The 144,179-nt window shown below is 43.3% G+C and overlaps 1 protein-coding gene and 1 pseudogene across 3 annotated transcripts; both read left to right on the top strand.

Annotated features, from left to right (window-relative positions):
- Positions 1-22,521: 22,521 nt before the first annotated feature.
- Sema6a (semaphorin 6A) lies at positions 22,522-143,880 on the top strand. Of its 3 annotated transcripts, XM_087593097.1 has the most exons (20): positions 22,789-23,452; positions 84,781-84,918; positions 86,993-87,110; positions 90,971-91,031; positions 91,935-91,997; positions 92,707-92,808; positions 97,029-97,119; positions 99,061-99,180; positions 99,866-99,954; positions 100,819-101,036; positions 103,255-103,386; positions 105,994-106,149; positions 107,621-107,797; positions 108,148-108,288; positions 108,380-108,460; positions 110,660-110,718; positions 113,229-113,249; positions 113,368-113,418; positions 118,849-119,013; positions 139,641-143,880. In XM_087593097.1, the coding sequence occupies exons 2-20, from the start codon at positions 84,819-84,821 to the stop codon at positions 140,840-140,842; spliced, it is 3,147 nt and encodes a 1,048-aa protein (XP_087449223.1). In that variant the 5' UTR covers positions 22,789-23,452; positions 84,781-84,818; the 3' UTR covers positions 140,843-143,880.
- On the top strand, positions 39,889-40,240 carry LOC120098258 (cytochrome c oxidase subunit 6C-2-like; annotated as a pseudogene).
- Positions 143,881-144,179: the final 299 nt, after the last annotated feature.

Raw genomic sequence — 144,179 nt, 5'->3', positions numbered from 1 at the left:
CAGTCTCTACCTCTGAACTCAGAAATTCCATAATTGGAGAACTGGAATTGTTGTTGTTGTTGTTGTTGTTGTTGTTGTTGTTGTTTTGTGTGCTTGTTTGTTTGTTTGTTTCTAACTTGGTCTGTCAAGTGGCTCTGATGTAAACTCAAGTTTGAGAGCCAGTGGTCTAGACCCTCCTGACTAACCACATGAGTTCCATAATGAAGGCTCAAAAATGATAGTTCTTATTATTTGGTCAAGCCACCTGTGACAGAGTAGTTATTGCAACTGAGTAAACAGACTCCTGGTGATAATCCTTGTGATAAAATGTGTTGGGCATATTTTATGAATGGAGCCTGATCCCCAGGTAATACCATTGCTATTGGGAAATGGAGATGCTGGCCCTGTTAACATGATCAAGAAACTCAGGCTGCAGCAATCCAGGTGCTAAAGTCAAGTTTATGATTGTAATGAAATTGATATGTGAGCTTCATTGCTGAGGTTTGGAAATCATGTCACCAAAGTTTACAAATATTTCATGATCAGTTGTGTAACGCAGCTGCAGGTTCCAAACTGTAGAGCTCAGAAAGTTGAAGTCCTTTGTTTTTAAAACTCTGTGTGCCTGACTGAACTTATGTTGTGTGTATGTGCTTGTAATCAGAAGAGTGAGCATGGCCTTCTTTGATGCATACTGAAATGTAACCCTAATTGAGTTATTTCAACATGTGTGCTTTCCTTTGTTCACTGAATTCTGTTCAGGATCTCTCTCTCTCTCTCTCTCTCTCTCTCTCTCTCTCTCTCTCTCTCTGTGTGTGTGTGTGTGTGTGTGTGTGTGTGTGTGTGTGTCCATCCATGCTCTAGGTAAATTTGTGTCAAGGTGCTCATGTGACGTTGAGACAAACTTAGCTGTCAGTCCTCTGAACCTTGATAGACTCATAGTCTCTGCTTGTTGGTGTGGTGTTCTTCGCTACCATGGACACCAAGGTAGCTGACCTGTGGTCTTCTGGAGGATTCTCCTGTCTCCACCTCCCATTTTACTGTAGGAATAGTGGAGTTGCAGACCCACACGACCTCGTCCAGCTTTATGTGGGTTCTGGAGACTAAACTCAGCTCCTCACATTTGCCTGGCAAGAATGTTACCCATTGAGTCATCTATCTAATCCCAGAATTTTTTAATGGCCTAAAAATGTTAATTGTTTTATACAGAGCAGAGTGGTGATATAATACTCCCACACTGGTCTCATTAATAAAATGTGATAATCCATTTTTTCTCTTTAAAGTGCTGCGTGACATATATTTACTTGTCCTAATTAAAGTGAGCTAAAAATAAGCTTTGTTTTAAGGATTTTGGGGTATGCTTGGAGCTTTCTTAGAGATCAGCAAAACTGGATCTAGAAAGCATTTTTCTAAGAATATTACAATGTAAGACAACTTTGAACTCTTATTTGGAAATTTCGGTGAGAGAGAGAATCAAGAGTTCAAGATTTATTTTTTCTGGTCTCTACTATTAGGTTTTTGTCTTTTACATTACAACCCAGCTTCGACCCATATTTCTTCTCAAAAACCTTGGAGGGAATCCCCAGGTGACCTATTTTGCTTCCCATTGCTGTGATAAAACATGAGAGCAACTTAGAGGAGGGAAGAGTTTGTCTGGCCTATGAGTTATAGTTGATTAACAAGGGAAGCAAGGCAGGAACTAAAGGCAGGAACTGCAGCAGAGACTATGGAGGAATTCTGTTTACTGGAGTGGCTTGAAGTAGGCTAGGCTCTCCTCCATCAATCAACAACAACAATAACAACAACAAAACACTGGTGTACAGACATACCTATAGGACATTTAATGAAGACAACTCTTCAGCTGAGGGTATCTCTACCCAGGTGTGTCTGGTTGACAACAAAACCAACCAGGACACATACTAATGAATGAGTATTTATAAAGTCACTTTGTTTTTTATATTGCCATTCCTTAAATTTTTATGCTCATGCACTGTAGAGTTTCATTACATTTGCAAAATCCATTCATCATTCCACAACCATTTCCCCCCTGGTTTTAACTATTTTTCTACTTTATTTCCTGTGTCTACTCACTAATTGCTAAAGCAGCCTTCCCAATACATTTAATATGCTTGCTTTTTTTATGCTTTTACAAAATGCATGTTGCTGTTCTCATTGCATATTATTTTTATGTTTGTGATATTAGGCTACATACCTAATTTTACATTTGCAATAGTAGGCTACATACCTAATTTTCTTTCATGTATTTTATACTTAGCACTATATCTTTTGATACAGACTTATTATGTACACTATCAATCTGCTTTTGATAACCCTTCTGTTTTCTGATAACCTTTGGCTTTGTTTTTTTGAGGCAAGGATCTCATTAGATTGCCCTCCCTATCCTGGAACTTGATGTGTACACCAGAATAGCTTTGAACTCAAAGAAATCCTCTTGCCTCTGCCTCCCCAGTGCTGGATAAAGGAATGTGCCACCACACCTGATACTTTTTGTTAACTCTTATCTAATTCCTCATGACCCTCTTTCTATTAAGAATAAAAAGATTAGGGGCTATAACCAAGTACCTCTAGCTTGGTTGTATAGCACTTGCCTAGCACATACCTGGCCAAGGGTTTGATCGCCAACATTACAAATAAGCAAATAACAACAACCCCCTTCCATTATAATGACAAAACAGAATAAGGAATCAGACATTCAGACAAAAAAAATTAGGAATTTTTGTTTGTTTGTTTGGTTGGTTGGTTGATTGGTTTGGTTTGATTTTGGTTTTGGTTTTGGTTTTGGATAAGATTTCTCTTCACAGCCCTGGCTGTCCTGAAACTTGCTCTGTAGACTACCTCTGCCTTTCTTTTTTTTTTTTTTTCTTTTTTTTTTCGGAGCTGGGGGCTGAACCCAGGGCATTGCGCTTGTTAAGCAAGCCTCTACCACTGAGCTAAACCCCCAACCCCTACCTCTGCCTTTCAAGTGCTGGGATTAAAGCATGTACCACTGTGACCCAGCAGTCTACAGAGCTTTATTTTAATTGAAGGATAGGTATTTAACAAGTAAATACCTATAGCACACTAAATGCCTGTTGCTCTTTTTTTTTTCCTTTTTCTTTTTTGGGGGAGTGGTAGGGACAGAGGGCAGTGGTCATTTCTTGAGTGGTTTTTGCTATTTGCCTTCTGCACTGAAAAGAAAATAGGGATGATGATATATGAGGGAAGCCTTCATTGATTATCTAAGTCTTGTAGATCATGGCACAGATTTAAGGTCAGTGGCACTTTCCTGAACAGTTTAATGCAGCGGGGTGATGTGCTGCAACCTGTGTCTTTATTCTGGACACATAATGAACAGTGAGTTAGAAGGAAGCAAAGGCATACTCCAAGAATTGCAGTAGGACAATGAAAAAGAGGGGTGGTGGCAGTCAAACAGAGAAAGAGACAGACCAAAAAGGCTCTTCTAGTAGCTGTGGTGGGGTGGAGACGAGGAATCAAAGGACCCTGGAGTCTCTAAGCCAGAAACAGAGAAGGATGAATGTGAGTTGTGTTTGGGTCAGGTTGTGTAGGCAGGGAGAGTCAGGTAAGACACGAGCCTCAGGCTCTGATTTTGAGAGATGTGCTGAGGAGTGAAGGTGCATCCAGGAATTACCAATTTGTTCAGAAGGCTTCTGCAAGGTCAGAGGGAAAGGGACCTAAGCCCTCAAAAAGCAATTTGTCTGAAAGACAGTGCTAAAGTAACAAGGCCTCAAAACAAGACCTCTATATAATTTAGAAGAGAATCAGTTTCTGTACTGTCACAGGGCAAATTTGGGTGGAGAGAAGGCTGCCTGGTGGATAGAGATGTTCATTTTTGTCTGGAGTAAAACCATGGCAGTCTGGCAGTCTGGCAGAAAGTCAGCAAAGAGCCTTGTTTTTCATCACTGTTAATGAAAAGCTGTGCATCCCCTCTTTGTTAAAGATAAGAAGGCAGAAACCAAATTCTTCATGATAAATACAATTCAGAAATACCATAAGAGAGAGGAAACACAATGAATGAAATAAAGCCAGTTAGTATCCAGGGATCACTGGAGACCTCCCTCCAAATTCAAGTCCTCTGTTGAAGTTTCTGCATAGGGTTGGGGGGGAAGCACATGCAAAAGGAGCAATAATATGTCTTAATAGGCCGAGGGTAGATGGAAATACATTTAAATATACTGTATCCATTCTCAAAATCTTGGCTAAAGTGTGCAAGTGTTTAATGTACTTGTTAGAGTGTTGACATGGTAATATTAATGCCTTGGCACTTTTCTGAGATGATATCCTATATATGGTAAGTTTACTGATTACATCCTGTTTTAATTTTCTGTATACCTTGAAGGTGGTGGCTCAGAATGCCAACACTCAGTTGGGACAACAACACTGTAGGCAGAGTAGCTCAAGAGAGATACTTCGGCCGAACAGTGTTAGACTTTCAAACCCAAGCTTATGCAATGATGTACTGAGGCTGGAGAAAGAGCTCAGTGGCTAAGAGCCACCGATTGCTCATGGGAAGACCTGAATTCAATTTCCAGCACCCACATGGCACTTCACAAATAGCTGTGACTTCAGATGTAGGGGATCCAACATCATCTTCTGCACTCCTCAGGCCCATGGGTACATACATGCAGGCAAAACACCCATGCACATGAAATAATAAAATAAAATAAAACAAAACAAATAATGTTTTTAACCTGTATGTAGGGGGTGGTACTTGTAGTAAACAATGCTGACTTGGGAACTGTGAGGCTTAATATTGATTGTCAAAGTCTTACTTGGGGTTTTATTGCTGTGAAGAGACACCATGACTAAGGCAACTCTTATAAACGCAAATATTTAATTGGGACTGGCTTACAGTTTTACAGGTTTAGTTGTCATCATGGTGGGAAGCAGGGCAGCATCCAGGCAGACATGGTGCTGGAGAAGGAGCTGAGAGCTCTACATCTTGGTCTGAAGGCAGTCAGGAGGAGACTGGATGTGTTTCACACAGAGTATCGCTTGAGCGTTGAAGACCTCAAAGCCCTGCCTCCCCATTGATACACTTTCTCTAGCAAGGCCACACCTTCCACAGTAATGCCACACCTCATCATAGTGCCACTTCCTAGAGCCAAGCATTCCAATGACCATAATCAACTTGACAGGATCTAAAATCACTCAGCAGAAGTGCCTCTGGGCAGGTCTGTGAGGGATTACAGAAACTAGATTCATCGAGGTAGGGAAGATCCACCTGGACTGTGCTCAGCCTCTTTTCATGGCTCGGGGTTGTGGATAAGTACAAAGGAAAATGTGAGCCGAGTACTGACATTCATTTCTCTGCTTCCCAATTGTAGAAACACCGTGACTGCCTCAAGATTTTGCTACTGTGAGGTTCCCTCCATGAAGGATGGCACCTCTGAACTATATAAACCTAAATAAACTTTGTTCCTTAAGTTGCAGCAAAAGTATTTTGTTGCAGCAAAAGGAAAAGTAAGTAATATGGAGAGTCCACATTACGTGCTGGCCCACTGTTAACATGGAAATGGGGCTTGGGAAAAGTTATTAAACTTGTCTCCCCATCTGCATAGTTCTACCAGTTATTCAAGAATCTGGCCTGATTTTACAACCCCTTACTGTGATTAATTGGGTAGTAGGTAATATCAGCATATCTTCAATGGATTTATTGGTAGATTTATTGGTTTAATAACTGAAAATACTTGGCAGCCTACTTGACGGTATCTTCTAAGAAATAGAAAAAAAAAGAGAGAAAGAGAGACTTCCAAGTGAGTGTACACTTTGGTTAACCTTTACTTTGTTGGGGTGGAGGGGGATCAAAACCAAAGATCAAACCTTCTGGATTGATAGAGTCTGACTCTCAAATTGGAACTTGGCTTCAGCTGAGCTCTTTGACTGGCAGCCCTTGATTATGAATCGCAAATTATCCAACTCTACATCGTGAGAATCCGAGGTGGTGGAGAATCAGATCCACCTGAGTCCACAGCCTCTGGCACTGTCGTAGGACTTATTATTTCGGCCAGCTTTGCTTCTGTTGTTATATCCATTTTGCCCAGTGTGAAAAACATCTGTATGTATGTGGATGGGAGAGAAAACAGAAATGTGTGTGAGAGCGAAGGGGGAGGGGTGATAGAGAGGTAGAGAGAATGAGATATGTAGAGAGGCACAGGTGCAGAGATAGAGTCACCAGTGACCATGTGACCACTGCCAGTTTGCGTGTTAAAGCGTAGGAATCCAAGTACTGTTGGTTTTCTTACCAGGAAGTCTTAGTTCTGAGGCACAGTCTTCGGAAGTCTTTACATCGACGAAAGTCTTGGGCTGATGCTAGCCAAAGCTGACAGTGCAGTGATGGAGCTGGGACATTTATGCATGACTGGTGGCATCACTATTGGGCCCAAGGCTTTGGAAAGTTATTGATCAATTTTGATCAATAGTCATAAAATGTGCTTCTATTTGATGACTCAGGTATTCCCCCTAAGGAGTTACTGCAGGAGAATAACTCAAATTTAAAAATTCATGCATGTAAAAAATGTTTATTCAACAGTATCTATGCTAACAAGTCAGAAATGGTCTAGATGCCAACCACCAGGGAATAAATAAGTAAATTATAGCATAACAATTGAATGAAATATTGAATGCTCATTAAAGGGCAATTATGAAGAGTATATAACAAGCATGCTAAGTGGAAATAGCTATCTACAAAAGTATGGACACCCTTTGATAACACAGAATGTGGAAGTGCCAAATCCAACAGGCTCCAGGGATAGACCGAGTGGGAGTGCCAAAACCAAGGAGAAATGATGGATGGATGCACAGAAAGACTGGAATCCAGTAGACTGATATCTCCAATGGAGAAACCATAGCACTATAGAAGCTCACCATGGCTATTATATAGAACTGATTATATATGGGGTTATTTTATACAGCTGAACAAGCAGGTGGGCTTATTACAACCAATAAACCCACAGATGGGGTTTATGATATGTAGTCAGATCAAGGAGACAGGCTCAGCTAATCTAGGTAGGAACAGACTGGTGGGGGAAGTGGGCTTCAGGCTATAAGTATCTCAGAGGGAGAAATCTATGGTGAACATTTTCTGTGCACACCGTTAAAATCCACAGATAGAAGGGAAAGGTTTGCCATTTTTCTCTGGGTCCGAGGCTACAATCTTTGATGTGGCTATGTCTTTGTCAACAGCATACATCCTCTCAGGATTTGAGTCACCCAGGGCTTCCTCTGAGCCCTACATATAAGAGTATAGCTGAACCTCTGAAAGGGATATCTAAGAAAAACATCCATGTGGCTGGAACATGGCTATGATGGGGAAGTTGTTTCTCTTTCAATTTCTTCCAATATTTGTATAATGGTAAATTATAACAAATATTTTTAACAAGAAATTTCTCTGACTAAAGAAGGGTTATCTCAACTTTTTCCTAGGGAGTGTTTTAAGAATTAATGAGGCATGTCTAAAATGTTTAGGAAATGCCAGCCACATACTGCAGAAGCAGTAAATACTGGCCATCAATATTGAGATAACACACAGAAGATCCATAGTATCCAATGGTAGGGAGTGACTGTTTTACTGGAGCCTTTTCTAGTGATAAGAGAGAGTGAGTTTTCCTTACCTATCTATACACACCCTTATTCTACTGCTGTGATCTCTAGGGAACTGCTGGATACATGGTATTTCCAGGGAGTCTTTGGCAAGAAGATTTATTGCCCTTAGACATGAAGGGCAGTCTTCTTGGAAAGTACTGCTGGAAGGATCAGAAAGCATTGTAGATGTCTGTCAGTGCCTTGATTAATATTGATTAATATCCTAGGTGGGGCACGGAAAAGAGTGATTGAAGAAAGAAAAGAGAGGAAGAGAGAAGAGAAAGTTGACTTTTTATAGTTAACCACATAAGTAATGCATGAATACATCCCCTTTCTTCAATCTGAGAACATGATAGCTATCATTTCAGCTTAGCCCCAAATCTTCTGGGATGCCTATCTTAGCCTGTTCGAGCCATCATAACAAAATCCCACAGACCAGGGGCCTAAAACAACAGAAATATATTTCCCCACATGTCTGTAGGTTGGAAAGTCTAAGATCGGGGTTCCCATAGGATTTGGTGTCTACTAAAGGCCCCTGTTTTGGTTCACAGCCAGCTGTCTTCTCCACCTGCCCTGTGAGTTCCTTCTTTGGTACACACTGTGGGAAGAGGAATCAATCAAAAGACAGAGATCTGTAAAGGCAATGACCCCATCAAATCTGGCTCCACCTCTATCCCTTCTGGCCTCACGAAACTGAATTACTTTCATACTCCAAATGCAGCCAATTCGGGGTTAAGCTTTGTGAAGTGACCTTATTTTGGAAAGATGAGAACAAGTATCTACTCACTTCAAATAGGGGACCAAAAGCAGACCACTCTAAAGATTCCACTGAAGACCAATTTGGTGAGCCAATGAGTTTTATCATGGTTACTTGCAGAAACATGGGTGAGGGGCTACTTACAGGACTGGAAATGACTAAAGCAAACAAATAAATTGTATCCCCAAAAGCTTACCCCAGAACAAATGACAGCTCATGAAAGCTGGAAACCTGAAGCACACCGAACAGCCTGGGGCCACTCAACAGCTTGGAGCATGTCTTGGCATGCAGCTCAGTTGCTCAAAGGCTCTTGTAGCCAACTTGAATTGTGTGGGAGTATCTGTCATCAGTCCTTACAGCTTATCTGGGCTCATGGAGGGAAGGCCTAGTGTATCTGGTCAGTTTTGTGGCCATGAGAAACTCTTGAGTTGTTTCCTTCCTGAGCCCTCAGAAGCCTGCTGTTAGAACATTCTAGACTATAACACATTTCCTGTAAGTAGAACATGCTACCTAGGAGGAAAATTCTGTACAAGTCTATACACAGATGTATTTGGAAGGATCCAAATATTTAATTTATAACAACACCCTCTCCAGTTATGACCTCTGTTACCATTCTTGTTTTGGGATTGTTGTTTTCCTTTTGGTTTTTGAGATAAGGTTTCTCTGTGTAGCTCCAACTGTCATGGATTTAGTTCTGTAGACCAGGCTGGCTTTGAACTCTCAGAGATCTACCTGCTTTTGCCTCTGAAGTCCTGGGATCAAAGTCATGAGCCATTATTACCTGGCTTCTATTACATTCTTAGGTATAGATTTTTCTTAAAAATGTATATATACATACATATACACACACACACACACACACATATATATATCCATTTATTTTTAAGGAGTTATTTTTGTACTGGGAAGTTTTAAAAATCTTCCTGTGAATAAACTTTTTAAAAAAATATATAATATTTTGATGAGTAGTACATAGTGTACAGCAGTACATAAATATTGATTTTTTTTTTTTGCAAAAGCAAGAGGAGTTTTATTGTTCCAGCGCAATGAGCCACCCCACTTCGAGAGGGAGACAATCCTGAGCAGACTCTAATAGGGAGTTATATACCTTTGATAAGGGCCGATTTCAAACAATAAGGGAAGAATTCAAACAATAGTAACCAGGCAGGATACTATTGATGGCGCGAAGTGATTTCAAACTGACTCGTGGTCAGTGAACCATTTGGGACTTTCCAAGGGGGACAGTTGGGAGTCACAAGTGGCTTTGTTTGACAGTTTGGCTTGTAGTTGTTCCAGGAACTAAACTAGCTCTACCCTGAAAGGGAGGGGTCTTTGTGCTCAGAGGTTTGTGGTGGAATTTTCCCACTGGCCTTAGATTGACCCCAGCTCTGGCTTTTTCACCCCATTTATACCAGACCTGCTGCATGACATAACTACTCAGGTGCATACCTCGGCATGGGCCCACCTGATGCCTACCTGATTAAGGCCTTCTTTAAGTGCACAATCTGGTTTCAGTTCATCCCCAGTGCCTGTTGAGACCTAAGACCTTTCCCAACTTCTCAGTGGGCCTTAGGCTTTTCCAGGTCTCTACTGGTGTCTTAGGACTTCTGGGAGTTCTTACTGGGACCTTGCTTTAAAAATTTTAAGATTATGTTTTTATTCATTGAGATGACTTTAAAATTTAAATGTTGTATAATATTTTAAAATATGATTGTCTCACTGAGTTAACTCCTTTAAATAGTCCACACCATATTAGTAAATATTTATGTGTAAACTTTTTTCTACAGTTGAAAATAATTAGGCAATGAGAGACTTCATTTATGCCTCTTGGTGTAAAATTTGATTGCTTCTCAAAGTGAGAGGATAGATAGATGATAGGTAAGTACATTATCAATCTTAATAGACTGCTCTAATGTTGTCCAAAATGGTGGTACTGGACTGAGAGCCTTGTAAGGAGGCTTCTTATTTACCCTTGCCAACATTGATATTATCAAACATCAGCACTCCTTTACTATCTGATGAGTACAAAAAGAAAGTTACCTTTCTGCTTAAACCTGTATTTTTCGAAGTAGTGTTGCAATCGAGTGTGTTCTGGGCTATGTTGGCCAACCAAATTCCCAAGTACTAACTTTTTATGTCATTTTCTCATTGTATTCCTAGCATTAAAACAAACCATGTTCTTACCCAGTCTCTACAACTTCTTACATGTTAAGCCTTTGTTAATTGGGTCCTAAATACATCCTCCCAATCTGCCACCAACCTTCTTATAACAATTATGGTGCAGACTTAGAAAGTATGAATTTTAGAAACAGCCAAATTTTCTGATATTTTTACTTTTATGGCTTTTATTTTCCATGTCTTAAAAAGGTCTCTTTTGTTCCAAGGTCAAAACTGTGTTCTTCCCAAGTGGTGGTGGCTCAGGCCTTTAATCCTGGAACTAGGGAGGAAGAGGCAGGCACAGCTGTAAGTTCGAGGCCAGCCTTGTCTACAAAGTGACAGCCAAAGCTACACCAAGAAACTTTGTTTTAAAAACAATAGCAAAAAGCAAAATAAACCAAAACAAACCTCCTTCAAAAAATCAATCAAACAAAAAACTGTATTCTCTAACATACATGAGAACAAACATGATTACATGTTCAGAACTACATAACATATATGAGAACAGTCTCATATTCCATTTCCGTTTTAGATATATGACCAACCTGGAATTTAGTTTTGGAAGTGCTAAGAGCCAAGAGCTTACATTATTTTTTTCTTAATTGACTGCTAGTTGTTGGGTGTGGAAAACCAACATGTTGGAACCTCAATCTGAAAATGGAGAGTCCTCTTCATAACTCACTGCCTTTTGACCACTGCTATATCCTTTCTCTCTCTGAATCAACGCAAACAACACAGACATGAGTGGTTCTCAACCTTCCTAATGCTGTGACCCTTTAGTGCTTCCTGTTGTGACGACCCCCAACCACAGAATCATTTTCATTCCTACTTCATAACTATAATTTTGCTACTGTTACAAATTGTAATGTAGATATCTGATGGGCATGATGGTTGACATGTGACAAGTTGTGAAACACTGGCCTAGGGTATTCTCATTCTCCATACAACAAATATAGGTTGTCAGTGTCATGTTAGTATAATCAAACACTAACTTGAATCAAAGCTTACTTTAACACTGATCCCTCTTTAAAGGCAATTATAATTAAATTTTTCCTATAATTTGGTTTTTGGTTGAATGAGTCCATATTCAAATGTAGACAATTTGCTGACATTGTGCTAAGGAAAGATATTCCACAGTATTAGATGCCTCCAGATCCACCTTCTATTCTGTTAAATTACAAGCAACATTAAACACCACGTACCACCAAGATATTTTGGACTTCAGTGTAATTTTCAAAAGAAAGAGATAAGGGGTGCTTCTGCCCTAACATACTTCAGTAGGGGTTGGTGGTCATCAATGGCCTGACTCACTTCAGACATTAAATTTTAGCCAAACTGCTTTATTACCCAGTTGCCTCATTTGCTTTGTCTGTTGAAGAGGGGTAATGAAAATACTTACATTTTAGAGCTATTTTAATATCTAAGTGGCCCAGCGCCTCCCAAAGATTCTAGAAAAGCATCCACAGGACCGTTTCCAGTGCTGGGGAGAATGTTAAAAGCACTCCGTGGAGTGCTGCTTCAATGTCTTACTTTTGTCTGTTAAAATCTTTGTACATTTTAAAATTATCTTTCTATTATCAGTGTGTGAGTGTGTGTGGTTTTGTCCCAAAGTTATTATTAAAGAAAGTTGAGAGAGGTCTTTCTGAAGAGTACTCTTATTTCAATACCCAGAATAATTCCAAAGAAAAGTGAACCCCTCATACACAGGCCAGGCTGGTTCATGCCTGAGTTAGGAAAGGAATCTAGGAGGAGATCTGGTACACCTAATGGAGATACTGTATATGTCCCAGTGAAGCTTCTAGAACATGTCTCCTGGGTTTAGAGACTGGAGTAGTTTTGGTGGGCAGCACTCTGGTTATTTCCAGTGTATTAATTCAAGAAAAATTAGGCCTCAGGGTTGTCTAGATCAGCTGCATTTTTTTCTAGGTCTTACGCCTGAGCCCTTTGCCACACATGCTATCTTTCCTACCAATCAAGACTACATTCCTCCCGTCAGCTCTCTTTCTTCCCCTTCCTTCTTCCCTTCCTCATCCTTCCTTTTATTTTCTTCCTTCCTTCCTTTTCCCCCCACCACCCCAGAGCATGGGAAAGACACTTGAGGTTCTGGAGGAAGATAATGATCTGCAACCGGAGGGAGAGTCCTCAACTGAATCATTATTGTTAGCATTCTGTCTAAGCTCCACCCCCAGTTACCTGGCAACAGCCAGGTATGCTCCACCCTACAGTTACCTGGCAACAGCTGGGTATGCCTGACACTGTAAAAGGGGCTATTTGCTCCTCCCTCCTCACTCTCTTGCTCTCTTGCCCCTTTGTTCCTTCTCTCCACGTGCTCATGGTTGGCCTCTACTCCTCTCCTATTCGACTCTTCTTCTTCTTCTTCTTCTTCTTCTTCTTCTTCTTCTTCTTCTTCTTCTTCTTCTTCTTCTTCTTCTTCTTCTTCTTCTTCTTCTCTCCTCCTCCTCCTCCTCCTCCTCCTCCTCCTTCTTCTTCTTCTTCTCTCTCTCTGTCGTCCCTCTCCCTTGTCTCTCCCTTTTATTAAACTTCTCCATGTGTGGTGTGGTTTGTCCAGACACGAGCCAAGATTTCTACCCCAACTATTATCATTGGCAATTATCTTGACTTTCTACCTCTAGAACTCTGAAAAAATACATTTCTGTTCCTTTGCCAATGTAGTCTGTGGCATTTTGCCTTGGTAGACCTAACTGACTAACAAAGATGTCTGGATGGAGGTTTCAAAGTAACACTAAAATCCTACTCTGGTCTGTGGACATGAAGGGCTGAAGCAGACATTAGCTAGAGAGATTAAGACCTACGTGCTAATCTAGAGCAAGCCTTCTCCTTCCTAACCTCCTCTCTTAGGTAGCTACAGGGCCAGAAGGCTGCGGACTTTGGAGGTTTAATTTTTCCTTACCTCTCAAACCGATAACAAAGACAGGTAAGCAAAAGAAAGACATTAACCAAAGCTGTACGTGGCAGGGCAGCCTTCTGATCTGAAGACCCAGGGACCCAGCAAAAGCTCTATTTTTATGTTAGGTCCTGAGAAATGTATAGGATGGAGAATGAAATTGCATAAAACCAAAGGATAATGGACCAAGGGAAAACCCAGTTGGGCCTGCTTCAGATTTGTCTTGGGATCTGTGTGTGACATTCCTTTTTCCTGAGCTAATGAGGGTCTTACATCATCTACTGACTATCAGGCAAGGTAGGTTGGAGAATTACTTTATGGCCAGTTCACACACAAAGAGGAGGAAGTCAGAGTACTTTTTCTAGGTTTTATGGCAGGCTTTGGGAAGGAGGGATTCTGGTTTTCATGGATAGCCTTAGGGAAGAGGAATTTCCAGGGCTTGACCTGACCTGGAAGGAAGCCAGGAAGAAGTTGCTTCTGACAAAGCTCCTACATCTTGTAATCCTAAGTACTCACAATGCTAGGGTACTAGACTTTGATTTCCTGACTTCTGAGTCCTAACAACCTCCATTCTTTTTCTCACGAATGAACGGTAGCCACCTTGCCAAAGCAAATTGTAGTGTTTTGAAAATAGACTGACATTGTCTTCTCGAACATTAGACCAAGCCATTTCATTCGAGGAAACTATACTTAAAGGCATTTCTTGACTTGAAGCTCTGCCCTTTCTTGAAACATTACCTAGTATGTAGTATGAGCACTTATCAGCCTTACTAGGACTAGCACCAAATGTGACAAATATGTTTATACACTTCAGTTGCTCAACAAAAGTTTAACACAAATACTGTTGTGTCAGGCACTGTCCTTGTTGCCAGGGACCTGACAGCAAGTAAAGGGCCAGTTTTTTGCTTTGTTTATTTGTTTGTTCTTTTGCTTGTTTGTTTGGTTTGTTTTTTTTTGGGGGGGGGTAACAACGTATGTAGCCCTGGCTAGCCTGAAACTCCATATGTAGACCAGGCTGTCTCAAACTCCAGTACCATTTTTTTTTCATGCTAGATTAGCAGGGAACAGATAGTAAACAAATAAACAAACACATGTATATAAAGTCAGATGTCAAGGGAAGCCACAAGAGGGTGAATGGTGGAGGGAGTACAGGAGATTGTGGAGTTGTTATTTTGTATCAAGTTATGAGTACTTGCTGACCAAGCCTTGAGGGAGGATCTGCTGAAGATGATGAGGCCTCTTAAGAACATAAAAATTTGAGGAAGAGGGTGGAGAAACCTAAGGTGCATAGGTGCAGAAGGCAGGAAGACAAAAGTGGAGTGGGAAGTAGGGAGAGAAGGAGAAATGAGGGTAGACAAGGCCAGGTAGTATGGACTGTGGATTTTACCCTGAAGGAAACAGGAAAAATATCTGGGTGGTTTTCAGCAGCCAGGGAACATGATTTTAATGAATGAATTGAAGAGTCATGCTGATGCTATTGGGAATTAGCTGTAGGCAAGTGAGGTTAGCAATGGGACATAGGTTAGCATGCTGCTGGGTGCTCCAATGAAGATGAAGGTGGTAGCTTGGACCCATGTTGTAATGATGGAAAGGAGGCATGCCAAAATTCTGTATCAAGTTTAAAGGTAGGCTATAAAGTTTGCTGGAGAATACTATGTAACAAATGGGAATGGGAGCTGGGGGTGGTGCTAGACTGGGTAGCCAAAGGACAGTATCACTCGGTGATAGGGTGTGGACTCTATATACAGAGGGTGATTCATGGCCCACAGAACTAAGTACAATGTCCTTATACCTTGAGTTTACAAAAAAGATAGCAGTTAAGAGAAAACAAAACAAACACAACAATAACAATGAACCCTAAACTAAGGTCTGTATTGACTAGGAAATTAAGAAACAAAGAGGGAAACTCCCTAAAGCAAGAGAATACAGGAAATAAAAAAGAAAGAGCCAAGCCCTGGGGTATCATGACGCAAACATTTGAACCGAGGGAGCACAGCTAAGGAAGAAACATGGGATGGGGACTTCTCATAAGTGGCTTCACCAGGATAAATGCCTTTAAGGGTTGTGTGTAAAAGGAAATGACTAAATTGCTTTGAGGCAGGCAAAGAAAGGGTGAGAGTGAGGTGTACACCGCATTTTAATTCGTCACCAATACAGCTCACACCACCATAACCTTTACAAAAGCAGGTATGTAGACTTTCAGATCAGACATTAAGCTACAGTATTCTTACTTCATCTGGTGACTAAGGGGAGTAGGAATCAGAGAGGGGGTCCTAGTGGCTGGATCATTTTAATCTCTGGGGGTACACTGAGTTACATAGTCCTAGTTACATTCAACTTCAACCTCCAGGTTATATCTGGAAATGCTCATACTCAGCTAGTTGAATGTTAGTAGTGCTTTATAGAACAATTAACTAGAGACTAATCTTGAGTACAAAAATCTCAAGTAAACCTAATGAAAATATACTTATATTTAGTAGTTGTGCATATACAGGGTTAATTTTTCTAATTATATGGTAAGTAGAATTATTTTTATATAGTTAAAATTATAACATATAATTTAAAAATTCCATTTATATATATGTTTATGTATTTATTCATTTATTTATATGTGTGTATAAGGGTTTTTGGGCATATGTATGGATATCAAAAGACAACTTTTGGGGTCAGTTCTCTCTTTCCACTTCTGTGGGTTCAGGATCATTTGGCTGCCTTCAGGTGCCGTTACCTGCTGAGCCATCCTACCAGCCCCAAGCATATAATTTTTAAAGTATACTCGTTGTTATCCACAGTTACCCACCATAAATTTAGATATTCGATACAGCTAATCTCCTGTTATACAGTTTTCACGTTAAGTCAAGGATGATACCAGGTTGCTGCCATGTTTCTGGTTATGAAATGATTCCTAAACATACACTAAACATATATTCATCAAAAAGGATCCTGAAATGTCTCTCAGTTGATAGCAATACAGTTTTTCCATGTAATCTAAAAATTAAAATTGCAGCAACCTGAAATGTAAATTCTGCTGTGCACATGTATGGGCCAGAATATTCCCCCTCTTGTAGCTGGGCCTTCTGTGAATCGAAGACCTTGTGGAGTCTCATAAACAAGTGTATTTTAGTTTTCATTATTCCTCTGGCCAAATGGCAAATTACAAAGTGGTATTTAATCAGTCGATTTATCTAATTTTGAGTAGGATAGGTTACATTTAGGTAATTACATTTTAATGCAAACTCATATCCAAGTAGATACCCTTAAGTCTAAATATTAGAAAGAAGGGTGATTACAAGGGTAGGCTGGGAAAAAAAAAACCAATCTTTGCTTTATATCATGTAACAAATGAATTCAACTGCATCTAAAGGCCCTTTGTGAGGGAAAAAATATAAGAGTTGTACGTTCTGGTTTGCTTAACGTCATTGTTCATTCATTATCTTATTTCGAATCTACCATTCTCTTAATCTTGCAAACAATAATTTGATATGCGGAGTGAACGAGGAAGGCTTTGCTGTGGTACAGTGGAGAGATTGTTATGCTCTGGAGCAGGCAGCAGGGTGCAACTATTCACAGAGGGGCAGACAGTAAATCACTGTTAGCAAAACCCCCTTGCATCACACCCAGTGGACTCAAATCGCAACTTTACCTCCTGCCGTGGGTCTCTTAGAGTTATGTTTCTCATTGCTTCCTAGTTCCAAGCATCTTTTCATATTTACTCACCACATATGTCTCTAAAGCCTTTTCTGCTCCTTCAGTCAAAAATGCCAGATACTGTAAAGTGGCAGTTACATGTCTGGGGTGGCCTTCATTCATCTTTAGATCCAGAATCACAAAATAAGAAGGGTGTAATTGCTTTCTGGTGTCTCTTTTTCTTTATCATTTTAAAATGATGCTCTTTTACACATTGAACCAGTCTTTATATTACTGAATCCTTGAAGAGGAACTCAACTGCTTTTTATTAGGTTAACCTTTCCTTTATGAATAGAGTTCTTGCTGTCTGCTAGGTGCTGGAGATAACATCGAAAAAATCAGAGACTGTGCTAGGGCTAAAGGTTTCTAGACAAACAGGAAAGAAAAGCATTGAACACACCATTGCATAGAATCTCAACTCTAGCTATGATGTAGCCAGATATGGCTGGGTTTGGCTATGAAGTAAACTTACAGTCCTTTGAGAATGAATAAATAATGAGACGTGTGTGTGTGTGTGTGTGTGTGTGTGTGTGTGAGAGAGAGAGAGAGAGAGAGAGAGAGAGAGAGAGAGAGAGAGAGAACGAGAGAACCTTCTTGAAGTAGGATATTTGATGCTGATACGTGAAGGATGAGTAGGGATTTTTGCCAGGAAGAAGGGGAAGGGAAGTAGCAAGCAGAAGTATGTAGACAGGTCTTACATAGAAATGGGGAGTCCAGCTTTTTAGGAACACACACACACGGATCCAGGAAGAGTAGTAAGTGTGGGTAAACACTGAGCCGTCTCTCCAGCCAGAAAATTAAAATATGTAACCATGTCTTATTTCTTAAAAGTGTGTGGGGGGTAAGTGGGGGGAAGAGAAAAAGAAAACGATTGGAAACAAATACGACAATTTTTAAAACAATTGTTAATTTTGAGTGGTAAAAGATGTTAACAATAACTCTGTAACTTTTGGTCCCCCCCCCATCCCCCTCTGGAAGGAGAAGTAGGAAGAGAAGCAGGCAACTGGGGGAACCAACCCGCGGTGTGTCACAGAAGGCAAGAACAGAAAGTGCTTCCATTTCACAAGGAAAAATAACTATCTCCACTCTGCTGAGAATTCAAGTTAAATGAAAACCTTAAAATACACACTGCATTGGATGCAACTGATGAATTCAGGGAAAGTCTTATTGAGGGATTGCCAAAAATAGTGGGTAACTTTAGTGCCACACTCTCATCAATAGATAGGTCATCTCAGCAGAATTAGTCAGAGAAACACTTGAACTAAAATACTTCATAGAGCCCAACAGAAATCGACAGAACATTATACCTAAGCACTGCACGATACACGTTCTACTCAGAAGCCCATGAGCTTTCTCTAAACTGTACTATATAATAGGAGACAGACACTGAAGGAACAAACAAGCAAATGGGTAAGGTGATCTTTGACTATCTTTGATGACACTTGCTTTTGGAAGAGAGGAAAGAGTGGCCTAAAGGAATGGAGGGCCCATGGATGGCTTGTTTGTAAGTTGACAGACAATGTTTACATATTGATGGGGAGATCCAAAAAAAGGGACTAAAGTAGATCGGGCTGAATTTTGGAAAATGGGTCAACAATGCAGAACATGGGAAGAGACTGGCTTCCTGTTGTGAGAAATGCTTCCACCATGTGAGAGAACAGGCACAAAACATATCCCAATGTTCCAAGCACAGTATCCCAAGCACAGTAGGGCCTGCATAGTCCAACCATGGCCAGCCTCAGGCAGCTGAATGTTTCAGTAGTCCCAATATGACTACTGATGGCCTGGAAGATTCCCGAAGAGTTACTGATTGTCAATCCATGTTGGAAGACTGAAGATTCTGAGCCTAGTGTTACCAAGGGATGGCAGCAGCAGCGACAACAACAGATGCATTCACCATCAAAAATCGAAGGCACTGCTTTCTCCTCAGAGCTGTTCATATCTGGGTCAAAGGTAGAAGCAACAGACCTGTATAAAGGTTTGTCTCTTCGGTAATTCTAGATCCCACCAAACTGACAGTCAAGATTAACCATTATAATTGTCATACAGCTGTTCAATGCAAGAGCAGGGAAGGTTGAGCTTAACATAATTCAGGGCTGACTAATGAGTTAGGTGTTGACAGAGCAGCCAAGAAACTGGAGAGAGGAAGGGGAATGGGGAAGGGGGAAGAGGAAGGGGGAAGGGAGAGGGGAAGGGGAGGGGGAGGGGAAGGGGAGGGAGAGGGGAAGGGGGAGGGGGAGGAGGAGGAGCAGAGACTGGGTCCTGGAGAAAACAAGGTTTCAGAACACACCCAGGCTGCAGTGTCACAATGGTTCTGTGAGACTGCACACTAGAATTGTCTCGGGGGTGTGGGTGTGCAGTGTGTGTGTGGGTTCAACAAACACCCAGGCCCAGGTCCCATCCCCCCTCCCCCTGAAAAACTTAAAACTTAAATCTTTGACACCTGAGCATTTGCATCCTTTAAGACACTGGGGTGGGGGTGGGGGAGCGGTTTAATAGCAAGTGGATTTTGAAAGCACAGATTTAAACAGAAAAGAAGTTTGGATAAGATGGGTGGGATCCGGACAGGTTTCTCATCCCCAAACTAGGCTCTCCTGACTCCCCCAGGATTTCATACCAACAGGGTCAGAAGAGCCAGCCCTTTCTCCCAGGCGTTTTATTTTAAAGCACCAGAGCTTCTCATCAAATGTCTAGATATGTTCTTTAAAGGTAAGCGGGGTGAGTTTACCTTTTTTAGTCTTATTTCACACACACACACACACACACACACACACACACACACACACACACCACACACATGCACACACAAACCTTTTTAAGTAATACGAGGGAAGTGGATGTGGTCACGTAAGCATCTCTTGAAGAAAGTCACTCCAGGTAGCTTCTAGCCCTGACCTCATTCTTGACAGGAAGTCACCTCTTTCCTCTGGGCCTCCATCTGACCCCTATAAAATGTGACCTAAGGACTCATGTGGACGATGACAGATATGCTTGTTAATGCTTACTAGGCAGTGAGTGTCCTAGATTCTCTGTTCATACTGGCTAGTCCACAACATTCCTGAGAGGGGAGTAAATTAGGAACCCCTGGGACAGGTAAGTCAACTGTGGCTCCAGAAAGATGTGATTTGCCCGGGATAACCAGCTAATATGTTATCTAACCCCTGGTGGCCTCCTGAAACTTTCCACCGTGCTACTAAACTATAAAATGAGCTGTTTTCTGCTTTTTGTTTTTTTAATTCTAACGTTCTGTGTGGGTTTTGTTTTGTTTTGTTTTGTTTTTTACTTTCATTGGCTCTTTCTCTTGACTATCAGGGTAAATTGCAGACTCTAAGAGCTTTGGAGGGGCAGAGCTGTTGTTGAAAAGTTAAATCTGGCTTTTGGTAGAGTCTGAGACAGTGAAGGGGAACCGGCATCATGAAGTTTCTATGGTTGGCTTTTCCTGGTTCCTAGAGCATCTTTTCTCTGGCAGGTGTAAAGTAGCATCACGTGGTAAGAACATCGGGCGAGTAATTGGATAGTGAGCCCTTAGGATCTAATAATTGCCAGGAAGATTCTGGGTGGTATTTCTTTATGGTCAAAAGCACGTTCAAATTCTTTCCCTCTTGTATCCCACGATTTTTAAATTAGGTAAATTTAATCTCTCTCCTCATGGCTCGGTGTTACTACAAGTTAAACATGCGAGTATTAATATTGAAAATAATTACCCTTTAAACAATATCTTGAAACACGATGTGGGGCACTTCCAATATATCCATAAAGCAAACAAGACAGCTTAATTGTTTGTTTCTCCAAGGGAAGGAGCTAAACCGGAATTAATTTGGTTCTGTCTGTGAAACAATTCGTTTGCTCTGCCTAATTCTGCCAATTAAAGAACTTTTCCCAGACATAATTAGCATGTAAATCAGGCGTGGGTAGCGAAGAGGGAGCGTTGGCCACCAGCACGGGGTGGAGATGCGGGACGAAGAACCGATTGCCCCTGAGTCTGTCCATCTTTAGCCTAAATCTGGGTGTTAGAGAAGTCTCCGCCAAGAGAGCTTTTCCCACAAAGCCCCAGAGTTAGGAGGACGACACTTGGAGACAGCCCTCACCCAAGCCTCCAAAGCCTGAACAAGACAGTCACCTCCCATCCTCAATATTCCAGAGTCGCGCCCAGAGCCTCAGGCGCTGCGCGCGCACCTAGGGCCGCGCCCCCAACCACGGCGGATCTGTATCAGCTTTTGCTGGTCTGGGAAGGGTGGGGATAGCAGCCCCTGCTGGTAGTTTAGGAGAACAGCAGAATTGATTTTCCCATTTAATCATTCGGCCCACCCTTTCCCCAGGTGGTTTTGTTAGAGGAAAAAAGCCCAAGGGCGGGGGAGATGTTGAGGACGTTGTCACGTAGTCGTTTTTCTTTCCTGAGCACTCATGAGCAGATTTTTGCACACACAAGAACGCAAAGCAGGGAACGCGGACTTAGTGGCATCAAGCCCCAAATTGGGGAATAGGTACAATTTCTAATATGAAGCTTCTCAGCCAACCTGGGTCTGAGACTCCGATCCTCCTCCCCTCTGGCTTTTCTCCGCTGACCTAACGTGCAGTACAGATTGCTCCGGGAAATGCTCGGCCACCCGGCGTTACTTTCTTTGAAAGCTGTGGCCTCGGTGGGCACCATCTGCGAGACCTACTCTGGTAGCAGCAGCCCTGGCGCGCAGTTGTTTGCGGGGCGCAGCCGGCGCGGCCGCGAGAGCGCCGCGGCTGGGGGAGGGGACTGTGGTGCGGCCTGACTAGTTGGCACAAGCCCGTAACTGCAAGACTTCTTGCCTATTGTAAGTCCAAGCAGCGGAGAGAGGCCGTGCCTGCCATTCTTCATGCTTCATAACAATAGAACCTTGGAAATGGTTGCGATTTCCCTTTTCCAAGAAGCTGTTGGACTCCCTTTGGTATTGTTTGAGTCTTATTTCTAAAGTTTACTCATTTCTAAGAACAATCCTCACTGCGGACTTTGAAACTAAGATAGTTTAAAACAGATCGCTGTCTTTAACCACGTTCTCAGCACAGTAGTTTATGTGCTTATTTAGCGAATGTTATGACCGAGTGTGTGTAGGAACTATTTTTAACCACATCGTCTTGTATCTAATTCATCTGGGTAGGAAGAGGGTCCATCACTTCCAGAACCAACCTCCTCATACAGTAATCAGAAATAGAAAGATTCGCCGACTCTTTTTAAAACTTTTCCATTTAAGAAAATCGATGGAGAAACTCTTGTAACTCGCTCCTCACCAAGTCTATTTTTATTTATTTTTCTGATTTGGCAGGGCTCAGCAATGCTGTCTGGGATATCTTTTCTTTTTCTTCTCCCCCCCCCACTCCCCCGCTAGAGCAGCTGTGGGGGTGGGGAGACAGGGGCTGGGCTTCTCCTAGAGTCGCCCCGCTGGGACCTCCCGGGTGAGCGCCCCGGGGGAGGGAAGTTGAAGTGATAGGAAGCCCGGCTGTCGACTCGGCCCAAAGCTCCACCTGCAGCCGCACCGCAGCAGGTCTCCTCTTCCTTTGGCTTGCGCTCGCGCTCTCTGCCTCCCTCTCCCTCTCCCTCCCTCGCACACACATCACAGCTCTCCTTAGGGTCGGAGGAGACGCCAGCCCAGGGAGGCGGGGTTGCTGGAGGAGAGTCCGCTCTGCGCAATCCAGTCCGGGACTTGGCTCCGCCCGGAGCGTCGGCCTCTCCAGTGACACAGGAGTAGTGAGCCGCGCGGGGTGAGGCTGCAGCCAACTCCGCTCCCCACGCACTCGGCTGCCTAGGCGCTCGGGACGCGGCAGAGGCGCTTTTCCGCGGTGCCGACTGCCCGAGATGCCCGCCTAGGAGCGTGCGGCCGCGGCCAGCGTCGCCACACCCGGGACACTGCACTCGGGGTTGCAGAGCCGCCCAGAGCCCTGCACCTCTGCCTCAACCCCTACCCCGCCCCCCGCCCTGAAATGACTAGTTAATGGGCGCTGGCACAGCTGAGGGGACTCAGAAGTGAATCCAAGTGGAATTTGGATTTGGAAAAAGAGTTTCTTGAGCATTTACCCTGGTCCTCGCTGGTTTTCTTCCTTTTCTGTTTTCCCCCCTTTTCTTTTCAGTTTTTTTATTTTTAAAATTCTTTTTGGCCTTCCTCTCACCTCCTCTTCTGTCATTGGAGATGAACACAGCTCGCTTGCATCCCAGAAAGTAATCGCCGTGACTGTTGCCCCCAAAGAGACAAGCACACATGTAGGAATGACAAAGGCTTGCGAAGGAAAGAGCGCAGCTCAAGGCCCAGAGAGATCTTCTCGATAATGGATTACTAAATGGGATACACGCCGTGCCAGTCCGCTCCGAGCCGCGGCCGCCTGCCCGTCGATGCACCGAAAAGGTATGGCTATGGCATCCCTGGCGCCCCATCTCCTGGATCCAGGCTGGGGTGAGGGTCCCGGGGTTACCCCGGGTGCGCTTTGTAGTGCTTGTGTTTGATTCGGTCTCACGGCTCTGCCTCCTGAGCGTTGTCCCTTTCTTGGGGGAGTAGCCCCGAGTCTTGCCTTCAGCTCTTTTCAGTCCTGAACCCCAGAGACCCCGGGCTCCATGTCAGGAGCTTCCTCACCCGCGTCGCGCACACCACCGGCGCCGCCCCGGACCGAGACCGAGCGGGTGGCTGTCCTACCCAGTGGGGTGTGTGTGTGTGTGTGTGTGTGTGTGTGTGTGTGTGTGTGTATTACCCGAGTCTACGAGCTCACTCTTGGGCCAGTAAGGAGGAGAGCGGCCCTGGAGGGTGGGATTCTCTAAAGCGCCTGGTCCTGGTGGCGATTGCTGGGGAAGGGGAAAGGGTTCTGCCTTCGAGGGATAAAAAGGGTTGGGGAGTACTCGGCTTTTTGTGTCCAGCCACAGGTTTAGGCTCTGATGTGGGAGAAATGGTTGTGCGGACACGGTGGAGAGGAGATGAGGATCTTTTGTTATCAGTGCGGGGTCTGGGCTGGGCTTGGTTGAGTGCGTGAAACTTGTAATGGCCCTGAGCATCTGCGCGCCCTGTCTCTTGGTGGGATCCACTCTCCAGTCGCTGCTGGCACCAGAGGTTCCGGGCTTTGTTTGCAGGAGAAAGTGCCTAGGAGCAGTGTCTTCCTACCGCGCGGCGCCCCCGCCCTATGTCCTGTCCCCTGCCTCAGCTCCCACTCGAGCAGGGCACCATTTGTCGCAGCTGCGTCTCTCTCTCTCTCTCTCTCTCTCTCTCTCTCTATCTCTATCTCTATCTCTATCTCTATCTCTATCTCTATCTCTCTCGCACTAGCTCTCCAAGCTAGGGCTGGCCCCTGCTGCGCCCTCCTCCAAGACCTGTGCGGTCCCTCTGGAGAAAAGATGAACCCCGGGAGAGGGAAGGGTGGGGAGACCTGGTAAGAGATAGATAGCTCTGGGCTTGCCACTCTGATGTAGGCTCGGCTGGGCTGCAGATTGTGGGTGTCCTGCTTGCTGTGTCCTGGAGCTCTGCCTCTGGGGCTGTGGGGAGCCTGAAGCAAGCTGGGCAGTTCCTTCTTAGCGACCCTCGGTGGATAGTGTCACTTCCCCCCGTTTGCCGCGTTTTACTTAGCTCCCCACGGAGGGAGACAGTGTTTGAAGCAGGATCTGAGGTCTCCCGCGGGCTGTACAGAACCAGGCTACTGTCCTGGTACTGCGTGTGTCAGGGAGAGAAACCGGACCCCGACATTTTTTTCCCGCTCGCTCGCCGCTCCTTTCCCAGCGCCTCCTCCCTTTTACAGTGCAGAGCCCCTGTACCAGGCGCTTCTGGAAAGTTTCTGTGATAGCTTAAGACTCCTGGAAACAACCAGACGAGGGCTCAGCGTGTTCATTCTGACCCCGAACGACTGAGCGGACAGCTGGGATGTGAGCAGGAGCTAGACGCCTGCCCACTGGAGGGAGGATGGTACCTCCTGGCCCGCCGCACTTGCTGGACCAGGTTCTCCAGCAACTGGAGAAGGGCCGTGGCGGGGGTGGGGGGTGGGGGAGCGGTGTTGGGACGTATTAAATTCACGATGTTAGTGTGACCACAAGTGGCGGACAGAAGCTACTGTGAGGGCGCGTGTGGACACTGGCTCTAGCTCGCTGGCTCACGAGTTTCTGGCTCCAAGCGCAGCATCCCGAACCCCCTGCGCCAGGCGCAAAGCATTGCCGCTCGCACAGGGCCAGGTGTTTGTGAAGTGGAAGAAAGAGGAACGATTGGAGGCGCTGTCCTCCTAGCCTGGGCAAGCGTTTCCAGGGCAAGCGTTTCCAGGGCTGGCCTCCAGCCTGTGGAGAAGTGGGCAGTCCTGCCGGCCATTCCGCCACAGTCGGTGCAGAGCAATTGTGGCTGCCTTGAGTGTGGTGACCAAGCAAAGCCACAGAGGGATCTGTCCCTGTTTACTCTGGATGAAAATCGAGTTACTACTGAATGGAATCCTTGAAAGGCTTAAAATAGGTTGAAACCTGGACACACACACACACACACACACACACACACACACACACCACAGAGTATTCATAACTTTTCTTGCAATTTAATTCCGTTGTAGTCTCAGAAAAGGCTATCGTTTAAGGACTCCTCACCTCTGGTTTTCATGCTTTTTTTTGAGTAAGGAGGTTTTTGCCATGTTTATTCTTAATCCTGGTGATTTGGGCCTTCCTTCCCCTGGCGGACTTATATTTTGGCGTCAAATCCACCATCTGCTACTGTGATGGCAGGAGTTAGTGGTTTCAGATACATTAATTCTTTATTTAGCTCCATCCCCACCCCACCCCCTGTAGAGACTCCTGTACTGGATTTTTTTTTTTTTTGAATGAAATACCAGACTTTTTTTTGCTCCTTACCCGAACAGCTACCAGAAGTCAAGATAGCAAGCGTTTTGTATGGTTTATAAACTCCACGTTTAGTCTTCCACAATAAACTTTTATTAAACTACTCCAGGCACCAAAGGTAATTATTAACCTAACCTTAAATACAGTGGCAGATCTGTGTCTCCCTCTCTCAACCTAAACTGTCTGTTAAAACTTAATTGCCTTAGCTGTTTGTATTAGGGTTACCCATTTCTGTTTACATAGTAACTCTTGGAATCTTCAGTAACCCAGACTTTGGCTTCATTCTTGAATGAAGGCTAATCTAAGCAAGGGGAAGAGGTGCAACAGATTTGAGACCTTGGTTTTTGTTAGGATTCTTTAGATTCATCTTGATGCAAAGAAGTATTCTATTTATAGTTCTCGTTTACTGCCTGTTGGGAGTGATAGTCTCCCTCATGCGTTACCTTTTACAGCTGTGACCACTTAGCAATTGCCACATCCCCAAGAATACATGCAGTCTGCATAATGTTTCACAGTCGTCCTAAGTCATTACCTTTGGAATCACCTGAAGAGTATGTGTTAGATACAATGCCTACATTTAAATAGGGGGAAAATACATATGACCTTGTGTGGAACACTCAGGAAAATGATGAATGAACAAACGGATGAATGAGTTGTCAGGCATGGCTCACTATGTTCTTGTAGAGCAGGCAGGTTTTTATGTTTCCTGTCACGAAAACAGCCAGTGCTTTCAAGTGAGTGGTTATTCCACAGTGATAATAAGGGATACTCTTTGTCCACAGATACACAACTCTCAGGGTTCTTTCCACATCTACTAGTGCTTTTTGCTCTCCTTTTAAAAGGGAGAACGTTCGCATTTCAAGGAGGCGTGTGACACTGCACCAGTGAAGCTGTGTTAAGGATGGATGGCAAGAGTTACCCAGGCTGTTGCCACTGAATAAAAATAAAGCAGCCCGGTTTTAAGAATTTGTACTAAATTTACAGTAAGCACCTATGCTTCGAATGGGCGATTGCACTTACATACAAAATGGGGAGGGTGTACTTTTTTGCATAAGGAAGTTTGTATTCGACCCATACAAACTTAGGCTAGTTCTTTACAGACTAGTGTAAGGGGCATGGATGGGTTGAAAGAACATTTTAGAACTAGCTTTGAGAGCTGGTATGCAATTCCATATGATTTGTTTACACAAAGGGAATCAGAGAACAAGCCAAACTAATTAAAATGCTGTAATTAGGCACCTGCCATTTCCCTCCACATCAAGTCTATGTCTACACTGCCCCTCCTCACCACACCCTCCCTCCGGTTAAGACAGTTTCTTGTCCTCCGCCCAGCCTGGATGTTCTTTGCTCTAGTTATTAAGAACCTTGTGTTATAGCACCTAGGTTTGTGCCAGGGGAAGGTGGAGCCTTGGAGCATCCCGCTGGGCCCTCCCCTAGCCATGCCTCTTCTCCTAGGGTATTCTGGAGCCAAAGAGCTCTGAGATATTTTTATTTCAGAGTGAAGGCTTTTCTCGTTTGCCTTAAAATGTACTGCAAGAGCAACCAAGCTATTCTCTCTGGCAACCACATGGCTGCCTCTTGGGGATATGGTAAGGTAGGGAAGGGAGGGAGGCATTTAATCCCTTTGAAATGGGCAAATAAGATGTCAGACCCACAAACCTCAAGGGAGAAGCGAGTTCAGGGCTACTTAGCATGGGACTATTACAGAGTGGTATACACTCAAGGGCATCTCGCTTGGTGAAACAGGCAAGCTCTTGCAAAACATTTTTATTAGAGTAATTGTAATTGCAGTCATGGAGAATCGTAGTACACTGCCAGCACACCAATACCTATGTAACATGACATCTTCTCCCAGACTTCTCCCTGACAGGAGAGTAACTAGCCGGGCACACTGAGTAGGTAGCTCTTCTTGGACCTTATACATACCTCAAATCTAACATGTTCAGAAAGCATTATTCTAGCTCATTCTACCCAAATTAGCTTTTTCCATCACCTCCACGGTGGTAATTCCGAGAACTGCTCATGTCCCAGAGCCTACGCTCAACCCCTGCTTCTTTTATCCCACAGGCTAGTTGCAGTGGTATACTCCACCCTCAGGACACAAACGCACTGTCCCTGTCTACAACTCCCTGGCCTCACATAGTCCTCCTCTGCTGGGCTACCCAGCATCCCAGTTAGTTGTCCAGCTTCTGCTTTTGGCTCCTACCAACTTCTCAACACAGCAGCTAAAACACAGCAATAATTAAAAGTAAAGAAATTCCTAGGCCAGCTCAGCCAGCCTGTCTTTCCCTACTAAAAGCTTAAGTTCTTCCTCTGGCACAGGATCTGCGCTCTGCCCTCTCCCTGGTTTTCACTGCTCTTTGAGTTTACCTGCACCTGCAGGCATGCAGCCCTAGAAGTCTTTTATGGGGATCTTTTTTTTTTTTTTTTAAGATTTATTTATTTTATGTATGATACACAGTAGCTGTCATCGGACACCAGAAGAGGGCACCAGATCCCATTACAGATGGTTGTGAGCCACCACGTGGTTGCTGGGAATTGAACTCAGGACCTCTGGAAGAGCAGTCGGTGTTCTTAACCGCTGAGCCATCAGCTCAGATACCACTTTCTTAGCAAAGCCTTTCCGTGCATCTGATTTATTTGACTTCTGACTTCCTACCCTCATCTTCCAGAATACAATACCAAGAGGGTGAGTGGTATCTTTACAGTTTATTATCCCCATCCCCTGAACAAAGAAAATCCTGCCTGCTCCACCACAGGCCTTCCATGCTGTGTTTGTTGCATGAATAAAGAAGGCATCTTTTTCTTTTTAAAGATGTATTTAGTTTTATATGTATGAGTCTTCACACACACCAGAAGAGGGCATCAGATCCCATTACAGGTGGTTGTGAGCCACCATGTGGTTGCTGGGAATTGAACTCTGGACCCCTGGAAGAGCAATCAGTGGTCTTTACCAATGAGCCATTTCTCCAGCCCAAGAGGCCATCTTTTTGTAGATAAGGAGCCTAGTATTACCTCTTTTTCAGCCTTGTTTTTCTTCTGTCTCAAATGAGATGCTTCCTTCCTGCAGGCATGAGTGTTCATCTGCTGGCTTCCTTGTACACAGACACGGTTTCTCATCTCCTGTTAGTGGACTATTCACAGTGTGTTGTTTTTCCAGTCTTGATAATGGATTGGAGTCTTTTCATTCCCACAGGCTCACCCAGCCCCCTTTTAGGGCCAAGAGTACACATCTGTTAGACACCTGGTTGTAGCTGGAGAAGGTCTGAACTAGGGAAAAATCAGCTTGCCAAGAAATGGAGCTAAGAAGTAGCCAGCCAGCACTTGGGGACTGAGCTTTTGACTCTCGTCTCATTTGCTCGGCATTCCAATCACTGACTACTGAACTGTTTTCTTCCCCCCAATAATTTTTTCTGGTTCGGGGGAAAATGTAATATGCCTGTTAACCTTCGTCTTTGCCCTGTGCCAGAACAGCTGTTAGAGAACACAGACCTGGAAGACTGGCTCTCCAGGCTCTTACTTTCTTGGATGAGATATGCTACTTCCCTGAAGCTGCATTATGTTAACTGAGTTCTAGGAATTGTAAGCCCATTCTTCACCTTGAAGGGCCACAGATAGGATGATATGAAATAATATGAAACGTGACTATATCTCATAAAATAACTGGCAGTTTGAAAAGTTTGATGTCTAGTCTTTTTGTCTCAGACCCTGGTATAAGGCAGGCTATACATTGTCTTTTGGATCATCAGATGAGTATTGTGTACTGTTGGCTTGGCCTGAATATAAACCACATTATGAAAATTAACAATTGCCTGAGACCCATAGAAAACACACAGCCCATTTCTAGCATGCTACTGCAGTATGGATGGTAGCTGTATCAATCAGAATGTCAGCTGCATCAAGTAAGGATTGCTTTCAATATGACCATTACTGGGAGCAAGGTCATGAGAGTGGCAGTCTGCCAGACGTTATAGAAGAAAAAAAAATAGGGACAGAATTCTTCTGCAATCAATGTCAATGCAGCCATTAATGTAGAACAGATATGTCAGGGTGAACTAAGAGTTCTGAAGGAAGTTTCCATATTTGCAGTAACAAGGGCAAATTCATTGCAGTTGGGGAAGTTCAGTCCACTGCAGTGGACAGGTCCAGAAGGTCAAAATTAACACGCGCGCGCATGCGCGCGCGCGCGCGCGCACACACACACACACACACACACACACACACACACACATGCACACATGTGCGTATCTGTGTTTGGTAATTACAAATCGGCTGACATTATTCCTTCTGTCTCGGTTTCCGTTTGTAAACCCTGAGAGTGTAAGAGTTTGTAGAGGCTAAGGACTAGGCAGGCTAACACCTGCAAATAGCACAATGCCTGGCACACGAAAGCGCTCATTCAACACAAAGGCTTACTTTTATGTGGGTAACTATAGTCATGGAAAATGGCCTGGGAATTGGTTTCAGAAACACTGATTCTGCTCTGTGGGGGCAGAGAACAGAAGGAAGTGGTGGCGGATCTGCAATACAGAGAGAGGATACAAAGGAAACAACCCTTGGACCCCAAAGGAACAATCACCCATGAGCCAGCCACAGTGTTATGAGCTTCGAAGCGTGTGAACAGTTTTTCTCAGAGGAGGAGGGGCTATGATCCTTTTCTAGGGATATCACACCCAAAACATGAGAAGGGAAGCACAAGCGAAACATCACAGCACTGTACAGCTAAAACAATAGCAACGTTGGGGACCGGGTGGATCTTCCCTGACCACACTTGGAATGAGTTTGGGAAGAGGAGGGTCTCCAAGCTTCCTCCAGTACAAGTAGGAAGTGGTGGGCCACCTGGAGCAGAGCCCAGAACTTACTGGACTGATTGATTCCCTCCCACCAAATCTGAGAGTCAAGGGACAAGACTTATCAGTGAGGAAAAAAGAAAATCTAATTTCTAAGACACAACAGAAGGATAAATAAACTGATACTATCACCACAGTTCCCTGAGGATGCTACCTGTCTGTGTCATCCAGGACCCCCTCCATCCCTGAGAATTACAATTATTTTCAGCTCTGGGGATAAGGAGGCTTCTCAAGTGGTGTAAGTGGAGAGGGTGTGGGAAGAGTGAAACAAGACAATAATTAACATGCCCCAAAGAGGGATGGGCTAGCTCTTTCCAGGCAGCAGACGAGATAGCTACTACTTTGGAAGGGTGATTAGCAATAGATATTTCCACATAGGTACCACCTTTAGACTTGGAACTTCCTTTAACATGGCAAGGTGTGCTTCTCGGTGGTTTCCAATTCCTCCTTGGCCAACCTTCTGCCATGACTTGATTTGATGCCTAGATAGACTAGGACAGGAACTGGCATTTTATACAATAAAAGCATCGCTCTACAAGAAAAATCATTGTATGGACCAGAGAAGAGGCAAAAGATCTCTTAATTACTGTGTGATGCTGTGTGGTAGTTCTACAGATGAGGAGTCTGTGATGGGTCCTCCTTTCCTTCTCCCTTTGGGTACTTTTCCCATATGGAAAGTAGTCATCTTCTCATTGGCATTATGGTATCGGCAGTACTGCCTTCCCCTTTCCCAGACTTTTAATGCCCTAGAGTCAGATAGCCAAGTGAACACCAACAGACCCAGTATGGGGGCATACTCCTGTCCCCAGAATGGAATACTTCATGACAGTCACATTCTGCAAACACCCTCAGGTGACCCAGTCCCTGCCCTTCCCCTGCCTCACTCTGAGAAGCATGTGACTTCATTCACATATTTGGGGGTTTGAATGCATTTATTCTAGGGCCCCAGGTACCCAGGTGGGAAACTCTTCTCTCCTGCATTCACCTCACTATTGTAAAAACAAGTGAGTATCTGAGTCACTAGGCAGAGTCTCATCCCTGCATAGTGCATGAGCAATAGAAAGGAAATCACCCAGAGCCTTTGAAACTCGCGCTTGTAGTGGAATGGCTGCGTTTTTTTTTTGAAAGAATTCTTGTTAATGGCTTTCGAGATGGAATCTGTGCTAATTCTGTTCATACGATGAATGATGGTCCCAGCTAGACACCATCGCGGGGATCTTCATCTATTAATCATGGAGGCTGCTTTCTTATTCGGTTGCCATAGTTTCAGCGCCTCAGCTAGTATTGGGGTGTCTTGGGAAAGATTTGAGGCACCAGGGCTTGCAAGCCTTGCAGTTATTTTGGCAGCGGGTGCTCTGGAAGAGCTGCAAGCTGCTTCTGCTGTAATTCAGCGCTAGATTAAAAGCGGCAACTCCTGAGAGTCTCTCCCTGGACCTTGTTATGTGTACGTCCAGCTGGTATTTACTCCAGGATTTGCCTCTTCCTCAGTCTTGAAAGAATTCCTCAGTGAAAAAGATTACAGTCCAAAGGCTGATGTCACCTTCATCCTCCCGAAAGGAGGCAAAGGGGACCTCCTCATCAAGGGCTATTCCTAAGTGTGGAGGTAAACAAAGGTATCCCTGACTTTGCTGACAATGTCACCTTCTTCTAGCTTGGTTTGGGCACTGCCGGTTGCTAAGTAAGTGCAATGACATCATTAGGGCCACGCCTTGTGTTTAGCTTTGCAATATAAAGGTTTGACCCTTACTTCAAGTTTAATCCTCACCATTTTTAAGTCTAACATTTGCTGAGGCGTTTGAGGCCATTTTGTTGTCTTTTACAACAAAGGGATAACCTTGGACCAGCGGGCCTCCTGACCACATCAGCTCTCCAGCAGATTAACATTTTCATGTGTTTGTTATTTTAATATTTTGCCTCCGGGCTGCTGATTAGGGAAAGTTCTCTAGTTGAGTGTGGCTACCTCAAGAAGACATTTGGAGGGAGGCAATGCTGTGGAAGGGAGACAGGCTGTGGTGCTGTGCCTCCTGTGTGAGGTAGGCCACAACTGGCGGTCCTTGCCCAGTTTGGCCCTGTGTCACACATGTTTATATGCTTTTCAAAGTCTTAGTTCCTGTTTCTCAAGTGGACTTTCTGGAACTCCTATGTGTCCAACCCAAGCAGTTTGATTCCTTTGTAGATTAAAACATAGAAAATGAAATCTTACACTGAAAGAAACAAATTGGGCTGAATTCTGGGCATGCAAAGCAGCAAGTGAAAATCCAGGAGACACAGAAGAAGCAAGCTTTGAAATCATTACAAATGGGGACTAATCTAGAAAATTAGTCATTTAAGAAAAAAAAACCTAGAAAATGACTAGTTTTTATTTCAAAGTGAGCTTCAAAGCAGCCATTCTAAATTTCCCCAGACCTCACTTGCCAAAATGCCTGCGCAAGATCAACAAGCATTTTGAATGCACACGCCTATTCTAAAGACACTTCCCTTACCCAACCACACTGAATGATTGATTTTAGAGACCAATAATGTGAAGTAAATGGAAAGGTTGACATGGCCGTAATTGCTACTGGCTTCACCAGGCTTCTGGGCACCCAGATTCCTTGTGGAGAAACACTTTTAAGTGTCACATCAGTTTTTGATCATGTGGTCTGCCTCTTTTCCACATAGGTTGCAATTACTGAGTGGCCATGTTTCACCACCCCCTCATGTATCTCTCAGAAGCAAAGAAAGCATGCTTTTGTAAATTCAGAACTCTAGACCCTTGATTTGGGGGAGGAGTGAAGCAGGGTAAGAAAGTGTTCGTGCTCATTTTGCAGTACTCTGCACGTGTTCGTTTGCATATGTGGACATATACACACAAGCATAGGTTCACATGCACACACACATGCAATGTGCACACACATGCACACATCCATGTTCAGATGCATGCACATGTACATGCATATATATGCATTTATATAGAGATGGAGGGGGAGAGTAATGGGGAAAAAGATCAAAGCTTTTTTCTGTTTCTAAAAGGATTTCAGTAAATTTAGTTCATTGCCCTCTTGATGGTAAAAAGATCGTGGCTACCACTTGGTCCAATTAAACAAAATATTGCAATGCAATTTTTAGAAAAAAAAAACAAAACAACTATTTGGTGCCTTCTGTGTGGGTGTCAATCAAACAGCAAGTGGATTGGGAGCAAGTTTGATGATCACCAGTGTTGCGGGATGGGGTGGTAACTGTATTTAGGTGGAACATTTTGCACAATAGGGTTGCACGCATGTGCTTCATAAATTACTAGGCAAGGAAAACCACACTGGGTTCTCAGTGTGATAGAATGATCCTGCCTCCTCACCGGAATGGCCATGTAAAGAGAGTAACAACCAGAATGCTATAAACCATGCACGGAACCTTTGAGTCTGAAGAACAACTACCTTTTCAAGATTTTATCTGTTCTATCTTCTGATATTTACTAGCTCTATGCTGGATTCCTATTTCTTCCAAAGAATAAAATAGGACTTTGGGTAATGTCCCAATTCTTTCAAACAAAAGCATGCTATATACAGGAGGCTGTGGACCAAGCAGCCTTTCCTGTGCCTAAAAGCACTTTTAGTGAGTGCTAAGCATAATGCTTGGGGAACTTTGAAAACTCTGGAGGAAACAGGGTCTAACTCTTGGTTAGAAGACTTTTTCTGTGTCATGAGTTTTACATGATCAAATTTTACAGAGATGAAGAAATTGAATTATAAATGTTAATGTGCTATTTACATTCAACTTTTAACTGGAGCGCCTAATAAAAGTTAGATATAATATATAAATGCCAACTTAAGAATTAAATTTCAGTCTGAACAATCATTCTGTAGCTTATATGAAACCTTAATGACATATAGCCCCATCTAGTTTAGCATAATTTGTGCTTATGAATTATAAATGCTTGGGTTTTATAATTAGACCTACCCATCTGTAGGCATCTTAATGAGAAATCACCAAAATTGAATTGATTTGTAATATCCACTCTACTGTGCTTGAGCATCGTGATTACCCAAGGTAGTTTCCAGAGCCATCTCCCGCAGCATGCAGCAGCAATGTTCTGTGGTGGGATCCATGTTTGACCAGTGGAGAGATGTCGGAAGTGAAAGGAGGCAGTTCATAGGGAGCCAAGAGTATGTGCATGTGTATGCACTCAGTTCTTCACATGTGTGCTGTGTAGGTACATTGAGGTCAGAAGACCTCCGTTTTAAGGATGTGGTTCCCTCTTTCCCCTTTGTTTTGAGCCAGAGTCTCTCCTGCTTCTGCTACTCTGTACTCCAAGCTAGCTGGCCCAGGAGCCTCCAGTCAATGATTGCCACCACATCTGGCTGCTTACATAGACTCAGGATTAAACACAGCTACTCAGGCTTGTACAGTAAGAGCTTTCTATTGGCCAAGCCATCTCCCTGGCCCTAGATACCTTTTTAAGAGATGCACATAACCCAGGGACATTTCTATTAAAAAAAAAAATCAACATTTATATACAAGGTGTTTCCTCTCATTTGTGATGAGGGGAAGTTGAACATCTTGAATATGCTGATTAATTAATTCTCCAGGGATATCTCAGAGGGTGGAGCTTTTTTGTGTCACATTTTACTGGGCCTAGAACACAAGCCCTGTTACTATTGCCCAAGAATAAAGAGGACAACATTTGCTGTGAGAAAACAGCCACATCCAGGCCTTCAGCAGATCTCACCAGCACACCAGCTGTGGAAGAGAAGCCTTCGAAATGTTGTGAATAGCTTGGCATTATCACATTATTATTGAAATGCAAATTCTTCGCAGCAGAAATGAAAGGGCCACGACCCTTGTGTATTATCAATCCTACCTAGCCTTATAACCTTACCTGGAGGGCTTGTTCTATGAAAAGTATTCATGATGTGCACACCCCAGTGCATCGCCCATGTTTACTGTGCACAGCACCCGCTCCCAAGTATTGCTACAACTTGTCCCTATCCTCAAAGGAAAAGATGGGCTGCCAGCCGTGAGCTGCACCTATGGGGCCCTTCTGTAAAGGAAGGCCTTCCTTTCAAGCATTCTTGCCATGTCCTTCATCAGAACTAGTTGGCCGCATTGATCACAGTCAAGAGTGTTAGTAATAAGGACTCATTTATACACTGCCTATACTGTGTATTTTTTCCAAAGCGTGTCAACAAATGTTGCCTCATTTCAGCTCATTACAACTTCGGGTTGTAGGGCAGGTATGATAATGGGTTAGGCAGGGCAGGTGTCATTATGCTCAATTTAAAGATGAGATAACTGAAGGTTAGAGAGGTCAAATAATTTGCCCGAGAGAGCGCATCTCTGATAAGAGAAAGGCCTGGGACAAGGTCTTTAACCTATAGAGCCTCTCCTCCCCGCAATCTACACGGTCATGGTGTTGATTACTCAGAACTTTTCATAATTTGTAAAAGAAGGACAGTTTCTCGCCACAGACATTCTCACCTCTGCCTGACTGCACTTTGAACCCTGATATGGAACACATTTAGAACCTGTCTGAGAATGCCCTTAGAGGCCGCAGAGCAATTAGGTCCTGGATTTCTTTCTTGTTGGAGAGCATTGTTGAAGGGGGTGTTGTCCCTGGAGACTCCTGAAGTATTATTAAGACAAAAGTCTCCCAAGGAAGACCAATTGACAATGGAGGGCATTTTTATTCGGGCTTCAGATTTATAAGGCTGGAGTGAAAACAGTATGAGGTGTCAACTTTGTGACTTTGGGTGGGACAGGAGGGACAAAAAGTTGAACTGGATGGGAATAACTTCCTAGGATATTGTGAAATGCACCTATGGGACAGAAATGCATTTTTTTTTAAAGCAGGAATAAATAGACCCCTAACACAGCCGAAATGGCTCTTCCCTCTGGCAGCCATCTTACTGTGACTTAGCTTAACTACTGGGCTAACTCAGAGAGCAGCTGCCCTTAATTCAGCGCTTAGACATTTAGTGCTTTCTCTGGGCAAGGAAACATCCTCCCTGATGCACAGGCAATGGTGAATGGGTTTAGAATGGTCTGATTAACTGTGAATCTGCAGAGGGCAGGGCCACAGGCCTGTGTTCCATGTCTTCAGCAAGAAGATGGTATCATCAAATATTTCTTTCTGAAGTACATATACACTTGAGGACTATGAGAGGAGAGAACAGGAGAGCTCTGACTGTATGGGCATAGTTCAGCCACCAGGACACGGGAACTCATTGTCTGTGTGACATTATTTGTCTGTATGACATTATTAGATGTATGGCGTACAGAACTGAATGAGTTTCAAAGAGCTCTAAGATGTCCCACCTGGGTAACTGAATGGGAGCAGTGACACTGGTCAAGACAGGAGGCCAGGTTAATAAAGTCTTTAGCTAGCAGCCACTGTATCTGGTGTTTAAGTCATATCCAGTGGACTGAATACCAAAGGGTGTCCTGCTCTCCCCCCACCTCTGTGCTGTGTTAAAGGCCTTCCCATGAACTGTCTCGTGTTTTACCCCACAGCTCTGACGCTTTGCCTCATCTTGAGAGGGTTCTCAGGACGTTGAAAGGTAGACGCCACGAGGAAGACTGAGCACCACCGTGTGTGCGGACATTGCTCATATAAAAACCAGGCGTGTGTGAATGAGTGCTTTTCCGTGGGCTGCATTGTACTAAAACTGAACACTGCTCACATAGTGGAAGGCAGAATGTGCTGTTTAATGTTTTATTAAAAACATCTTCACGGTATAGGCGATTGAGGTTGCTCATATTTCATTTTGTGGCTCTAATCTTTAGATAAATATTGACTTTGTATGGTTGCCCAGATGAGTCTTCCAATGTAGTATAAATATTAAGAAATATTTATCTTTTTGTAGAGTCTCCAGAAGGGCGAGTTTTCTCTGTTTACTTTCATGTAGCATTTTTTTCTTAGGGGGTTTTATAACCAAAACTTGTAGCATGAAAGTCTTATTTCTACCTAAGAGTTCCAAAACAAGGCTGAATGTTATGAGGAAGTAACAGAACATTAAAAGTGGGCAGTAAGAAGATGAGAGATGAGAAACTTAAGTGTTTTCCAGGATTGGGGACGGTTTAACAGACTTAGTTTCTAGATGGGGAAAACCTGTATTTTAAGAGCACATTCAAATTGAAAGTTAATACTTGGGTTCTTTGAAAAAAAAAAAACTGGCACTACCTTTTAGTCGACATCCTAATGCTGAGAGCTGAATTTACATCACTTATCGATTCGCTTGTCAAATTATTGCACAGATGTGGGGCAGCTTGTCTCTAACTTCACTGGTAGGCTGCCCTCTAGTGGCACTTGGCCTCAGCGCACCCACTTTTGTTCAGATTCCTGAGTGTTACCATGTAATCAGCAGCCACCTTAGCTACATGGGGCCCCTAAAGTTAAAAAACTTACAATAAAGGGTTCAAATGGTATTTATTTATTTATTTACTTATTTACTTATTTACTTATTTACTTATTTATTTGCTTTGTGTTCCAAAAGATCCATAAGTGCTAAAAATAAGCTCTGTAAATCACTTTAGGAGGAATTTTAAATAAGATGAAGTAAAAGCAGCAAGTATCGAGAGAATTTCGGTCATCCTTGAGTTCTCAGTCTAGTGCATTTCCTCCCTGCTGTAAACCGTCTAAAAGTAAGTTTAGCACTTTGCTCTCTGATGATATGAAAACCCCTAGTTGCGGTCACACTGGGTGTCAGTCCTGTGCCGACAAGTGGGTGCCAACTCTGTTTTCCCTTTGCTGGGGAATGAGCCCACTCCAGAGTCTCCAATAAGTGCAGAGAAAATGTTAGACTCAGCAGCTACTTCTGCACCCTCCCATGATGCTAGCATTCTGCCTGAGTTTCAGAGGCGGCATGTCAATGATCCAAGTACATTCAGTGCACAGCAGCAGAACGGCTGTCATATTTCATAGCAATGGCAGTGTACTGCTGCGGCTGTTGCAGCTGCTGGTGCTTGTCTGGCATTTTAAGACCAAGACCAGAAGGAACAAGGAAGAGCCCGCTGATGCCCGCCACGCAGGCACAGCATAGACAGTCCACTTTATACTTGGGACTTACCCTAGTACATAATGTCCTGATGGAGTTCAAAGCATGGGTTCTGGAGTTTGCTACTTGGTTGACAGTGGCTTCTTTGGGAAGTTACTTTATGTCTGTCTCTGTGCCTTGTTTTCTTCATCTGTAAAATGGGACTTAATTATGCCTGCCTTATAGGGTAATTGAGATAACGTATACCTGAATGCTGTCAGGTACACGCAGACACTCAAGAAGAGTCTGTCATTGTTAATTGCTGTCAAACCGTCCTAATAGAATTAACCAATCTCTGTGTTTTTCTGTCACTACCTCCGTGTGGGTTACTGGAAGGGAAGTTAAAATGGAAAAGGCAAAAATTCTGAGAGCTCTATAGTTCCTAGTGAGGCATTTGCTTGCCCTCCTTACGATCCTGTGCTCCTTTGTGTGTTAGGGTATGATTTAAAATAACTGACTTAGGAAGCATGAGTTCTAACTTAGGAAGCATGTTAGACCATACACTCACAAACATTTATGTTCTGAGACAGGTCTCACTCGCTAAGCCTGGCTGTTTCAGCCACAGAAGTGCTAGGATGTTCGCCCAGTTCCAAAATGTGGAGAAAGGCTTCAAGGGTAAGGAAACTGAATTCCTTGGGTCCAGTGCTCAGTAAGGAGCAAGTTTGTAAGGCTCTTGATGCCTGGCTCTTGTGGTAGGGTCCAGGCACACGAAGCTCTGTGCTTGCTTGAGACTCGTGTTAATAAAGGGATCCCTCACTGGATGAACTTTTGGAATGCAAGGTTTTGATTGCAAGTGATGTTGTGTTGGAAATCTTAATGCCTCAAGTATTGTCACTCAAAAAGTCTCTTCTAACTTACTATTAGACTCAAAACCAACATATAAATGCAAACAACTTTATTTTCTGCAAAACACTGCAACACATTGTTTATTAGCCACATCTACTGGTGCGCTGGTCTGTCAAATTGAGGCACCAGCTTTTTACACCCCTGGTTTCCAAAAACACCTAATTTCTGGACAGTGGCCAGTAGGAAAACAACTCCCTACTCTGACCAGGACTTTACTCCTTAGCTTTAGAAAGTTTCCACGAGGATATGGAAAAGCTGGAGATTAAAAAACAATCTAGAGAGAAGGCTCTCCGTTTCTCTGAGAACCAGGAAAGATGTTGGTGTAGAGGACATTGGCTACCATGAGTTCTGGTGTGCTGTTGCCAAAACCACAAATGCGTGGTCTTCTGGCCAAGCATCTATGGGTTCATATTGTTGGTGTATTCATTGTGGCCCTAGGAGTTGCTGCTGCCTACAAGTTTGGCGTGGTTGAACCAAGAAAGAAGGCTTATGCAGATTTCTACAGGAATTATGACTCCATGAAAGATTTTGAAGAGATGAGGAAGGCCGGTGTCTTTCAGAGTGCGAAGTGATTTCAGAATGCGAAGAATTCTTTGGATTGTGCTCCATAGAAGTTCACTGCTGACCTGTGTTCCTGAACTGTGAAACTTAAATATGTGAGCTAAGGAGTAGTTTCTCTCAATAAACATTAATTATATGGACAGTAAAAAAAAACCAATCTAAAGGGATGGCTCAGGTGTTAGGGACATGCATGCCTTCCAACGGCCTTGAACTCAGCTGCCAGGTCCAACTGCCTACAACTCCATCTCTAGGCAACCCTTCATCCTCTTCTGCTCCCCGCCAGCACACACTCCAATACACAAATGCATATACATATCATGGAAAGTAAAGTCAACATTGTATACAGTGTAGTCAAAAGTAAAATACACATTTTAAGAAAAAATAGGTAATGAAAGTAAGTGGACTAGGGGTGTGGCTCAGTTGGCGTGGTGCTTGCCTAATGAGCTCAAAGCTCTGGTTCCTACATTCAGCATAAACACAAGCTTGGGCCACACGCCTGCTATCTCAGCACATGGGAGACAGAAGAATCAGAAATTCAAGACCCTCTTCATCTCCAGAGCAAGTCTGAAGGCAAGCCCAGTCTCAGAAACAAAACAGAAGAGAATGATGAGGCAAGGTCCAGGTCAAACTGACAGAAACCCTCAAGTAAGCAAGAATCAATCCTGGCATTATCTACTCCAATTGTTTGCTCAAATGGGCATCGCAGCCTAGTTTACAAAAAAGTAAGGAAGTTGTTGATCAGGTTGTGGGGAATGTGCTAACAAGCAGGAGCTTGGAGATGGGCTGTCTCTGGAGACATGATGGGAACCGTGGTCCTCCCCAGTGGTAGCAAGCTTGTGTTCATTTGGTCTTCATCCAAAGTTGGGAACATCTGACAGCTGTTTGGTGTTTCTTATGAAATGGATTTGGACCGTGACCAGATGTTAGTGGACAGCTGTTCACAACACAAAATGCTTCATCCAAAGAGGCACTAATGGGCAGGGTCCTGACATCTTCACAAGTAAGGCAGGAATAGGCAGGGCCACCAATGACCATCCCCACCCAAGCCTGGCTGTCCGCTGAGGGTGGAGGCCCTACTGGACTCGGAGCCTTCTCCAGAGCTAGAATCTTTGGATCACAGGGCTTCTTGCAAACAGCCTCCAGAAGACTGTACAATGCTTGCTTTATGTATACCTATGCCTGTGTGTGTACAGGGCAAACCTTTGCAAAGTGGCCAGCCAATCAGAGGCAACCTAGTTGCCACCACCCCCTACTTACTAAGCCAAATTCAGTGCAGAATTTTCTCCACAACTTTGCTTTCTGTGCAGTATTTGTGAACAATTTTTATAAAAGTTATTTATAAAAGTTTTATGAAAATTTTTATGTACTGCTTTCACGTGAGCATCTCTAACTGAACCAGTATAGCTCATATCCTCCCACCCCCCACCCCCCGCTAATTACTGACTAGAGGCCATTGCAATGGAGTTTTGAACATACACTTTGGTTAAAATGGACTTTAAAAAACACTGACGTTAAAGCAAGCACTTTAGGGGCAAACTGGTTTGATGACGGCTCATGAATAATTACACGGGCTTGCGTCCACCCTGTGCACCTGCATGTGCGGCCTTCAAGGGCTAGTTTTTGAATTCAGCAGTCACTGAAGTATCTGAGGCACTTTTTGAGTTAGAGTTTGCTCATCTTTTCCTTTCAATTTTGCAAGTTAGGAAGAAACTCTAAGTCACTCTTGGCGTGTACTGATGGAATCTCTGAGCCTTCCATGGAGTGGCGGATGACTCTACATCAGAGTGCAGTATTACAAATGTGATGTAAAACATTTTGATCCCCACTGCCATTCATTGCTTCTCTTTACAGAATCATGCCATGGATAGATATAGACAAGGACTCTCCCTAACTAGAGGGCTCTCCGTGCTCTTCTCCCGTATCCCATTCACTCCCTCTTTCCAGAGATAAAGATCTGTCCTATACTCTACTTCCTTCTAAAATATGTTCTGTGTAATTCAGCCAGGATGCTGGGTACATTTTCCTAATCACAGCTGCTTATTTAAAAGAGAATATAGTCTTTGTTGAAGCTGCATCCAGCTGGGTGGGAAAAAGCGAGATGTCCTGACCCTAGTACTCTTCCTGTTTGCAAGTATACTGGGGTTTTCCTGATATGCTACGCTGAGGCTTTCTACAACAGTACGACACCCCCCTCCCCTCCATTTTCTAGCATGGTTTCTGCTCCCATGAATGAAAGGCAGCTCTGACTAAAGGAGCTAGAATATGCCCAGCAACCAGTGCCGGGTACTATTGAGCCCATTGTTTTCCCCCAGCACTGTGGAGCCAAATCTCATTTTATAGCACACTGTATTCTAGGAATTCCACTCTACTACAACAGTCTTTCTCTAAGGCCTTCCTATTTTCCCCATTTGCTGCTGTCACAGGCAGCGCCACATAGTCCTGTAGCAGGCAATTAGAATTCACTCCTCCCCAAGGCTCTTCTCTGCCCCATTTGCAAAGGGACCACAAAAGCATCAGCTGCCATATTAAATAGACACTAATGACAGCAAGCTGTGATCAGCCAAAGCCGTGCCGGAGATGAGGTGTTTAAGATTGAATTCCTGTGAGGGACGAAACCTGGAGTTCAGACATGCTCCCACTCCTGAGCTAACACTGAGGTTTAGGAGAAATTGAGCTAAGATTATGACTGATGGATTTTTTTCATATACTTAAGGGTAAATGAGGTGAATGTGTTTAAAGTAAATACATTAGTGAAAGTTTCCCAATAGGGTCGCACAGTTACCTAGTGGACTAATCAAGGTGCTGTATGTATTTGAGGTGTTTTTTTCCTTTATAGTTTTCAAAAAATGATTGTAAACTAGTAATACTGTCCTTCGGAAGTATCATTTGAAGACTTCCAAGGTGTCTTGAAGCCTGTCCTCTTCCTGTGGGGCCCCTGATGTTTGAATCTGGGATGTGGAGTCTATATCATTACTAACTGGCCTCTGAACACAATCCAGACACTTTTCAAAGACTCTCTGGTGTAATTTGACAATGGCTGAATGGCACGTTATTCATTTTCGTCACATCTGGCAACTTGGGACCACTCATGGAATAATTTCTTATTGGATTTGTGAAGCTGCCCCATTGGTAATATTCTCTGGGAGATCGATCAAGTGTGAGGAATTATGGTGTGAACAGACCTTCCCAAACTAGTTGAGACCTTCCCCCCCAGTAGTGATGACACAGCCCAGTGCATTTAGAATGGGCCGTCTCACCTTTCCTACTCTCCGGGCCTTTTTGACTAGATTCTCCTGTGGCCTGTGTACTGGGCTGTGAATGGAGCCTCGCCATCCTCTACTGAAGCAGAGCCTAGAGGAATGTCATTGAGTCCCAAATCATTAATTGACCCAGACGGCGGCCAAGTAATCAGTGAAGGTTTTCTCTGTTTCTGTTTACCATCCCATTTCGTTTTAACAGAACCGTACGCACCCGTCTTTGCCTCGTTTGGAGAAATAGAAGGAACATTCTCCTCACAACACAAAGAGTCTGTATAAAGTTATGAGTCTTTTTAAAAAATATTTCCCTCCACATATTACCCCAGGTACTGTCCAGCATGGTTAGTGGACAGCTGCCTACAAGATAACTTCTTTTCCAAGGTGTGTGAACATTGGAGGCCATCCTAGGCCACAGACGTGTCTTTTTACATGTTAAAGACCGAGACCTAGCCAGTGGCTCTTACAGTGCTCGTGGTTCTTCGATGGGTGTCAGTGACATTCTGGGGTAGAGTGACCGGCAGGTTGTTTTCTTGCTGTTTCCTCGGGTTAGTCTAGATAACTACATGGATGCTCTATCTGCACTGGGCACCATGTCTTAGAAGAGAATGCTTGTGGTTGTTCCAAAGCCCAGCCTTAGATGTCAGAGAGTTGATGGCTCCTGATGCTTAAAGTTGTCCCCAGACACTCACACATCCTGAGGTTATTGACGTTGTCCTTGCACGTCTGCATTTAATTGTAAACACAAAGCTGATAGTGGAAGTTTGGATTACAGCCTATGTAATACCTAGTGTGTTCAAGTCCACTAATTAGAACAAGACTTAAAGGTGGCTGGAGGGAAGTGACTCCAGCAAACAGAAGTGCGTGTGTGTAGAGCAGACAGTACAGCCAGGGCCTACAGTCAGATCCATGTGGCATCACTCTGACTGTGTGACCTCCGGCAAACAGTAACCTCATTATGTCTTTATTTGCTGTCTTGTACAGTGGAGTAGTAGTTGGGGCTGCCTCATAAGTAGCCATAAGGATTAAATGAGTCAGTATGTGTGGATTGCTTTAAATACTTGTTACACTGTTAATACTGGGTAAGAACTCATCACCCCCACCCTCTGTGGGTTTATGTAAGCATGCTGGAGAGAGATGAGCCTAGAGAATTTGCACGTGTGTCTGTGTGTGTGTGTGTGTATGTGTATGTGCATTGGTATATATGCTAGAAATTAGCACATAGCAAGGATTGAACACTTGGATCTGGCTTTTGTAGCCCTACACCCATTTTGATACCTTCACTGTTATCCAAGCTACTATGTCCCACCCTCTTCCTTCACACTCCTTCTTCCACTCTGCCACCCATGTTTCCTCTAGTAATGTCAAGCATCTAAGCCAGGTGACAGTCCGTGAAGGCCATAAAGCCATTCATCTTTGAAGTCACCAGTCATTTATGTGCAGTGTTACTTGTTGAATGTGCCCATGGGTGACACAAGGCTGAAAGTGGAGCTAATTTCTTCTGTCAGTGTTGAAATCCTGTTTCGTTGTTTAGTTTTGTTGTTGAGACAGGGTCTCAGAAATCTCAAATTGGCCATATACTCTCAGCATATGTGGGTAGTTTAGGATGGCCTTGAATTTCTAGTCCTCCTGCCTCTACCTCCCTTGTGATAAGATTACAGGTGTGTGCCACCACACCTGATTTTATGTCATGCTGAAGTGATCAAACCCAGAGGTTTATGTATGCTAGGCAAGCACTCTATAAACAGAACTACACCCCCCAGCTCAGTAACCTGCTAGATCAAATCCTCACGTTTGAGATCCAGGAAGTCCATGGGAGTAAATACCCTTCTTTTGCTGGCAGTGATGTTTCTTTCTAGAGGCTTCTGACTAGGGAACCATTCTGAGGACAGCATTCCTTGTTCTGTGAGATGATTTTGGTGCTGACCACATTATGCCCTATCAGTTTAAACGCAGCACAAAGCTCCAGTCAAACCTAAAGTGTCTCTATCATTATTAGCTGCAGGACACCAGGGTGCTTGTTCAAGGCCCTCAGACTACAGAGCACAGAGATGTCCACTGGGCACATGCTGACAAGTTCTTCCAGAGCTGGGGAAGATTACGTCAACCTGTCTGGGAAAAACATCTCCCTGTTTTCACCGAGATTCAGGAAGGCCAGTCAGAGACAAAGTTTCAAGTTCAGGAGACTCATGGGGTTCTTCATATCACACGATTCTGTTGGCATTGCCACTTTAGCAGTATTATTTCACAGACCTTACTTCAAGTTCAAGCCTAAATGTCAGAATAATGGTGTCAGATAACCCCACTCTTGATAATCTCCCTCTCTTACAATAATCCAGATATTGCTGACACTGTGAAATTTGTGCTGATCCTTCAGTAGTTTGCTCTTAAAATAAAGACTTAGTAGGCTTGGAAGGAAATGTTAGGGAAAATAACTACTGAAAATAATTAGCAGGACCATGTCAAATTTATGTTTTGAAATAACAGTGATCACTTTAAGTTTGGTTAGCACCAAAATAAATGAATGAGTAGATAAAAACAAACAAACAACTCTTTAAACCATCAGCCCCTTTCCAACTGTAAGGGGAGACTTGTGGCTTCTTTATTTTCTAGGTCACACTCCATCAGCAACTTAGGTGTGATGTTCAGGTAGCCCTTCAGCAGGAACTTGACGGGTGTAGCTGATATTTTGGGGACACGGCTAGTTGAATTTGATGTGTCTCATGATGGGCTATATAATAGGTAGTAAATGCCATTGTCAAATAGATGGCTCTGATGTTCTAAAAATATTGATCATTCTAATTATTGTCTATATGCTAATAGATGTTCTGAAAAAGTATTGCAATTTGCATGTGGGATAAAGGATAGGGGAAAACTCATGAACTCTGGGTAAATGGTATGTTTTCACTTCTGTGGTTGCCAGGAAGGCACTCACGTGGTACATTCTGGTAACAGTAATTGGATATGTGTGCCTCATTAGAAGAGTGTAATTTCCTAGTTATTATATGTAAGCTCAATTTTGTTTTGTGTCTGCAGTTTCAACCTCTGCTTCTATGTCTAGTCATTGTTGACAAAGCTAAGATGAGACGTGTCCCACATGGCCCCTATCAGAGGAGAGGCAGCTAGGGAGCCACTGGGTCTTCCCACTGGAGCTGTCTCCATTGTAGTCCCATTCCTTCCTCTTCCTGACACCATTTCTATTTCTTCTGTCAGACAATGACATAACCAAGAATCTGTTTCTAGTCTCTCCAAGCCATGATGTTTCCTTCTTACTGTCTGAGCTTTCCCTATACCACAGGGGACAGATGCAGTTTTTAAAGAGACCTCCCAAAGAGAAAGTTTTATCTCTTGACTCAGTTCTCATATACTAGAAATGTATGAAGCTTGTCAAAAATCTCTTAGCAGATCCTTGATGCTCAAGGACTCAATATGTGATTTTTCTCCCCAGTTGTTGGGTATCAAAGAGAAAATCAAAGCATCAGGCTTTCTTTATTGTGTATTATTGTATGTGTATTTATTTGACCTTTCCATCAGCTAAAAACCAAAGATCCCTTTAATGCTCGTTTACAGTACTGCAAAGACCATGTTTTGCTTCTCGTGTGGTTCTTTCTAGAAGTAGGAAGTGCCAGAAGAAACGGCCACACATTCCATTAGGCTTTTAGTTTCTAGGGTAGCATTCTTTAAGGCATAGAGTTTAAAGTGCTTTGGTGCCCACGGTGGTTTACACAAAGGAGACTGTGCAGCTGTTTGGAGATGAATTGAAGACAGTTAGACAGTGAGGATAAACCGTCTCCTTATCTCTTTTACTGGCTCCATATAATCTGCAGGTGACTCTTCCCTGGCCTCAGTGATCATCCCACTGACAAGCACATGTTTGGAGGTTGGGGGGGGTATATCTCAAACTCCTCAGCTGAAGATGCTGTATCAGTGAAGATCGGACGAGCTTCCCCATGGTATGCAGCGTTATCTTTATATACCACACGACACAAAGAGCTTTGCCCAAGTAGTAGTTTCAAACTTGGCCTCCATTCGCCATCCCAAAGCCCATTCTTTGCTCCATTATCACAAGGAATGTGATATTCACCAGGATACAACATGAGCTCTGAGATTGCCTTGACATGAGAGTACACTGTATAGTATCGGGAATCTGTCGGGTCTTCTCTGGAAGCAAGGATTAAGGTTCATAAATCAAGTACCGTATTCAGAAGAGAAAACTGTCAGGAAGAGTGCAGGCACACTAAAGTGGCCCTAGCTATTCCACAGAGTGCAACTACTTCCTGGAACTTTGGAGTCAGTTTAAGATCGATCAGTCCAAACATCCCTATTGGCAGGTGTGAATGAAGAGATAGGGTAGGTGGTCTTACACAGAAACCAGAACGACCATGAGTCTAGAAGCCCAAGCATCAGAGACACATCTAGGGAAGGATACTTTGCTCCACGGTTGGAAATGGTCTCAGTTTGTATCACATAAGGACATCATAGCTCTTAGAAAGAGAAGTTTATATACTGCAAGATTCTAAGTATTCTAATTAATCATGTGGGTCGTGTCCCTCCGTATTTGCAGACTGCTTTCCATTTCTGGTCATGTGGTATCTTAATAAAAGCATCAGATGTGCAGCCATTTACATCGTTGTGTTCTCTCCTCTGATTTAAATCCAGAGATACCCTTTGCCAGTCTTAACACTTGCTTGTTAATAACACTGGTAAGAAATAAAGCCTCTGTTGTAGGGGCTTCCTTAAGAGATAAAACAAAAGCCTTTTCTTAATCAGTGTTTGATTGAGGAGAATCTAATAGTGAAGTAATGAAGGAAAATGCTAAAAGGCTTTTTAAAATAGCCTCTTAAAGAATGCCGAGAACTGACTCACTTTCAATAACAACCCCTTCATATGTTTGACTATTGGAACATAAATATAAGTTGCAGTGTGGATACCCTCATAGGGCTTAGTGCATGTCTTGGTGGAATCCAGTTCAGATGACCTATATGAAAAAGATCAAAACAGGTATTTTCCATAACACCAAATATGATTTTTTTTTCAGCCACGTCAGTGCCCACCTTTTCAGGACACTTAGTGCTGATGGTATTACCTCCTGTCTTTTCTTTAATGCCACAAGATAAAAAGGACAGCTTTTTTTAAAAATTCTAATAGATTTTTTAGAAATCCTTTTAAAACCTTTTTAGAACAGCAGGAAAAACTGATTCAAAGGCGGAGCACAAATAGAATGACTTAATGGACATAAGGCAACATACGCAAGGGAAAAAACTAGGCTTGGAACCTAAAATAAATCGAATATATAACACCTCTCCATTTTGTTCTTTTTGGGTGTGTGTGTGAGAGAATCTGTTATTTATGGACAAGCCAGTTGATTCCTTATCAGGCCAAAGCTTGTGTTTGCTCAGACTAGTGATAATGAGCAGTAAAGAGAGATAGGAATGGCTAAGCTGTGGGGGAATGGGACAGGGAGAATAGGTGGGTTCAGTCTAGGCTGTGAGCCCAGTACTGAAAGCCCTGGAATTCCCTGCCGTGCTCTTATGTTAATTGGAGGGGGGTTACTATAAGGAACTGTAATGAGGATGGGGGCTTCCCAGGCAATCTCCTGGCCCCAGGGAAGAGCTCTCAGTAATTACTTAGTTACAGCCCATGGTTGGGTTGAGAGGCAGCTAAAGCCTTCTTCTGAGCCAGCTGCAGCACTGTGGCCTGGGAGCTGATTAGAAATGCAGATGTTCAGGCCCACACCAGCCCACCCAGAGAGGACCCAGCGCCCTGTCACGACCTGCGGGTGATCGGCCTGCAGGTTGAATCGAGGGAGGCGCGCTGGTTGAAAGGACTCGAGGTAGAGGGTGCAGAAATGCGGGTTATCTTAGGAAAAGGAGGGGCAGGCTACTTTTTTACTAGTGAGTTCAGCACATTGTAGGTGGATGAGGGTGTTTGTAGTTTATCTCTCAAGACGGAAAGAAACCACAGTGTCTCTGGGAATGAATTACCTGGACCTTGACTTGCTTGTGCCAACACATAGTGCAGGGCACAGACTAATATTTACCTAACAGCCCTGGGCCACATGGACAAATGTGGCAGAGGTAAGAAAAAGCCCCGGGTAATGAGGAGGATTGTCATTTCAGTGGCCGCAAGATTAAAATTAGCACCAAGTTCTAGGCCTTTGCATCAGTAAAACACGACTCTGCCTGGGTCTCCAACACACACTTATTATTGAAGTGATTTCCCATTTTATTAAAGCCTTGCTTCTAAAATGGCTTATAGCAAAAAAAAAAAAAAAAAACCCAAAACTCAACCTTCCTAATGGCCTCGTGAACTGCTAACAGCTCAGAGCTGTGTTTCCTTAATTTTAAAAGCTAAGTGATTCCTGCCACTGTGGCTGCAGAGTGACAGATGACAACATATGGACACTGTGAGGATGGTGGGATGAAAGGATCCCTCCTTAGAACAGGTTTTCACCGCATCTGAATGACACTCTGAACCCTACCTCAAAGACTGCCTGTGCTCCTTTTCCTCATCCGGTGCTGCCATTTCCTGGAGCAAACAAGCCCAGTAGGTGGTACGAGAACTGGCTATTTTCCCCTTACCTGCATCAGTGGAAGGCGAGGCTGATAAATCATCTGCCAGTCCATCTTTTAAGTCAAAGTTTAAAAGCCATAAATACCGAGCTGGAGAAACATTGACCAGAAACGGTGACATCACAGGAATCACAAGTCTCTCTTTGTCCCTGGAAATTTTTTTTGTATAATGGCCTCAGTCTTTCTGACAAACAGGCTCCATTTTCAGGGTCATGGGAGAACTCTCCACAGAAGAATAAAAGGAAGCTGTAAAACTGGTAGATATCATAGACCCTATGTATGTGTTACCATATATCTACGCCCCAGGGTCACCCTTGAGAAAAATTGGGCAGGAAACTCTTCAGTGACCCTAGAAACTCACTTTGACAAGGAAGGGCCACTTAGAGTTGTGATGGTCGAAAGAGTTACCTTCAGCAAGGAAACACAACTCTAAATCTATTGCTAGGGAGAAAAAAGAGGCTAGCCCCATCCTTCCCAACACCTAAGTTACTAGTGGAAACATTGAGGGGCAAAAGAAAATCTTAGTCTCATTTTTGCCAAGGTGAAGATGATCCTCCTGAGAACCTTGTCAGAGAACACTATTTTCCCGAGCTAAAAGCCTTCTGCACCATGTTCAACTTTGGGAACACACCAACAAACTCACATAATCAAAGAACCTCTATGTGTACTTCTAAGAGCTGCCCCAAAGATCACAGACCTCGGTAGAGAAGTAATGGAAACAGATCCAAAGACAAAGTGACTAAGGCAAAAGTGATAAGAGGTGGGCAGGTCCTGAATTTAACCACACTGGGGCGTTGACCAGGAACAACACTGAGGCTGACCACAGTATTGCCCCACATCTGCCTGCTTTATCACCTTTATCCCCCTTTTCCAGCAAACACACAGGTCAGCACGGGGAGCACTCTTTCTCCCACCTAATCGGTGTTCAACAGTCCTGGAGGCTCAGGAAGCCAGTTAGATTATAAACCTTTAGAGAAGATTAAATAGTCATCATGTGTTCATCGCTCTTGATGCTCTTTGGGTTTGGAAGTAGGATTCTTGGCCTCGTTCTGAGAAGTAACACATTTAGGTGTTAAGGGTAAGCAGTGTTAGTTGAAATGAATGGGGATTTCTCTGCACCCACCCCCCCCCCCCCCCGGATGTTTCAGTTGTAACACAAAGAATCTGGGAGAGAAAACTGTGCTCTCAGCAGAACCCAGTGAAAGGGAAAAACAGAAGATTACGGAAGAAGATTCAGCTGCAATTTTGAAGAACACTTGAGGAAAGATGAGAGCAGAGGGCTTTTGAGTGAGAGAGAACCACTTCTCAACTGGGCTGTTTAGTCACATATTATATGGGACAGGGTGGAGGAGGGCACTTCACTAGACCAAAGGGGTCTGGCAAGAGTCTTCCAGAATCGTTAAGTACAGTTGAGTTAGTTATAAAGTGCAAGGTACTCATGACTTAAAAGATTCCAGTTATTGTCATAACAGTGAAACCTGTCCTCTCTCCATCGTACTTGGAAATGACTGTGACATCACCTTGAAAGAGGAAAAGCTACTACTATTTCCTGAGACTGGAGGTGGGGGTGGGGCCTTCAACTCTGGGTTTCGGTTTTTGAGTATGTTTACAGTCTGTCATACTCCACATACAACTCAATCCCTGCATGATCATCTGAAATGTCTCCAAAACAAACAAACAAAAACATGGAAGGTTCAAAGGTCCGAGAGCATGCTAAGGCAATGGTCTCTGATAGTCAAGAAAGTGGTGACAGCCTAGGGGTAAGTAGAGGCACTGTCATGGCGCCTGCACAGAAGACGGATTGATTGCCCTTACTTCCTTTCTCAACCCCTTCACCACAGACACTTCCTGCTTCTCAAGCTTGAGGGAAGGATGGCTTTATTCAGCATTTAAACTGATGACATCACCATACTCTCGGCACTGATTGAGGACTTTCCAAAAACATCACCTTCAGAGAAATCCGGACTCTTGGGATCCCAGTAGAATATAGAATTTGACTTTTCTCCTGTTAGTATTTGCTAACAACAGATGTATGTTAAATTCTGTGTAGTAGAAAGTTTTGGAGGAGGAGGGAAATGTTTTCTGGACCCTGAAAGACAAAAGGACAAAAGGGGTTGCTGGAAAGGAGGTATTAAAATTACTTGTCTATGCATATATGAAGAGAGCTCAGAGAGGTTCTCACAGGAAGAAGCACAGTAGAGGAATAAAAAGGAGAATGGTCTGGAGGCCCTGTAGAAGGCAATTTATTCCTCAAAGTGATGAGATATTTTGTCTTTAAGAACACCCCAACATGAATCTGCTTTGGTAGCAGACTTGAGCGGATGAGCTGCACGATCCAATTAGTAGATAAGCATCCGAAAATGCTCCAATAATTCTCACGGCTCTCTAGCCAAACTCTTTGGGGCTGGAGAGGCTCAGGGGTTAAAAGCACAGGCTGTTCTTCCAGTGGACCAAGGTTCCATTCCCAGCATCCATATGGTGATTCATAACCATCTGTAACTCCAGTTCCAGAGGATCCTGTGGCCACTAGGCAGACGTGTGGTTCAAAGACATACACTCAAGCAGAAAACTTCATATACGGGAAATAAAAATTAATTAAAAAAATTCTGTATTGCTTCCTGTATGTCCATCGAAGAGAGACTTCATCAATGGTTTCCAAGAAAACAGAGTGACTTACCCTAATGGTCCCCCAAGAGTCAGGTACAGAAGCCTCAGAAAACAAAGAAGAAAATGGAGTTTCCAGCTCCTTTGCCAAGACAGGATTTGTGGTTCCACTAAGATTTCCTAACTGAATGAAAAGGCGTCTTCAGGGTTTTTTGTTGCTCTTGTATCCATTGATATGTAAAGTGTTTCTAAGTTACCCCTAAACTGTTAATTAGTGTTTGAACCGATAATGATGATACCACATGCAAGCTCAGTCAGCACTGACAGAACAAACCTGTATGGGTGGCCTCAGCACTGACACATGGGCACTAACTAACCCTCTACTTTGTCCCATTTGTGTAGCATGGCTTCCTTTGAGAATATTGGTTTCTCATGTCACTAGGTACTAGCAGTCATAATAATAATAATAATAATAATAATAATAATAATAAATAATTTAATAATTCTACTCTATTCTATAGCATAAGACTTTTGAAAACTAACACATCAAGTTTGGGCAAAGACCAAAACCTTTCAATATTTTAACATTGAAGCCACCAGATTTTGGATATTTACTTCACTTGGGCACGTTGATTACCACCAACTTGTGATCTATGTAGCAAGGACAGCATGTGGTTCAGCTGGTTGCCTTTCTCCCTCCACTGCTAATCTCATGAATATTATCAAGCGTTTGCAGCCTGAGAAAAACATGATCCAGATCAGACTCCTGAATTTTGCCCCAAATAATATCCAACAAGTCAGAACAATCTGTTCTGTAAGTAGTTCATGTTGTCATCGAATTATTGTGATTGAGAATTGTATTGTCTTGGGATTGAGAGCTTTGACATGAGTTCAGTGCTGGTAATGGGAAACGTTATTTACACAAGACTTCTGACCACTTTCAACTGTGTGTAGAAATACACTATCATCTAAGTGCCCAGTGATGCTGATCTGAAGAGAAATTGTTGGCAGGTATTGGTGCCAGTCAGATGAGAATGAACTGCCAAGAAATATACAAGTGAAAATGATCACATAGGCCTTTCATTCTCATACTCTTTCCTCCGCTTCTCTTTTCCTCCCTGGTCCCCCACCTCTCTCCTACATGGCTCATATACAGTGCCAATCCATTGTAATTACAAAGATGGCTGATTTAGAGACAGACACGGAGCCTTGGTGGTAGAAAAACTCACCCCCCCTGATGTTGCCAATTTACATACAGCCTGCATCTTTCCATAGCAAGGTTTGTGTCAAGTGTCATATAGGAATGAAGAAGGACTTGATTTCTTTGAAATGTGACAAGGATATTTCTGGGCCCTCCAGGAAAAGTGGTGCAGTGAGAACCATGAACTTTTCTGTGAATAGCCAAAGCAGGAGGGCATTCACTGGGAAAACCTTACAACAAGGTGGATGGAAACGACACTCAGGCCGGGGCAGCCTCCATCTGCCTGCTTCATTCAGGGCATGTTTGAAATGATGTCAGAGTTAACTGTGACTGGAAGGCACCATAATAATTTGCTCACTTACTTTAAAGGGAGTGTTTGAAATTATTTTCAATCAAGAACATAGTGATGCAACTTTTCCAATGCAAACATGACTCTTGAAGGGTTATATTAACTACAGGCTTTAAACACAGTGAGTATTCGAATCCTGTGTCTTAGTGTAACGAAATTCGACTAACCATATACAGAATCCTTTAACTTAGCCAAGAGGTTGAAGTACAAAAAAGACATTTTACAGAAGTTATCCAGTGAATGGGACAAAATGAACTTGTAATGGGAAGAGAAACTAACATTAAGAAAACAACAGCCCTCCCCCCCCAAAATGAGGCCCATAGGTTATCACGTTTTAACCCACAAACTAAAATTGAGGCGCACAAAGTTGTATGTTGCTTTCTGTTGCTTTAAGATATATAAAGAATGACTGCAGCACCTGAAAACCTAAATGATTACAATTTTATATAAAAATCAAGAGGTTCATGTTCGGACCAGAAGTAAAATAATGGCTGAGTGTAAAGTGGATTTCAAGAATTCTGGGAAATAATTTATCTGAGCATCTACCACTGGTGTTAGTTAACCTTTCCAGGGCGTGAATATTAAGAAGGAAATCTGTTTTTTTGACACTGTGTGTGTGTGGGGGGGGTTGTGTTTGAGGGGACTTAATTGGTTACAAATAAAAAGAAAGAGTGCATATTGTCAGTGTGAGAGCAATTGTTGAAATGCATTGCAGTGAGGTCCAGGGTCACCAGGCTGGACTCCCAGGAGCCTTTCTCTGTGGAGTCGGCCTGGCACATGGGAACGGCTCTACACACCATTCCACGCAGCTGCAGCAGCACCGAGACCTCTCCCTTCATGATGCTCAGTGATTTGCTTTGTTCTCGGATTGCAAAACAGGGCAACTGCTTTCAAAGCATGTCATGTTATGGGCACACTCAACAGTCTACAGGGCTTTAATTACCTTAGATTTAGGAATATGACACCTTTTAGGAGGACCATTATGAAAACAAGACAAAAACTGCAAAAGCAGCCTACTATTGCCTCCAGCTTTGGGAGGCAGGACCACAATGCACAGCTTCACATTGAGACCTTGCTGAGACTTAGCTCCTGCCGGATGTAGTTGTACACGCCTTTGATCCCAGCACTAGGGAGGCCGAGGCAGGTGAATCTCTGTGATTTTGAGGGCATCCTGGTCTACAGAGTGAGTTCCAGGATAACCAGGGCTGCATAGTGTGACCCTGGCTCAAAATAACCAACAAAATAAGGACAAAAAGAGTCAGCTCCTTCCAAAGGAAGAAATGCTGTTTCTTGCAACGTCCAAAGATGGAGGCCTGATGCTGTTTATACATGTGGATGTGGGGGAAGAGGTCTGATTTTAAAACTGTGGCTGATCTATAATGAAGAGTTTGAGGAACACAAAATATTTTGTTAGCTGTTACTAATGACTTCCAGTACAAACTATGGCCAACAAACTCCACGTACTGACCATAAACTTTACTGTTGAACAGACATACAAAGAAAACAAAAAACCCTTCAGAGAGTGTATAAGGATTGGCATGTTTATGACTGTCACTTGTGTGGGGTAGGTAGGGTGAGGAAGTTGGAATGATGGTCATGTTGGACCTGATCTATGTTTATTTACTGGTATTATGAGAAGATCCCCGTGCACTAAGTATATCCTTTATATAAAGAATAAGTAAGCGAGTGGGGTACCAATTACTGTTAAAATAAGAACCACAGCTTGTGACTGGGAGTGTAGCACAGTTTGTAGGTTGCCTGCCTATTATTCCCAAGGCCCTGGGCTACATGACTAGCACTGGATAAGCTTCCCAGAAGGTTCTCTGTACATGTGCAGTTTTGATGCCAGGACAATTCGGGGTATCACCTCTTGGCCATCCACATTAATACTTCAGGATACCCAGAATACTGATCATCAGGGGAAAAAAATCTAAACTGTCCGGCAACAAATTATCCTGAAGAAGGCGATGCTTTTAAAGGATCAATGAACCCTATTACTAATATTGGAAAAAATGAAGACCAACCATTGAGCCTGTTTAGTTGGATAAGGGGCATGCTATTCCAGTCTGAGGGCAGCTGACACTTACTCACACTAAGCATTTGGCCCATGTTTTCAAGGGCAGATAAAGCCATTAAACCTCTGGCTTGTGTGACCTGCCTACATCTATCTACCCCTCGTATGCTGACTCTCATATAAATCGTAGTTATGCCCTATGTATTTCCCATTACCGTGTTCCTCCCTTCTTCCCTCCCTCCCTTTGTCCCTCCCTCCCTCTCTTTTCAATGCCTGAGATAAAAATAGCACTTCCCCTTTTAGTAGCAACAAGCACAATAAGCAATGCTTACATGATGCCCACAGTTTATCTTGGTAGCAATCCTAAAGGCGTATGTTACTCTTAGCCCCGTTTTTGAGTCAAATCACTCAAGATTTGAAAGAGTAAATGAATTTTCCCTGAAGTCATAGAAAATAACAACACTCAAGTCACTAGTCTGGTCCTTAAGCTGATGAGGAGGTCCGTATGGAGCCTTCCATATTGCTTCAGGTGCAAAGTGGGTAAAAGGGCCATGACTGCCCCATTAAAGGGTGGGTGGGGTGAAGATATTGTTTGTTTATGAAATATGCAGTTTCCTTTGGGTGAATCCTTTAACTCTGGAAGGCTTGTCCCAGGATTGAGGCACTTATTTCCCTTGTGTGGTTTGCCCTAGCCCTAACCTTCCTGGGATTACATTTTCTATGTCTGAGAGTCAATCGTGGGGTTTTGTTTGTTTGTTTGTCTGTTTGTTTGTTTGTGAAGACATCTTTCACGTGGATAGATGTGTGTGTGTGTGTGTGTGTGTGTGTGTGTGTGTGTGTGTGTGTGTGTTCCTGTGCTTATGTTACTGCCACCTGCAGACACTCACTTTCTAACTGCTGGCTAGATAGGTGTCCCTCACACTGGCCACTTGCTGTGGACGTCATTCTCAGGAATGTCTATTCTCTTTGTCCACACATGCTAATACACTGTCCATCTTGCCTCTCCTAATAGCTCATGAGTCTTGAACTTGGAGCCAGCAAAGTACTGCCTTTGTAAAGCACAAAAGAACACCAGTTTGGTGGCTTTTTTTTTTTTTTCTTCTTTAAATCACACAAGGTCTGAATGAAAAGCTGTTCTACTATTCAGAGGCCACTCGCATTGTGCAGCTGCCCCTGGACTGCTGAGAACATCTCAAGGCTGACAATGGAGTACCTGACTGAGCCTCTGCTCACAGGACTTATTCAGGAGCCCCAGGCCTGGGACCGGTGCCAACTTGCTCTGGGGAAGATTGAGGCCCTTTTCTTGGTCAGACCCTGATAAGCATATTGGAGTTTGTTGTAGCTGTTGTTTGTTGTTTGCCTGCCAGAGAGGATTCCATATCTTATTGCAGTGCTGTCTTCCCAGCAGGCTGGCTCTCTGGGTAGGTTTTGTTCCTGCTTTGGTCCCACCTCTGTGAAGTGTCAGTGTGACTTGGGTCATAGTCCACTCACAGTGAGCAATACATCACTCTGTGGACTAAATTCCCATGACTCTGGCTCCTCAGGACAATGTCTCTTTCTTCACCAAGCTCATGGTAAATATCTGGTCAGCCTCATCTATTTAAAACCAGCCAAGCAGGAATCCTGATTCTGGGAAGTGGATTTGTTTGTAAGTAAACAGTGGACTCAGCTCTTCCTAACTAAAACTGAATTCCAATCACTCTTAACATAATACCAAAGGACTACTTCATCTTCAGTACTAGGAGGGACCAGGCAGGGTACACCGAGGCAGGTTTACTGTTTCTGGCTGCTGTTTTGCACCTATGCCTAATACCTGTCTTCAAGACTGATGACCCCTGTGGGAAGAAAATCATGTTTCTGGCTTTCAGAATTGGGCAAATCGAAGCCAGGTGGGCATCTTTGTTTGAAATCATTCTGTTCTTAGAAAATATGGGACTGGATTAATTGAGATACTTGAGGGTTGGCATGTAAGCATTTGTTGATTTTTATCTTAGTAATAAAGGGTTGTGCAAAATGACTAACCTGTATTCTTGTTCTACAATGGCCCGGGTTTCTGAGTAGTCTCTGCAGGTGGGAAATCTGTTGCTAAAAACTTTGAGTGAGTAGGACTGATATGTTTTACAAGTTCTGCTGATCACAAACTCTGTACTGATGGTTATAAGCTGGTGTATTTAGAAGCTTGACTGGGCTGGGTAGATGCTTGCCCAGCATATCTGAAGACCCAGGTTCAATGCTCAGAAGCACAAAGATTAATTAATTAATTAACTAGTAACTGCTAGATAGATGTTGAAAAGAGCTATACATTCCCAAGAGCTGAGGTCCAGCTGGTATTATATATAGGGTGTATTCGTAAACAACAGAATGGATAGCATATAAATGCCGTTGCTTTGAGGCTCCTTGTGAATCTGAGTAGGTAGGCTGTGACCTGTTGAATTTAGCCCTCTTCCCTGCTATCTAATATTTAATCCACCAACCTTCTGCCTATATTTCTTTTTGTCCTTTTATTGGATAGGTTCTTTTCTCACATAATATATTCTGATTATGGTCTCCTCCCCACCCCTCCTTCCCTCCCCCCTATTCCTCCTGGTAAGTCCCCACCTTCCCTCCCATCTGGATCCACAGGCTCTCTGTGTCTCGTTAGAAAAGAACATTGGCTGTATTTCTTGCTGGATACAAACTGAAACTAATATTACTTTTATCATAGTATCAAAATCCAAAGATCACACACCTTCCCTAGCACAGTGTCCTCCTGTGCTAGCATGCATTTTCTATTTCTGTTCATTGTCACCCAAATGTTTTTCTGTCCTTAGCCCCTAACCAGCAGTGAAGCCGATTGGTGCTACAGCTATGTTTATGTTCTCTGCCCAACGTGCTTGTTTCCTCACTAGGGTAGTGACCTTAATACTTGGCCCATGTTTTACCACTTTCTGGTACCCCATGTCTTTTGGTGCCAGGTGCAGGTTTCTGTGCTGCTTGCTTCTCCAATCTTTACGTTCCTTCTCCCCTCTAGTGACACAAGTGCCGGCTTCTCCTGTGTTCTCCTTATGTTAATGATTTTCTTGCCTAGGGTAGAGTGGCTTGGCTTACATAGGTATGCGTGTGTGTGTGTGTGTGCGTATGTGTGTGTATTTGGGTCACTAAGTGCCCTTTTTCTAGTATTTCAATTGCCAGAAAGTTTAATATGTGAATTTCTCCCATTGCGGTTCATCAAGTGCTATTTCTGCACTTCTAGAAAAGTCTTGTATAGTAAAGGAATAAAGTCTTCACCTTTTCATTCGTAAATTGAATAACGATGTTCCTGATACAGACCTCGGCACATGGGTTCGAAGCCTCGAGGATGTCTATGATAATACAGTGAATACGTATGTAAGGACACTTATGTTTACAGCCGATCCTTACTTGTGAAGGGAGAGACTGCAGTAAGGAGAGTGCTGTGCTGAGGAAGGTGAGCTGAGATCACTTTCAGCCCAGAAGGCACTAGCTCTAGTACTAAGCTCGAAAGGCAGTTGACTGGAAGTTACACAAAGCACCAGCTCCTGGAAACCGAGCGAGCGCTGGGGCTAGGAGCTGCACCGGATATCTGCTCATTGTTCTCTGTGCTTTGGGAAGCACTGATAAGGCTGGATCAACACTGGGGACAAGTGAAGTTAAGCAAAACAAAATGGTGGTATAGATCTGAGCAGAGAGAAGGATTGCTAGTTGAATTGAGGACGAAACAACAAGTCTTGAATCTGGTGGTTAGTCTTCGATGCCGGGTGCTTGTGGCCCTGGGGAGGTTACTGCGGGAGAGAGACTCGCTTCTTCTGAGTGGATGGGAGAATGCACTGTAAATGCTGTTCATAGCCCAGGCATTTGGCCTTCTATTCAAGGAAAAGGTAGAAGATAAAGAAATAGGCATGCTTGTAGAAATGTCTGTGAACCAGAAGACAAGACCATGTGAGAAAGGGCACGGGGATGGAGAGCCCTGCTGGAGAGGATGAGGACCAGAGCAGGCTTAAGTGGGTGCGGCAGGGCAGCCTGGAAGTCAAGGGCAGCCAGCAAATAGGCTGTGGGAGAGGGAGGGCCGCCTCCTTCTGCCTATTGTTTGGTCCCAGAGTAAGCTAGGAAGTACTGCTACCAGGGGCTAGAGGCATTGAGATAAAAAACAAAAACAAAACAACTCAGAATCCTAAACTGCCCCAGGGAATGGCTTTCTAGCGCGAGGAAGGTCTGATGAGCAGTTAGCCGGTTTCTAAATTTGTTTTTCTGCCTTTCAAAACAGCTCTGTACGGTTCTCTGCTACAGCTCTACCTCACTCCAGAGGAAAGCGTTCTGATACACTTTGGAAAGATTTTCAATAACGAGGTCTTTCTAAATAACTTTCAGTTTCTCCAAGAACTCAGTCAGCCACAATGCCCTTCCCCCAAGAATTCCAGTTAGTCAAAGTTTTACTGAAACATGTCAGCACTGAAAAATGCAGAAAGCAGTTAAGTGCGTCCAATAAAAAAGGCGTAAGAAATTTCTCACATCTGCGCAAGAGCAACAGTGTCTGGCTCTTCAGCTGCCAGCTATTTCAAACATGCGATATCAGAGGCATAGAAGCCCACTGGCTCCAAAAAGAAACACAAAGGGGAACCTTGGCTCCTCACAGAAAGGCGGCCTCTTCCCAGGGGTCCAGGACACACGTGCTTGCATTCTATAGAACATTCCCAAATATTAACTAGGAAATTACCCATGAGCTTCAGCAGCGTTTGTGCATGGTGTGTGGAGAGGGGTGTGTGTGTGTGTGGAGGTCAGAGGACAACCTTCTGCAGTTGATTCCCTCCTACCTTTATGTGGGTTCCAGAGGTTGAACTCTGGTACTGTACAGCGAGAGCTTTCGCCTGCTAAACGATTTTACTAACATCTAATGGTTTAAGAGTTGCGAATGGCCGGAGCGCTACCAAATAAATGCACTCCAGGCTTTATCTAAAAACAGATCTGTAATAGTGTGTACAGTGTACACACACACAGAACGGAGATCAGGTGTATTTGTGAAGCAGTTGGCAGAGGGTGTGGAGAAACCTGATCCTGCGCGTCGTAAATTATGAAGTGTTTACACCTGTCAGCCCTGTCTGGGTCCCTGCTAATGATACCTTAACAACTAGCCAGTGTGTGACACAACACAAAGGGCCATCCTTTTCAAGCTCTGTGATGTGGGTGAGGACTTTGCCACCGGGTTCTGGTGGTTCTAGAAAGGTGACTTGGCTCCTTTCTAGATGCACAGGTCAATGGGAAGGGCCTCACCCAAGGGACTTTGAACTGGCCACAGGCTCTAAAGGATCAGAAGGGGCCAAAGGTCCATAAAGGAACAATCAGAAAAGCAGCAATGTTTACAACTTGGGTGCACAGCCATTGAATCGTGTCCCGCTGGCCCACCAAATAGTGTGAACATGGAGGGATGTATGTGCTCACTGGCGTGTGTACACACATGGAGGCTGCAGAGACATCGTGTCTTTGCAGACCGGTGTCGTCTTTGCTCTCTGTCTTTCGGGCTTTGAGACAGGGTCTCTCGATGAAACAGAAGCTCCTCTGTTCAGGAACACACTTTACAAACACAAAGCAGCCTTTACAGACACACCGTCACAGCTAGCTTTCTTATTAAATGCGGGTTCTGAGGACCCGAACTCAGGCCCCCGTGCTCGCATGGCAGGCACCTTACAGACTGAGCTGTCTTTCTCTCCAGCGCCCGATTACCTTCCCCACCTCTAGTACAATGCCCTGTGCAGACTAAGTGGCAACTGGGTGGCATGTATTAAACGTTTAGTGAATTAAAGATCAGAGAAATGGCTGTAGGTAGATGGGACAATACACATAGTAGTTAGGAATGTGTGCTTTGGAGCCAGCTTGGCCAGGTCCAAACCCCTGGTCCCCACTGACTAGTTAGTGTGTGGCCTTGGGGAGTCTCCTCACCTATAAAATGGGGTTAATAACAGCTTGCACCTGAAGGTGTCGTAAGGATGAAATAACCGACTCATTACATAGCAACAGCCTAGTCGGAATCTGACACCGGGGAAACCTACAAAACACTGTTCTGCAAGAATAAATCGCTTTGAGCAGAGAACTCACTGATGAAAACATGCTACACAAAGGCAAGCAGGTACTTTTGGTCATTGATTCAAGAAAGACAAGCAGCCTGTGCATGCCCAATAGCCTCCCTCTTCTTAAGCTATAAACGTTGTAAACGTGGGCTTTTACCATTCAAAATCCAAATGAAATTGTACATACATAATCTTCCTTTTAAAATAAAAAGAAGGCCAGTATAAATCTTTAACATCAAGGAGCTAATTTTTTCTAAAATATTTTTCCCTTTTGGAGGAAAAGAACTGCTTAGTAGAGTCTGTTTCCTTTTTGGAAATAAATTCACATCTGGGATGCCAAATTTCAATCTTAATGCAGCACTGAACAGCTGAGTTATAATTTGTTAACCTCCTGGAATGCACAGACTTCTGATGGGAATGTGGGAAAGAGCATTTATCTTTTCAGTTCAATGAAAATGGAGCCCACGATCGTTTAGAGAACTGAGAGAAAAATTCATACTTAAAAATTAAGACCATGTGTGCTAGGGTGTGTCCACATAACTATAACCCTGGACACCATGAGATTCTTCCTATGGTCAGAGTTGTCTGTTTTTTTACCAATGAGCAGACACATTAGTAATTCATATATTGGTAAGAGAGTACTGTAGACGGTGGTGATTTAAACAAGGAGCTCACAACATCTGGCTCAAATAGATGTACCTGTAGCCATGGTGAATGCCTTTGGACTCAGAATAAAACGCTGCACTTGAACAAGGGAAGAGACAGAATTCAAAGCTGTTTCCTTAATAGGCAAGTTTCACCCATATAACAACCTTCTTATAGATAACCGTAAGTCTTGATATACTAAAATAACTTATTGAAATGGAAAAAATTACCCTTATTCACACAACCGGACATTCTTCACTTACCCTGGCTAGATTGTTTGATTCTTCTTTTGGTTTTGTTAGGGGCCTAAGGTTAATGATACCCTCAGAGACTGGAAACACCCACCCCAGAGCCATCAGTGTCTTGACTTATTAAGTTATGCCAATTTCACAACCAGAATCCATTAGTTAATTTAACATAGTCAGAGAAAAACTCATTTGTCTCCTTCACTGTGTGTCTCACAGTCAAAGCGACATCTGAGCACCACTGTCTGGTGGAGGGGGACAGTAAAGTCCTCCTCCCACCCCTCCCACCCCTGGGCACAGCCATTCACAGCCCTGGAGTGGATGTGTGAGGCCGTATATAATTACTGAGCCACAGCAGCCCCCACAGCCCACTGGGGATCCATGAAATATCTATGCCGTGAAGCACAGTTTTGTAGGTCTTTGAACAGGACTTACACAACTGCTGTTTGCATTCGGAGAGCTGGAAATGCAAAGTCGGGGTTTCAGATGGGCAGAGAAGATCAAGGGCTGTTAAAATGCTGACCCTTCCGCCATGGTCCTATCTCACGCTCATTAGCTGAGTGGACACCTGAGCCTAGTCTGTTTCAATACCGATGACAACGCTCAGTTTTATCTGGATAATATGCCCGAGCTGGCTTTCCTGGAGTTCAGCTGCTTCTGCACTGTCTATCGGCTTGGTATTCAGTGTAGGCTAGAGTTGGGCTGGCAAGAGGCGGTCAGGTCTGTATGGTTGCTTCTCCTTTTAGGAGAGTTGTTTCTCAAATGCACATTCTGTTTGTAGGTGTGAGAGATAGCAGGATGTTGGCTAAAGCCTGTTAACCACTTTTGATTTCAAAGGATTATGTTGGAAGTAGGGGAGGCCTGCTCCCCATTAATCACTTAAGAATATTATGTAACCATTAAGGCGATGAGACAGGGAAGAGGCCGCAGAAGAAAGACTTCACTTTTGTTGATTGCATGACTAACTCTAGTGAGGCTGAATACTGGAAATTGCTTTACAACTAGATCCACTTAACTGATATGGCCTAAAGGAAACCTTATCTGCACTACAACTTAATCCCCCATGAGGAGAACCTGGCAATGAAAAAGGAACCAGCATTGTTCCCCTACCCATCTCTCTCTTCTTAACCTGCATGTTAGTTCTCTTTGGTTTTATTAATGTTTAAAATTAGAGACAGAAGCCAGGTTGGGGGTGGGGGTGGAGGTGCATGCCTTTAATCCCAGCACCCAGGAGGTACAGGCAGGCGGGTCTCTGTGAGTTCGAAATCAGACTGGTCTAGGGAGCCAGTTCTTAGGACAGCCAGAGAGTGACACACAAAGAAAACCTGTCTTGAAAAAGAAAAACAAAACAAAACAGCAAAAACCAAACCAAACCAAGCCAAAATGGTGATAGAATTTATTATGACATCTTTTTTTGCCAAAAAAAAAAAAAAAAAAAAAAACCTAAAACGTTTTTAAAGAATGTAAGTGTTAGGTATGGGGTCCCGCATACGTTTAATGTGTAGCGGACATATGCAGGAACCCTTAGAGAAGGCACTGGAACTGTAACAGGTTGTGAGCCACCATGTGGGTGCTGGGACCTAAGCCCAACCCCTCTGCAAATAAATGCTGTAACCGACATCGCTTCAGCCCCTCAAATGATATTTTCGTACAAATGTCCAAGGTATGCACCTCCCATAGCTTCCTTCCCTCCCCTGCTCCCTCCCTTCATTACCCTTCTTTCTCCCAAATAATCTTTTCTGTCTCCTCCCTCTCCCCACTGCCCAATACAGAGAGGGGAAATAGATTCTAAATGTGAGAGAAAATATGCTTTTGCATTCCCTCCCACTATAACCCTCTTGTTCTTCCCTCTCTTCTCTTTAGACCCCTTCCTCTCTCCACATGTTCCTCCTGCATTCATCACACACACACACACACACACACACACACACACACACACACAAACACACTGCAGTCTACATGTGAGAGAAACATGATCTTTTTTTTTTTATGAGTCTGACTTTTGCTTATCGTGATAATATCCACCTCTGTTTACTTTCCCGCAGATGGGAAAATTTCATTTTTCCTTTGTGATGGGAATGGGAACACAACATTGCATATTTAACACTCATCTCTTGGTGGACGGCTAGGCTGGTTTCATAACTTGTGTGTGGTATTTATTTATTTATTTATTTATTTATTTATTTATTTATTTTTTGCTATGATAAACATGGGTTTGCAGTCATCTCTCTCACAGGCTCACTTGGAAGACTTTGGAAATATGCCCGGAGCAATGTACCTGAATCGTATGGTGATCTATTCCCAGCCTTTTGAGAAACCTCCACATTAATTTCTACAGTGCTGCACTCGTGTGCATTCCCCAGCAGCATGGCCCCTTTTCTCTACATTAGTCCTTCTTTTAGTAAGTGCCTCGTGCCTTTTAGACTTGAAAGATACTAAATTAGTGGCACCTGACTTGGACTTTTCATTCGTCAGACAGGTTTGTATCCTCAAATCTGAGCTGCTTGTCTGCTATAATTCAATCCAATCTGTGAACTTGTGCAGCACTGGTTTTGAGTCCTAACAAGACATTCTTACTTATTTTCACATGATGCTATGGGCTCTGACCGCCTAAGACTTAGAAGTCTTTGCTAGAACTGACTTATTTGACAAGAAAAAGACATAAGACAACGGTCAAATCACTGAAAAAGAAAAAGAAAAGCGTTAGGAAAAGCATTTGGGTAAATTGAGGCTGAAAGTGTGTAGAGCGAGGGTTGGCTCACATCGGATTTCAGCTGGCAGATGGACAGACCGTCCCCCTGAGCCTCATGGCTCGCTGCGATGAGGCCACTTTCTGAGGAGCATCTTGAATCACATAAGTTAATTTATTAATTACTAGTGTGTGTTCAAGCTCGTTGCAGTGTCACGTGACAAGGGCCTGGGGCGACCTTTCAGAGGAAGGCTCCCCTCCCCTGCCATGTGGGAGCAGGGAAGGAACTCGGGTTGGTTGTTAGGCTTGGCAAGTGCCTTGGCCCACTGGACCACCTTTTCCGAAAGCAGTTGTTTGAGCAATGCTTTCCCAAGTGCAGAAAAAAAAGGCCCATGTATTTTCTTGCATTGAAGCATTAGAAATAGTTTGTTTTATCATCACCATTATTATCACCATTATCACCACCATCACCACCACCACCATCATCATCACCATCATCATCACTATCACTATTACCACCACCATCATCATCACCATCATCACCATCGCTGCCATCATCACCATTATCACCACTACCACCACCACCACCACCACCACCACCACCACCACCATTGTTAATATTTTAAAGCAAGCCAAGATCTGTTTGTTTGATTTGACAGTGCTTATCTTTTGGACATTTTCCATTCTCCTCATCCAGCACCAACATAACAAAGCCTTTGCTGGCCCGGAACTTGCTCTATAGACCAGACTGGCCTTAGCCCCCACCCCCAAAACCTTCCCGCCCCCTTATCTCTGCTCCTCCAGTGCTGGGATTCCAGGGATGTGCCATCCACCGGGCAATTGCCTTTTTTGGTGGTGTTGTTTTTTAAGTTCAGATAAACAGGTGTTTAATGTTAGGTCTGACTGACAGCAATTACCTTCTTCTTGAATTTATATTTTCCTGGTAGTAGCTTTGGTGACAGTGTTAACTCCATTGTCAGGAGTAGATTAAATAAATATCATCTTCTCGAACTCCAGGGATTCTGGACTAGCTACACCCTTCTCTGTTCTTTTATTGTCCATATAATTGAATAAAATATCTACTCTAATGCAATCATAAGGTCACAGATTCAATAATACAGAACCTCAGAATACAAAATTTACTTTTCTCAAGATAAAAATCTTTTTTTTTCCTCTGATGGGTCTTATATACACTCAGCTGTAGTTGCAGCAAAGTAATGAGGTCAGGGATCCCATAGACTACTGAGGTGTGTTACTTTAAGAGTCCTAACATCTTACATTTCATTAGCTTGTGTTCTGAGGACAAAGACAGACATCACTTATCAGCATGCTGAGTTACCAGGGTGTGCACAAACCATAGAACTTTAAAATGAAAAATCTAATGCAGTCTATAAGAACCACTTACTTCAAGGACATCATCTCCTATGAAGTAAAACCCAACTTGACTTAAACCATGATAGAGAAATCTAAAGCATAACACATACAGAGTTTTCCGTGTGTACTACATATGTGCATAGACTCTACTTTGCAGTGTGTTCTTAGCACATCTGTCCCCTCCAGGAACTTCACATCCTCTGAAGACAGGGATTGTATGTAGCACTATTCACTGCTCCAGTTATTCACACACCAAGCATTTGTGAGCCCTTGCCGGGCTCAGCCTCTAGTGTGTGGACAGATTAGTAAACAACAGTGTCTGTTTGATGGTTGTGATAGAGCATGCTCAGGTGCTGTGGGACCATGAAGAGGGACGCTAGCTGTCAGTGGGAACCAGAGGACTTCACAGAAGAGGGGATGTTTGGGGGAAGTCTTAAGGGAGGGATAGGAATCCCAAAAGCAGAAACAAAGATAGGGCAGAAAACTGGGCTGGGCTGTGGAGGAGACATCAATGAATACATACATATATATATACACATACATATACATATACATATACACACACGTGTGCACGCACACACACACACAATCATTAAAATAGGGCCAAATGTTGAGGGAAGAGAAGTGCAAGATACAAAGGGAAACAAAGAAAGAAAATGGAACACCTAGAAGAGCCATCCTTCCAAATCCTTTACTCAACTGTCTAACTCAAGTGAGTTGTGGAAATTTCCAGAACATTGCCATTAGGGAAAGTTGATTGGAATCTGGAGCAGACTGTTAACCTCAGGAGAGCCCCAGTGTCGTGTGGAGGCAGAGCAGCTCACCCGCTGCTCTCTGAGAAGATTGCACAGATTTCTAAATCCTGTTCCCGTCCTGCTTCTCATCCATCACCCACCCTCATCTTTGTGTGGCTAAGGTCCTCAATAGGACCTGGCTCATAGACAGTCCTCACTCAGTTTAAATTGTTGGAAGGGATTTGAAATAGACTGGTTGTTCTGGGTTGTTCAGTGGTGTGGTTGGCAAAAAAAAAAAAAAAAAAAAGCCATGGACCATGGGCAACCCCAGCGGCTGCACGGAGCTCCTGTCTTTTTATATAGGCATGATGCTGGAAACCGGACCCTAAAAATGCAGCCTTCCTTATCCCAAAGGAATCTTTACATTTCCAATAAGTTTTGCAGTTGAAGCCTCTGTTTCTATTCAGAGAAGCAACAAAATAGGTCCAACTCCAGTTCAAGGGACAGAAGGCTGTGCTTACAAAGTATGGAATCCAGGAAAAACTGGCCAACTCCAAGGACACTGAGAGAAGATGCAAACATGCAAAGTTCAAAATGATTAGTGGTACAGACACTTAAGTTTTCAGTTGCCAACCCCAGGGACACTGAGAGAAATGTGTAATGATGGGACATACGTTACACATTTTTTAATGGGTTGGGAGCTTTTCATCCTAATAGCGACCAAGGGAAGGAAAGTGCCATTAACCCATTTCACATCCAAAAAACCTGAAGTTCACAGAGATAAAACAGCCAGGCCAAGGCCACACTGGTCCCACTGGAAAGAATCTGCCAGTCACTAGAGCGCAGAGACTCTTGGAAGGTAAATCCCAGTATCTTGCTCCTCACACAGTGAGGCGCCCCAAATACTTATTATCTTAACCCAGAATTCAAAGTCCATGTCTACAAAGTGCTCAGGATCCCGTTAGTCTAAGAGACGACAAACCTTCGTACCTACTCTCAGGATAAAGAATTGTCAAGATGGGAAAGCAGGCAGACCTTCAAGTGGAATAAATAACCAAGCACGGTGAGGGCAGATGGAGATAAGGAAGAATCGGGGTTGGAGATAGCATTGCCTAGATCTTCACCCCAAATATTTTTCCTTATGGTAGTTTTTCTTGTCATTAAAACAATGGCCAAGGCAGCATGCAGAGTGTCTGGCTTTTGCTGAAAAACTTCTAAAAGTTGTGTATGTGAATATAGGTGCCATGTGACACAGTGTGATCTTATTCAGATTCTATAGGAGGAAAACCCATGAACATAACTTGTTCTACATAAAGTCTGTAACCCCAACTGCAGCATTGGCTGGTGGGAGCTCTGTAATTACTGGTAGGATTTTCAGTGGCAACTGCTGACGGTTTCTTTCAAGGCTTGACAGCTCCCCTCCTGATATTTATGTGATTCTTGCTAGGAGCTCTAGATTCACAACTCCTGGTGCTTGTAATGAGGAAAAGAACACAATACAAATAACACGAGAAGGACTATGAGAGAGACAAATCACATATTCTAGCTACTTTAATTGGGAAACAGCCTTTTCATGGGGTTACTTTCCCTTCAGCCGAGATAATTAAGCCCGGGCTGACACTGGTGACCAGTGCCTGATGATATATAGATGGTTACTAACAATGCAGCAATCAGTAATCAAAATTTATATTTCCCAGGGTACGGGAGCACGGTTGAAGAGAAAGGCGGTTTTGATAAGGCCAGGTGATGGACTTCCTAAGGCGATGTTCACATGACCTCCACTCCTCTCGATTCTGAGTGGGTTAATTAGGCCTGCTTTCTTTCAACCCAGTCAGAGGAGAAAGCACACTTATTGTCTGTGTTTACATTAGGAATACTTTGCAGGCCCCATGCCGGCAAAGAAGTTTCTCTGTGGCTCCCTGTAATTTTTAATGGATTAAATTATATTTGTAAGTGAGGGGTAGGTGGGCACAAAACAAACTTGAATGTTTTCAAAGCCTCGCCATGAAGCTGGCCTGAGCACAGGGTTTTGAAACAGGATTAATTATCCCTGCCTGTGGCTGAAAGCTTGACAATGGAAGGGATTAGGATTAGAGTTCGGAAAACCTTTGTGTCTGTGTTAGAAGTTCCCAAGCTGGATCTGTTTACTGGTAGATGAGCCTCTGGATCTACTAAAGTTTCCAAAGCCCAGGTCACACCCCCAGGCCAATTAAGTTGGTATCTCTGGGTGTGGTTGGTGCATAGACGGCTTTAAATTTTGAAGCTCTGCAGGCTGTTCCAGTGTGCAGGCCAATTTGAAGGCACCGAGGTTTAAACCCACAGTGTTAAAGATGTTTATGTTCGATGATAAGACATGGTAATGTCTCTAGCAGTGTAAGAGAAAGAGGACAGCCACATCACAGCAACGTCCCTTGCTTCCAAATTTCAAGTTGAAGTTAAAACTGGGATTAGAGACCATTTCCTACTCCAGCGAGAGACCTTGAGCTCCGTGAATAACAGTGGCCCACCCACTGCATGAGAGAATCAACTTCAGACATGATGGCCATGGAGTGGACAGTGAAGACAAGAAATGCCAAGAAAAGAGGAAGTAGGCCTTCTTGCTTCCTAGTGTCCGCCTCAGTGCTTGTGAATGGAACAAGTGACAGCTGGCAAGGTGTCCTTCTCACCTCCCCAGGTGAGGGCTAGCAAGGAAGACACTCTGGATGCTCATATCCCAACACCGTGGGTGTCTCCCCATACTGCCATATTTAGCTCAGTAACCCTGGGTCACTCAGGGATAAATACTATACCAGAGAAAGGACATTCATTCAGTGGCTAAGTAGCAAGTATCCCTTGGGTATCTCCAAAAATGGATTGGATCTTTTTCTGTTCCTTTTTGGCATAGTAGGTACATGAGAAAAAGATAATGAAGTTATATATCATAGGCTGGAAGTCTGTGCAGAATAGCTGTTCAGGAACAGGACAGGGGAAAGCCCAAATAAAATAGTAAAACCTTATTTGGGGGAAAAATATATGGAGAGTATGTGCCTTGAGCTTACTGGTTCTTGGCCTTTGATTTCACTGAGCTCCACCTTTGTGAGTTGGCCACATTTATACAGGAAGACCTTATATTGGGCAGTCCTTTTTGTAGCATATACATGGCTGAACACACTGGGAAAGGATTCTGGGAGTAGAAAATTGGCAGGTATCATTGGGTTAAAATTTCAGGTTTGCCCCTGGAGAGAAAGTTGATGAGAGTTTTTTGTTTTGTTCCAAATACAGTTAATAGCTGTGTTTGTCAAAAGGAAGAAAGAAAGAAAAGAAAGGAAGAGACTCCCACCCCTCCCCCCGAAAGCCTATAAAAGAATGTAGCATGAGAAGTATATTTCATTCTCCCTGTGAACCTTTGCCTCCTCCCTCAGAGACACTGTTACTAGATGCTTACATACTGGAACAAATATGCACAACACATTTTTTTTCTAAAACTCAGTCAGTCTTGACTTGCATTTCCATTTTCATTAACAAAAATAGCCCCCTTTTACAGCTGTTGGAGGACTTCATACACTGAAATTTAAAAATATTCAAAGATACTCAAATCACACCAAGAATTGTTTAACAATGTGTATGATTTATGATTTTTTTTGTGTGTGTAAGCCAGCTATTCTGAGTGGGATTTTACACACATTTCATACTTTTAAAACAACCAACTAGCTTTTATATTATATTTTTATATTATATATTTTATATTAGCACAACACAGGAGAATAGCTGACTTACTCCAAACCAGGACTGAGATTTTTTCCCTTCCCTGGCCCCCGACTTCTCAGCTTTTCATATATTCTCTAACCGAGGTGTATATGTGAGGCCATCCAGGTCAGGGTACTATCTCTTATACATTTTACAGAAGGACTGGGCTAGAGATCTATCTACCCCTCCCGCTCCCCCAAATAAAACTTCCTCAAGCTGTAGACCAAGAAGAACTTCAGTGTACTGTTTCACACACTTGCGTGCTAAAGGAGGAAAGCGGTCAGGCAGAATTTCTCTTCCCACCCACGTGGGGAGAGGAACCGCCTAACCCCATGGTCCACTGAGAGAGTCTGAGAGGACAGTGTGAACGAGAGTTCAGAGCCAGCAACATCTGTATGTCTTCTCTCCAGCTGGCTGGCCCAGCTGTTCTGATGTCAGGAGAAAGTTATGAGTCACTGGGAAGGGATTTGAGACAAGAGTGATGTTAAATCAGCTCATGGGGTCTGTTTGTCATTGACAATTGAGTCTCAGCATCAAGCCAGTGGTTGACATTCAGTTGACATTCCTAGAAGGCCACACACCCGTTACCCTCTAGGACTGAGCTACTTTAGAGCGAAACGAAGCGGGATTTTGTGGATGCCGTGGGTCTCCCCCCTCAGAAACCTCTGGTTATTGTCCATGTTACTAAATATATTATGGCCATCTCTCTCCTTGCAAGTATGTTTTGACTGTTGACCCATATACCCACTTGTTGGCCAGACTGCAAAGCTAAGTGAGTGATGCTGGCCAAACCCTGAGGACTCTGCTCTTCAGATTCTAGGCACATTATTTCATCAACAGAAATAGAGGAAAGCAGCTTCTCAGAGAGTCTGAGTCCATAGCACAATTTTGCTGGATCCTCTGTGGTTTCCTGCTGTAAGTAGTGCTCTCCCAGTATGTGGGAGGAAGGATCGCCAGAGGACATAAGAACGATAGGCAAGCAAGCAAGATCTCTCTCCACTCTACACAGAGACCATAAGTGTGTAATTTGGCCCCAAGTCTTCTCCAGGGTCCCCTGGATACTTGCTCTTCTGTCCTTCTATTCACCTGGCCCTGCTGTACTCCACAGTAGGGCAACTCCTGTTTTGTTTCTGGGACCGTGGGAAATCCCTCTTTATTCCTAGCAAAGGTCATTTGCTCATAGTCACCACTCACTGCTCTCAGATTCATCTCAGAACGGTTGTCTTCAAGGTAGTGGAGATGACTGCTTTTGCCTTGCGTGGCTTCTTTTTTTTTTATTTTAACAATAATTTTTTAAAAACTCTCTGAAGCAATGGCCCTTCATTATTCACTGAGTATCTTTTAAGAGTTTATGATACATTAGGCTTTGTTCTAGAATGAGGGGTGGTAGTGAAAAACAGCGTAAATATGCTCACGTGGACTTTATTATATTCTAGGAAGAGAGGGACAGTCCATTGCAAATGAGCTATATATAGGAAAATACTGTGTAGGTTCAACTCAATAGCAAAAAGGTGTGAACAAAATGACAGGAAGTCAGAAAGACGCTTGTTTAGGGTCAAGGAGGGTGAAGGGTGATGTTTTAACCGAATGACCGTGAACTACTTCCATAAACCCTGGTGTATGATCCTTCTAAAGACAAGTGTGTATAGAGTGCATACCTTTGAGGATATTAAGACAGATTTGGATGGAGCCAAAGGTAAGCTTTCGGGATGGAAAGTGGGAGGCAGGGAGTAGGCAACACCTTTTGTGCTTGGGGTGGGGGTTTTCATTTGGCTGTGAACGGAATGTGAAGCCATCAGAGAGCTTTGTACAAGGCAGGACATGATGACATCCATGTTCTTGTTTTCCTTCCTTCCTTTTAACTACTAGCTGTTGTATAGTGATTGAATTGAAGGAAGACTAATTTGATAGCTCCTGTATAAACCTGGATGGGGAGGGGGTTGGGCTATATTAAGAGGATCATAGTTTCAGATAAGGAATTGGACAATGGGGCATGCTGTTGAGACCTACAGTCAATACCTGGATGGTGCCTCTCACTCTTGAACCCTTACAGTACAGCTGCAGCTGTTAATGTGCCATCTGCCTTGGTTGTCAGGAAGTTTTCTAAGAACAGAATCCTGGCAGAGCCCATGGCTAGTCTTCCCTACTCCCCTACCAGCAGCATGTCTGCTAATGGGCAACGGGAGTGAACTGCTACCAAAGGCAGCTTCTGTGCTTTACCGAACGTTGAGAAAGACATCTTCGTTCAGTGTTCAAACACGTGCACAGTGCAGTGTTTGTCTGGAGGTGTTTTCTGGTTAACTCCCCAAACACTAAGAGAGTAATCTATCTATAAGGTACAAAATTACTGTTCCCTCTGGAATAAGATTACTTTCAAAGAGTGGAACCATCACTGATAACAGTTCTCATTACCTTGGAAGGAGAGGCAGCCTTCCATCCATCACTCTCAGCAAGATGGAAATCTCCCTCAAGCTTCCTGTGATCTCCCTCTCCTTCTGCCTCTGCCTCTAGCCCTGCCTCTCCTTCCCTCGTCTGTCTGTCTGTCTGTCTGCCTGCCTGCCTGCCTGCCTGCCTGCCTGCCTGCCTGTCTGTCTCTGCATTGAAGATTCTGGAGAATGCTTAGCTTTTCTTTCATGCCTTGTTGCTTCTGGAAAGAACTGACTGAAGAGACATGTGCTATTCTTGCGTCACCCTTGAGGATGACTTTTTTCCTCACTCTGTAGAGATGAGGACTCTGTTAACTAAACAGGAAGGATATCATTGGTTTTAAGCTTTTAGTTATTGAAAGTGAACCTGGGCTGTCTCCTTTCCGAAGTGCTTGCTACTCATGCTTTACTTGCCTCCAAGCTGTGGAGTGCTTGCCGTCTGTGCCTGACCTTCCACCCTGACCCCGGCAGGTCCAGACAATCCAGGTGCACCTTTGCTTCCCCTCTGCAAGCCAGTGCTTGCTTGGATCTTCTACGACAAAAGGGGAGTGGCCTGGACTCCACAGCTGCCAGATGTCCCCCACACTCTTTCTCCCTGTTCCATCATTCCTCTTTGGTAGCACATTAATTCAGGATCTGCCTGTCATATTTAAACTTATGAACAATTTCACTTTTCCTCCTATTCTGAGCTCTCTGGTGAAGATTCTAATTACAGTGATTGCCTGTTGTGCTATTAATTATAAGAACTGTGATTCCCCCTTTTGATTTAAGGGTTAATTGGTGATAACCACCTTTTATCTTCTCTCCAGGTAATTTGAGCTACAGTAATTAACCTCACATCCAGGTTATATGATATTAACCATTTGCCTCCATTTTCCTCCATTTAAAAAATTGATTACCTAGTGCCTGATACTCAGTGTTCTCTTGGAAAGGAAGAAATGAGCTGGTGAGTAGAGGGCCACATTAGAAAGAGAAGGGAGAATGGTGGCTTCAATGGCAATGGCCCCATTAGCTTGGAGTAGGTGTGTTACTGGCACTTTGAGGTTTCAATAGACTGTAGGCTATTCCTAGTTTCTCTGTCTCTTGAGTCCGACATATGGATCGTGATGAGAGATCTTAGTCGCTCCTGAGTGTCCGCCATCATGGTCTCCATCCCTCTGAAACTGTAAGACTCAAACACGTTCTTTTGTAAGTTGCCTGGGTTAATGGTTTATCACAGCAACAGGAAAACAAAACAAAGCAAAAACCCTCAAAACAAACAACAAAACATCTAAGAAGTTGGTACCAGAAAGTGGGTATGGCTATTGTAGACATAACTATGTATTTTGGTGGTTTAGTTTTTTTTTGTTTTTGTGGTTTTGTTTTGTTTTGTTTTGTTTTTTAAAGTTTCGTTTGTTTGGAGGAATTTGGAAAACTTTGAAACTTTGGACAAGCAAAGCAGTTGATCGTTGTAAGCAGGACTCATCCTAGGAGCCTGGAAAACAGTGCTGTGAGCTAGTTGGACTGTGGAGGACCAAATTAAGACAGGCAGGCAAAAGCAAGGATTTTTAGCAGCATCTGAGATAGAGACCATCCTTGTGATGTTTTGGCAAAGAAAGGGCCGCTTTTTGCCTTTATCCTCAGAATTTGCCTGAAGCTGAGTTGGAAACTAATGGCAAATTACTTTGGCAGAGGATATTTTTTAAAAGCAGACTAGAAAAGTAAACTAGACAGGGAGGGGGCGTGTGTGTCTTCTAAGCCCGTGTTGTCCACTGGAAAGATCCTGGAAATCCAAAATTCCAAATTCTCCCTTTGATTTCCTAGACCACTAAGCTCTGGTTTTACAAAAAGGGGGGGGGGTGGGTGGGAGAGAAAGCAAATGTGCAGGTGTCGGGAAATGAATGAATTTACTGCTGGCCTAGCACTGCCATTCAGAGGATGGCCTGCAACTGGCAGAGTCCTTTGCTCTTTTAGTCCACAGGGGGAAGAGATTTCTAACTGCTGGCCTTATGGGCACTACTTGGGAGAACCTACTACCACCAACCCGAAAAAGCCTGTGCTGAGTACCCCCTATTTGAGAGAGAGGAAAGAAAGTTGAGTCACTTGGACTTGAGGTCAAATGGGAGAGAAAAAATGAAGCTCTTCCAAGCAGAGGGGTTTCAAGTCTAGCCAAGCAGCTGCTTCCCACAGTTCACTCTAAAATCCTCCCTACCAAGATATTGGCGGTGTTGTGAGCCTCCATTTTGTGGAAGCCTTTTCCTGTTGGTGTCTTGCAGGGGTGGGGGTGGGGGCTGTAAAGCTGCTATTAAACCCACAGAAGAGAGGAAATTAGGAAAAGGTAAGTCACTCAGCAATTGCTAATCACTGAATTAGCCCTGAAGGATAATGCGACACTAGAAAAATAAATTGGTTAAAAAAATTTTTTTTTTAAATTCTCTGGAGATTTCATAAGAGACCATGTGACCGTCAGAGAGTTTCCTGTCTGGCAAAAACTGAGTTGGCAGCCCTGTCCTGGGAGGTCTCCCTCCTTACCTGATCCTGTTTTCACTCTTTTCCAAGGCCTGCATTCTTTTAAACCTTGGGAGCCTTGTGTTTCGGAATTTAAAATGTAGCAGGTGATTGACAAGGGACAGAGAGACAGCTAAGCCAAATCTGATCATCAGAGCTATATAGCAAAATTAAACTTACCAATAGTTTTGCAGTGAAACACATAAATATTTACTCTAAAGGCAGTCAACAAATGGCCTCATGCTACTTCAAGTCAAATTGTGAAGCCAAATGAGGAGGAAAAACTTTTTGGCTTTCAGGGCGGCAGGGGAGGGGGGGGGTGTTTTGTTTGGGCTGTGTGCCTGTGTTTCCAGAACACATATGCTGCATACGACAGAGTAGGGTGAAACAAATCTTGTTTTCCTTTAAACTTAGGGAGAGTTGAGACAGTTTTAAAAAACATTTTGCTACACCGAAATGGTTTGTCCAGGCGCTGACCACCTCGATGCGCTCCGTCGGTCTATAATAAACAGGACTGGGCCTGTGCTCTGACCCTTCAGTCGCCTATGAAGAGAAGCACATCATTAGGTAGTGGAGACATTTAAACAAAGCCCCAGCTTCCTGGAACTTACCTTCATTGGCCTTGAGGAAGCATTTATTCCGGATGTTTGGGAATAATGATTGATTTTGAAGGTAGGACTTATTATTTAAAGAGATAATAGTAAGTGAACATTTTAGGGAGTGGTGTGACCGGAGCTGGCTCCAACTCGGGCAACTAGCAGATGCTTTTCCCTCCACCTGAAAGCAAATTGATAACTGCCTTTGGGAAAGTCCTTGATTACTTTGCTCTCAGTCAATAAAGCCAGCCTCATGAGTCATTGCTCTCTGTGTAAAGTACATGAGCACAACCAATAAAAATGGTATTAACTTAGGCAAACTTGGCAGTGTCTACCGGATTCATTAATAGGCCTAAACGCGCGGGCCTGCAGTTTCACCTAGATCATTAGCACGAAGCAGACCTTTTTAAAAAGTTAGTGAAGTAAGTATGAAAGGAACGCAAGGAAATTTGGAAAATGGTGCTTCTATCTCATTTGTTCTGTTTGTGGTGTGTGTGTGTGTGTGTGTGTGTGTGTGTGTGTGTGCGCGCGCGCGCGCTCAAGTGTCGACGTCACTGAGGAGGATGTTCTATTAGGGAGCAGTCCCTGTAGTGATATTATGTCTCTTTTCGTACAGTCAGAAACCATTAGTCAATTTATAAGTTCTATTTTCGGCTTCGGCATACAAGGAAAGCATCAGAGTTCATTGCGAGAGCAGGGAATGGACAGCAGGGTGGCATAGGCAGCCAGCACCAGAGGACCTGACTGCAAGAGAAATGCACTGCACTCTAGTCCCAGGACTCTTTTTAACAAAGACAAACATTTATAAGCAACTTTGTAGAATTTCAAAGCTTCAGTTATCCATGATTGGTAGTGTCAGGAGGGGCAGGGATTTCTCAGGCTGTTTGGATTCCTTCTGAGCCGTGTTTGAAGTTGATGGAGATCCAATGGAAAAAGAACACAGACCGCCCCACAGGGTGGAAGCCCAGAAGGCCAGGAGACGAAAGCTCAGGAGGTGAGAATTGTGGCCGGGGTTTCTCAATTAACAGTATGAAGAAAAAATGTTGAATAAATTATTAGGAAGTTGTCCTTTCCAAACTCAATGGTTCTTCCTTTTACTTGATGGTCCCGATGTGCTGAGAACACGAGAAGCCCCAATGGTTTGCTCTTTTTAAGTCATTCTGCACATATTTTTGTAAGCATCTGGGCAAAGTACCTTACACCTAACGTGTGTCGCTTCTAATGAAATAAAAAATGGATAGGAGATTAGGGACACTAATGTAAAATGACCCACATGCTCAGGTTTGGCTATCCATAAGGACACCTTTAGCTTGACCTTAGAGTTCCTCTACCCTTTGGTTCTGTTCTATCATTAGAAGAAAAATCACCAGACACAATCTTTATCCTCAGTTACAATACTTTAACAAAATGAAAAATAAAAAATAAAAGAAAGAAGAAAATCTATCCATTGCATTGGACAAATGTTTGACTTTCCTTAAGCAAATTTTCCTCTGGTACAAGAATTGTACCAGACCAAACTGAGTGTCTCAAAGTCCTACCTGCATAGAGTTGGCTGATAACCACCTTGGTGTGGTCCTTACTTCTGAACTGTCTGAAGCTATAGAGCAGTGTGGCTCACAAACCTGCCTGGGCTCTTCCTAAGCTTCTGTAGGTCTTCTCACCCCACTTATCTCAACAACACTCCCGCCCAAGGTAAAATCTTAACTACTTTTGAAAAGGTATTGTTACATTTGCCTTCTATTTTGGTTCCCTGCCAAGAGCTGTCAGACCCATCCACTTCTTGCGAGAGGTCCAGGGCATGTTCATGGGGTTCCCATTCCCGCATCAGCACCTCCACACAGTGCCTGGCTTCTAGTAGAAAACAGTCAGTGAGATGAAAATCAAATGAACATCAGGCAACAAGCCAAGGAGAAATGAATGAATTTTGGCTCCTTTTCTGAAGGCGGCGTCATGTCGGGAGAGCTCCACGTAGGAGCAGGGAGCCCTCAACTGCTGTTTGGCTTTGCCACTTGCCTTAGGATCCACATTTGGCAAGTAACCCCGCGTCTCGGGGTCTCGGTTTTCTTAACAGTAAGATGAAAGGAGTGTTTGTTGCTGCAGCTGGAGCAGATATTTGCGTTCAGCAATATTTTTTAAAGTTTAAAAGAGATGGGGATGGCAAAAAGCTGGGCATGGTACGGGCGCGCAGGGTTGGGTCTTGCTGATTTCTGAGACCAATATCGCTTGCCTCCGTGTTTTCAGGCCTGCGGAGATCGAGTCTATCCGAAGCAAAGTCCACGGAAGGCACTGACTCAGAGGTGCATGTTCGGGGATGGTGGTGGTCAGGGGAGAAGATATATAAGAGAAAAGAACCCCCCCCCCCCAAAAAAAAACCATGCCATTCCTTCTTCCACCTGAAAGATCGTAGACATATGTCAGCCTTTATGGGGGGAAATACAAATAAGATAAAGGTTCTACAAGTACTACTGAATTCACAACTGCCTTTGTGTGCGTTTGTGCCAGCGGCTTCAGGCCCGAAATGGACCATCTATTATCCACAGTCGATATTTTATTACAACCCTCCATTGAGCGTCATCGTTGCTCGCCCACATGTGTTGAAAGTTAGGTCTGTGGCATTTCCCTTTCCTCTAGAACGGGTGCTTTTATTTCTCTGTTAATGGCCGAGAAGAAGAGAAATGCAGCTTTATTAAGAAAGAGGCTGATGCTTTATTAAGAGGCGAGAGTGATTTCTCTCCTTTTCTTTGAACCTTAGCTCTTAATGCAAGCATCCTGGGACAGGTGGTTCTCCCTCATGGTCTTCTGAAGCCTGCACACTGACCATTTCCACCACAATCAATGGGCCAGAGTTGCTTCTAATTTCATTCGGGATGTGTTCTTTCACCTTCCTCCACATCCTGTGGACAGCAGCATCCTTCATGCTGAAGTCCTTGAAGCAGGCCTGTCCAGGTCAGTGAAGGACACCTACTATTTAAGCACTCATTAATGCTTTACATTTTCCTCTAGTGTGGGAATAATCAGCAGTTTCTATCTGTGACGGGCTTCCAGCATTCAATGAGCCAGGTTTTCTGCACAAACACTTGCTTTTGCACCTCTCTGGGTGAAGGTTCCTCACTGGCTTGAGAGGTATCCAATCTTTTTATCAACCACGGGAGCAGGCAGCCTCATTCCTGGCCTTAACAGATGACACTACTTTCTATGCAGCATTTGACTTTAAGACATCACCATCCAGGGAGGCAGGCAGGAGGCAAATGGCCCCACTTAGCGCAGTGGTGTACTGAGATAATCAGTTCCTCCGAAGCTGCAGTGGAGAAGCATTTACATCTTTCAGTCACCTTAGGCCTGTGATCACAGGCTCATAAAAACGGAAGGAGGCCGAGAGCCTACCTGTTTTGAAAGTTACTGTATACTCTGTTTATGGATTTTTATGACTGAAGCCATTAGGGACTTTCAGCCACTCTATCCAAAGATGCATCAACCGGTATTCAATTATTATCTTAAGTGAAATTTCTACCTGCACCCTCCCTTACCCTTCTCTGTTCCCCTTCCTTGATGTCCTAGGAAGGACATAAACTTTGTAATCATACAGATCGGGGTTTGAGAGCTAGCTCTCCCCTGTGATGATCACTGCTGTTGGCACTTTCCTAATGCCCTGTAAATGTTTACTATGTGTTGCCCACAAATGTGACTTAGCTGGCTGCCTGGGCCTCAGTTTCCTTATATGGGCATGATAAGGCCTGTTTGTCAGGATTGCCATAATTACGTGATTATGTTCAGTGTAAATGCCAGCTAAACTCTGAATATGATTAAATGCCGACAGGAGCACTCTCATCGGACATGTTAGAAGCACTTCCAAGACTTACTTACGCTTGACTCTGATGTTGGGACAAGGCAGCATGGCCTGCTGGTGGTTCTTGGCACCAACAGATGCAATGTACCCAGCCTTCTAGGCTGTGTCCATTGGCATCCACTAGGCTCATGCTAGAAGGCCTTTTTTCCACCCCTCCTGTTCATCACACACAGATTGCACAGTTCTCTGTCCACATACTAAGTCAGAACAATCAGAAGAAACTGGAGAAAGAGGGGCTGTTACTGTGATTGACTTGGAAGGTGTGCTTCCCAAGTGCTTAAAACTTTTTCTGCCTGACCTGTCATAATCTCAGAATCTGTCTTCTTTCCCCCATCTTAGCGCTTCTCCTCAGTCTGAGATCTTACCTGCTCTTCCGATTCTTTTCCCTGCTTCCCGATGGTTGCCTTAGCCTAGAAAAGGCAGCAGGGTGGCCCGGCTCAGGGTCAACCCCTGTGCTGCACCTTCTAGACTCCTCTCTCCTCTTCTCCCTTTTTTCCTTTCTGCAGCTCCATGGGAACACATACAGTCTCAACCTTAGGGCTTTTATAATCGATCCCATTTTCTGTCCTTTCATTTTACAGGTGACAAAACAGGGAGAGCCAGCCAGCCTCACTGAGTTGCCTAGAGTCACACTATTAGCATGTCCTTCCTTGTAGTAAGGACCATGTGAACTATTGGTTATTGTTAAAACTTCCTAAGATGTCAGTAGAAAAAGTGTTTTTAAAGGAATTGCTGAAACTTCATAGCAGTTAACTTTATTCATGAACAACCACTATTTTCTCCTGTGTCAAGGCCACAACTAGGGGTTTCTGGACATGTTTTCACATCACTCCCACTTACGATTAAAACCTTCTTTGAGTGTGAACATTCTAGAAGATTCCATTGTGTCTACCGAAACAGTCAAAAGTTATGCCTTTACAGTCAGGTCCACAAGCTAATAGTATTCATAGCTGAACTTGCAGACAGTGAGTGAGGCGGCCCCATGTGGTCTTTTTTTTTTTTTTTTTTTTTGGTTCTTTTTTTCGGAGCTGGGGACCGAACCCAGGGCCTTGCGCTTCCTAGGTAAGCGCTCTACCACTGAGCTAAATCCCCATGTGGTCTTTAAATCAAGCAACATCCTCTCATTTATGTGTGTAGATAGATACTGGTCCCATCAGATCAGATCAACTTGGCAAGGCCAGCTAAGTTTACACTTTCATCCATGTGATGAACTTGTTAATCGCCTGATGGGAAGATACAGGAGTATATGAAACAACTAACTATTCTTCCCTGGTAAAGAGCCCAACTGTAAGCCTGGAGATACATCAGTGACATGTTGGACTCGTGATGTTGGCTCTAAGTTAACCTTTAAAAGAAGCCATGGGATTACATCACAGATTTCTCTACACTGTTCTTCCTGCCAGCTGCAGGGCTTGAGAATTTTGCCCCATGCCATCTTAAGGTAGAAAGAGTTAAGATATAATTTTAAAAAGGGGGGACTTGGTCTTGAGCCTACGGGACATTTGTACAGAGGCGAATGAACTGTGGCAAGGTAGAGGCTCATGAGTCACGTAGAGAAAAATATCCTTAAAAACATGTCATATATTTTCCAACATTCTAAGGGAATGCAGCTTCTCTCTGAGTCTCCTATGCTCTGTTGCATGCTGTGAACTCATGCTGTAATTCTGCCCTGGAGAATACTGCTGCCGCATGTTTTCTCACCCAAAATGTGACTGCTGGTGTGATCTGTGTTTGTGTTTCAGTCACTCTGATTACTGAGTGCCTTTCCCCTTTAATGTTAGATCGAACAGGGCTCCCAAGAAGCGATGGGGACCTGCTTCTTTCCTTTGTGTTCAGATGCCCCAGATTAGGGAGTACAGGCAAAGAAGGAAATGAATGGACCTGTTGTCAACTGTCCTGTAAATACACGCTATGTCTCTAGAATGGATTGCTTTTGAGAACAAGTAATCACTCAAAGTTTAATTTTAATCTGCACATCAGAGATAGAGATAGAGAATTATTTAGGCCTTTCTCTCAACTTCTTTCCCGCTTTGATTTTTTTTTTGAGATAAAGCAAATTAATTAATGTGCACTTTTCAGTAGAAGAAATGATTAAGATCCAGCTGTGTCTGTGAAATTACAACCTGCAATGCACCCGGGACTTGTTAATGCTTTTCTTGGCATGAAGAAAAGAGACATAGGTATCTAATATTAAATGGTGCTCCAGAAGCATAAGTTAGCAGTTTGTTTGCCAAATTAACTTTCAAAGACATTTAGGTTACTAGGTTTGACATTTCTAAACACAAATCTTAAATGATTGATGGACTACTGCAGAATAGCTTTGTTCAAAAAAATGATAATCTTTGGCAGGCTGCTTCAAAGACTACTTTCTCTGGAAAGATGGAAACGATATCCCATTTTACATTAATTTCCCTGCTACATCAATGCTTATTTGAAATCCTCCTGAGAATGATGTGGTATTTACTGTAGCATGAGGCTGTGTTCGCTGTATCCAGCAACTCCCTGGGACTTTTTTTTTTTTTTTTTGAGCTGTATGTAGAAGGATCTTTCTCTGCATAAAGGCTGCCTTAACAGAATACAGCTGAGCAGAACAGCATCATTGCAAAACAAATGCACAGAGATAGGATTCTCTTTTAAAAAAAAAATCAGCAATGATGTTCCAAGAGGCCAGTTCAGATTCTCGTCACAGAATGGAAATGGTATTCTTTTTAAAAATAGATTGGGGGCTGGTGATTTAGCTCAGTGGTAGAGCGCTTACCTAGGAAGCGCAAGGCCCTGGGTTCGGTCCCCAGCTCCGAAAAAAAGAACCAAAAAAAAAAAAAAATAGATCGTGTACCCCAGATGAAGAACTATAGGTAACTAACAATTGATGAGAAAGTGAGACATCAGTCTCACTGACTGGATGACACTCCTAATATGCAGTGGTCAGCCTTCCAACTGTATATACAAGCAACACTAATCAGACTCAGCAGGTCGTGGTGTGTGGGTGTGTGTGTGTGCGCGTGTGGGTGTGTGTGCGCGTATGTGTGTGTGCGTGCGCGCGTGTGTGTATGCGCGTGTGTGTGTGTGCGCGCGTGCGTGTGTGCGTGTGTGCGTGTGCTTGTACATGTGTGCGTGTGCGTGTGTGCGTGTGCGCGTGTGTGTGTGTGCGCGCGCGCGTGAACGCATATCTCAACGAAAAGAGAGTTTAATGTGGAGTAAGGGGGCATGGGCGGGGCTTCAGGGAGGAAAGAGGAAGATAATATAATTACATTTTAATACAAAATAGATTATGTAATTTTTATTTAGGTCTAAAGTCACTATGAAGTGACAAACAAGTAGTTAAAATCTCAACTCTACTAAGTAAGGAGTGCTACAGGAAATAAGGGTCAGTTGTGTGTGTGTGTCACATGGGTCACGGTATGGCGTATATCCTGACTTCCGTAATGAAGCTAGGAATCTAGATCATTACTAGTCAGTTGTTCATACTTGTTGAAATCCAGAGTTTTACAGTTGTGAGACCGCGGCCACCACGACCTGTAATGGCCTGGTCAAAGGAAGTGAGGTTTTTTTTTTTTTTTTTTTTTTTTTTTTTTTTTTGCAAAAGTGTGTAGTGCCAGGGTGACATTGGGCCCAGTGGGTACTGGGCACTGTCTTTATGTAATACAGTATAACCAATGAATTCACGGTGGACGAGGCATAAAACAGAAGCCTTTTGTCTTGAGTTATCTTAAGACCATTGCATTTTATTGAACTGAATGAAGCTGACTTGCAAAAGAGAAATGAAAAGTAAGCAGGCTCCTTTGCTCTTTGGCAGGGTGAAGTAGAGAAGTAAGCCTCTCCGCTGAACCTACTATGAGGCCAGCAGCCTTACTGCTGTGTCTCACACTGCTACGCTGCGCTGGGGCTGGTTTCCCAGAAGATTCTGAGCCGATCAGTATTTCGCATGGCAACTGTAAGTATCACACTCTCACTCCCCGTGGCTTTTGAGGGCATCTTAGCCTGCATCGGCCTAGCCAAAAGCTAAAAGGAATTAGAAGAGACACAGTCATTTCAAACTCGATGTATGACAAGGATTCATGTCAGGTTGGTTGGATGGAGTTGGATGGATAGGGAGACTGTTAATAGCTTCATCAAGTGTTGTAGCAACACCAACAAGTCTTTGAAAGGTCTCTTGAGCCTACTGATGAAATTTTACTCTACACACAGAGGCATGCTCCTGCCTTCACACCAGCCACAGGGGAGAATATTGCTGACATTTGAGGACTGAGAGTGTTATGTTTTTATTTGTGACCCGTATGTACAAAATAATGGGTGTTTTTGAAATACTTAAGAGGAAAAAATGTAACTTTTCAAAAAAGCCTTAGAAGCTTGCTGGTCTCAGCAAGGGGCTGGCCTTGGACCTGTAGAAGGTTCATCCATTTATAACTTTATTTTGATACCTGCTTTTTGTCAGAGGTAGATACTGACATAATTAGAATTTCCGGTGACTCCCTAAAAGAAGAAAGTCTTACCTCTGTTTTGGAAAGAACATCCGATTCCCTCTTTTATTGTCTGCCCTCCAAAAGACAATTGTTCAAGAACATTTTTGTCAAGTACCACTTTCTATGTAATTATCCCCAAACACCGAGTGAACCATACCAAAAGATGTCCAGGATATTTCACAGAAAGCAGATGCACCAGTGCCGAGCTTCCAGCTGGAGTCTCTGGAGGAGGAGATGATTTTATATACAAAGATGAGGAGCCAACTTGGCCTGAATTATATAACAGCAGAGGGTCAGAAGGTCAAAGTCGATGCTATCACTTCTGAAGTAGTCAAGTTCTCTTCCCTTGGGATTAAACATTAAATAACCCTATATTTATCTCCATCTACATAAGATTTCTATCTTTGATATTCTACTTCAACCCAAATATGCTATTGACAATCATTAATGGTCACGTAACCCCGTGATAAAGGGTATAGAGAAGTTGCCATAGCAACCCCATATGATGACCAGATACATGAAATTAAAGAATCATGGAAGAAAAAGCTTAGAATAATTATATGACAAGCTTATTTGGGAATGAAGTATATTGACACTCTCTAGTAACATACTGCCATGAGGAAGCCCAGAGACCATGGGGTTAGAGTGTAGTCATCCAGGGATGAATCTGTGAGTGGTTCCCTACTCACAGTTGCATCACCACAACTCCCCAGAAAACATAGCCTTTTGAGTATGACTCATCTTTCTGCCTTTTGGAGGGTTGCCAATGCTCTGGAGACTATCAGTTTAGAAACAGAGAGATGTGGAGATGCAGGTATTTCTAAAGGTCAGATATTATTACACATCACAGACTCAGCCAAAGAGCACTAAAGGGAAAAAAATGGGCTCATGGACTCTGCCTGATCGCCCGACTGGCTACACTCACTTTGACCCTGTCCTGTCAAAGCCCACTTCTCTGTGAGATTAGCCAATTGCTTAGCTCCAGAGTGTACTTCCCACAGTTCCTAGAATGTCAACCAATCTAGCAGGGCTGCCCCTCAATGGTAGATTATTCCACCCGGACGCCTGTGGAGACTGTATTTTTCTTCTGGCTCCTGGATGAAGGCTCTCGCCTCCAGACCACATTGCCTTTGTGGTGATTGATGGGGAAGGCAGCTTTGAAATAGTTTTGTCCGGAGACAAGATCTTTGGCAGCCTGCCCCCTCAGGCTTAGCACTCCACAGAAGATGAAAAGAAAACTAGGGAAGAAAAGAGCACCTTCGTGCAAAGGGTTGACCGGCAAGTTTAACCCTCAGAAACTATGACACTTAGAGATGTTAAGCCTGGGCTAATTATCATCTGGAATTGAAGTGTAACTCGATCATCCTCAAGGAGCCCTCTCATCATGTTTCCTGAAGTAACAGCTTTACTGGAGAAGGGAAATGGTGGCATGGTCTGAATTAAAACATGTGTTTTGTTCTGGGGCCCGCCTCCTCCTCACACTGGCCCGTTGATTCTTGGCTTGATCTGCATTTCCCTCTCTTACCCCATCTCCTCTTTTCACAGATACAAAACAGTATCCGGTGTTTGTGGGCCACAAGCCAGGACGGAACACCACGCAGAGGCACAGGCTGGACATCCAGATGATCATGATCATGAACAGAACCCTCTACATTGCTGCTCGGTAAGAGACTTCTCACCTGCACCTCAGAGGACCTGAAGGCTCCCGTCCCCACTTATCTAAGAACCTGAGGTTCCTTGCTGTGTTATTTAAGCTAAAAGCTACGTGTGTTTGTCAAGCCATCATTCTTTTGAGATTTTTTTTTTCATGTCTGTTTAACCTTTTGGGAATTTTTTTTTCTATGTCTGTTTAACCTTATGTGGATTTTTGGAGAAATAATTGCATATCTTGAGGCTTATGGCTCAACTAATCCACTGCGTTTCTTGAACATATATGCAAATATTTACCCAAGTACACAGTAGAGTACTCCACCACTTGACAGTTGTTTGTTAAACCAACTTGGATGTATCGCCACGTATTATACAGTGTGCAGAGATCTGTGTCTATTATACCTTGTTGTATGTTTGCATTGGATATTTGCCATTTCTTTGAACGAGTGGTAGTGTGAGCAGAGAAAGTATAATACTGTGTATGTTTCTTAAATGTTGTATATCTGGCAGTAACAATAAGCTTCACTCGTCCTTGGGAAATGGCATCTGGACACACTGCTATCCTAAAGTGGAGTACAATGATAAAAATGCCACCTAGGCAGGTGTCACATGGTCTTGGGCTTGTGTTCTTATGTTGCTGTGTTCAGCTGCTCCATGGCTTCTCTGGCAATCTATGCCCTCTGCCAGGTGAGAGGTTAGGCAAGTGTCTTCATGAAGCCTGTGCTCATCTGTAGAACCATAAAGAGAAAAATTCACAGGAGGTTCCAAATTAACCTGTTTCCCACAATTCCAACCAGAAGTGAAAGGTCACAAGTGTTGTTTGTGAGTGTCCCAAGCCCAGCTCAGACTTGACTGCAAGAACCAACAATGAACACTTCACGATGCCACTCATGCTGGTATGCCCACATAAGAAAATGGAGTCATAACTTCATAAGTATCAATTTGCTAGATCCTGAAAACAACCTCGTGACAGAGCAACTGCCTCCTCCACGTCCTGTAGAAGGACTTCAAGGGACAGAGATGGGAAATCAGTGGGCCCAATAAAAGCTGCAGGATTTGAACAAGGATAGCATTGCTGTGAGGACCACACAGCCACTCCCTGTCCTGTGCTGCCTATTGAGGAGTGAAACTCTTTGTCCTGTGTTAATAACCGTCTAATAGCTGTTGCCTGAGAGCAGCCTTTGTAGCTATTCATTATGGAACATTCCAGTGAGGTCTCAGTACCCACCTCTTTGGAAGCATGGAAGCTCCTTCTTCAGGATCCTTGTTAATTTCCTACAAGTAGTAGGAGAGTAGTAACTCGAGATTACACTTATAATGTAAAAAAGAAAAGGCCAATCAAAATAAATGGTTAAGCATCGAACCTGTGAGAAATACGTTGACTCCAGTATCGCCTGTGAATTGTTCTCCTCACAGTTAAGGCACTGGGAACAAAAAAGGTGGAAACGGACAGCCCTTGTAGCCAGTGATTTAGCATAGGCGTGGGTTGCAGGCCCAGGGCAACAGGAACATTCAGGGCCAGGTGTTGTGTAGACTAAGAAGCCTTCATTATTCCAGCTCATTAAAACCAAGACAGTTTCAACTGAACTCTCTACCTCAAGGAAAGGAAAAAGAAAGGGGGAAAAGGAGTGTACTCCTTTCTAAAGCAATGTAACAGACTGGCCATTTCCTGAAGGTCAAGTGTCTAACACCTTACTTGTTGCGTTTACACTCTACCCAGCCACCTCCCTTCCATATACAGTAAAACAATCTCGAAAAGAGTTTTGTGGCTACCATATGAAGAGCCTTTCCTTTTATTTCACACTTCCCAAAACTGCCCTGAGACAACCAGATTGCTGGTTAGCAACTTAACATGATTTGAATGAAGTTAATTCCTTCCCTGAGGCTCAAGTCACGGCCAAACAACTTAGTATTGTATCCAATGGACTGGAAAAGAGGAAGTCTTTGGATTAAGTCAGTTTGTCTTCAAATGGCTACACTCAAGATGTCAGAGCATCGCATGCATCCTAGGATGTACCTGGGCACCAAGGAATGATCCTTTGCCCTGGATTATAGTTGACCATAAAGCACCATTTCTATCCTCTGGAGCCACATGATCTTTGAGATGTTGAAAAAGATGGCCACTGTCCAAAAGGAGATTTCTCTCATGGAATTGTTCTTAAAAGGTTTCCCAGTTCTCCCAGACAATCGGAGTCAGCAATCCAAAGCCAAGTCCCATCCAGAGCCCTGGGACTGATGGGGTTTGGTGGCAAGAACGCCTTCCAATTCTTTCCTATTATAATCCACTTTGTAAATTCTTCTTTCTTTTTAATCTCTAAACTACTAATTAACATAAACAGACCATGCCAAAAGGGGGCAATCTGAGAACTTTCTGAGGAGCTGCCAATGCATATTAATCAGTTGTTAATTTACAATTCATAGATTCAGCTTCTACTTAAGTTTCCAAGGGGAGAGGGGCAAGGAAAAGCATCCAGTCATTTCAAACACAATGCCAACATCATAGGCAACTCCAGTCTAATGATGTGCCTGACCATAGCGCCATCATAAAGCCAAACAAGTAATAAGCGAATGCAATAAATGGTCTCAAAATTAAAGGGCAGAGTGATGCCAGCCCCCCACTGAAGCTAGAAGGAGCTTCCCAGTTCAGCAGTGTGTAAAGCAGACGCCTCAGTCTTTCCTTCACTACCCTGACACAAATGGGTGTCTTTCACTGCCAAAAGCACACACACACAAGTGCACACACACACACACACACACACACACACACACAAGTGCACACACAGTTCAGGAGCAGGCAAGGAAATCCGTAAGTCTTGCTTTCTCCTTTTATTTCCATGTGACAAACCATTTATGATTTTTCTGTTGTTTTTTTTCCTCTGAAAGCAAAGTAAACAGACTTCTCAAGAATTGAATATATATGTGTAAATGCACATATTTGAATATATATATACACACATATATCATATGTAAATCTTACAAATAATTGCTTTCTCCCCTCCCCCAGCCCCTGAGTCTTTCTAAGTAACAAGAAGGTTTGAGAGTCTTCACAGGAGCCCTGAGGTCCTGGTTTAAAGCTGTGGATAATTTTCCAGCCCCAGGACTTCCTGCATTTTAGAAAAAAGTCAATGTTATTTCAAGGAAAAATGAGCTGTTTGGATTTACCCCTGCTAGCCGCCCCCTCTACTGAGTGTGCCTCTTTTCTTCCTTTTCTTCTCAGTTCCAGACAAAAAGACCCCTTGTGCTTTGCTCACACAGAAGGGAGGTTTAAATATAGCCCCACACCTGAGCTGCCAATTCTGTGTCTCCCCTTCCAAGGGGAGATTGGAAGCAAACTGTAAAGGCAACCAAACTCAGGACTAAAGAAGAGAGTGAACAGAAGCACTACATTTCAACCTTAGCTCAAGTACATTTATACTTCAATTCAGCATGTTCCTGTGGAGGAAAGGGTAGCTTCTGGAAACAATTTTACCTTTATTCCATCTTGTCTATCAAATTATCAAATGTAGCACGTTGAATCCCAAGCAGCGTGTGCATGGGTTTGAAGATGCCAAGAGCAATGTGACCCTGTATTCCAGCTTCTGAACTAGGGTAACCTTCAGATCCTTCCAAGCAGAGATCTGGATATATGCCTCGATAGTTCTGAGATTAGGAGAATAATTACCAGAAGTCCTCAAGTATCAACCGGATACCATGATAAATCATAAATGCTAAGTATTATTCAAGATAATCTCTTATACCGAATTCTTTCCTTTTTCTAGCATGTGGGCATCCTGTGTTTTAACAAATATGGTCATAGGTTTATCTGTCCTGAACATAAACTTATTCCATAGAAAATGAACTGTCTTAACTCTTATTTCTGGTTTTCTTTTATAGAGACCATATATACACTGTTGATATAGACACATCCCACACAGAAGAAATTTACTGTAGCAAAGTAAGTTGTTTTTAAAGTCATCTTTCTAAAGTGGGGTGATTAGGAAATAGGTACTTTAAAAGCAGTGATTGAAATGGTGTGGGTGATGCCAGCATACCTTTAGTGAAATATGATTTAGGCATGACTGAGGGTTTATTAGACATTCCCAAACACATATTTCATCAGTGTGTGCATATACATTCGGGGTGTTATGTAATTTGCAAAAAAAAATCTTTTAATAAAATACTGCCATGTCTATCAAAGGAAATACCACTTTTCAAAAATAAAATTCTGTCCCCAAAACATTAAAAACTGTCCCAGTGTTTCAGCCTCAACATTATGCAGCATGAATGTTACTTGACTGATGAGGGTCTGGAATATAATTATCACGCAGACATTTATAACGTCTAACGTGCGCTTTCCTTGGGACTACACATGGGGATAATTTAGTTAAGGAAACTTTGCAGTAGGAGATTTAGCCCACAAATTTACATGAAGGATCACAACCTGAGTTAAATCCCCGTCTGCCTAGAGTGAATGTCCACTTTATGTTTAATAAAATGGCTTCCATATTTTAAGGGAAAGGCCTTCTGTACAAACAGTGATTGATTAACTGAACAAAAAGGGCAGCTACAAGCATTTTATTAAAACGAGCACAATTTGCAAGTTGCTTTGGATATGGTTAAATAAATTTCCCACACTTCTCCTTTATCCTTATCTCAAAAAGGAGAACATCCTGTAGTTTAATGAACAGATAAGAATAAAAAATTAAACAAAAAGTTTAAATTAATCATGGAGAAGGGGGTGTGGAAAGCTTTCAATAAATATATGTTCAGTCTCTAGTTACCCTGAGGGAGCTCTTACTTCTAAAATCAAATGCAACAACCTCTGGGCTCTAATTGATTTCCTTCTTGATCCCTGCAGAAACTGACATGGAAATCTAGACAGGCTGATGTAGACACATGCAGGATGAAGGGGAAGCATAAGGTAGGCAATTTTCATTTTTCCTGCAGCTGCCACTTCAGGTTACATTTTTGACGGTTATCTCCTGCCGTAGACTATGATTTGAATGCATCTTGCTATTCCCTTTTCCCCAGTAATTGCTTTTTCCATCAACTTATTGAAGGCTTTAATTTGCAAAAATAGCTTGCTCTTAATGTGATGAAACATTACAACATCTGCTAGGACTACATCGAGAACTCCTTGGGCACAGTAGGGATTATGGACTCAGATCTAGTCTCTTGAGTGCCCCATCCCAGTAGCCCACTTCAGAGGCCAGGGCACACCTCCAGCCTGTGGAAGCACTCATGAATAGCAGAGCAAACTCACAGGCTTTTGTGCCTTCGGTCAAATAACAATGTAAAAGTGGTCTTCAATCAGAAGCCTTGCACATCAAGGAACTCTGGAACATCTGGCATTAAGGTTATTTTAGCTCTCTGTTCTTCTGTGACATAAAAGAAATACACATTACCCTTCTACTCCATGTTTGTTATTTACTGTTGAAATAATCATTGACATCCTTTCTTGGTTCACGTTCGCAACAACTTGACCACGTTACTAGGGAACCCAGCTGTGTAACCTTACACTCGGTACTCTCCTCACTGTAACCCTTCTGTTGGTGGATCATGGCTGGTGGTGATGAACGGGCTTTTGTTCTGAGTGGACTCCATTCAAAACAGTTTGAACTCTGTTTCAGGATGAATGTCACAACTTCATTAAAGTTCTTCTCAAGAAGAACGATGACACGCTGTTTGTCTGTGGAACCAATGCCTTCAACCCTTCCTGCAGAAACTACAGGGTAAATGTCATTTGTCTGTTGCAACCACATTGCTCGGAGGTATTTCATGATTTACTGACATCATCCGTGCAGCAACTAAAGGGGGTAATTCAACACCACAAGGGTTTCCTTCGCTTACCCAGCTTAGTGGATTGCTCCAGGAGAGTGATCCTGAGTAGGCTTCTCAGCTTCCTGGTTGTTTAGAATTGACTGACATCTTTAAAGAGCCTTTCTTGTGAAGGTGATTTCTAGAGGCCTCTATTCTTTATTGTTCCAAAGACTGCATGCTTACCACATATAATGGCATACAGATTTCCTCTCCTCTTCTCTTTGTCCCTCCCACTCCTGGATTACCTCTCTGAGGACAAAAACTCACTTACTGAGTAAGGCATTTCTATTGTAAAAGATGTGGGCAAAGCATGCTGTTTGAAACTGTAGACTCTCCTTGTAAGATTTGCAAGAGAGAAATTTAATTCAATTTTGTACCAGCTTGCTTGGCCATGGCCTTACTTGCTTTGGCCTTTGTATAAGAAAAGAAAAAGAGTGGAAAGGAGGAGTTGGAGGATGAAGAGGAGGAGGAGGAGGAGAAGGAAGAGGAGGAGGAGGAAGAGGAGGAGGAGGAGGAGGAGGAGAAGGAGAAGAAGAAGAAGAAGGAGGAGGAGGAGGAGGAGGAGGAGGAGGAGGAGGAGGAGGAGGAGGAGGAGGAGGAGGAGGAGGAGAAGAAGAAATAATTGGCATTAAAGACCCAGGAAATCCAGTGTATGGGTGAGGGGGACTTACAGCTGAGGATCTAGGAGCTCCTGTAGGGTACTAATGCTCTAACATCTTAGCTTCACCTGTTAGCTTTTCTTTGGGCCTCAATTTTTCTTTAGAAAACTTATTTGATTTTTCTCCTGTGGCCAAGCACTGAGACTATCAAGCCAGAGAAGTATTGACCACTAGAAAGGCTAACTCCAAGAGAAATACTACATGTCTATGGAGTTGTGGCACAGATGTTTGTACCCTCACTGGAGATAAAGTGGGTGGAAGCTCTAGCAGGGTGGATGAGAGCCCTTTACAATGGTCCCACTTGCCGATCTCATAGCTGGAACGTTAACACTACCCAGAGACTCTGCCAGGGCAAGGAACACATTCATGATTACTCAAAATCTGAAGTGGTGCATCCCAAGCCAGTGCTTGGTGGGAAAAATCATGAACAAGCCAATCTCTACCTTCTGACTTAAGGACAGTAGGAGGTCAGACAAATGAAAGTTGAAGCCGTTCTGGATAGTGAGAGTAGCCCAAGCAGAGACACGGCACAAGAAATGATCTGCTGAGCCACTGAGATTTTATCTAGTACTGAAATGTTGGATCTTGAAATGACAAGGGACTGGAAAAGTATGTTGCCCTAGGAGTTAAGGAAAGAAATGGTTCTTTTCAGAAAACTTAGGTTGATTTTTCTCTTGTGGCCAAGCACTGAGAAATTCATAGCTAAAAAATGCAAAACCAGCCAACCAAAACAAACAACAAAACCTGTGGGAGGTTTTGTAATTGACAGGGAGGGACAGGTAACAATAGGCCTCCTAGATTGTCTTTTAAGAGTAGGTGATGGGGCTGCCTCCAGTCTAGATGGACTGGGGATTAATAGGGCACTGGGAGGTGGGAGCTCTGTAATGCTGTGGGTTGTGTTGTAGAGGTGTGTTAGTGCTTTTATTGCTGTGATAAGGACACCATGACCAAAAGCAATTTGGGGAAGAAAGAGTTTACTTTGGCTTACAACTCCAGGTAATGTTGCATCCCTGAGGGAAATCAAAACAGGAACTTGGTGATGTGACCTGAAGTAGAAACCATGGAAGGAACCTGCAGACTGGCTTGCTCCCCATGGCTTGCTCACCCTGTTTTCATTTTTAGTCTAAAACTTCCGCATCCAGGCATGGCACCACCTCCAGTGAGCCCCCTCCCATCCCATATTATTCATTAATTTAGAAAATGCCTCCATAGGTCTTCCTACATTCCATTTCTCACAGTCCCTCACCTATAGTAATGCTTTCCACAAGGTATTGTTTGTTTTGTTTAGTCTGTGGACCATTCCAAAGACACAAACCAGTACATCTGTTTTTTTTTACTGCTTCCTGCTTTGACTTAACTGTAGATACCACCTCTTTAGAAGAAGGTCTCGTATCCCTCTTGAGTTAGGGTTTGAGCAGGTACCACTCAGGATAGGCCCTTTCCACAGCACGGTGCATGCAGGGATCCATTGCTGAATATCAGCCAGAACCACAGACTACAAAGCCTGTAGAGTTCAACAGAAAACTCTTTTTTCAGATAATGTATCTGAAAAAGACCCCTATAAAGAATGGTCTGGTGAGGGAGAATACATTGCTTTAAAGGATGTCTCTGACTTGATTTTCTTTCCCCCAAAATAGTTATATTGTAACACTGTTGTTTTATGTGTTTGGGATATGCAGCTTACAAACACAGGATAATTTAAAACAGGGCCACTTCAAAGTGGTTACAAACAGGAAAGGCCAGCCCCATCCGTGCACCAGAGACATTAGTACAGAAGGTACAAATTCTTCAAGTACCTTCATTTGGGCATCTTGGTCACTGCAGGTGACTTATTTTTTTAGGCTTATCTTCTCAGTCTTCAGATCAGTGGTCTAACTGAGTAGCTCCCACATGAGGACATATCCTTAAGCTTCTCAGTCTTCAGATCAGTGGTCTAGCTGAGTAGCTCCCACATGAGGACATATCCTTAAGCTTCTCAGTCTTCAGATCAGTGGTCTAGCTGAGTAGCTCCCACATGAGGACATATCCTTAAGCTTCTCAGTCTTTAGATCAGTGGTCTAACTGAGTAGCTCCCAGATGAGGACATATCCTTAAGCTAAGAGTAGGATTACAGTAGAGATGGGAGTGACGACAGCAATGTTAAAGAGATCACTTTTGGACTTGGTGCTGAGCTCTTACCTCCTAGCAAGTTCTTAAGAAACAAAGACAAGACTCCAGAAGCCAGAGCACCATTGGCGAAGGTGGGCTAACCTCTGACTCACGTGAAGTGTTTACTCCTTGCACTCCTCACAGTCACGTGTGGTCAAGGAGATGATGGGTCTGTTCTACAAAGGTATTTAGGAGACCAGGCTCTTTCCCGAGAATACGTTTGCCATCTGAGGAGGGTCCTGCCATCCTCTATAGTATGCTGAAGGGAAACAGAAAGAACCAGGGTTGAGAGGGAGTGTATGCCACTGGCCAGAGCACAGTCACATGGCTGCATCACAGTGCAAGGGACATGGGGGACTGTGTTCTGAAAGACAGAGCAGTGGAATTTAGTGGATAGCTGGAAAGCAGTCACCACATCCATAAATGCCTTTGGTCCTGGCCTGTGTGTTACCTGTAGGGTGAGTAATAGCCACAAGTAAGAAAGACATGCATTGACTTTCTTTCTGTCCAAAAGAAGGAGGAAATCCAGGGTTTCATATGTTCCTTCTCTTTCTTCTCTCTTTTCTCTTTGCCTCTATAACTCCATACTGAAAAAGACTAATATAACTGACAAGCACATCAGTTATAACCTCTTATTCTTTAGTGTAAAGGAACCAGGCTCAGGGTAGGCTCTGAGATCAGCAGATAGCAGCTCTTCCCCTCACAGTTTTTGGCCTACAGAATTCTTTCACCTTTGGAGCTTCCACTTCTCTGCAGTTCATTCTGAGGATGGCCTGGTAGGTGCAGAGGTCATCTGAGTTTTGCTAGGGAGAGTGTTTTTCTCCTTGGCTGATGCCACACTGCTCTGCCAGTGAACTGGAGGAAAAATTCCAGTGTCTCCTACTGGGATTTAATTCACAAAGGAAGGACTCATCAAGGCAAACAAATCCAGAAATGAAGCTCATTCTCTATAGACTTCATGACTCAGGAGATAATTGGGGCAGGTAGATTTTCCCGGTAATTACCTCAGAAATACCTTAGTTTAAAGTGCTTATTTACTGGCCATTCCAGTAGGATATGGAAATCTGTCTGTTGTAATAAGTTAAGAGCCAATCAGACATACTCAAATTCCACACTTGGCTAATTACAGAGTCTTGATCAAGTAACTTATCTCTCGAAGCCTCCTTTTTCTTACCTGAAACCAGTAGATATTCCTCAGAGGACATTTGCAAGGATGCATTTGTAAGGTGCCTATTAATTACTTTGAATGTTAATCATTTTGGAAGTATCAGTTTCTGTTACTGTTGTTGGGACTGGCAGTAATTCAGACTTGTTATTTCATTTAGGTGGATACTTTGGAAACTTTTGGGGATGAATTTAGTGGAATGGCCAGATGCCCTTATGATGCCAAACATGCCAACATCGCTCTGTTTGCAGGTAAATGGCCTGATTTCTTCTCATTACGTTTGTTTTTGCGTCTTTCAGCTGAGAATTCGCTGGGAAGGAATTGTACTGACTCTCTGGTGAACACTGTAATTAGGAATGCCTTTCATTTGAAATCAGGATGGGAAACCAAGTAGTTTTGCTTCTTTACAGAGTCTCTGTCCCACCCGCACAGGCTTCTGTGCCTTCAGGAAAGTTTGACAGCACAGCACTGCATGGGTGAAGACAACTTCAGGCTCAGATACTAGAAAACCTTATGTACTAGAAAACCAGCCACCAATGCAGATTTAATGCTTGCGGTCAGGTTGACTTGGACTCAGCAGTGTCCCTCCTAGCCTTTTCCCTGTTCTCTACTACCTTCTTTATGAGACAGCTGTTCTCACAACCTCAAAGGCTACACATGGAGCAAAAGGGAGAGAAGGAAAAGGAAGCTTCTGGATGCTTTTTCACAGCAGCCAAACAAGACTTCTCAAATGCCATTGATGTGAATTGGCTACAAGCATATCTCTGACCAAATGGCCACAGTGTCTGAAAAGATAGTGCTGATTGCCTAGGTGGGCCCAGGTTCCTGGTGAACTGGGTATGAAGCAGTAGTAGCTAAGAGGCCATCCTTTTCTTATTTAGTAGGGTTTTTGTATATGAGTAGGTTTTAATTGGGGAGTGTATTTAGGAAATCATTGCCAGCTGTGTGTGTGGAAGCGGATACAGAGAGAAGCGTTGGTGTGAAGGGATTGATTGCTCCAGCATGCAGTCACACCATCGGCTGCCATTCCCATCAGGACAGCAAACACCTGGCCTAGGCTAGCTCAGAAGGTAGCTTGTAGACAGGCATTTTCTATCTGTATATTTGTGCAGCAAATGCATGCCTGGTGCCTCTGGAGGCCTGAAAGGGGCATCAGATCCCATGGGACTAGAGTTACAGATGGCTGTGAGCTACAGTGTGGGTGCTGGAAATCAAAGTTGGGTCCTGAAAGGGCAGCCCGTGTTTTCCATTGCTCAGTGCTCTCACTATCTCCCACTCAGGTAAACTGTCTAAACTTTGAGTACACTTGATTTCTGTTCAGTTAACACAGTTCTTATTTTTCTTAACTATCTCGTTTGGTTTGGGGTTGCAGAATATTTGCTAATCCAGAAAAGAGACAGAAGTTCAGTGACTCACTTTCAGCTTTCTTTGCTGTCTTTGCTTTTGGACATGCCCTCGAGCTTGTCTCCCACAGCAGAGAATTTCTGAAGAAAGGCCGGTTTTTTTCTCAGCTCTCTCCACACCTTCATCCTTTGCTTTGGCCACTTGCACAGCACAGGGCTTCCATTTTGTGACTTTGGAAATCCAGAAGGAAAGGTCTGTTATTTAAGCTAGATTGGCAGGACTTACTGAATCACATGACTAAGGAAAAGAGACTGAGTCTTGGGACAAAAGAAGTCATCTGGTTAACCATTAGTCTTTGAACCCTCTCCGTTCATCCCACGCCGAGTCAGGCTTGGGCCATCCCTATTTCCGAATGGAATTAAAACCTGTGTTGATAAAAATCACTTTCTTGTTTCTCAGGGTTCCCTCCTAAGCCAAGTGACCATGGCGTGGTGGCGGCTGTAGCAGCGGCCAAGGGTCCTTGGCCTTGAGCTTGCAGTCAAGGTCCATGTAATCAAGTGAAGCAAATAGCATATTTCATTTGCCCTGTTCCCTGAGCTGCTGCGGCTGCCACTGCTGCTTAGGAAAAATTGCTGTGCAATTTAAAAACGAAAAATGTTTCATTTCTCGTGATCCTAATTCAAAATGGGGGGGGGGGGGCGCAAGCTTTTTCCTAGCGACTCTTGAATGTTTCCCAGTTGTCCTATCTCATTTGCCTGATGCCTGAAAGCAGACTGGGGGATGTCTTTGCTGTCCCCAGTCCCCGCCTTGCTCAGTACCCTGTTCAACTCCCTCCTTTTTCTCCTAAGATGGGAAACTGTACTCGGCCACAGTGACTGACTTTCTGGCCATTGATGCGGTCATTTACAGGAGCCTTGGAGACAGTCCTACCCTCAGGACTGTCAAGCATGATTCAAAGTGGTTGAAAGGTGAGCAGTTAAAAGGAGAGAGGGAGGAGGGGATGCATACCTCATAAGAGATGTAGTCTGGAAGGACCAGACCGTGGATTCATTTTAGTAATGGTTTCTGACAGACAAAACCATGTAAATTGCATCTTTTGCTCTCAACTGATTTATTTACCTCCCTTTTCCCCTTCCCACGAGCTTCTGGAGTACTAACAAAACTACCAGTGCTGAGACAATAGACTAGGCCACATTCATCTTTCCCTAACTCAAATTCATTTCAGAGTCCCCAATGAAAAGAGCTGAACAGAACATTCATGAAAAGGAACGGGGGGGGGGGGGCTGGAGGTGGTGGGGAACAGGAAAGGGGCTATTCAGATCCCTGAGTGAGTCAGCGTGATGGAGCAATGTGCAAAATCTCCTCTAGGCGATGTGGACATTCCATTGTGGAAAATAAAATGACAGAGATTTGCAAAACGTACTTATTCTTCACTCCCTGTTGCAAAGCTTGTGAAAGATGTAATTTGTAGGCTCAAGTGCCTTCTGAAATCACTAGCGCTTGCACTTCTGAAGTCATTAGAAATGGTTAGTGTTAACCACATGTCTAATAGCCTTACACTTCCAATTAATAACACGTCTTTGGCTACACTTGATTAAAATTCCCCTAACACTCTGTGACATGTCTCCAATTAAAGTGCCCTTTTGTCTACAGAGCCGTACTTTGTCCAAGCAGTGGATTACGGAGACTATATCTACTTCTTCTTCAGAGAAATTGCAGTAGAGTACAACACTATGGGGAAGGTAAGGCAGAAGAGTGTCCCTGGCTCCATTGGTGACATTTTCAGAAACCCACTTTCCAACTAGCATTGCTGTAAATGACCTGGAAATGCAATCTGAACCCGGTGACAACAGGGATGGCCAGAAGTGACAGACTCAGCCTAAGCCACTTTTTCAGAGCAGTAACAAATGACAGGGAGCCTCTTGAATAATTTCTACCAAAGATCTAACCAACAGATGTTTGGTTCCTTTCATACCGAATTCTAAGTGTTTCGAGATGTAGCTTCCAGGTCTAATTTTCCCTTTTAATTGAGTTACTCCACAGAGACAAAACATACCCAGTGTCTTTAGGCAAACTGAGTCTTGGTTTTATTGCAGAAAGGAAGAGAACAATTCCAAGATGTTTATTTCAGTTATTTTTTACCAGACATCTGATCAAGGTCACCAAGTTAGAGGGCACAAATAAAATACCAGGGTGGCTTGCACGGTTAGAGGGACTCACACTCCAAGTATGAGATTTCAGACCCCAGAGGCAGCCAGTGGGGATGGCAGAGATGGTGCATACAAAGTGTGCTTTTGTCTGAGGAAATAAAAGCTAAGCAGTCTGTATGGAAATGAGTTTATGTGGCTGGGAGCTGATCCCCTGAAGGATTTACGGCTCCATCTTAAATGCCACTGTCTTATCTTTTAAAACATTCTGTTTCTATGCTGAGTTTTTCTTTTTTTTCTTTTTCTTTTTCTTCTTCTGTTACTGATTCCAGAAATGCAGTATTAAATTAAACACCTTGTCGTTCTGATTGTTGTTGTTAAGCTGAGGTAAATTCTTCTAGGATCTTCTGTGTTTCAGAAGGAAATGACTGTCTTTTCCCTATGTGCTTTTCCCTGCAGGTTGTATTCCCCAGGGTGGCTCAGGTTTGTAAGAACGACATGGGAGGGTCTCAGAGAGTCCTGGAGAAGCAGTGGACATCATTCCTGAAGGCTCGCCTGAACTGCTCCGTGCCTGGAGACTCTCATTTTTATTTCAATATACTCCAGGCAGTTACAGATGTGATTCGAATTAATGGCCGTGATGTTGTCTTGGCAACCTTTTCCACACCTTATAACAGGTAACCATGCCCTGGCTGTGTTGACCTAATAAGTCCTTCCCAGCTCCCTTTTCCCTGGGGAAAAGCCATCGTCACTATTTGTAGATAAAAAGTATTTTGCTCTGAGTTTTAATCAGTGAACTAATTAGAATTTATAAGCATTATTAAATTAAGGTTTTAGGGAGAGTAAGTTATAACAATATCGTCTATTTATGTGAATGATGTATAAATACTTTCTGTGGGATTCCTTTCTTGTAAACCAAATTTTATTGTCTGTTTTTTATACATGAGGAGATTGCTTTAAAACATTCCTTTGCCTAGACTTGGTAGTCAGTGGTAGAAGGGACAGGTTTGGAAAATTAAGGGGTTTTCTCTGGCATTCCTGTTTCACTTGTATTTTTTCCCTCACAGGATAGGGATGTGTGCGTGTGCATGTGCGTGCGTGCGTGCGTGCGTGCGTGCGTGCGTGCGTGCGTGCGTGCGTGCGTGCGTGCGTGCGTGCGTGTGTGTGTGTGTGTGTGTGTGTGTGTGTGTGTGTATGAGTGGAGATTGAGCATTAATTACAATGTTACAGTGAGAAATTTGGAGCAAGGTGCTAAAGGTTCCACCTATGTGTGTAGTTATCATCCGACTTGAAGATGTAAATCCCCAGTGACTTCAGGAAGTTGGTTCATAACTCACATCCCAAACCCAGCACAGTTGCCTCCGCAAGAGTCTGATGAGGGTTCCTAAGCCCTAGAAATGCTATCACTTCATTTGTATTTTTGTATTTATTTCATCAGAAAATGTAGTCGATTAAATGACACACTACTAATTGTCCCCGAAGGAGTGAATATGCATAGAAGGACAGAATTGAAAAATACTCATGTTAACCTTGTTTCTCTGGCATCCAGCTCTGTAAAGTCTAATGTTTCAAGCTCTCAACACTGAGAAATAAGCATAACTCTGGCCATGAGCTCTAAACGCATGCACCATGCTCTCTTATCTGTGTAGGAGTTTGGAGATTCTAGAAATACACTTTAGATTATACTCATAAGGATTTTCATGATCTTCGTGAGTGCCTAGATGACAGGCATGAAAAATGATAAGGTTGGGAGACAGCATCTTGAAAGACATGCCTAGGAATTGAGTAGAGCCCCGAGTGGCTCAAGCTAAGGGATGAACTCACACTCCTTCATTACAGGGAGGCAAGTGTCAAGCTTTTCTCACTGAAGAGAAATGAAAGTGGGAGCTTACATTGCAGCAAGATGTATTCGATTAGATTTAGGCACATTTTAATCATGTATAGTTATGTTTAGACTTGAGGATAGGAAAGATATAAAATATCTCAAGGCTTGAGTATTCACATTTAAGGTCCTGTCTATCTAGGATTTTTGGGAAACAAACTGCTTTGATATAAGGGAATGCAAGGGTTTGTGGAATTTAAGACTACATTTCTAGTTTAGGTGTTTGTTTTATTAAAAGTGTGAGTTATTTTGTGATTATAATACCACATTGAGTTTTTGTGTATTATTGATGATCTATTTCCTGAAGTGGCCCTAAAATTATCTTATTATGCTTGCGCGGTCTCAGAAATATTATTTGTTCAATAAGATCAGACAACCTAACTTGCTAATCTACAAATGTCTTTTAATACTTGGTTATGCTGGCAATCCTTGAGGGATGCCTCTTTACCTGGGGGGAAAAAGAACAAGCAAGTACTTGTTCTATCACACTAGCCCATCATGGTCTGACTCCCTTTCAGCCTGTTTCTTCCTATTTTTTGGTCACACACTCCTTACCACCAGCTTACCAGACCTAAGGGCTGGTTCTCTGGAATAGGTCTTTTTCTCTCCGTAAGGTCCTCCAACCTGACCAATATCTGTCCATAAAAATCTGGTGGAGGGGTCTCATGTCATGAAACCTTGTGGTAACTCTAATGTACAGATCTCACTGGCTTGCTCTGAACATATCTCCATCATAAACTGTGGTCTAACTACTAAAGCAGGACCTTGTTTCTGTGACATTCATGAAACTTCTATACCCAGCTCATAATTCTCCCCATACAACAAAGGAGTTCAAGAGGTGATGAAGAAACAATGGGCTTTCTCTCCCCGCCTAGAGTTTACTATAACTAGCTTAGTTTTTGACTATTGATTCATTTGATTGGTCAATACATTCTCCCTTACCTGTCTATAATAAGAGTTTTCTAAAGGAATGCATTATACTTTCAACACCTGGTATGAAATGTCCTTTCCAGCATCCCTGGTTCTGCAGTCTGTGCCTATGACATGCTTGACATTGCCAATGTTTTTACTGGGAGATTCAAGGAACAGAAATCACCTGATTCTACCTGGACACCGGTTCCAGATGAGCGAGTCCCTAAGCCCAGGTACATACAGATATTTACTTATTCATCTATTTTTTATTAAACTCAGAAATGGTGATACTGGCTTCTGTGATGGTGAGCCTCCTGTCGACCACACCTGAGTGGCTTCCATCACAAGCCAGGCAGACAGAGATCAAAGAACAACAGAAAGACCCTCAAGACCATTTGTCTTCACCTTTACCAGAACCCAGAGTTATCTTTAGTTCCTACAAGCCATGACTTTAGTCTTCTGGTTAACATACGTAAAGGTGGTTTGCCCACTGTAATAATAGGTGATAGGAGCCATCTGCTCCTATTGGTCTATAGGTGAAAAATTAAGGACCAGAGAGTAAACTGTATTGTGCATGTTTATTTAATTAGAGAAGTATCCCAGTGTGCTGTGCTTCCCTCTGGTTTTTATATAAACTCTTATCTTTAATCCCAATTAAGTGTGAAATAGACATTACATTCCCTGGATATTTGGGAACAAGTTGAGTCTAGGGCTATGGGTCAAGGACAAGAATTATATCGTTGGTACAGTGGGTTGCTTTTTTGCACTCACATGCAGTATAGTGCTAGCTTTTTCTAAGCTGTGCCGTAGACTCTTATCACAAAGAAGTCCATGATCCAGAGACACTGAAGAAATTACTTGGTCCTACAAAATCTCTTCACATGCTCCCATTTAATAGCAAATTCTAGAAGAACATTTCTCCCATCCTATCCCTATGTTCCAACTCTAGCACATCCTCTATTCCTCCACCTTGTGTGGCCTCAATCATGTGGAAACCTCTCCATTGAGTTTAGGTGGCACTGGAAGCAAACCCAGTGTCTTCTTGCTGTTTTGCTTTCTAATGCTCTCCTTTAGCTTCCTATCCTACTTCTCCCCAAATCCCTACAAGTACATTTAGTTGAACCAATTTAGATATTAGGAACCAAAGAAGGCCAAGTGGCCAACCCTCTGTTATCAGTTGAGTTTCCTGGCGTATTCCTCCTCTGTTCAAAGTAGACTCAACGTAAAAGGTAAACTCTAGGGACCAGAAAGATTGCCTAACTTGGCACCTGGGATAGGTCCATAACACATGAATAAGTCAGAAAAGGAGTTGAGATGGAGGGATTGGTTTTAGGGAGAATATGTCTATAAAACTTAGTGAGGGAAGATGGGGTCACTCTGGCATTACAAAGACTTTATTAATTATTATTAATGGGACTTTCTCCTATGTCAATGTGTTTACCCACATGTTTCCATATGCTTTGCTTACCCTTTTACAAATATTAGGCTGATCTCGAAGGGCTGGCCAGTTTCTGCTACATGTTATAAGGAAATATTAATTAGGAAGGGTCTAATTTTTCCTTTCCAGTACCAACAGGCAGCTGGACATTTAAACCATGGACTTTAGTATTCTCTGATCTAACTTTGCTGAGATTTTCATGTAACCCCCTCAAACCACAAAATTTCTTGCAAAAGTTCACTTTTGCAATCTTTGTTCAGTTGCAAGGAATTGGTCCTTTAGGAAAGAATCTTCAGTGTAACTCTCTTTTTATACCTTCCAAAATCTCATAAAAATCCAAAACAAAAAATGCAAAGTGACCTTATATACCCTGAGAGCTTATAACATTGAGTCTTGCTGGTGTGTTCCTCAGTGACTTAAAAAAAAAAATCTGTTTTCTATGATTTTGAGAGTATTAGCAATAATCCCCTCCTTTAGGGTCTCAAAATGTAGGTCGTGACCCCAAGAAAGACCATCCACTGGAAGACACAGATGTTTACATTAGGATTCGTAACAGTAGCAAAATTATAATTATAAAGTACCCACAAAATAGTTTTATGTTGGGGGGGGTCACAATAACATAAGGATATTTTTTAAAGGGCCACAGCATTAGAATGGTTGAGAACTACTACTGTCGAACCTCTAGCAAGACATGCTAGTTTGCTTTCCGTTGTTGTAATAAACACCAAGACAAAAAGCAACTTAGGGAGAAGTTATTATCATCAAGAGAAGTCTATCATCAAGAGAAGCCAAGGTGGGAACTCGACACAGAAACCACAAGGCACACTGCTTCCTGGTTTGCCTCTTCTAGCTTGCTTCCTAGCTTGCTCAACCATGATCCTTGTATAACCCAGGCTCACTTGCCTGGAGGCGGTACCACCCACAGTGGGCAGAGCCTTCTTACATCAATTACCAATTAAGAACATGGCTCACAGACAAGTCTTCAGGCCTGTGTGTTAGAGGCAGTTTCTCAGTTGAGGTTCTTTCTTCCCAGGTATGTCTAGGTTTGTGTCAAGTTGACAGATAGTAATACATCCCTGAGAGGCTTGTCTCCCCACACATTCACTCATTTCCAGTTCCATCTCTGTTCACTGCGTTTTGTTTGTGCATCTGGAAAGAAGCCAAGTTGCCTGGAGATGAAACCGAGCTGTACTGGCTAAGGCTCCCTCAAGGAACAAGGGGGCGGTCCAGAGGAAATCTCAGCATGTTGTACTTGGTGGCATTTTGCATTGTTCAACATCCTCTTCTTGTGCCTGTTGTACAGTCTCCTTCATGCCAGATGCTTAGAGAAGCAGTTCATTCAAAGAATTTGCCAGAAGGCATGAAATAACTCTTTCCCCTCCACCCCTTGATTCATTTCAAGGCCAGGCTGTTGTGCTGGATCATCCTCTTTAGAAAAATATGCAACCTCCAATGAGTTTCCTGATGATACCCTGAACTTCATAAAGACGCATCCACTCATGGACGAGGCAGTGCCTTCCATTATCAACAGACCTTGGTTCCTGAGAACAATGGTCAGGTAAGTGTCAAACAAGCCTCGTCCTAAGTGGATTTCCTTGACTTTATCTTCTGCTCGTGGATCCTGTCAGTGGATCGTGCTTTGAAATGCCACAAACATCTTCTGCTCTCCTGGGCATTGATTCAGCTAGGAAATGTTGACAGGCTGGGTTGGTGCCACCAACTCCCCATCGCCACATTCTCAGTGAGAAGAGCGCCAGTATTTTCAGGCTAGTTCCACACATGCCAGCAATTAGGAGAAAGAAAAGATATTTCCTTCAAGATTAGCTCATCCATGCTGCACATTACAGGGGAATAAGGAAGGAGAACCCATGAGAAGTACTTACCTGTTTTTTGGTTTTGTTTTTTTTTTGTTTTTTTTTTTGTTTTTTTTTGGTTCTTTTTTTGGTTCTTTTTTTCGGAGCTGGGGACCGAACCCAGGGCCTTGCGCTTCCTAGGTAAGCGCTCTACCACTGAGCTAAATCCCCAGCCCCAGTACTTACCTGTTTGAGGCTTACATGTTACTGTGTTGCTGGCATGAAGGGACATGGCATTTGTTGTGGCATGCCAGCATGAAGGAGTTATGCTTGGTATTTTCTATCTGAAGTGATGCCAACATAGAAGCAGCGGCCAATTGGGGAGATGTCTGATAGCATCAAGCATCCTTTGTGATTGCAGGTCATTTTCAAAGATGATAGGCTTTTCTAAACGGGGTAGTAGATAACATGAAATGATTTTTATGCCCTGACCTTATTGAACATATGATGAACTCTCTTGACCATGACCTACAAACCATGCTTTATTACCTGTGGGAAGGCTGGTGCTCTTTAGTTCCTGTCTTGGTGCTTAGAGCAAATAGGTATCCATGAGAGGTGGAATGATCATAAAACTCCACAGAAAGAAGATGCCTACTAGGCCTTAATCCTTTGCTTGTCTCTCTCCGGCCCCTTGACAGATGTGGTTTGACTTGAGTGTCCCGATTGTAGTACTGCTATGAGCTCTCCACCTTCAGGACCTATTTACCCCTTTGTGTACAACCAGAAAGTTTTCTGATCTTGTTGACAGGGGTTTTGTGCATCCTAGGGAAAAAAATGGAGAATGGTACCCACTACTTTCCTTTTCGATGTTAAAAGGAGATGCTAAGTATATTCACTTCTTCTGTCTGCCTTCTCCATTGAAACCGTCAGTCTTTCCTTACTGCTCATGGAAGGGATCATTGCTGAGTGGTTTCATATGGTTATGGATATTTATTTATTATAGAACGTGGCCTCTGTACACATACTTCCTTCTCCCTGTTGGAGTCACACTAATGTTCTACATATGAAAATAAGGGACCAGAACAGCTTGAGAACATTACTTACATGAGTATATTTTTCAGGACATTGTTGCTAAAAAGCCATGTCACAATTGTTTGAAATGGAAAGGGGGCCTTTAATGATAGACTTACAAGGAGGAGTTTTTTTTTTCTTCAAATGTGATCCTCTCATTTTTAGATACCGCCTGACCAAAATTGCAGTAGACAACACTGCTGGGCCATATGAGAATCACACTGTGGTTTTCCTGGGATCAGAAAAGGGAATCATCTTGAAGTTCTTGGCCAGGATAGGAAGCAGTGGTTTCCTAAATGGCAGCCTTTTCCTGGAGGAGATGAATGTTTACAACCCAGAAAAGTGAGTGGAACGTTGGGTCCTTTCTTGCTAATTATTTGTCATTCTACTGAGACCTTTTACATTCATGGGAAATTACAGAAGACAAGTGTGATCACACCATTTCTAAAAAATACTGAGCATATTAAAAAAACATTGTTTTTTTTTTCCATGCCAATAATGTATGTTCCTATAGCTGCTCATGTAGGGTGTCCACATAAGTTCTGTAAAGTTTCAGTTATATCAGATCATGAAGTCAGCATGTCAGTCCAGATAAGGGTGAATGAGTCCAGTGGGGTACAAGGGTGGTGGCAGGAGAAAGAAAATTGTTCTTAAGAATCTACTAATGGTCTCCTCCTACCTCATCAAACTAGGTGCAGCTATGATGGTGTAGAAGACAAAAGGATCATGGGTATGCAGCTCGACAAAGCAAGTGGTTCACTTTATGTTGCATTCTCTACTTGTGTGATAAAGGTGCCTCTTGGCCGCTGTGAGCGACATGGGAAGTGTAAAAAGTATGTAATTTTTTTGGCCTTGCTGACAATTCAAAAATCGTTAGTACTTCGAAAGCAACCTGGTTAGCTGACAGTCCTCCTTCTCCTACAGAACCTGTATCGCCTCCAGAGACCCATATTGTGGGTGGGTAAAGGAAACTGGTTCCTGTGCCCATCTGTCACCCCTTAGCAGGTAAGGAACCTGAGGTGTGGGAGGGCAAAGTGCCTCCGTTACTCTTCATGCTAGATGTAGGCTTGCCTGTGTTCCCTCCAACCATCTGTACTCACTTTTCTCTGTGAGAAAAATTCAGCCATGGTACTGCCAGGTGGCTCCTCCTCCATCCCTACTCAGTTCATAGCCTCTGCCTCATCCCTGGCAGAGTGTCCATGGAATAATCACCCTCAGACTGGTTAAGAATGCAGAAAGGAAACACAGTAGGCTTCAAAAGTATTCCCTAGAAAGTGGGACAGGAAGATGCCCGCCTTGAACATCACAGGTAGAGGATAGCAGAGAAAGAAGCCATGGGGAACCAACTAGATTAGTTTGTGCAGCCACAACAAAATGAGTTTGCTAATTGACCAACCGTCCAAGGCTGAGAAGAAATAGCAGAGCATTTGTTAACCCATGTGATCATGCGTCAAGCATGGTGTTCATATCCAATAAAGCTTTCTCCTATGCTCAACTAACCCTGACCTCACTGTTCATTCGGCACATAATCAATGTTTGGCAATTTCCCAATTGGTCCCCGAGATCAAGCCTTTATCTGTTCTGCCTGTGAGGTTTTTTTTTTTTTGTTTTTTTTTTTTCCACTTCATAGGTTGTGAAATCTAAAATAACATTTGGAAAAAATATTCAAAGCATGTCTCAGAGAGATGGTGGATAATGCAAGTGAGGTATCCAGGGCAGTCCAGGGCTCTCCCTCAACAAAGGAGCTTCCCCGGGACCATCTGTAAAACAGAACTACTTTCCTATGCTGGGAGCATCTTTTCCGCTTTGAAAATAGCTAGACAACTAGAAAGAGACAATTTAGTGATGACTGCCACCCACCTATTCTCTTGAACGGATCTAATGATAACTGTAAAATATGACCTGGAAACCTGAGCGCTGCAAAGCTAACCCACTCTGTATTATGAGCGTGGCTTTGCAGGTAGCACTGTTGCCTTTTGATAGTGTTGGAGCCTTGTATCTTTTCACTGGGGTAGGACAGAAAGAATCAGTGAGATGGGGAGCCGAGAAGGGGCTCATCATTTGTCAACAAGTGGACAAAGATAACAAGACGTTCATAAGCAGTTTTCACGTCATTATCAGGACTCCCAGAGGAGTCCTGTAAGCCCTGCATTTATCTTTCAGAGACACTGCCATTGCTCAACACATGAGTAGTTCTGCTGTGAGAGTGGGTTTGGGGACTGGATAGATACTGGCTTTCATTACAAGAAACCGTATCCTTAGAGAATGAATTTAATTTTCATTACAGCGAAAGATATTAGAGGCTAAACATGGATTATTAGATCAAGGTGTGCCTTTCCAAAGTGGTTTCTTACATGGTTCATGATAAACTGGGAGACAGTCCCAAATCAGAATTTTCAATTACATTTTAGAAACATAAGTGCAGAGTGGACAAATCTGGGTGTGCTTGTTTTCAATTTAAATTTTTTTTTTTTTTGGTTCTTTTTTTCGGAGCTGGGAATCGAACCCAGGGCCTTGCGCTTCCTAGGCAAGCGCTCTACCACTGAGCTAAATCCCCAACCCCATGGGTGTGCTTGTTTTAAAAATTAAAGTAAGTATGTGGTGACCCAGAGGATGGAGGAGGAAGAAGAAAGGAGAGTTGATTATTGGACTGGGGGAAAGCAAGATCCTTGCTAGAGTCCGCCCTCTCGGAGCCTGCACATGCTCACTGGCCAGTTGTGCCTTTAAACACTTGGTTATATGTGCTTTGTAGGCAAAGAAATAGAGAAAGGGACCTGGGAAAGCAAGGAGAGGAGTAGGAAAGGAATCAGAAAGAACAGACACTTTCATCCAGACTTCCCATGTTGCTTATATGAGGAGTAGCATGAAAACTTTTTAAATGTTTAAGTAATGCTCTAGGAACCGGAGTAAGGACAGCAGAAGAGTAACCCATAAGCTAGTTAACTTCCTGATTCAGCTCTGAGCTCACTGCTATCATAGCTACCTTCTCTTTGGAGACCCCCTCAAACTCACTGTTATAAAGCTTCCGAGAGCTGTTTCTCTCTTATGCCTACCGCTTGGCTTAGCAAAAGGGTCACTTTTTTAATGAAACTAAAGACTCACTGATGGCATTGCATTTTTTTCTCTTTCCTTGTCTCTTCCCCACCCCGGCCCCCGCCCCCGCCCCCGCCCCCGCCCCCGCCCCCGCCCCCGCCCCTTTTAAAGACTGGCTTTTGAGCAAGACATAGAGCGTGGCAATACAGACGGCCTAGGAGACTGTCACAGTAAGTATAGTTTTTAAATCTGTACCTGCCTATAGATAAAACTGCTTTTATCAAATGGTTTGGAACATCTGTGGTGACCCTTGGGGTCAAAGGATCCTTTCACTGAGGTCACCTAAGACCATCAGAAAAGACACGTTTATATTACAATTCAGAACAGTAGGGAAATTACAGGTATGAAGTAGCAACAAAGATAATTTTATGGTTGAGGAGCTGAATTAAAGGTTCACAGTATACGGAGGCTGCTCTAGAAGCATACCCCTGTAAAACTCAGTGCAGCTGATTCTGGACATAACAAAAAGCAAGCAGTGCGTGTGGAAGTCAGCATTGCTCTAGTTATTGCTGTGAAAGCAGGCACCTCTCTCATCATTCTACTGCTGTAGAACAAACGCATGCTGGATGATATTAATTATAGCAAAGCAATAAGTTAGGTCAGCATTTCCATTACAAAAAACGACAGTTCTATTGTTTTTCATAACGTGCTATTACACTGCATTTTAGCCACACAATCAAAAGTTTAATCATTGTGCTCTAGCTTTTTAATTGAGTGGGACTGTTTTACTGTTCTTTAACATATCTACCAATGAAAGTAATTATTTTTCAAAATGAAACCATTTGAGATAGGAACAAACTCAAGAAATAACATGGCAGCATAAAGCGATTCTAAATGACCTCTTGGCAGAAATTAACCAAGCCTCCTTCTCAGAGTTCATATCACATACTACTACTAAGTGGCACCGTGACACTTAGAATGTTTTAGAGACATTCAGGACTCTGCACTGTTGTCTTATGACCTGATCAATATCAGGAGTCTCCTGAAAATGCTTTAGTGTTGTGAACTTGGATAAAATGTTATGTTCTTAGGAAAAATATGTTCAGTTTATGACTTTATAAAAACAAGTAGGAATTTATTAAGAGTTTTTAACCACAATCTGTAAGTACTTAGGTTAAAAAGAAAGAAAGGCATTCAGGAATCAAGTCAGATAGATCTGAGAATACGCTTGTGGGCTTCTCAAAGGAGACTTACCTGGTTTGTAAAATTTTTTTTAATGTTCCATGTATGGAAATTCATAAAATTTGCATTCAAAATGGCACTGGAAAACAGCTCTTAAGGGAACAAAATTGAGTGACTCTATAATGCAATCATAGCTTAATTCTAAGTCTTTAAGTGGTGAGGACTGAAATTTCAGACCAGGCTGTAATTCAACTTTCTATCACGTGCTTTTGCAAGAGATACAGAATAATCAAATAAAGAGGGTTATCATCAGCCTTATACAAGTTCTTGGCTCAGACCTAAGTTGGTTTGTTCATAAAATATATGGCCACCCTTTTCCTTTGTCATATCTTCACGTGAAATGTTTACACACCCAGGATATGTGTCATCAGTCAAATGGCTGTGCCGTGTGTGACTATCAGTAAAACAATTCCAAGTTCAATCATTGGACCTTACCTTGTGCCTTGCGGTTTCAGTTTTAGAAAAATGGGGGTTTTGAGGGGTGAGGAGCTGTTACAGATGTTTAATTAAATTAGCTTTAGAAAACATTTTCATTTCATTTTTATGGTCTGGTGGTCTGAGTGCCTGTAAATAGGAACATGGATTTGGCTTGAATCAGGAAATGTACAAAGAAGATACTGATGGGTTGCTACTGTGTCTTTAAGTGTCTGTACATACCTATGTTTTGAGGCAGCACCTAAGAGAACAAGTGTATGTCAAGTAGAAGGTTCCAATCTAGTGATTAGTCTGTATGCCCAGGGTCTGCAGTAAAAGCCTGTTTTCCTCATGCTCCATTCTGGGGTCCCCAGTCAGGACAGAAGATGAGGACCATGTCTTTACCTGTTCTCTGTCCTGAGAGCTTCCTCTGTCCTCATGTTCCCACCAGAACAGGAAATACTTCTGAATGTGTCATTATTCAGGGGGCACTTACAGAATTGCTTCACTGACAGGATTTCTAGGAAAGTCATAGAGAGCCAGTGTTTGGTGAACCAGTGATCTGACATAGAAATCAGCACACAAACCTATATATGTGGTTTCCCAAGTGTGGCTTGGGGTTTTCAACTTCCAAACTAAAACTCTCCACTGAGTTTAGAAAGTTATGGACTATGATACTGAACAATCCTCTCAGTTCATTCATGAGGGTTAAACCAGAAAGAACATGAAGAAAAGTTCTTACTTTACAGATGTGGCTTGGTTTCTTATCTACAGCTATGCCCCAAATCGAGCGTGGCTTCCTTGACACTCATAGAGTCATTGCAGTAACCACTTCCTCTGCTAACTCTTGGGTTTTCAGTGTCCATTAGCAGTGACTTCTGGGAAAGTTGCCCATGAAAAAGATCTGGAGATTGGTACTTGGATTTGAGTAGGAAGTGTCTTAGGTTTCAAGCAGGAAGAGACAAAGGTTTCTGGGTGTTGGGCTCCCACGCTGACCCAGCTTTTGTGACTCATCCCTGCTCAATGTGTAAGTCACACTAAGAGTGTGCAGCTAAGTAACCACCTCCCCGCTTTTGTCTTTCAGATTCCTTCGTGGCACTGAATGGTAAGGAAAATGTTACTGTCACAATTTCAAGTTGATGGAAATCTATTGTACTAATCCACCTGAGGATTTTTAAGCCTTAGGTTTCTTTTTAATTAATTATTATCCTCATTTTTTATAGACATTTCAACTCCTCTACCAGATTATGAAATGTCTTTCAACACAGTGTATGGTCAGTTTATTGATATCTATATATACATATCAATATTAATACTTAAAGTTACTTATCCTTTGGTAGCTTATAGTTTTCACTCCTAATCATAGAACATAGATTATTTGTTACCTCAGGGCTCAATTCACTAAACTTATTCCTAGATTTCAATATGCTTAAAAAAAAATCTGCTTACATGAGACAGTTGATGAGGGAGACCAAGTCTTACATATTTAATCCATATAATGTGAAACATGCCAACATTCAAGAATTTGGTAATCTACCTAATTAATTCTAGAAGGAGAAAAATTTCTTTTTAAATATGCACATATATATGTATATATATGTATGTATATGGAGATTCAGGATAAAAGAACAGTGCTTCTAACTCATAAACTGTAGTCCCTCAGCGTAGGGAATCCCACCTCCCTAATCCTGCCTGTCAGTATAGCCTCCCCAACCTGGAGGGCACAGACACCCAGGGTTTTATGAGGCAAACGTTTCTGTTTAGCGTGAAAATGACCAACAACAGTCATGTTCAAAGAGAATTTGAATATTAAAACATATTTCCTATAAGACTTCTTCAAAATGTATGCAAGGAAGCCTGAGGCAGTGGGTGTCATGTGTAAACAGGATTTTGACCATTGTTTTCTGCCTGAAGTACACAAGCACAGATCCAAGTTCAGGAGGTGTCCTTAATTCCTCACATGCAAGCCCAAGTGCAGCTGCTTCACTTTTGCTTTCCAAACACAGATTCAAATAATTGAATGTATTTTAAAAAAATATAAAATCATCTCTGTAGTATCAAATTTAAGCTTCTGCCTTTTAATTTGGACCATGAGTTTAGCTGTTTATAATTTTCGCGTCCTAGATACACATGAAAGGAATGGTTAAGAGGCTGTCTTTAAACGTAAGCATAGGCAAAAATAGAGGAAAGATGAAAAGAAAAAGAAAAAAATCACAAAATTTAAGAAACAAATGCCTACAAATATACTCAATTTTTCTATGCAAAGTTTCAGGCCCTAAGCCTGATTAACATGAATAAGAAGTCTTACTGAAGTCTTCAAGACTGTCCTAAAACCCAGAGCTTTGCAATGCTGTCCTCCAGCCCATGATTCAACACAGGGTCCGACAGACCAAGTCTGCAAGATTTCTCTACCTTTGACATCTGCTCATCTGTGATTCAAACAGGAATATTGAATAGCACAGACCAGGCGAGAATTGCTCAGAAGGCAAATGTCACACAGCTTAACTTTAACCTTCAGGAAGGAAACCCACTTAGCACCTGGTCTTTGGCAACACCAGAGTTTGCCATCATGGCCTGTAACTGAATAATTTTTATCAGATGTTGTGAAATTCAGACCTTGAAAAGTGAACCAGCAGCCTCCCTTGCATTCGTCAAATGTTCAAGACCAATTTTAACTCCCAGGGAATTCCTCAAACAAATAATTGAACTCGGGGATGTTCTTTATGGACAGAAGTCACTCTCCAGGCAAGCGTTGAGCTTTCGTTTCCTCCTCAAAGGACAGGCATGTATTAATTTTTCCATATGTTAATGGGAATATGTTAAAATTAAAGGTTGAAAGGACAATGCCCATTTTTTGTGAGCTCTTGACCTGAAGCTTCTGGAGGAAAAGCAAAGAAGAATGGGTCTTTCCCTTTAGTTCATGACCCTGTCTACTGCAGGCAGGAGCTATTCAGCCTATAGTAGTTAGGTGGCAAATTTACCATCAAATGATGATCTACCACAGAGGTCAGGAAATTTACTAAAGAGCCATAGAAAGACGCTTTCAAAGGAAGGAAAATATAATAATGTTTTTTAAGGGGGAAAAAAAGAGTGATGCTCTAGATAGGACTTACGTATTTTCATAAGTGATGTTATCTTGGTATGAAATAAGAAAACATTTCATGAATTCATCCATCAAATACTTGTTGAGTGGTTGCTACGGGTCAGGCATGGAATATGAGCAGGATTTGTATCCCCAGAGGAAGGACCAAATGGCTACGTTTATGGGCGTGAATACAATGAGGAAGAAGGGCCAGAGTCCACCTACTCTCTCAGTAGTTCTCTCTTCTGTATGTCCGGAGCTTCCCTGCTAATTTAGGCCCACAAAAACAAACCACCAAAATGGAATTTCCCTTTCTCAGAGAAAGACACCATTTTAGTCTAGCACTGTACACACTTTCTATTGGCCAAGGCTGTAGGCAACACCATTCACATCTACAAGAAACCCTTTAGTGAATTGGGCCCTGATTGTTTTTCCTCTTTCTTCCTCTCTGTATTGAATTAGTGTCTCTTACGTCTAACGGCTACAATCACTGTTAACTGTAAAAATAGTGGGAAGGGTCGCTAACCTGTAGACTCACAGTGATGTGTAGATGTAGAGAAACCATGCAATGCATGAAACAACTTTTTGAAAACACCTATAGTTTTCGTATCTGTTCAGAATGTAACCTCTCCTATTGGACCACGTGATTACAGCAAACCTATGGACATACAATACCATATCCACAAGCCATTGTCCATTTTCATGACATCCTTTTGGTTACAAATTCTCATAGACAATGTGTTCATATCAAACAGCCTGTGAAATCACATTGCGAAAATGAATCTCCATGATTCCTAGATGTCATGTTTAAGGATGGAGAGTCAATAGATGCTTGCCCACCTGTTCTGCTGTACTCTCACCTCTCACCTGGTGGCTTGACACTTTTTGAGGCTCATGTATTTGCTATCTATTTATGTCATGGCCAGCCCGTGCCATCCATCCTGAAGCACACGTTTAAAAGATTACAAAGTTTTTTTCCTTTTCTGTTGAGTAAATCAGATGCATAGTTTCTCTAGATTTACATACAGAAAATCAAGATATGACGAGTATTAGACTAACACTTCAGAGATAGGAAGAAGGCTGATTTCTCACATTTGTGTGAAACATTTTCCTACCTAACTACCATCTGGTCCACATTAATTTCCTCTTGTAGCCACAGCGTTCCATCACCAATGAGTTTTCCATGTATCTGTAGCATATGGTCCAGGAAATCTTTCTACAGAAAACGTGTCCCTTAGGCATATATTTCCCCTAGATTACCATATTAAGAAATGTTCTCACTAAACCATACTTACGGCATTACCATAAAATTGCCCCTTGAACACAGTTAAATTGAAAGTGCTCACGATGCCCATCCATTCAGGTAGAAGAAATTCCTGCTACTTGAAGGGAAGTGTAGCCCTCCCCTCCACACCTCCCTACCCACCTACAAAGCTATTTCTAATTATTTTCCTATGTTGGGTGCTGAATTGTAGTTTGGGGTGGCCAACTTTTTTTTTAAAATGTAGTCTTGAGTTCGGGCATAGAAGTAAACATCTCTTAGACATCAACAGAAGCAGGAAGGAAATTCTTCTATTTCTCAGGCTGATTTTCTCACCCCAGTTCTTTTATCAGTATTAGGTGGGATGCAGAACTCCGAAATGTAGCGTCTAGAATCAAACATTCCGTGAGGCTTAAATGAGCATATTTTTGGCAGTGGGCTGTTGAGTAGAGTATTTTCAACAAAACAGATGTTGGAAGCTGTGTGGGAACCACCCAGGTTCTACACAGAGGGCGACTTCTTAAATGTTACTGAAGCTTTGTTGTGGCATTCAGGAGTAGTGTTTCCAAAGAAGTCAGTATCACTTACAGGAACCTCTTCTATTGACTTGCTTTTCTCCCTGACACCCTGACAGCAAAAGTTTAGGATATAATGCTATTAATTAAACAAACAAACAAACAAACCAAAAAACTGGACTGGAGAGATGGTTCAGCAGTTCTTAACCACATGACTACCCTCCCAGAGGTCCTGAGTTCAATTCCCAGCAACTACACAGTGGCTCACAACCATCTACAATGGGATCTGATGCCCTCTTATTGTGTATCTAATGACAGCTACAGTGTACTCACATACCCAAAATAAATAATTCTTTAACTGCAAACAAATACCCCCCAAACCAAAACAAAAACATTGTTTCTTAATTTTTTAATATGAAAGTCTCCTGGAATGCCAACATCTAATGGAAATGCAAACTACAAAGAAGAGAGAAAGAGAGGGTGCATTTATCAGTAGGGCCTGTCTTTCTGGTGGCCAGCATTTTATCTATTATGTACAAGGCGATTGATCATATTCTGAGCCTAGAACCCTTAGAATTACTCTGAGCCTGTTCTCCTCTGTGCCAATGACACTGACTACACACACACAGAAGCTATCTCACTTTCTTTCCTAGACTCACCTAGAACTTATTTGGCTGGCCCCAGCTCAGAGCAGTTCTCCCTGCGACTCCCATGTGCTAGGATTGCAGGCACTAGCAGAGACACCCAGTGCTCTCTTTTCTGAAGTTCTTAAGATGCCGCTTTAGGCACGATGGCTTAAGAGTCCACTGGAAAGTGACAGAAAAGCTGTATTTTATTCCTACAAGAGAGGACTGCTAATCAGGCTCCCTTAAATCAGTTGCAAAAGCCAAGATGAAAGGATCCAATACAATGTGCATTTAATCTTGTGGAATGATGGGGAGCAAGCATCTGAATGTGTTCCTAGGATGCCTAGCTTATGAGCCACAGCTCCCTGACTCACCAGTCTTCTGGCCCTGCCCTATGCTGGACCACATCTGAGATCAGAACCTACCTGTTTCTAGTTTAACTATCTTAGTCTGGGAGGCCACAAAAACAATGTCTCATAAATCTGAGTCACAAAACACTGAATCCAACCTTAAACACAGAAGGTGCATCCCTAAAGACAGGTAGCAGAGGAGGCTTTCATGCTAGAGGTAGGAACAGACCCCCTAGGAGAAGGAGCATCCATCTCTTGGAATGGAGAATGCCCATGATGTTAGCTGAGACTGAGCACTAGACACCCTGTGGGGCTTTGATGGGAAGGACTCAGTTGTTTGTGGTGGGAGAGAGACCATCTTCGATACCCTACCCAGTCACAAACCATGCTCCTGGAGTGTCTCTCATGCCGTGGGAAGTGTTCTAGGGAAAGACACTAGTGTTTCCTGAACATCCCGCATTGTGAAATCTCAACTCTTCTGCCACTTTATCTTCAAAGGCTGTCAGGGCTCACTGTCCTTAAGGTGTGGCAAAGGACAGGGTAAGTGATTTCCCAGGCTCACCCCACTCGAGACAGTCTCTGACCCTTCATCCTCTGACTACAAGTTTAAAGGATCTTATGCTGAGCACGGTATAGGTCTCTCTCTCTCTCTCTCTCTCTCTCTCTCTCTCTCTCTCTCTCTCTCACACACACACACACACACACACACACACACACACACACACACACACAAACAGTACAAACCTCCACCAGCAAGTCCTATCATTGCCAAGGCTTGCCCTTGGTCTCTAGGTCATCATGGGTATCCTCTGAGCAAAGGGAATTCAGTCTTTGGTGTTGTTTCCCTAACTGTATTTGTGATGAAAACAGGGCGTGCCAGTTCCCTCTATCCCAGCACCACTACATCAGACTCAGCGTCCCGAGACGGGCATGAGTCTCAGGGAGGCATGCTGGACTGGAATGATCTGCTCAAGGCACCTGGCAACACAGACCCTTTGGGGGCAGTGTCCTCTCATAACCACCAGGACAAGAAGGGTAAGGCCTTGGAAGTACCTCTTCCTCTGGGGGGGAGGGGGGAGAGGGGAGGAGGAAAGGGGAGGACTGTGTATCTGCTTCCAGCTGAATCCTAGCAGCGTTAGGAACTTGCTGTGCACCATCATTGAAAGCATCTCAGAAAAGACTGCAACCCAGCTCTTGAGGCAGGCTTGATCCCCCCATTCCCACACAGAACAAATAGCATGTCCCCAGGGCTTCCTCTCTCAGGCTGCTTCAGAGCCAAGGCTAGCTCCTCCAGTCCCCTTCCCACTCCCCTGAACTCTACTAGTCGGATGCTGTTTAGATCCTTTCCCCACTGTAATGGAATGGAATGCTGTGCAGGGTTTTGGCAAGTAAAAGCGATCTAAGTAAAAGCCTGCTAGTCAGTGACTTGAGGCCAGCGCTGGCCCCTGTTTCGTGGTGCTGAATCTGAATAGGCCTGTGCTCCACAGACTACTGTAGTCACACTTAGAGGACCAGAGTCGAAACAAAAATATGTTATTTCATTAAGGAGAATTGCTATGCATTTGCAACGGAAAGGAAGCTTCGCTAAATGAAAGGGGCTCTACTGTGAACTGTCCTAAATTCTCCTTTGCTTTCTGTGCTGGCCTCCAGACAGGAAATGTCATGTCTTTTTCTAGCTCTTTGCTGCTTCTGGTAACACATCCTACTTCAGCCGCAGCTGCGAGCAGAGAGGCCTTTACTTATCCCAAAAACAGTCTTGTAAATCAGTGCCTCAAAGGCCCTTATGTTGCTGGCCATCTCCCCCAATTCAGAATTGTTTGCTTCTATATGTTTTCGAGAGCTCTGTCCAAGCTAGGCTTGGAGTTTTGAGGGTCAGGCATCCACAGGGACCCTTGGAAGACAATCTGTATCAAGCCCTCACTTGGAGAGTTTTTTGTTTGTTTGGTTGGTTTTTTGTTTGTTTGTTTTGCTTTGTTTTTAGTCTTGGATGAACTCTTTTTCTACACAGACTCCCATGCCGTATTTTTTAAGCTGCTTTTGTCCTGTAAGCACGATGTACTCTCTTGCCCTACTTCCTGATCCTAAGTGGTAAAGATGGCCCCTTTACCCTGTTCTCCTGTGTGTCCCCTTTGCTAACTTCCTCATTCTTCTATAGACTTCTGTTTCTTTGTGTGTCCTGTTTCAAATCTATTTAAAGAAGAACAAAGCTGGTTTTGTCTCATTGGCCCCTTTAAGTTAGAGGAATATCTGTCCTTACCAGCCTAAGAAAGTATTCAGTAAAGGGGAAACTGCCCAGCAGGCTGCAGGCCTCAGCATGTGACATTGTTTGTGTGTGGCTTCAGAACTTAGATTCCTCATCCCTGACTGTATCCCTTTGGTTTCTGCCTGTTATAATTTTCTGAGGGAAGAAGTCTTTCTGGTCAAGCATGGGTTGCAGTCATTTTCTCTGCTCTTCACTGAGAGTGGCAGCATGGATCTCACCATTCATCAACTCCCCTAAGGAACGGAGGCTCTCACGGAGTCCAATTAGCACTTTGACAGATTGTTTTAAAATCCGGCCTTGTTCACTTTCCTGAGTCGTCTTATGAGCGCTGACGAAGCTGGAAGCAGCCTGCATAGTGTCAGACAATGGTGGCAGAGGTGACTGCATGGGTGTTTAACATGGTTGCTGTTCTTGTGCTATGATCAGCCTCCTTGCCTTGCCCCATCAAATATGAGTTTGATTTTTTTCTGACAACTTGCGGTATATCCCTGATGGAGCAATGCCAATGAGTTGTTATGCTGAAATTGAAAATGATAGAGCTTAATGTTCCCTGTGCCGTGATTTTTTTTTCATGATTTTTGATTTCTCTCTTCTGAATTACCTTTCTGTTCGCTGTTCATGATTTGTTTCTGACTTCTGTTTTGTTTTGCCCAGCACTGTGTGGTATGACTTGGTGATGACGTTACTCTGTTGGGAAAATCCTTGTTCCTTTTCTGACTCACTATGATGTCCCTCGACCCAATCCAACCTGTGCTCTCCTGGCTTCTTTCCATCTCCTGATGTTGGTGGCTTAATGACGTCGCATCCTTGCATTCCACATCTGCTGGGATGCTGGACTTGTCTGGGTTTCCCAAGGGCCTCTTCGAGTGCTCTTTCCACTGGGCCAACTGTCTCATGGGAATGTGACACATGTGTGCTCCGGCTTTCGGAGCCAAAGATACTCTGGAATTGTTTCTAGGGTGCTTCATGTTTCTCCACTAAGCAGAAACTGTGTCCTCGAACAAGTTTCTATGGAGGAGTCACGTGCCCAACGCCCTTTCATTTGAGCCATTAAATAAGTGTTAGTGAGCAGCATGTCCCCAGTGCCTTGGCTCTGCATGGTGACTGGCTGACCCTGGGCTGGGCACAGTCTTTGTTTACTCCATGCTCCAAAACGCATCTGCACTTCCAGAGTATGTTTGCTCGTTTTCTTTCTGTTTCTTGTCATGTCTTTGGTCTTAGTTTAACCCTGTGCATTCCCCCACCTCTGTCACAGTACCGTCTTCACCTTGCAGTCTAACCCCCTTCTGCTACCATTGCTCTCAGCCTCCCCTTTCAGTATAGCAGACCCAAGCCCTCTGCCCCCCAACCCCCAACCTCGGACTATCCAAGGCTCTTTCCTTCTGTACTGTAAGTAGTGTTTACGATGTCGTGCAGACACACCACCATACTAACAAAGCCAGAGAGGAGACCTGCCAGGCGCAAAGGAGCATTATCCTAGAAAATGAAGTTGTTTTCTCTCTTAGTAGATGGCCTTGCTCTTTATTACCCTGCTGGCCTTGTCTAATGTCCCTTGCTAAGCTTACTTTCTTTAAAAAAGAAATGCCGGATATCTTCCAAGCCCTGGATTCATTAGATAAAACACACACACACACACACACACACACACACACACACACACACACACACACATGTACATGCATACACAAAGCCAACCGCTGCGTTTTATCTATGCGTCCCTGGATATCTGGAACCTTTTATTCATCTACTTGATAAATTAGATGCAGCTCGACTACTTCTTTCTTGGTTTTTTACCACATCTAAAATTGTATATTATGTATTCATCCAATAACCATTGAGGTGGCACTGGGTAGTTACAAAGGGGCTCTAATTACATAATAATAAAAGGGAAAACTCAGTTTATTTTTAGGCCTGGCTTACCCTCCACCACATCTCCCCACAGCAAAAGAAATAAGAGCTTTCTTTTTTAAAATAGACAAACTCGGGGAGCAAATGGCTGCTCTTGAACCTTTCTACTCTTACTGAAAAGAGGAGTGGTGGGGGCTGGAGAAATAGCTCAGCAGTTAAGAGCACTGACTGTTCTTCAGAGGTCCTGAGTTCAATTCCCAGCAACCACATGGTGGCTCACAAACCCTTTTCAATGAGATCTGATGCCCTCTTCTGGTGTGTCTGAAGAGAGCAACAGTATACATTAAATGAATAAATGTAAATGAATGAATGAATGAATAAACAAATAAATAAATAAATGGGTAGATCTTTAAATAAAGTAGTATAAAACCAGATTCCTCCAAGAGGGCTAGAAGTTACAGCAGGGAGTTGGGCAGGCGCAAAGCTGCCACTCCTTTGGAGTTGTACTAATGTGAACCGTCAACCCTAAGCCTGCTATTGGGATATATACATGAACTCTGAGCAAGAGAATAATCTCCCTCTTCAGATTTTCTTGCATAGCACTCTCACGAGTCCTCTGAAAGCAGACGAAATGGTAACTAGAAAAGTAGACCTTTTTCATTTGGTGAGAAATGACAGAATTGTTGGATACTTATCCATTTTAGGAAATTGATAGAATGAGATGTTATCATCTGGCCATACTTAGTCAAAAAGACATGGTCGTTATAGGCAAGGGAAAGAAGTAGCATTTAAATTAAAATAGAATGAACAGTAACTGTAGACAGTATTTTAATCAGCGTGTAATTATGTTTGGGAAATAAGTTTCTGGTAAGACTTAGGGAGTCTACTGGGGATGCCCATATTTTCATGACCATCTTGGATATAACTATATGAAATATAATTTGTCAATAATCCTCTTTATTGCCCATTGCTTATTCTCTTAATGTACTATGGCTAATGACAGTATTGCCTCCAAGAGGGATGTGTAGCACCTTACGTGGGATGGAGATGCTTTAGGTGACCCACAGACATTATGGCTTTCATGAAGAACAAGGGGTATGGAGGAAATCTGCCTCTCCCCGCACATGCCTCTCCATTATGTTAGGAGATAGTCTCCATTGGTGCTGTGTCAGCAACAGCTCCCTCCCTAAACTCGATGCTGACCCTGTGTCACCAAGAGCAAACATCAGGCTTCAGAATGGAGTCTTGTCTTGCAGCCAGACCCAAGTATAGTGAACATTGTTTTGCTCTCGGTTAAATTTAAAGTTAACTTTCTGTCCATGAAAAGTTAGTATTATGTATGAGAACATAAATTCTCCATGTCTAATACATTAAGTAAATTCAAGTTAATGTATTAAAGCAAATATTAACTAAGGAATAATGCTGAAAGCCAGAGTGATATTGAGTAAATCAGGTGGTGAGAGTTGGCGGTGGTGCTGGAACTGTAGAAATAGTTCATAACTTACTAACCTTTGGGTCATGCTGGCCTAGAGCAACCAACAAAGCCCAGGAAGGAAGAAACCGCTACCAAGAACACTGTCCTTGATGCTCAGAGGAGATCTGATCTGATGGCAAACACTGGCCATCTTGGCCCTATAAGGCCAAGCGATCCGGATTCAGTGCTGAAACTGTCAGCCCTGAGTTCTGCCCATTTCTGTCTCAGCAACCAGTCTTTGGAATTAGGAGCGAGAATTTTAGTCAAGTATGAATTTAAAGACAAATAGATCTAGTAAGCCTCTGCAGGCTTATATATCCATCACAGGTTTGTTGGGTGGTTTGGGGGGTTCTGTGATTTTTTTTCTCTTCATCAGTAGTGAGCGCCCTAGAATCTGATGCATGCAGCTAGCTTTGTAACCACACTAAGGCCTGAGGAAAGGTTTAGCTCCAACACCTCTGCTTCTGTGGCTGTCACCTCCTCTCCCATGTCCTGAAAAAACCCGTGCTGACCATTTGTCCCTTCCTTCCACTTACTCTGAGTTCCAGACCTTCAGAATCAGGTCCTCTGTACTGACAGACTGAGGAATTTAAACACTGAACCACAGAGCCCAGGTCCAATTATTCTTGGCATTTTAATAGTTGCTAATGCTTAAAACCTAGCTGATTTGACTATTTTAAAGCATGCTAGTTTTCCCAAGAAGAAAAAAAAAAAAGTAATTTCTTGGCTTTAATCAAACTATCTCCACGTGGTTCAATTTACAGAAAATGTTGTTCTTCATGATACTATGTGAAGAAAAACAGATCTCTTGCTTTCTTGATGTAGGCCAGATGTTTTGTGCTCTTTCTTCAGTAACATACTATAGCAAAAATGTTTTCTGAAGTTTCAGGAAAAATTCATCACTGATTCTGTAGTGCGATTTTAGATACTATTGAGGAGCTAATCGAGTTAGACAGAAGCACCCACTTGCTGTCCATGGCATATCCAGCCACAAGGCACATGATACCAAAGGAGAAATGAAAGTAACAAAGGTCTATGTGGTCCGCATGGCCTCTGTGAGTCAGGTCAAGACATACACAGGAACAGATACAGGTCCTGGCTGCTAACAGCACGGGTGCGGCACTCTTGGATGGATGGATGGATGGATGGATGGATGGATGGATGGATGGATGGATGGATGGATGCTGCATCCCAGCTCATCCTACCAGACCTTTCCTTCAGTGCCGATATCATAGCTGTAACAGTTCACCAAATACAGGGAAAATGAGTGTGTTGGATGCAGGACTTCTATGTAAAATTTTGTAAGCACTGACTTACTGAATAGCTGGTGCTTTCTCTGAAAAGTTTTAAAACAAACCACTCTGATTACATAGCTTTTAAGTTGCATCGCAGTTGTCTTTAGATCTGACTGTGGAGTAAGACTGGTCTCCAGGAAGCGCCTAGGGAAAAGGCTGCTGACCGTGTCCACAGTGCTGAGAGGAGCAAAGGGCCCTCACCTCCACTGTGCAATCTGAACTTCAAAATAACACCAAAATAGGCATGGTCAGAGGCAAGGCAGCTGAGAGAGAAGGACTGGCCTCTCTAAGAGAGGGAGGACTACCTTAAGCAGAGTTCCTTTATTTCCGTTTGGGGGAAGAGGATGGATGAAAGGTGTCCTGGACTGTTCATAGGAAAGCTGGTACAGTTGGTAAGGAAAATAGAACTCTTAAAGTGCTAGTCTACATTATGCTAGGCCTACCCCATAAAGATTTAATATCATTTTTATAACTTTGTCAAACTGTTCTAACCTCCAAAACGTTCAAGTCTGTATAAAAAAAAAATTCCTATTCTGTGGACTGGAGAAACGGCACAGTGGGTAAAATCCTACACACATGAGTTCAGTTTCTAGAATCTTCATGATAGAAAGAGAGAACTAACAATCACAAGTTATCCTTTGATCTAAGCATGCACACTATAGTGACAACACGTACACACTCGTTCACACATACACAACTATTTCTCTTTTTCTTAGTTCATTCAACAAGCATCCAGGTACACATGTAAGTCTTGTGCTGGATATTGGGAAAGATAAAGAATTTGATAGGAACCTGAAGAAGTAGCTTACAGTTAGTAGATGAGATACATGGCTAGCTTCTGGTGGACCAAGGAAAGTCCATGCAAGAGAAGTCTCTCTCTCTCTCTCTCTCTCTCTCTCTCTCTCTCTCTCTCTCTCTCTCTCTCACACACACACACACACACACACACACACACACACACAGAGTAAACAGTTTTTAAATGATTGTGGGAGAGTTAGAGTCATAGAACCACATGATTGGAAGCAGAAAAGGAGGGTTAGTTGGTAAAATACAACAAACAGATGAACTTAAACTTCAGATAAACTTAAATTCGACTTTTCAAATATTTAGATAAAGCTGAATGCTTTCCAGTATAAGTGTATACCAAATATTGCATGAGGTGTATATTTTTTTCCTTAAAACACTACTGTTTGTCTAAGCTTCAGGTTAGCCAAGTGTCAAGTATTTTTTGCTACCTGAACCCTATTGATTTATCCTAGATACCTCACGGGATGTACTTTCTCCAAAGCATTATTCTGTATCTGAAGTTGAGCAGTGGTGGTGTCCCGGTTTGCTTTGTGTTGCTGTGATAAACCCCAGGAGCAGAAGAGTTTGGGGAGGGAAGAGCTTACTTGGCTCACACTTCTCAGCAACAGTCCAATGTTTAGGGAAGTCAAGGCAGGAGCTCAAGCAGGAACAGAGGGAGGAACCATAAGAGAATGCTGCTTACTGGGTTTCCATTCTTCTATAGGCCAGAATCACCCACCATAGGATGGCATTGCTCACAAACTAATCCAATTCCTCAGCTGAGCTTTCTTCTTCCCAAGTAACTCTAGCTTATATCATGTTCCCAAAAAGCTAAGTAGCATGTTTTCATGGAGCAGTGCTGGAGACTGACTCAGTTCTGGGAGCCCGTCTCAGAGCTGGCCTCTAGACTACACTTGGAATTGAGAATAAACCATACCAGAAGAACTCAAGTTAAAAATTCCTTCCGTAGCTGGGCAGTGGTGGCACACACCTTTGATTCCAGTAAGAGTTCCAGGTCAGCCTTGTCTATAGAGCAAGTTCCAGGACAGCCAGGGCTACAAAGAGAAACCTTGTCTTGAAATGCACACACACACGCACACGCACACACCCACCCACACACACACACACTTCTATAATAGTTTGATCACATTTTATTTCAGAAAATAATCACTAAAATTTGCATATTGGTCTGAAACACAGTATTGGTATTTAGAGCCACTAAAAACAGGCTCCAAACAACACTGTTACCTCAAGAAAGCTCATAAATAGAATTGTTCCCAAGCAAGACCGTTAATAACACTTGGTTGTTTTCAAGTTTATTTGATATAAAAGTTTTTACCAACTGTCAAATGATCCAGATCCAGATATGTGTTAAGTGTCATTCTCATTGCTTGCTTGTGGGCACTAGAACTGAGAAAGCACTGGAAAATTATAGTTCAATAGTGGTGTGACAAGAACGTTAGTGTCAAAGAAAGACCAAAAAGCTTTCTTGGGGTTATGGGCACACTTATGTGTTTGTACCTGTGAACAAACATATACAGAGAGAGAGAGAGAGAGAGAGAGAGAGAGAGAGAGAGAGAGAGAGAGAGAGAGAGAGAGAGATACACAGACACACACAGAGACATAAAGGATGGTATTCTGAGGAATGATACCCAAGGTTGTCCTCTGGTCTGCACAAACACACACACATGCACACGTGCACACAAATAGTCTTCTGTTTCTTTGTTCATTTAACAAACATCCAGGTGGAAATGTTAAGTCTTCCGCTGAATGTTAAAGAAGATACAGATTTTGATAAGAACCTGCAGTAGCCGTTTACTGGACGGGATACACAGCTAGCTTCTGGTGGGATGGAGGGAAGTTCATGCGAGAGAAGGGCAGACAGAGCACCAAGGGAGTAAACGCAGGCTGTGACTGGTTCTAAGTGGGGTTGATTAGGAAAAGGCCTGGAAAGGCATTGAACCAAAAGTTGGATGTCAGGAGTTGGGGGGAGCGGGGAGAGCCAGAGTTGTGGAGACACACTGCAAGAAGAACAAATCGAGTGGACAAGCCACAAAACTGTTCAAGCCCAGGGTGAGTCATTAAGAGGCAGATCATTTGTGATGACTGACTCGATCAAGGCTATGAAGGGCTGGCATGGAACTGAGCTCACAATGGAAGCACAGTACCCTTAATGAGGTGCTTAGGTGTTTTAGCTTTTCGGGTGGGGGCTGGAGGGAACAAAAGACAACCAAAGATAGAGACCAGGGGAAAGAAAAGACAAAGCGGGATTAACAGACCTAGGCCGGTGGTTTGTTCACATGCAGTTATGGATTACATAGATTCTATGAATTTGGGCAAGGGAATCTTGTATCAGTTTTGGTTCTAACATGTGTCACTGCTTACTGTGACATTTTCCCGGTGGATGCTCCTTGCATCCAAACCAAATACTTGATTCCAGGTAAAGAGCTGGCAAACTGAACTCCAAAGTTGGGCTCCTCTGTCCTATCACTTAAGCACTGGACTATGGGATGTGGAACATGGTGTAGAACTTAAAGTCACGGAGTCTGAGACAAGAGTGCTTGGGATGTTATTTGGGTCACCTCCGGGAAATAGAATTGGCTTGTGCTCTCTGACCTTTGGGAAGGACCTAGGAAAACAGCAGCATGCACAGTTCGTGCATGGGCCTTGCGGAGGAGGCCATGGGAACTTCCTGTGCGTGTCTCAGGGAGGAGCTCAGGCAGAGATGCCCGTGCAGACACTACACTTGTTCCTTCGGTTTTGCAGGCAAAGATGTAGATCCGATCTAATTAAATTTCTATCCTCTTGACAGCCAGCTGAATTCATCTAAGGTCTTGATGAGATTATTGTGGAAAGGGTAGAAAGGAAAAAAGCTAAATGTCAGCCAGGCAAAAGCTATTTCTTCTCCCTGCCTGCCTGCATCGGATATCGGAATTTTCTAGAGATAACCACCTCGCGCTGCCCGCCCCCCTTTATACACACCAGTCATTTTTCTCCCAAAATGAAGGTCCTAAATTATGATTAGGAAAGCTTAAACTTTTACTTTTAAAGCACCAAGTATTCACCATCCAGTTGTGCTGCTTGCTTTTACACTGTAGCTGTGCTCTCAGGCCCTGTCATTCCCAGCACGGCACTTCACCCACCTTTCCCCCCAGTCTCCCTTTCTGTTTTTTTGGTTTTTTTTTCCCCCCTCTCCCATCTTTTGTAGAAAAACACACACACAATGACAAAGTTTTCTGACAGCTTAATGGAACTTTCAAGGACTCCGGGGACTGGGCTAGGCATGATCTTATTAACAGAACATCTGGAGCAGTTACATACTTGCTCTTTAATTGATCCAACTGCACTCTGCTCCTTCTAGTTTCTGTTGTGTCTTCATAATGAAATTGTGACGAGTCAATTTAAGAGTTTTTTGATTCCCATGTAAGAATGGAAAACAATATTAGCTTTCTCTCAGAGCCCACTGCGCGACTAGTTCTGTGTGGTTTGTTAGTTTTAAGACTTCTGAGCCAGCTTGCTTTGCGGTCCTCATTGTTCTGTAGGCAGACTGGTCTACAGAGGGCTAAATGAAATGGGTAATTTCCTAAGAATAGCTTCTCTTTTTTTTAACATTACGAGTGAGAATGGCCTCCAGCTCTGTAGGGCTTGTGCAAAACATATAACAAACACCACTTCACCAGAGAGAAAGGCATGAAAAGCTGAACTCAGTTGCAGGTACCAGGGCAACACAGGCTGCCTAAAGTGGTAAGTAACATCCTGCAAAGTGCACGGACCACTGAATAGATTGTCAGCAGTCCCGTAAACTCATCAGACATAAATCTCCTTAGCACTTTAAATCTCACTAAGGCCCTGAAGCGAACTACCGAAACATAGTTGGTCCTACTTAGATAGGCTGGGCACATGTTGGAGGGGATCTTAGTCAGTGTCCAAGAGCTCATTATAGACAATGCAAAGGTTTGTCATCTCCAATTAGTATTTCTTAACCTCTTCCAAGTCTGCAGCTTGGGAACTGTGTGATGTGGTTCACTTTTAATGGAGTAATTGGAATTCTCCCACCCTGGTTATTTTTAAAGTTCATATTTTTACAAGGATCCATTTCCTTTCAAACATGTATCCGCCATTCCTTCAGGGGTGATCGTTATGAATGGTATAGAAATAATAGAAGTTCCATAAGGACAGCCACTGACAATGCTTTATGTGAAGGGGGAAATGGTGTAAAGAAATTTATAGGGTTGTAAACTATATTATGCCTAACCTTTTAGGCATATTAAAGCATGTCATTTACAGTCCTCTAGCCTCTTGTTATTCATAAATAATAGATAATCCTGGACACAATCATCTGACATTTGTTAAGGTAATAAATACACCCTAAGTGCTGATTGGCCTTGCACTCCCTGATTTAAAAGCACACAACAGAAGTTTAATGTAATTTAAAATGTCATGCGTTTCCAGGAATTTCTAATTCTGTTCTCCTTAACAGGCCTGAGATGCCAAGTTCCACTGAGGGCACTGCCCTGCTGGGTTTGTTCATTATCATAAAGCAGTACCTTAATGTGAGAATGAACTTAGGATCTTCCTTTTGGTTGAAAAAAAATATAAAGAGAGAGGATCTCCCTGGGTTCTTTTCCTTGTGTCTGATCTTGCAGAGGTAGGGGAAAGATTTTCATACATGCTCCAAGCAATTATCAGTTGTCCTGAGTCATGTTTAAGAAGAAGCTGCTGTAGATGTGGTTCATTAAAGGAGGTGAATTTACCCAAGACTGGGTGCTCAGAAACATTCTGCCTTTTCTTCCCCTGAGATCCTGGACTCATCCAATCAGGGGCACATCTGAGTTAAACAATCCAATCAGTAGCCAGTGCCCACTGTTAGAGAAATGGGAATATGTCCTCATGTTAGGGCCACTAGAGGCCAAATGCATCATCCCAGGAACTATAGGACTGAGAAGTTGTGGTGGCTCGGTTTGGCATCTCGAGTGTAGACACACATTTTAGTAGAGTTTTGCCAGGTTCCCATGTGCACATGCACACAAGTAAAAAGAAGAAAAGCAAATCTTTAAAAAAGACAAAAGCAATTTGTGAAAGGAAGAAATGTGATGGAGTTGGTTGTTTCCCAATAAAATAACATCACTTTAGTATACTTTGTCAGAATGTTGGTGTTAATTAGAGTAAAGAAACTACACATGTAACCTGAAGATGGGCACTTTGAACACCAAGGCCTAGTTGGTTCATTTACTTGTTATGTTTCTCATAAAACACTTTGAAAACCTGATTATCCATCACCTCAGTTGTGTTTGAGGTTTGCTTTCTTTAAAAAAAATTTGCCAACATTTAAGGTATGGTTCAAAAGTGTTAGTGAACACAAGAGCCACCAGTGTCTGAGTCCAGCTAAGCTCTGCTGCAGAGGAGGGGTGTCTAGACTGGACCTGAAGAGTTGTGGCTTTACCACATTCAAGATGATTCTGGTGCTGGGTAGCACTGAATCATGACAGTTCAAGTTTCCTATGGTGCATCTTTTTGAAGCTCATTTTCCAAGATTTGGGGGCTGTATGTTTTGATCTTTTTCTCCAATCATAACTAACATAACATCTTGGGGCCTGTCCAAGGAAACTCTTCTGAAATTTTAGAAAAGCTGCTCTTGCGTGTGTCCCAAGCAGGTATTAGCCCATTTCATCCTTCCAGTAACTCTCATTTTATAGCCCATGTTGCTCAGGCTGTTTGAGAAATATGCTCAGAGATCACAGAGCAGGTTACTTATAGAACTGAATCTCAAACCCAGGTATTTTATTAACTCGAAGTTTATGTTGATAACTAACCTCCCAGTGTTGTCTTCAAAGTGAAATATTATTAAGGCAGATCTCTTACCTCTTTTTATTTTATCTTTGCTTTGTAGAGAAAAATCAAAGTACTATACATAATCTAAACAAATAATTGTCTGAATTTTCCAATATTGTAAGGAGACCCAATTCCCCATTTTACAGTTTGATGCCTCATTATAAAGCAAAGGAAGAAGACAGGATGAGGAAGTTGGTCTGATTTCAGAGATCATAGTTGTTAAGAGCTCAGTCTTATCTAGAAAGAAAACATTAGGACAGGAAAAATAAGCCTTGGAAGTTTCACAAATGGAACTGAAGATATGGCTCAGTGGTTAAGAGCCTGTTCAGCTCTTCAGAGGACCAAAAGTTCCCAACACCTACATCAGTCGGCTTAAAACTATCTGTAAGGGGAGAACTGAAACTCTTCATGGACACCAGGATGAGTATGTACCTGTACCCCCTCAAATTCACACACAATTAAAAAATTAAAGTAAATTTTGTACAAAAACACAAAAATAATCACTAAACTTATGGGAACAATAACAGTTCTAAAGCATGGGCCCACAGACCAGCATCTCATGGCTTTAAAGATTATCCTATTGTAACTCTCAATGCATCAGAGGCACTAATGTAATCTACCTTCCGAATCTACAGTCCCACTGGCAAGGTCAGGTCTACGGCAGTGGAGCTGCAGAGGAGGGAGCAGAGCACAGGGGGAAATGAAGGCACTGTTCTAAAATAAAATCACATGAGCTCCACACTCGCCCTCCTTCCTCTTCACATAAAGGCATCCCAACCAAAACTGTATCCATTTCAGAGGCAACAGATCTGGCAGTGGGTTCATCCACAGTCATCCACAGTCAACCACAGTAAGCTTCATTTCAATGTGTGAGTCCTAAACTGGGGTTATTAACTAGCCAGGGTGGGAAGCTCCCTATCCTCAGGCGTGGTGAGTCACTACCTTTTGATATCTCGAAGACTGTGACTCCTCCCAGTGCTTCATCTATGTAATGCCAGGGGGAAAAATAATAATGAAAAGGAAAGTTTGAGTTATAAATTCGAGCCCATTTCCAGGGCTGCTGGCATTTTCAATCTATTCCAAACCATCTGGATAACGTTAGTCCCTAAGACAAGAAGAACGCTGTTTCTTGCCAAAGTAACCACAGAAAGCTACCATTTCATTTTCAGTGTGGACATCCCTATGGGCTGGGGTGTGGCCCCGGGGAGAGATGGTCTGCAGTCGAGGCTTCCCCCTGCTTGCTTTCTCCTCTTCATAGGGATTACAGTGAGCTCTGTGTGGTTAGCCCTGGTGCTCGCTGGCTCTCGGTCGCTTCATTCATTCTGACTGCCTTGGAGCACTCTGAGCCTGGCAGTTTGTTGCAATAAGATTTTCAAACAAGAAAAATTGGGTTGTTAGATTCTATTCACTCAAGTTGTTATGAGGATTTCAAGGAAATTGCAGGCTTGTCTTACTATACAGCAGAATCGAGTCTATTTTTAGGGGATCTGACTCCGGGGCTTTTCTTGGGGTTTTGCCATCGTTCTTAGTTCTCAGACCCAACACAAACCCCCTCTGGCTCAACGATGGAGGGAAATGGCCATCCTCCATTCTGCCTTTGCATATTTCTCTAAAGGACACAGAGAAGCCTTGTTGTCTTTGTGGTCACCGGGTCCGCTCTACACAGATGCCTATTTATCAGTTCACTATGGAGACAGACACATCCATCATACCAGCGCAGCTCTCAAACAGGCAGCCCACTGATCGAGGGCGAGAGGCTAAAGTACACACTTAACCATTTCAACTTTTTCTGGCTCCCTGCGTCTTAGACCAGGAGAGAGGTCACTGGAGAGGTTGGGGAGGGCTCAGGTTTTCAGCTTACTAACCAGAACCGGTTTTATCTAAGTTTGTCTGCTTTGATAGGTCATTTCACATCTCCCAAGTCTCTGTGTAAATGGCAGGGCATAGGTACACTTGGAGATTGAGAGTTCTGATTTTTAAAAAAGAGTGATGACGGTGATAATATGATAGCTGTGCTTTTGATGGAAGGGTACTTGGCTCTGGTCTCTTTGTAAACTAGTAGTTTTTCAGTAACGAATTTAAGATAGAACAAAGCAATCTTAGAATCATCTACCCCTGATAAGAGGAAAGAACTTTGCTTCTAAATCTGCCAGATCTTCTACACACCTTTTTTGGTCATTCAAGGCTGTTCAAATCCTTCTCCCAAAATGCTTGTGGCTTCGATTTTTCTTAGTTTTCTTCCAGCTGTATTCATTCACCCGAGCGTTTAGTTATAGTTAGTTTAAGAGATATCTGATAGGGTTGGGGATTTAGCTCAGTGGTAGAGCGCTTGCCTAGGAAGCGCAAGGCCCTGGGTTCGGTCCCCAGCTCCGAAAAATAAAAAATAAAAAAAATATCTGATAAATGTTTTTCTTCCTGGGACTATGTGGTGAGTTCATTTCTCTCAGACTAGTCTCACCAAGGAAGGCAAGCATAAAGTACACCTCTTGCCAGAACTGTTTATGGGAGAGAGCACTAGGGCCCCAGGATACACTTAGAAAGTAGGCCTGGCATAGAGTGAGCAGTTCTTCTCTTTAAAGCTTAGACTCTAATAATCGAGCCACATCTGTGAGAAGGTGGGAGATGGGCCCAGACATAAGGGGCAAAGGTGTGTGAAACTCCAGTATGAAAGGACAGCGTAGCAGGATAGGTCACACTAAAGTGTAAGGGACCAGAAAGGAGTTAGATTCTTGCCTATTGCTGTGGATTCAGCTGTCACTGGACCCCATCTTTACAGCTCTACATATCTTTAAAGCTCAGCTCAATTTCATGTCTTTGTTAAAGCTTTAGTTAGGCCTTGGAATAGGAATGGTGCATCCTACTCCATTTCTATATTTTTGGGTGGAATTAAATGCAAGGTCTCCCTTTCCCATCCTGGCTTGTCGCTCCCTCACCACCACCCCAGCCTCCCAGCTCTGTGCTTTTAGTGTACTCAGGAAGTGTCTATCTGGCAAGGGCAGCCTCAAAGATGCTAATATCAGGAGCATGCAAAGAAAGACACCAAGAGAATCTCAGCCGAACCCGGGCTTAGGAGGTAGCATCTTGTTTCAAGCATGCTGTTCCACAGGCCAGATCTGCTGGCTCCCAGGCACAGGCGAGGCAGGCACATCTACATCTACCTACTTACCAAAGCCATGTTTCTAGACAGAGGATTGGGTTTCTGACATTTTAGAATTCATTTGCAAGGTCACCATGGGAGAACTCAGAACTGCATCAGGGCTCCTTTTGATTTTATAATCTATAATTGCTCTTATTTTGAATCGCGTGTTGCAGGGCCCAGGGGCAGTATCATTCATAATCGTTTCATTGCTCTGGCCTCTAAAGAGCTTCAAATTCCCTCACCGGGTCCCCTAGGCAACCTGAAAAGTCTCACTTCAAAAAGGAAAGGAAAGTACAGAGAATCTACCCTTCTTAGTTCCGCCAATTTAAGGCATGATTTCAGAGAAATCTCTCTGCCATCGTGCGCCTCAACTCCTGCAATATGAACATAGGAATGAAGATCCATTTAGCACCTTATGACTGGTGAGAAGTAGCTGGTCTTTAATGAATCAATCCAACACATTTTTCTATACTGTTTTTTGTTCTGAATGCCCCAGTTTCACTGGTGAGAACAGAAGTCCTGGGGAAAGCATGTCAACAGCCCAGGGTGGGAAAGGCTATTCTTTTCCTTCTGCATTGGGTATGGGCACTTGGGTACTTGGACAGGTGAGACTGCCACATCCCCAGGCTTCCACACAGCATCTGAAGCAGTGGATGTTCATTCTGGCCGGACTGATGTCCTTTGCTCTTTGCAGAGATGCGTTTGTTTCAAATTAAGCAATCTCACTGGAGCATCAATTATCACAAATAACCCTTTCACCCTCGTAGGCTCCTTTGTAATTATCCCAAAGCCAATTTCTTTTCATCTATAAGACAGTTTCTCCTCTTATTGTTTTGAGCAAATACCTAGGTACCTTTATAGATTTTTATTTGTCTGATAGGTGTTAGTATCAAAATTCTATCAAGATCATAGTTGAAGTCTTTCTGAGACTTCCAAACTGAGGTTAAATAGTCAATCCAAAGATGTCTCACGGGGTTTGAAATGTGTTTCAAAATGTTCCTACAATGTACAGAAAACCCACATGTTCGCTAATCACTTACTAAGCTACATAATAACTCTGAGTCCTGGGGAAGGCCAGGGTGACAAGTTGAAGTAGTGTGGCAATTGCTTCAAGGAGCTGAATATGGAATTATTAGTCCACTGGGCCTCTAACTGTTTTTGCTGGAGTTTTCCTCAATATTATTTCAAGCTTTGTTTTAATTATTTCAAAGTTTAGGACCTACAAGCTGTCCTGAAATTAAAAACATTCTCATATGTTACCTTGAGAGTCCACTCGTCTCTCTGGCCACATTTGACCATAAGAAGCAGTAAGGATGTGTGTGTCTGCCTCCCTGGGAAGACGGATAACTGGCAGACCCAACCAGAGATGCAGTGACTTACCATCCTGAGAGCCGCTAACCCACCATTTGCCTTTTGTAGGATCTTCTGACCTTTAGTTCTGTCCCCCAAACTGGCATTCCAGCTCTTTCTTGGTCTTCATTTGATCATCCTACCCTCCTGAAGTTTGAAAGACTGTGTTGAGCCCAGATTATAAATGAAAAATCTGAAGTCCAGTGCTGTTAAATCACTCTCTGAAATGTCACCACCCAGTCTGTAGGTGCGGAGCCAAGATTCCAGACCCTTTGAGGTCTTACGTAATGCTGTTTGAATCCGCCTCACTGGGCCTCTTAGAAAGAGCTTTGGGTTCAAACCTTCTCCATGGAAAGATTACAAAATTAATTTCATCGTTGCCATGAACACCCCTTTGCTGATTTTCAAGATATGCCCAGACACCCTTAAGCTTGGAAGGCATTTGCAAAATAAAAGCCCCTTCCAGAGCTTCACTCTGCATTTACTGTCTGCTTTGTTTTTAACTTAGAGCTTAGGGTTTTGGATTTCATCTAAACAGATAGGCAAAAGCCCCCTTGCTCTTCTTACCTAAAACATGAAGAGCTACAGAAAGACTTTTTGTGCTTGTAAGGTTCTTACTTACCCAGCAAAATGAAACTGAAGAAAATAGCCATACCATTTTCCTGAAAAGTCAGATCCTACTTGACTTGTTAACAACCAGAAACCTGAACTCAAATGTCATCAGTTAAAAAAGTAAAAGTCTTTTTCGAGTGGTTTCAAGGCATCTCAAACAGCTGAAGACCTTTGCACATGAAAGAAGAATATTTAGGAGCTAGAATTACGGATAAGGAGCAGTGGATAAATGTGGTCATTGCACAGATCTCCCAATGAAGTAAATAGATTATTCGAGCCATATTGTACTGAAGTCACACTCTGCTCACTGTACAAGGGGATTGGGGAGTGGGGGACACACAACAGAGCATGGTCAACTGGCAAGGGGCTGATAGGGGAGGAATTCAATCATGTAAGCAAACTTGTTTTAAGATTTAGAACCAGCTTCCTATAAAAGGGCAGCCTGCAGGAGGGGGGCCTGACTTGTTGATGCTCTGTATAGTATAGGAGATGGGAGTTGCAGACTGATTGGCGTTGTTTTTCCCTGTGGTGGGTCGATGTGTGTGAGCATATGACACAGAGCTAGTTAGGCTACTCTGGTTAGAAGATGGCCTTCTGATTTGCAAGACTTCAAGACAAAGAGCATTACTTTCTGGGACTGGCCTTCTAACTTACTAGTTTGCCTCTATGCCCATTGATATGTACACAAAGGACAGGGAGCGGGGACTGTCTTGACTTCCTCTTACTCATCAACAAGCTTACTGTATGAAAGAAAACACACTGCACCTGGTTATTGTGTCAGTTAACCAGGCTGTGGAGGTTGAATAGGGAGTTCTTATGTAGTCCCAGCGCTCTGCTCTAGTCCACCCTTTCCTTGGACCTTCTAAATAGAGAGAACCATTTAAGCTCTCAAACGCCAAAGGTCACTGTAGGCAGCTTTCTCTAATAAGTAAACTTTTCTTGGTAAGATAGTCTCCACTAAATATGAGTACCCAAAGCCATACTGTGAAATGTCTGTTATGGTAAGAACTCCCACCCACTACCCTATACAGATGAGAGTCTTGCCATGGTTAGAAACGCAGAACTCACCAGGTTAATGAGAAAAATGAAACCATTGTAGTCACAGGTGTATGCATTGGTTCATTCAATTGTGTGTAGGGAGTTGGGAACGTGTGCAATAGGATTTCATACACAATCAGAACTGAAGGAAAATAAGTTGCTATTTTAATCCAACAAAAAGGAAATGTAATTTTTGGGAAGAAATTTTCATTAGCACATTTTCTTTCAGGCATAGGTATTAAAACATATTTGAATGCAAGCCACCCCACTGTCTAAGAGTACCACACATATAATGTGTGAGTTAGAACCATATTTCCCTGTTGGGTTTTTTGTTTTGCTTCTTCTCTTTGGTTTTTATCCCTTAAAAAGCTCATGAAGATATGTCTGGAAATCTTTGAAAAGTGTCACATGAGAAATTGCTCAATAGCTTACCGTTTCCACTGTGTTTCATGGGGGTTCCTCCCCCCCCCCCAATTACCAAGGGTATTTGTTTAATCATAAAATCTTGCATTTAGAAGGTGTTTGCTTCTGTCTACTCCCACTGGAAGTCACAGTTCATTGTCACAGGAAGGTTGCCCCCACCTCCCCAACAGACACATGTGATGATGTCACACTATAAAAGGGTCCTTGAGAGAGAAGAGTGTGGTCTTCCAGCTAGGTCCTCTGGGTTTCGAAACTATCACTTTAATAATCAAAATATTTAGTCAGAAACGCCCCCATGACAGAGCTATGTTTCTTCTAGGTCTAGGTTGTGACATTTAAAATGTAACAGCAACAACCAATGAAAGTTTCAGGGTGGAATGGCAGAAGTTTAGGAGTAGACAGGGATTTGTCCTTATGTCATCTCATTCTAATTCGGTGCCCCTCGCAGTTGTCAGTAAAAGCACACTAAACATATTCCAGAAAGGGTTGACTTAGCAGGTGAAAAATGTGTCTCTGGAGACCAGACAAGGTACATTTTCTGTCTTGCCATCTTTCCAGAATAGGAACAATGTTTGCACTCCCTGGTGCGGTGCCTCTAATGTATTCGTGTTCCCTCCTCTCCACAGGCAGGGATGCAAGTATTTGAGACTTTGTTTTTTTTTAGCTACCAGCATCAAGCACTTTAGGATCTGAGGGTTGTGATGTCTGTTCTCGCTTGGTATTAAAAAATAAAAGCCCCAGCCTTTGCACTTGATTAGAGGAACTCAGCTTGGTGACTGATTAAGTAGCAGAGAAAAGGCAGCGTCTTTTTTTCCCTTCGGAATCGAGGCTTCTTGGTTAATGTAGTGGAAGGTAATAGACAGGGGTAGCCACGAAATTTTTATTAAATCGAAGAGATCAGCTCTGCTGAAGACTCTCATGGTGACAGCAAGCCCTAAGAGTAATAATGGGACCTGACACATTACAAGCCCATAGCAGGGGCCCTGATTTAAATAGTCTTTCAGGTCTGCAGGGTATTTACCTGAAATTGAGTGGGGGAGGTTCCTTTATTTTCATGCAAAGTAAATGTAAATATTGTAACCTGTGAGCTTCAGCTATTTTTCATTGTGGTGACATAAACCCCTCTATCCTCTTGTAGATTCAAAAACAAACATGCCTTTCTCCAGACAGAGGCCCTCTTGTCAGAAGGCAGTCATCAAGAAAAGACTGAGTGGAAAGCTTGGATTGTTGTGTGATTTGTTCGTTTAACACGCATAAAATTGTTGCTCCTTCCACCAGGCCCAAATTGCTCATTTATTCTAATTCTACAGGAAGTGGGAAAAGAGCAAAAGGAGAAGACAGATAAATACATTTTGACCCTGCCAGCCAGAAGAAAAGCCACAAAAGAAGGCAACAAATAAAATCGATTTACATACACATGCCAGGGCTGGCTGGGGTGGGGTGGGGGCAGGGAGGATTAATTAGTTAATGTTTGGCAAGCTGCGCCCAGAAGATGAGCTAAGCAGAGGTGCTATCGACACTTATTACGGTTATTAATTAACAGTGTGATTGCCTCCCAGGGTGTTTTATGTTTCTTAATGCCATGTGCGATGTCTATTACAGGAGTGATTCGGGAAAGTTACCTCAAAAGCAACGACCAGCTCGTTCCTGTCACCCTTTTGGCCATTGCAGTCATTCTGGCTTTTGTCATGGGGGCAGTCTTCTCCGGCATCATCGTGTATTGTGTGTGTGATCACCGGCGCAAAGACGTGGCGGTAGTGCAACGCAAGGAGAAAGAGCTCACCCACTCGCGTCGGGGATCTATGAGCAGTGTCACCAAGCTCAGTGGCCTCTTTGGGGACAGTCAGTCCAAGGACCCAAAGCCTGAGGCCATCCTCACACCACTCATGCACAATGGCAAACTGGCCACGCCTAGCAACACCGCCAAGATGCTCATCAAGGCTGACCAGCATCACTTAGACCTCACCGCCCTGCCCACCCCGGAGTCCACCCCAACACTGCAGCAGAAGCGGAAACCCAACCGGGGCAGTCGCGAGTGGGAGAGGAACCAGAACCTCATCAATGCCTGCACCAAGGACATGCCTCCCATGGGCTCCCCTGTGATTCCCACGGACCTGCCTCTCCGGGCCTCCCCAAGCCACATCCCCAGCGTGGTGGTCCTGCCCATCACACAGCAGGGCTACCAGCACGAATACGTAGATCAGCCCAAAATGAGCGAGGTGGTGGCTCAGATGGCACTGGAGGACCAGGCTGCCACCCTGGAGTATAAGACCATCAAAGAGCACCTGAGCAGCAAGAGTCCCAACCATGGGGTGAACCTTGTGGAGAACCTGGACAGCCTGCCCCCCAAAGTTCCACAGCGTGAGGCCTCTCTGGGTCCCCCGGGAGCCTCACTGTCCCAGACCGGCCTGAGCAAGCGGCTGGAAATGCAACACTCCTCCTCCTACGGGCTTGAATATAAGAGGAGCTACCCCACGAACTCGCTCACAAGAAGCCATCAGGCCACCACTCTCAAAAGAAACAATACTAACTCCTCCAATTCCTCCCACCTCTCCAGGAACCAGAGCCTTGGCCGGGGAGACAACCCACCTCCCGCCCCGCAGAGGGTGGACTCTATCCAGGTGCACAGCCCCCAGCCCTCTGGCCAGGCCGTGACTGTTTCGAGGCAGCCCAGCCTCAATGCCTACAACTCACTGACGAGGTCGGGGCTGAAGCGCACCCCCTCGCTAAAGCCAGATGTACCCCCCAAACCTTCCTTTGCCCCCCTTTCCACATCCATGAAGCCCAATGATGCGTGTACATAATCCCAGGGGTTGGGGCCCAGGAGTTGAAGCATCAGATGAGGCGAGGCACCCACGCAGCTGAGCAAGGTCTCCACTGCCTCGGTATCCACCAAGATGGCCCTGGAGGAGCTGAGGACGCTGGGTCCTCCTCCTTGGGACACAGGGATACTCTAAAATATCGGGCCATGTGGTTTGGTGAAGGTTTAGCAAGTAACCTCCGTTCTCTTCCTTCACACGCCGCCATGTCATACAGCAGGTCGGACTCACAAAAGACTTCAGTATCAACACGAACATGAGCCAAAAGCACATCCCACCCCATCCCCACATGAACACAGGCACAGGCCACACTCACATACGTGCACTGTACCACACACACGGTGGTAAACAACCACCGCAGAATTTTGTCCGTGACGACACAGGACGTTACCATACTTGGCTAAGCGTTCGAAACTTTAAAACACAAATACATTTTTTTAAAAAAAAAAATCATGAAAATTTAAAAAATAATAATAAGGGACTCATTGATAATTCTAACTCAGACTTTAACAATGGCAGAAGTTTACTATGCGCAGATACTGTGAAATGCCCACCAGTGTTATAGCTTCGTGATAGCAGGTAAATGCCACGCTGGGCTACGATGTCATAGCTTTCTGCTCCTCTTCGCTTTTAATGAATAACGTGACCGTTAACGCAAGTAACTCTTATTTATTGTCCACCCCTTTCTTTCTCCTCAAGGAAAAGACTCTTCCAAATACCACCATCTGAACAGCTCTGCAGAAGCCCGTGGAAAGTTAAACCTATTTAACGTGAAATCCATTAACTGGAATAATTGAGTTTCTTTATTTTTACAATAAATTCACTGAGGAAATAAGTTGGAGCTGGAATTCTGAGCTTTGTGTTTGGACTCTGGGGTCAATAGCTAAAGGAAAAGCGCTAGGAAGGAGTATTTATTTAAATCTAGTTCCTTTGTCACTTGGGTTTCTGGCCAAGAGGACAAAAAAAAAAAAAATGTTTAAAAATCTTTCCAGAGTCTTAACTTCCAACCAGGACAGAAATGTTTAGAATGGCACCCATGCCCCATTGCTCTAAACATGGCTTTGTCTGAGGATCCCACCGTCATGAAGGCACTAGCTTGTGAAACCCAAACACACCCCCCCCCATCTCTTGTCACCTTGCATGTAAGACAGCAAACAAAAATCCACAAAGTGTGTGAACTAATTAATATGCTGGCTGCTACCTTGCATACATTAATGATTTGATCACACGGGTGTTTCATGAGGTTACATCTGTGAATAGCCTGTTCTCCACATGTAAATTTGTGCCTTACACCCTGAGTTGTATACACTTGTAAACTGTCGTTATGATCAACTTTCTTTTCCTACTTGAAATAAAGGCAGATATTTATTTAAACCCTGCCCTCCATTCAGCCCTCTGGAAGACTGGAGACAAGCAAATGGGATAAACAAGGTAGTGATGGTTATAATGCCCACGGCTGGGTGACACCCTTTAGTTCACGCTGCCTTCTGTTGTGCCAACTCCAACCACCCATGGACCCCCGCCCCCCCCCCCCCCCGCAGTGTTGTGGGTGGAAAAATCCCCTTTCCCAGAGCCCACTGCTCCTTTATATTCCCAGATCATTTCAACATGGTGACATCTTCCGGAGCCAGCAGAGAAGAGACTAAAGTTTCAGCTCTCCTTTCTGCTGTGTCCACTGACTGGAGAATCTTGCTGTAGTAGTTGGGCAGACAACTGAGAGGATTCTCCGAGCTGTGCTTTCAGCACACCCAGGAGATGCACAGAGAATCAACTGAGGAAATAGACCAAGCAGGCTGGTCCCTGCTATGATTAGTGGGTACCCCAAAATACAAGCAAACCACAATGGATGCTGTAAAATCCATTTCTGGGGCAAAAGTGTTTTTTGTTTGTTTCTGTTTTTTGGTTGTTTTTTTTTTTTAATTTTTTTATCTGTTTGTTGTTTGTAGAGGGTTGGGAGGGGTGGCGAGTGTGGGTTTTGTTTTTTTTTTTTCTTCCTTGGTTTTCATTTGCTAAAGCACACAGAAGAAGCCTTTGTTTACTCTCCCATGAACAAAAGAATTGTCTGCACACTGTAAACCATGAGCATTGTTTTCATATAAACAGTTTATTTGGTGGTCTCTTTGTCTCTTTCATTTTCCAGTTTAATCTGGGTTTAGTTTTGTCTTTAAAATAATAGTAATAAAAAGACTTTCAGAAAAAACAAAGATTGACAAGGACAAATTCGAATTGGTTATTGAAGATTCCTATGTTGCATCCACCATCAGAGCAGTCATGCCAAGCCTCTGGTGTACGAGGACAGGGGCATAGCCCTTTGTTCCAAGACTTGCCTCAGACCAGCTAGACTGTTGTTTGGGAAAACTAAGACGTCACTAGGTTTTACTTTGCTTTTTAGTGGAGTCATTGTTCATGGTCTGTCATCATTGTACCCTGAAGCCGTGAAGGCTTTTCTGGAAACAGCTAGCCTTCTCCATTTCCTTTTCTTCACAAATACAAACATTAAAAAGGAGGTGGGTGTCTGCCACCCTGATACCCTCTCTTCACGTTTGACTCCCAAGAGTATTGCCCCAACCTCATTCCTGAGCTGTGTTAAGGAGACCCGTGTCAAAACCCACACTCCCACATCCCACACTCCACTACTTTCGGTGTTAACCCCACAGTGCCACATGTATTGAGCTGGTCTTCTGCTTTCCCCTGTCCCTCTCCCTTTCCACCCTCACCTTGCATTGGGGGTCACGAGGGAGGGGGAGTTGTCCATAAACCTTAGCGTGCCTTTGCTTTCCTCCCTGGCTAGACACTGTTTGATGCGACAAAAGCAGACTTATATTGGTTGTAAAGTTGTAAAAAATATTGTGTCACCAACTTTCCTTCCGTCTCCACACATCCTAACATCTGATTCACAGTTTAATGTATGTGGTAAAAAAAGATGAAAAAGAAAAGAGAATGAAAAAGAAAGGGGAAAGAGGAAAAAATCAAGGAAAGGGCTCTATTGCTTAAGAGTAATAAAACCAGACTGTTCTACGTTACCTCTCGTGTCCTGAATGCTTTTGTTTATGTCTTCAGTTTTCATTCTTTAGCCCCTCTCCTGTCCCTGCCCTCTCAGGATAGGATTCTCTTCCTTCTGTCTCCCTCATTATAAATAACCATGTAGTTAGACATATTTGTTTGCAGTCTCCTCGCTCTGCTCCCTCCACCCAACTTATTGATGTGTTTTTTCTGCCTGCACCCAGCCTGGAGCAGGATTTTAGTAGAAGCCTCTGTAATTAAAAGGCAGAGCACGCGTTGACTCCCTCTATTCATTTCGTGTGCTTTCCTTTTATGGGCT

The sequence above is a fragment of the Rattus norvegicus genome, chromosome 18 (genome assembly GCF_021556685.1).
Source record: "Rattus norvegicus strain SHRSP/BbbUtx chromosome 18, alternate assembly SHRSP_T2T, whole genome shotgun sequence".
Taxonomy (NCBI): domain Eukaryota; kingdom Metazoa; phylum Chordata; class Mammalia; order Rodentia; family Muridae; genus Rattus; species Rattus norvegicus.
The sequence above is the reverse complement of the archived record's forward strand: the minus strand, read 5'-3'. Positions and strand labels throughout refer to the sequence as shown.

What these genes read in the sequence shown, in the direction of transcription:
- Sema6a (XM_087593097.1), top strand. Translation starts at nt 84,819, where the DNA reads ATGAGGCCAGCAGCCTTACTGCTGTGTCTCACACTGCTACGCTGCGCT. An exon ending in CGGCCTAGGAGACTGTCACA is followed by an intron (nt 110,719 to 113,228) that starts GTAAGTATAGTT and finishes TTTGTCTTTCAG; the next exon opens with ATTCCTTCGTGGCACTGAAT. An exon ending in GTCTTTCAACACAGTGTATG is followed by an intron (nt 113,419 to 118,848) that starts GTCAGTTTATTG and finishes TGATGAAAACAG; the next exon opens with GGCGTGCCAGTTCCCTCTAT.